At 43.9% G+C, this 144,179-nt stretch overlaps 4 protein-coding genes across 17 annotated transcripts in view; 2 read left to right on the forward strand and 2 right to left on the reverse strand.

Annotated features, from left to right (window-relative positions):
- Positions 1–352: 352 nt before the first annotated feature.
- Positions 353–21,475, reverse strand: MTMR6 (myotubularin related protein 6). The gene is made up of 14 exons (XM_081860430.1): positions 21,297–21,475; positions 14,786–14,902; positions 13,024–13,186; positions 12,595–12,752; positions 11,290–11,418; positions 10,321–10,455; positions 9,236–9,368; positions 8,313–8,422; positions 7,210–7,335; positions 6,525–6,574; positions 4,873–5,073; positions 4,016–4,150; positions 3,801–3,927; positions 353–2,911 (listed from the first exon to the last, which is right to left on the reverse strand). The coding sequence occupies exons 1-14, from the start codon at positions 21,318–21,320 to the stop codon at positions 2,657–2,659; spliced, it is 1,863 nt and encodes a 620-aa protein (XP_081716556.1). The 5' UTR covers positions 21,321–21,475; the 3' UTR covers positions 353–2,656.
- A 995-nt stretch (positions 21,476–22,470) lies between these two features.
- Positions 22,471–59,346, forward strand: NUP58 (nucleoporin 58). Of its 5 annotated transcripts, none has more exons than XM_081860387.1 (19): positions 22,471–22,648; positions 28,782–28,918; positions 30,000–30,035; positions 31,619–31,768; positions 32,502–32,633; positions 33,580–33,690; positions 34,813–34,837; positions 36,020–36,085; positions 36,882–37,056; positions 37,637–37,716; positions 38,726–38,844; positions 39,559–39,641; positions 43,147–43,348; positions 48,556–48,654; positions 50,686–50,781; positions 56,811–56,900; positions 57,042–57,128; positions 57,263–57,343; positions 59,166–59,346. In XM_081860387.1, the coding sequence occupies exons 1-19, from the start codon at positions 22,575–22,577 to the stop codon at positions 59,243–59,245; spliced, it is 1,923 nt and encodes a 640-aa protein (XP_081716513.1). In that variant the 5' UTR covers positions 22,471–22,574; the 3' UTR covers positions 59,246–59,346. The 5 variants fall into 5 exon arrangements, 2 of the variants coding, with proteins under 2 accessions (XP_081716513.1, XP_081716512.1); XM_081860386.1 differs by lacking the exon at positions 22,471–22,648 and adding an exon at positions 25,656–25,992; XR_014156147.1 differs by lacking the exons at positions 22,471–22,648; positions 56,811–56,900; positions 57,042–57,128; positions 57,263–57,343; positions 59,166–59,346 and adding exons at positions 25,658–25,992; positions 53,136–54,809; positions 54,842–55,407.
- Positions 59,347–74,917: 15,571 nt separating this feature from the next.
- Positions 74,918–86,504, forward strand: SHISA2 (shisa family member 2). The gene is made up of 2 exons (XM_081859202.1): positions 74,918–76,653; positions 82,568–86,504. The coding sequence occupies exons 1-2, from the start codon at positions 76,332–76,334 to the stop codon at positions 83,119–83,121; spliced, it is 876 nt and encodes a 291-aa protein (XP_081715328.1). The 5' UTR covers positions 74,918–76,331; the 3' UTR covers positions 83,122–86,504.
- A 28,398-nt stretch (positions 86,505–114,902) lies between these two features.
- Positions 114,903–144,179, reverse strand: part of ATP8A2 (ATPase phospholipid transporting 8A2) — a 318,937-nt gene continuing 289,660 nt past the window's right edge. For 8 of the 10 annotated variants that reach the window (XM_081860134.1, XM_081860133.1, XM_081860131.1 and 5 more), the window contains 4 exons: positions 140,112–140,200; positions 135,473–135,577; positions 119,625–119,716; positions 114,903–115,554 (listed from right to left, as the gene is read on the reverse strand). In XM_081860134.1, coding sequence (XP_081716260.1) covers positions 115,457–115,554; positions 119,625–119,716; positions 135,473–135,577; positions 140,112–140,200 — 384 coding nt within the window. In that variant the 3' untranslated portion in view covers positions 114,903–115,456. The remainder of the gene's footprint in view (positions 115,555–119,624; positions 119,717–135,472; positions 135,578–140,111; positions 140,201–144,179) is intronic. The other 2 variants (XM_081860135.1, XM_081860130.1) reach the window with 1 other exon arrangement.

Raw genomic sequence — 144,179 nt, forward strand, 5'->3', positions numbered from 1 at the left:
ACTTGTGTGGCATCCAGGTCAGGTTTGAAGTACACCATTCACCTAATGTAGGTGGAGAACATAGAGGGGAAAGAATTTGGCCAGAAGGATTCCACACTGATCATGTAAGAGCTCCACTTCCTAGAGCTCTGTGACCACAGGGAAAACTACTTGAATAAATATATAATTATGCCATAAACTTATGCCATAGTGACTTGGTTTGTATTTCATGGGCCACAAAACATCACTGCTTTTGCAGCAACAGATCAACATGGGCAACCCTGTTAATTCCATAGCTCCACAGTAAGCCTGATGTGCATCTTTCTGCAGCTTATTTCTTACCAATATACAAACAGACGACAAGAGACGTGTGTTACGGCAACATTTAGTATTGTATTTTCAGTGTTTATGGTAACACAGGGAGATTATTTGTCCACAGCATAAAATGGGAGAGGGGAAAACAACCAGAAGGCACATATTTCTGTCCTCGTACTGTACTTTCAGAAAGTCAGTATCAATGCAACATCCACTAAAGTGGCAGAAGACATGAGAATGTACAGTTTTACTGCATTTACTACACTGAATGCAGGATCCCACCCCACCAACCAGCCATGGGCAAGAACATCTACCACCAAGACGACGTTGAAAAATACCCTTCACATTGTTCCCTCTTTAAACATATTATAATACAAAACCAGCAACCACTTAGAAAGGTTAATGCTTCTCCTCCCCTATACAATTTTGCCAACTCCATTAAGTTATGACCTGCATTGCCCTTGCTGTTACAGCCTGGATCCCAACTAGGAAAGAGGGAAACACGGCCAACTGTGTCAAGTTCCATGCTGCGTATTGGCAGTTTTGATCAAAAGCCTTCAGGGATTAGAGCAAATCTAAACTAATTTTCACTCTGAGCCAAATAAGCATTTGATCCCTCAGGTACAAATTAGCCTACCGTACCACCTAGGGAGAATAATACCCCAAGGCGTGCATGTTTATAATCTTGGCTCTCAAAGCTCATTTCATTTCCTTCATTAAGACAATAAAAACTAACGTGAAAAATGTGAACAGAAGTAGGATCACAAACTGAAAGCAAATCCATTCTCTTTTCTGATGAAGCCGAGACAATGATATCTGGGGATACATTTGATTTGCCTATATGTGAGAGGGACACAGTATAATCCTCCTAACCCAACCCTTCTTGTTAGTTAACTAGAGATCAGTTCAATCCCAGGTGGCATCCTGTATCCTGAGGATATGAGCATTATCAGGTTTTTAAAGCAAGTGGATTTAGAAAACGCGCAGCCAGCTGGCCTGCAAACCTAAAGTTTATTGTTTCTTCTCAATTCACAACAAAGAGCGGCTGCCTCCTTAGCTATCCAAGGAGACTTATCTGAAGATTTCATTTACGTAGTTTTTCTACTGATTAAAAGTAAGGTGCTTTAAAAAAAATCCCTAAATTTATTTTAAGAAAGATTTGCAAACTGAACAAAAACCCTGCAGACAACCATTAATTTGATCAAACTCAGAAAAACAGATACTGCTTCTACAGCATTTCTTTCGTTTGATTAGCTTACAATATCTAATTCTTTCAAAAACTCTGAAACCTCACTGATCTGAAAGAAACACACACAAAAAATTAGAACCACATTTGCTTTCATTGAGATGAGCACACATCCATCCCACACAAATGTTTTGGCTCTTTGTAGGAATACACACAATTACATAAATGTAAAGACTGTTGTGTTGGCACATAAAAGGGAAGTTTTAAATCCATATTGGGCCAGTGCCTTTGATTTGGCCAATCAGAATGTTCCAAAATGTTACGTAAAGCTTTCAAGTTCTCCAGTACTTCTCCAGAACCTGAAAGTGCTCTTGCAACTCAAAGGCCTGCAGGCTATATTGTGACACTTTTGATGGCATAATAAATGCATTCTCCTTACATGGATTTTGGAACGTAACTATAAGGCTTGTAGCTAGATTTCTGCAGAAGATTCACAGCTCTTAGGGGTGCAGTTTTAATCAGTTTTAACCAGTTTTCCTGATTTTTGTAAAAGGACATTTCAAGAGGCAGGGGAGATCTGGAATTCCAGAGTTGGACACCCTGCTGAGTGCCTCTCTCATGTGTCTCCAAACATCATGCTATGAACTTGGGGTGATAAGTTTCCATCTTTTGCATGTGATATACAGTACTTTCAATGGCAACATGAGACATCAAAATTAGCAACAGGCAACAGATTAAATAGGAGTACACATACACAGTACATTCTATCTATATACATATACTTTCAGAGGCCCCTGTAAGTATTCTGTTGTGTCCTAGAAGTAGATCTTCAAAGCCCATTAAACCATTTGGCAACTGATATATTAAATAACATTCCAAGTTATCTAGTGCAAACTAAAGTTTGTTATCCTCTAGACACGTACAACAACTTCCATTCCTCATTTCTTTAAGCCAAAAGAAGTTTTTACTAAATTCTCCACATTCCTTTCGGTACTGTTAAATTCAGTTACTTCTCACAAGAACAGCATTTCTCCTTAGCAACTCGTGTGCCATGCTAGTCTACATCAATGAGGCTCTCCTTTACACAAATCCGGTTTTTGGTCACGCCCCAAGAGACCAGTCTCACAATGCGCCGTCAGTATTTTCAGAAAGAGACGGCGATACTCCGTGTGGCATTTAACACGTCATTTTTGCCACTCCATACTCCAGACTGACAACACCAGGCTCTGTCTTGCAGAGCTCTTCCATATACTCGCTGTACCGATTGTCTGCTGCGTTGGAGCCCTCTATTGTTCGAATACAGTCATTCCCATGTAGAAGAGGCTGCTCTTTCTTAAAGCACTGGGATGTCTTAAGAACTGGTGACACAGGCCGCAAAGGTTCCTTGGTGAAGGCCGCATCCAGCTCCTTGTTTACACGGTGACCTAATTTCTGGGATTAAAAGGAGTATTTCAGAGTAGGCTCCTTTTTCCTTTTGCGACCGTTTGGAGCCTGAGAAGCTGTTGTTCACATCCAGCCCCCAACCTACCAAACTCCTCACCTTCCCTATCAACATATGAAACTGCCTTACACAGAGTCCGACCAATCCTTCCTTCAGCTCAGTACCATCTTCTCTGATGGCAGTGGAGCTCCAGACTCATCTAGAGGTCTTTCCCAGCTAGCAACAAGAGTTCATTTTAACTGGGGATCCCATGGACTGAACCTGGGGCCTTCTGGGAAACACGGCCAATGCACTCAACTTCTGAACACTCTCTCTCTCTCTCTCTCTCTCTCTCTCTCTCTCTCACACACACACACACACACACACACTGCAGCTTTGCCACTCCCCACTATCAGTGGCGCCGCTTGCTTCCTTATAGTATCAGGTCCTTCATACTTTCTGTACCCTCTGCTGTTCCTGAACAGCTGTAGTACATGCACTAAGGCAGGAATTGGGATGAGGAGCCTATTAACAAGGTCAACCCAAGAGACCTACAAACAAACAAGACTCACAACTTGGATAGCAAGTTACACTATACAAACGACTGGTATTTATGCTATGCGGATGAAAAGCTGACATTCAAGGGCATCTTCTAAGTCTCCCTCTGGTGCAAACTGCTCTCTGACATGTTCCAGTCCATCTCTGTGTGCGTATTATTTAATGGCCCAGCAGGTGGAGTGCCATCTTTCTCTTGCCAGTTGCAAAAATAATCTTCACAAAAGCAATACAAAGAAACCATCATCTGAAAAAGCATCCGATGGGATGCGGTTCTGACCTTTTAGGAGCAAAGCAGGCCTGTGTCAGACCTCTGAAGACAAAATAGTTCTTGGAAATACTCACAGCTTCCAGTTCCTTAATGTCTTTCTCCAGCAGTTTATTTTGCTCGCTCATGCTCATGACCTGGCTGGCTACGGATTGCCGGGGATGCATGGTGTGATCAAACTGATGATACATGTTCCTCCAGAACCTGCACGTGCCAATCGCAATAGTATTTTAATACACCATTCTGGCAGCTGGAACATTATTATTATTCTTTAAACATCATTGAAACTTACTTAAAATTAAATGATACTGTGTCAGGCTCCAGAATTGTGAGCGACTGAGAAAAATTCTCATTATAGATGGGGTTTAGGTACTTCTTGCATTCATCCAGAAGGAAAGGCCACAGTGAATACGTCTTCTCTTTCAATCTTGAAGGGAAGAAGAACTTGAGTGAATCACAGTCAGGGCCTGAACAACACTAATGTCATATTTCAATGGCAAAGCTACCCACACAGTGGAGATATTAGGACAACCTTCCCCAACCTAGCAGCCTCAAGATGTTTTGGACTGCAACTTCCATCAGCTCTAGGGATGATGGGAGTTGTAGTCCAACAACTGGAGGAAACCAGGTTAGGAAAGGTTGATCTATGGCCAGAAAGCAATCACTGGGGGTGAGGTGGGGAGGGAATGGAAACAGAACTGGATTGTGCCTGCAGTATTTTGGGGCGAGTCTTTCCCTCCCCCCTCCCCCCCATGCTGTTTCTTTACTTTAAAGTGGGGGTGGGGGTAGAAGGTGATATAGGGTGGTGATTAACCAAGTTTTAATCAGAGTTGGACAATGGATTATCACTACAGATATATATCATTTTATCTGACGATGGGAAACTGCAGTCTAGGGTGTGTGGAATTTAAAGTAGTGAAATGGCATGCTGGGGCGGGGTGTATTTCTAAACCAAAGGGAGAACGATTCTCCCATAAACCTTTCTCTCTCTCTTGAAAGCGATTATATTCTAAAGAAGATTTTTCAAGGATTCATGTTTTAAGGAGTGCAAAAGATCTAATGTTTTTGCAATGCTGGTTTCCCCACCATCACACACCAGAAAGGTGATTCTAAGCCCTAGCGGTTAAGAGAGCTAATATGAAACTTTACCTGAGCTCTTCTCGTTCTTTCTGGCAGTTCCCAATGAAGTTTCCGAACTGGCAGGAATGGACGTGTTCGTGGATCTGAAGGAGAAAAGCCTCATTGAACTCAAAGGCTTGCGGAAACTGCTCCGTCAGGTGCCAGACGCTTTCTAAAAACTGGGCGAACACGGGAGAGATTTCCTTTGGGTCTCCATCCAGCTGACCGCATCTATAAAATACATTCCACATTAAAAGAGGCCAGCCAGTTAGTTTTTATTATTCGACTGCGGGTCACAACGTAAAATAGTAATCACAACCATCTAGAATATTTACAACAGCAATAAAACCTAATGGGGCAGACAGACAGACAGAATGGAACTCCTCCCCCCTTCATATTGTATGAAGATCATCAGCAGAGCAGATCCAGTAAGCAGCATGCAACAACTTCTACATTTCATTTTCATTAAAATAAGACCAGCTGCTGCAAAAGCACTTCAGGATAAATACGTGGGGGGAATGGTGGGCAAAACTAACCCTGGGTAGTCACAAAAATTCAATGCACCGACATAACCTCCTCCTCCTTTCATAGGTTCAGTTGGGTCTTATCTATGTTTTCAGGATATGCTAAAAACTTTTCTGCGCACCCAAGTATTTGCAGAGTAAAGAAACTTGTCATATATTTACTGGTCTCTGTGGAAGCTGTGGAATTATATTTTGTATTGTTTTATTAGCCATCATATGCTTTTTATTCTTCTGTGTATTGCTTTAGGGTGTTTTTTTTAAAAAAAGAACTAAAAGCAGTTTATTAGTATAATAAATATATGGGGTTGAATCCTACTAAGTTCTACTCAAAGTAGACCCACCGATCTGAATGGTCTTGGCTCATTTTAGGTCTGCTAATATCAAGGGGTCTACTCCAAGAAGTTGGGTTCAACCTATGATAACGATTAGTGGATACGAAGAAAACAAAATTACCAAATGTGATCTAAAGGGGGTTTTCTGACTTTTAGGAGCACATCCCCATTTCTCTGTGGAAGTCCCACCTTGTTTCCAAGCCAGTTTGTTGTGCAGCAGAGTGAGGGTGGAGGTGGAACAGGCGGCTATTTGAAAAACACTAGCTTAAAGCCTGTTTTGAGACGTGGAACTAGGGATGCAGTTTTTTGGACCCCGCCCTACCCAAGTTACTGCTATGTTGCTCTGAACGGCACATGCCAAGTCACATAGAAACCAAAAATAAAATGGGGCACACACACATACACACACACACAAAGATGAGCTCTCAGAAAGACAGTAAGTATAGGAGCATGACTCATAGCTCATCCTGGAGGGGCTACCAAGTCTAAGTTAACTGGTGACAACACAGAGCTCAGGGTAGATGCTAAAAGCCAGGAGCCGTCTGTGCAAGGCAAAAAGGAACAGAGCTTTCCCCAGGGTCTTGGGTTGGGAAGTGGGGGATCCAAGACCAGGGCCTGGCTGGACTGGGGCTGATATCCAGAAAAAGTCATCTGAGGAGTGTCCCAGCTCAGGAGGGGTTCCAAAAACAGAGCAAATGCATCTTCTGGACTAAACGTATACAGGTCCCTTATAAGATTATGAGATCTATGTAAGCATATGAATAGTAACACAATGAGTTACATAATTAATTCAAACGTACAGCATCATTTTGGCAAAATACCCTACCTGTCTGAAAATTTGTGCCCGAATGCAATCCAGTCTTTTTCTATCAAAACCTAGAAGAAAACAAGGCATCAGCTTTTCATCTGTTTTTATGCTGCAGGTCTAAGTTTGGATTATATTACCCAGGTCAAAGTTCTTGGTTTTGATGAATTAAACCCAAAATATCAGAGCAGTGCCCAAAATAATCCTAAACTCAAATATATACATTAGATTTAAGTCTCATGTCAGAGTAATTTTAAAAAAATCAAACTGATTCAACTGGTGTGTTTACTACTTAAAATTAAGTCCTGTAAACAAAACAGGCTTCTCCCCCAACCTCGTGCCCTTCAGATAGCCTTGCCACAGTGCCCATGCATCGGCAACCTCAAAATTAAGACTACTATAATGTGTTGTTATGAGGGGCTACCCTTGTGCATGGGTCAGAAGCTGCAGCTAGCATAGCATGCAGCTGCTAAGTTATTTGGTGGGATACCCCAACATTGCAGATATTAACACCAGTGTTGAATGTTAATGATGTACCTTTATAGGATAAAGATTCCCCCCCCCCAATGTTTATTATGACATACTTAGCATATTAAGTGCCATTTAAAAATGGTATATAGGAAGTAAAACAAGAGCGATTGTACCAAAGTAACTCGGTTGTAGCATGTGCCAACCGAAAACAACTTGGTGTGCCTCAAGTACGCACCATAAAGCCTTTCATTGTTCTATAAAAGGGATCCAACAACAGAGATCCCAGAGAACACACTTGAGACGTCCGGTCCCAGCCGTCGGAGCAATGCACTAGCACACTTGCACTCTCCAAAGCTATGGCCTGTGAAAAAGACAAGAAGATTGACTGATGCGTATGCACTTGGATCACAAGGAAAACAAACACAGCTTTGAATAATAATAATAATAATTATTTATTATTTATTATTTATTCCCCAGCCACTCTGGGCAGCTTCCAACAAAATATTAAAATACAGTAATGCACCAAACATTAAAAGCTTCCCTAAACATTCCAATGAGTAACGCGGCTAGCAAATCACAACAAACAGCAGCAATAATTTGGTTTAAATATACAGCCTGCTGCTGCACTCAGGCACCATGATACAGCGAGATATCTCCTCGCTTGGAACAGCCCTGACAGGGAAACAGGTGGTTGTGGTATGTGCATCGATACCCGACAGCCTAAGGCGTGGGAGGCGTAAGTTACTCAGTCCACACTCTTTTCCTTCCAAATGCCAAAAGGCAATTGGAACGTCTGAAGTTGACAATACAGACCAAGTTACCCTAAGGACACAAAAAAGCTGCCCTAAGCCGGGAGTAACTATCTAGAAAAGCGATGGGGAACCTGTATTCCTCCAGAAGTTCCAGAACTACAACTCCTATAATTCCTGATCACTGGCTGTGCCAGCTGGGGCTGATGGGAGTTGGAATTCAGGCTCAAGCAGAGGCCTTTTACATCATTTGCTATCTGATCTTTCTTTTAAAAAACAAAAACTGGGATCTTCCACATGCAAAGCTTCTGCTCTACTCCTGAGCTAAGAACCCGCACCACATGCAGGTGGAGAGACTCCATGAACTGAGTAGCCATTTGCAGCACCCTCTTAAATACACCCAGCCAACTGGATCTGGGAGGATTCCACCCTCCTTTACCAAGTTAGAAAGAAAATTGGATGCTGTTAGGGTAGTGCCCCTTGAGAATTTATCCTGGAATGTAACTAAGCTTGCGGAATGCAGGCTGCACCTGCTGGTGTGCTATGATGGGCATGAACCACTGGCCACAAGTTGAAGAAAGCAAATTACTTTGGCTAAGAAGATAGCAGCATCCAACACGGCTTTGATGTGTCGCAGCCATCCGCAGCTCTCCAAACCAGACAGAAAATCATTGACCGACAGGCCCCTTGTCCCACAGACTGAAATAGAAAGATACTCGGCCGTTAAATTCAAACAGCAGCACTTTCCTCTGTAGGGAAGCAACTGAAGCTTACTTTCACTTTTGAACAAATCAATTCCTAGGCTTGATATGAACAACCTTTTCTTCCCAGAGTTTCATCTACATCCCCTGGGGGCTGTGCAAGAGAGGATGCTGAACTATGCGTGGTGTTGAAAGCTTGAAAATGTCACATGAAACAAAAAGAGAGGGACCTGAAATTGATGTGCATTCCAGGTACAGTGGTGCCCCGCAAGACAAACGCCTCACAAGACGGAAAACCCACTAGACGAAAGGGTTTTCCGTTTTGGAGGCGCTTCGCAAAACGAATTTCCCTATGGGCTTGCTTTGCAAGACGAAATGTCTTGCGAGTTCCTGCGGGTTCCCCCCCCCCTTTCCCCCAGCCGCTAAGCTGCTTATCAGCTGATCCGCTAAAAGCCGCTAAACCGCTAATAGCGCTAATCCACTAAACTGTCAATGGGCTTTCTTCGCAAGATGAAAAAACCGCTATACGAAGAGCCTCACGGAACGGATTAATTTCGTCTTGCGAGGCACCACTGTATTTTTTTCATAAGATTTATATTCCGCTTTAGAGTAGAAAAAACGCAAAACAGTTTACAAAAAAAGAAATATGGAAACCAATGTATTAACCCTTCAGTACATAAGGGATACTGTATTTATTACTTCAAGCAATAAGCTGTTTGGTATGGCTATGTGGGGGTGGCGAAGGCTCTACAAAAGTCTATTTTGCAATTATCAAGTGCTTTCTACCAATTAGAAGCAAATTTATACATACCTTCCAAAAGTTTCTGCAGGCTGGATCTCATTACATGGATGTTTTCAATACCCACAAACTGGAATCTAATATTAGAATAGTTGTCTTCATTCTCATAGCCTTTACCTGCTGCTCTGTTGGCCAGTGCATTCAGCTTGAAGACAAGGAAGGTAAAGCAGTTAAAATGTGTGGGAACTCCCATCGGATAAATATTAGGAACGTTATGATTGCTCAGGTTTCCAGATCTATAGGACAGGGTTTTTTCCTCCCTTCATGACCTCCTCCTTTCTAAGCCAAACCATTAATCATGTTGGATATGAAGTATCAGAAAGCATCCTACTCACTTGGTAACCCCCCACAATTTGTCCTGAAGCCTGAATAGCAGCTCCCAGTAGCATAATCACAATATGCTATTGCGGCATGGAAGGCCGCTATTTTGAGAAGCACCAGTACAAAGCCCTCTGGAGGTATTCAATCAGTTGCATTGTTCATTGGACCCTGGCCAGGGGCCTGAGTCAGGTAAGCAACTCCTCCAAAATCGGGGGGGGGGGGGAATTAGTCCATGAGTACAAACAGCCAGTCCAATGATGATGAGGGATCCAGTAATCAAGTCCTATAAGGAAGGAGCCGAGTATGCTTTAGGTTGGAGAAAACACTTATCTGCAAACATTGAAGGGCCGTCTCACACACAGTTAGTAGCCCAAATTTATTCTCTGCTGCTCCAGAGGGTGGAACCCAGAAGAACTCATGAAGACAAAGGACGCAACCTAAACATTAAGAACCGCCTCCTGATGGAAAGAGCTGCTCAACAGTGGAAGAGACTGCCTTGGAAGGCATTGGGTTCTTCTTTGTTAGAGGCCGAGTGACTAGCTAACAGGGATGCTGCAGTAATCAACTTCCTGCATCATTAGGGAATTGGACTAGGCAACCCATGAGGCCCTTTCTAACTCCAATTCATCCCATTGCCACTCTCAGGTTGTTCATCAAACTGGGTCCTAACAGAAACAGCAACCTAACGCTAAGGTGCAGTTAAGGAGCAGTAGTTCCCATCTCCGAACTACAGCATTATATCACATGAGAAACCAACTAGAGGGAATGATACCTACTTTAGGCCTGGTGTCCACAACATACATATAGCAATTATTAGGATTGGCTTTGCTGATCGCTTGCAACATGTGCTCATCCTCCAGACACCTGGCACTGAATCCCGACAGAGGCTGACTACATCTGCAAATGGCAGCCTAGTGAGAAGATGGAGAGACAAATATAAAGATAAGATAACGAAAGGTCTATATGAGCACTTTAGAGGACAGGAACAGTGGTCTGAATTTTAAGCACAGTTCTTAGTTCTCTGGTAGCTGCAAGAAGGGAAGATGAAAGCCAGAAGCATGATGCATGGGACTCTGAAGATGCAAAACCTCCAGAAGGAAACTTGAAAGCCAAAATGTTTCAGAGTTCATGGTTTCCTCTGTTATAGGCAGAGACGGTTTGCCCAGATTTTAGTGATAAAGCTGGAGATATAAGGTGGCAGACACAAAATTAGTTTCTAGAAGAGAGACAAGACACTTTTGCATTATGCACAATCAACTCAGACCATTTTTTTCAATGCCCAGACCACATTAGTTTGTTTTCTTGGTGCCATGCATGCTATTATTAGTTCTAGTTTCAACTTCCCCACATCCCCATAAACTGGAAGCAAAAACTTGAATCTTTAAGTCCTGAATTTCCGAACCAGTGTGAATAATTGCAACACAAGACAAGTTGTAGAGGTTCTACTTCCGGAACTCTTGACAAAATCAGCATATAGATACAGATATCTGTGGTGCAGCCGTAACCATGTCTAATCAGAAGTTAAGTCCCAATGAAGTCAATGGGACTTGCTCCCAAGTAAGTGGGGCTAGAATTGCAGCCCTAGTGAAGTGGGGGCTACCCCAATGCTACATTCTACTAACAGCCCTTTTTGATGGGCCGCAACAGATCTATGAATCTGGGTTACTGTACTTACCCTTCCTGTCTTTTCCTGTGATGGAAAATAGCCTTTAGCCCATCTCCCCTGAATGGAAATCAGACTATACCTCATTATCTTTATGATAATATGACAGCACAGGAAACCTTCCTTTACTTCGGAACTTAGAACTTCCAACAATGATGGGCTTGCTTGCACTCCTGGGAACATAGAGGTCTCTGGGATATGTTTCACAGATCTGAAGGAGGAAAGGAAATATAAGGGATAGCGCATTTAGATATGGCAGGGATGGGGAAGCTCCCTTGGGACTCTCCTTAGGCCACCGCCCTCACCAGCCTTGCTCCATGGGCCCAAGTGCTTTTGCCAGGCTGGAATGTCCTTAAAGTGACTTGTGTGCAGTGGGAAGGTAGCCTCTGGTACAAAGGGCCACAGCCATAGCTCTATCTACTTTTGCCTCTGCCCTCACCAACCAATAGTACGCACTCCCAGACCTCTGCTCACAAGGGAATATGGCCCTCAGGAAGAAAAATATTCCCCTCCTCAAGATATGGTGTGCAACTGGTGGCATCCACTGAAATCAATGGGAAAGGCCTTTCCCACAGAGCTCCATCTTCACAATGGATATTGCTTAACCCTTACCTAGAAGAATTCTGAAGTATCAGGGCTTCAGAAAAACGCTGACTGAGTTCTTGAAACATGTCAGGAACATAAGACCCCTGCTGGATCAGAGCAAAGGCCTACCTAGTCTAAACTTTCTGTGTTCACAATGGCAAACCATATGCCTGTGGGAAGCTTGCAAGCAAGACATGGGTGCAAAGAGCCCTCTCCTGTTTGTGTTACACAGCCACTTCTGATGCTGGAGGTAGCACATAGCCATAGCTTCCATAAATTTGCCAAATTCTCTGTTAAAGCCATTCAGGTTGGTGGCCATCGCATCAAAATACTTGCATGATTTCAAAAATAAAACCTGGGGGGAGATCAATTCCTAGTGTTAATTCGACACTGCCTCTTCTTTAGTTAGAGGCACACCAGGCAAGAAAAAAGTAATTAGAAGAGAAGTGAAGAAGTTGCTGCCTTCTATGTAGCCTTGCACACAAAACTGAACTGAGCTCTACAGCAAGGAGAGAGGGGGCCTAATTATACTGCGGCATACATTCTCTCAGTTAATGGCGAGTTGAGTCATCCGTCCCTCCTGCATGCAATTGAGTGTGAATTCAATCGAAGCAGCTGCAAAACAGTTGCAAGAAACAAGGTTTTCCAAGCGAACCTTTGAAACTGAATTCCCATGAGGAAAAGGAACAGACCAACAATTATTCCAGCGTGAATGAGGTGGAAAATGCCACTTCTCACTTTGGTCTTTCATTTCATTTTTTATTTTATGTTAGCAATCTATTTTATTTTTGCAATCTGTTACCTTATAATCACGATTTGCATCTGATAACTGCCAGTCCGAGTTAGGCACGTCCATCCGGTTGTACTCTTCTGCAAGGTCTATGAGCTGCCAGCCTTGCACTCTCTCTTCCTCCTTTTGCTTTGGGTTGTATGAGAAGGCATACAGTTCGTCGTATCTTGCTAAAACAAGCCAGGAGAAAGAGAAAAAGAGGAAGGAGCCTGAGCCTTGCTGAGGGATTCCAGAGTCACCACACTGTCGTCGTTGTTTAATTTATATACCGCTTAGTGTCGAAACAGTTTACAAAGTATAAAAAGCAGTTGCACAAGCACTCATAATTAAGTTGCATAATAAACCGTAATTAAGTTACATGATAAAACAACAGAGCAAATGAACAGCAGAATCAGGTAAAGGGATCAAGGGAATGCCTGTGTAATGAGAAAGTCACTCTACCTGGTTTTGACAGCTGAAGCAAGGAGTTATAAATATCATGGCAGTCCCTTTCTCTGGGAACAATGAAGTGAACTATCCTGAAGTTCTTGCACTGAATCACCAGGGGGCAGCCGGACGTGGTCAAGGCGAGTTTCTCTACCGCAGCAATATGATGGTGCAGTATCTGCAGCACACAGAAAACCCACAATGGCGTTTTCATAATTCTTGGTTTCCACGGAAGAACCACAGTTGCTTGCTTGTTATCGGATGTGCTACACTATTTAATTCTGTGACCAGTATCCAAAGATCCTGTCTGCAATATTTTTGATTAACAACCTTTTAACATATTTCTATTGCTTTTCTGGACATTTAATGTGAAATTTTGTATTTTGCTTTTCTTTTAACTTGCTTTGGAACTTCTTTCAGCTGTATGAAGAAAAAATAAATAAATCTGATATACTAAATAGAGGAGTAACCCCAGTAGGATATATTTTTAATTTTTATTTTCTCATACTCCACTGCAAACTGTATCTGAAAGTTAGGAAGATAAGAAGAGCCCCGAGGAATCAGGCCAAAGCTCCATCTAAGTCCTGCATCCTGCTCTCTCAGTGGCCATGGGAGGCAAGCAGAGCCAGGGCGCAACAGCATTCTCCGCATCTTTGGTTCCCAGAAATTGGTATTCAGATAACTCCAAGCTCCCCTCAGAGGAAGAAGAAGAGTTTGGATTTGATATCCCGCTTTATCACTACCTGAAGGAGTCTCAATGCGACTAACAATCTCCTTTCACTTCCTCCCCCCCAACAAACACTCTGTGAGGTGAGTGGGGCTGAGAGACTTCAGAGAAGTGTGACTGGCCCAAGGTCACCAGCAGCTGCAGGTGGAGGAGCGGAGACACGAACCCGGTTCACCAGATTACGAGTCCACCGCTCTTAACCACTACACCACACTGGCTCTCTGATTCTCTCTGGCTCTCTCAGATTCAAAAGCAACTTGCCTTGTGGAATGAAGAGCAGGGGCTGCTGTTTGAGAGCGCAGTGAAAAGCCCCTTTGGGTGTAGGGATACGAGCTAACCTATATTCTATTAGTCCTGCTTCTGAAGGTGACCTTCAACAAGCTACAAATGCAGACACACCAACACACTGAGGAAAAACACTAGCTATACACAGCCAGAAACCTGTTAATGAAACTCTCAGCATTATCTATCTTTTCAAAGACTAAAATTAAGAAACTACCAAAGGGGGAGATGCCAATTATTCATAACTCAATAAAATTATGGAGTTTAATTAGCTAGACTATTATAGGATATACAGCACACTTAAAAAAAACAGTTTGCAAAATTAAACTATTAACTGTGGCGGAATGGGCAAAGAGAACTGATGAAGTGCCTTGGACCTGGGAATGGGAGACAGACTTTACACACTTGCCAGTGCTAATCTCCACGCATGCACAGGAATGATATCTGGGCAACTGGCCCAAATGAAGTGAGAATACCATAGCCTTCTCTCAGGAGGCTGGAACTAAAGCCTCTGATTCTTGGAAGAGTGCCCTGCAAAACATTGAACAGTGCAGCTCAAAGAACTCAACCTGAAGGAGGCATATGGTTCAATACCCATTTAAAACAATTGTACCTCACATTCAGCATACTTAAAACAGCTTACAGCAACAATTACCCAGTTATTGCAAGACAGGAAACTGGGCCTGGGGAGTCCTCTAAATCGGAATAAAGTGACACAAAATAGAATAAAAAGGGTGCCCTACTGGAGAAAACCATCGGAATCCTTACCCATGTCTCTTTCTGGCTCGAGTCTATAAATAACAGGTGAGTTGCCGTGAGATAGAGCGTTCCTGTTTGTGACTTGATGTTTGTGCTGAAACGATCTAATAACTTCACCTGTTCGACCTGTGAGGGCAAGAGGGGGGAAGAGAACACATTGCCATGAAGTAAAGCTATGAAACATATGATCTTGGCATAAAAACAGCCTGGTCATTCAGTTCATTATCTCCTTCTTAAGGGGCAGATCACTGTCTGGCAACAAAGTGTGTGTGCATTTGCAAGGACAACCTTTAGCCTTCACAATGCACCAATAATGCAAAATGCAGCCACCAGACATGTGACAGATACCCTAACGTGTGTTGCCTATGCTGCAGCAGCTCACATGTGCCTGCTAACAGGAAGAACCGCTCAGCTAGAACATTTTCTGGCTTTGTATCTTCCCGTTCTGACTGCTGACCAAAAGGACAACATTCTGGTTGGGCTAGTAAAACCCTGGCTAAGTGGTAAGTCAAGATCAACTGGTTCCAAGGGCTGTGTTTGCAAAGGTGACAATGCAGCCTCCAGAACAGAAGTGGGATACTCTATATCAGGGGTCACCAACCTAAGGCCCATGGGCCGGAAACGGCCTGCGGAGGTCGTGTGACTGGCTCATGAGCCACCCCCAAACCGAGTTGCGCGCTGCGCTAAACACGGGGACTCTCTTCCACGGTGCCGGAAATCACGTCTGCGCAGGACCGATCCGGCCCAGGCAAGATAAACCTTCCTGACCCCTGCTCCATATTCTATTAAGCCTCTTGTGTTTTTTCAAATTCTCTCCCACAATTCTCATTTCAAATAGTACCATCATGCAATGATCTCAGAAAGATTATTGGAAAGACTGCTCCTAGAGAGAGCTAGGGGCTACTTTTCCTGCATCCAACTTGGAGCGCAGTTCAAGAACTGCTTTTTTTTTAGGTGTGTTGTTTGCTATATGTTACTGAGTAGGGAAAGTATGGTGCTGTGTGGTTATGCCACATATGTCCTATAAGGCCTATTCTGAACTGAGACTGAGGGGAAATCTATCCTTCTTAGAAAACGAAAAAGCTCCTCAAAACACAAAGGCCGAGAAGAGCCAAAGGGTCTTGCGTGCAGTATTCTTCCAAAGTAACATAGGATGCTTTCAGCTGTAGCAGAGAGCAATTTACAGAAGGTGCACTCAGAAATTTAGCTGCTTTTAAGCAATCGGAAATTGACTTTGAATGTTCTACAGGTCTGTTTTGTCTGAATCCCAAGAGCAGGCCAGAAAAGCTACCACAAAGAGGCTATAAGGGAAGATTTGGCAAGGATGCGTTCCTCATATTCTCTTGGCAGGATTGGCTCATTAGCACTAATTCACCAGTCTGCTCCTAGAGCTCTAACAATGAGTCTGCCACAAGATTCAGAGAGTGCATCTCTCATACAATCCAGCAGAACTAGAACTCAAGGGAGAAAGCAGCAACAACAACGGAACTTCCTGCATCAGCAATGCAGGTAATCTGCAATTCCTGAATTCTATCTCAACGTCAATATTTGACCTGGCTAGATTACAAGAAACATTTTATAACCAGTTCTCCAGCTCTTTGCTTTTTAAAAATGCAGGCAATACAAATCATTAAGCATCACTTAAATAAGTAGCTTTCAGAAATATGATGGTGCTAATTTGCAGGAAACAGAAAATCAGCAGCTTCAACTAAAGCAGCCTTCCAGGCACATTTATGTTAAAAAATCATTAGGACCAGCTACACAGGCAGACTGGATCAGGTCAAAGTCACATGACCAGGGTCTAAAGTAAAGCAAGCCCTTAAGCGACAGAGACTTGCCAGTTTGTGAACTGTACTTTCCCCCCTTACTCAGCCACCCTGTCCAATTTTGATAAGCACAACTGTACACCAATAAACAAGAAAACATGAGCATCCTCAGAAACGAAGTCTAACGGAACAGGTAACTGTAGGGCAGGATTTATTTAATTTTAAGGATTGAACTTTTTTTGCAAAGTATCAAGTATAAACGGGGCATAAATCCACTTCTCCATAAGCTAATTTATGGCCGCTATCATGTTACTACATGTGCAGCCCTTAGGATGAAACAGTAGCTTACGCACATAGCCAATCACTTTGAGCTGTTGAATTATTTGCACTACGTGTCAAAGTAAACAAGACAACCCGTGAAAATGTGGACCAAAGGAGTGGCAACTGAGGGCCAATGTGGCGTAGAGGTCACTGGTGAAGAGCAAGGAGAGCGTAAAGGTAAAGCTGCACCAGCTTTGTAGTAATAGGTGACCAGGAAAACGAGCAAGCTGGCAGAGGAGGGATGGGTGCCTTATCATTCCTCTGTACTCAGTACAGAGACTAAGTACTACAGATTGCCAGAGGAGGGAACGGCTCTCTTCTGCACCCAGTATGAGGTCGGCTCTTTCTCCCTTCTCTACTGGGCTCCAAGCAAGCTATTAAAATACTCTGCAGGCTAGTAACTTTTGTGGGCTTATTTACAAGGCTGCTTTGTGAGCATTTTGTTGCTTTTTAAGGGTGATTCTTTCTTCTTTGGAACTCCCCAAAGGAAACTTCAGCATTGTAGCATAATTTCTTCCTTCTTAGGAACTCCCCCAAAGAATATTCAACCTTGTAGCATTATAGAGAGCTGAACAGACAGCATAAATCAAATGACAGGTGCTTCTGCCTTCTGAAAGGCAACCATTTTAAGCCAAAAGGAACAGGCTCAGATCCAGCCCAAAACATTTTGCTGCCTGAAGTGAAGGAATACAGTAGTACCTCTGGTTGTGAACGGGATCCATTCTGGAGGCCCGTTCACAACATGAGCAGAACACAACCCGCGTCTGCACGTGCCACGATTCACCACTTCTGTGGATGCGCGTGACGTCATTTTGCGTGCATGCGCATGCGGCAAAACCCGGAAGTAACCCTTTCCAGTACTTCCGGGTCACTGCGGGACGCAACCTGAAAACGTTCAACCTGAAGCAAACGTAACATGAGGTATGAATGTAGATGGTACTCTTCACATGGGCATATGGTTATATGGGGGGGGGGCTTTATGTTGTGGGGGGCAGAACCGAGGTATCTGTGATGCAAGTAGTCAGTTAGTTAAGTCTTTTATTTATTTAATTTGGGGGGGGAGGCAGCTCCCCCCCTGCACCACCCATGTACAGAAGCATGTCAGCTGAATCTTGTTTCAGTGCTAGGAATAGGATGGTGTTCTTTACAGCACCTGAGGGGAGCAGAATATCTTACAGGATGCAGAACAGGACATGGCTTGCATAGCTCTGTCCTCCAACAAAAAAGGACAGCCAGGAAACTCAGAGGAACATCAGGGACCCCAGCATCTGTAATCTCAGGTGGCTGCCCCAGTCTGCCTAGTGATTGGGCATGCCCTGAATAGGTTTCATACTCCTTTTGAGGTGCAGGTCTTTCCTCTTCAGCTGATGATTTCCCAGTTACTTTTGTGACTAATGGAACTTGCAGCATACATAGACTTCTTCCCAAACCTCCCCCCAACCCAGCCTGGAAAAGCAGCAATTTGCCTCAGTTAGCATTTTGAAACTTGCAGATTACTACTGTAGATAAGTCATGTGCTTCCTCCTTTCTTGCTGCCATACAAAGTTTCATTCAAAGGTTTAATTTTTAAGAAGTAAAAAATACTGCAGGTCACACACAGCAAGAGTGAATACTGATTGATACTCTGAAGTGGTTTTGCTTTGCAGACAGGTTGTGCTACAACAGCAAACAGTCTATATGGCTCTGAGATCCCTGCACACAGATCACATTTCCGGCTAAGGTCAGTGATCCTCTACAATGCAATAGAGCTTTTACTTAAGAAAAGTAGTAAATGGTCAAAGGGCAATATTAAGCTTCTCAGGTCTAAACACAATAATCTTTGTTTTTGATTCTCCACAATTTAAACTCATATTGAGCCACTGTTTCCCAGCTACTCACAAAAACACTGTGTTACTTTAGCTTCAGAACTAAACAATTGGGGTGGGGGTGTAGAGAAAGCTAAGTTTTTTATTTGCCTGCAGGTATGCTTGTTTACAGGTAAAGGACCCCTGACAGTTAAGCCCAGTCTCAGACGACTCTGGGGTTGTGGCTAGTGGCCAAGGGAGCTGGCGTTTGTCCGCAGACAGTTTTTCTGGGTCATGTGGCCAGCATGACTAAGCCGCTTCTGGCGAAACCAGAGCAGAGCATGGAAACGCCATTTACCTTCCCACTGGAGCAGTACATATTTATCTACTTGCACATTTTGGCATGCTTTCGAACTGCTAGGTTGGCAGGAGCTGGGACCGAGCAATCGGCAAGCCCAAGGCTTAGTGGTTTAGACCACAGCGCCACCCGCGTCCCTGTATAATGCTTGTTTATACAGTAATAAAACTTCCCTAAGAGCACAGCAATCTAAGATGATGTCATTTTTAAAAAGAAAATATTTTGAATTCAAACTGGAAATGAGCTGCATTAAAACTGTCATGTAACCCTTACATGGCTTCCACTGAAAAGACATAGGAACAGAGAAAACTGTCTCCTACTGAGCCAAACCATTGACCCATCTCACTCAGTACTGTCTACACTGACTGGCAGTGGGTTGCCAGTACTTCAGAGTCTTTCCCATTGATGCCTAGAGGTACTCGGGATTGAACTTGGGATCTTCTGCATATAAAGCAGATGCTCTACCTCTGAGCTTGGCCCTTCCAAAAGACCTGGCAAGAGAGATGGAAAAGATAATGTGGAATTTGTTTTCTATCTCATGACATGATCTCATAAAATCAAATGGGCCCCACCCTTGGCTGAGAGCCCTGTCAGAAAATATCACCCTGTAGGTTACAAGAAGAAGACTGGAAACACGTCAAAATTAGAATCAGAGAATTGTAGAGTTGGAAGGGACCATAAGAGTCATCTTGTCCAACCCCCTGCAATGCGGAAATCTTTTGCCCACAACCCTCAAACTCACAACCCTGAGATTAAGATTCTCATGCTCCACCTCTCGCCTTACATCAGGCAATACCTCTATCTAAACCCCTACACTGGCTTCCTGTCCACTCCCAGATCCAGCACAAGTTCACTCTTAACCCCCAAAGCCCTCCATGGCTTTGCCCCCCCCCCACTTATACTGAGATACATACCTGCCTGTAACCTTCACTGCTCCAGCTGAAGGCCTCTTGCTCTCTCAAAAGACTGCACCCTTTCTCCATTGCTGCTCCATTTGCTTACAACTATCTCCCCAAACACCTGCATGAAGCCTCCTCTCATGTCCTTCAAATCTACCCACAAAACCTACCTTTGGCACAAGCCCCAACTTCCCATGTCCTGCTGCAATTAAGCCGATGCATGTGTAATTGGGGCAACTACATATTGCTTGCCTGTTTCTCCTGCTGCCATTTGCCTTTCGCCCGTGTGGTTTCCCATCAAATTAAGTTTGTCAAGCTCCTTGGGACAGGAACTATGCTCTTGAACTTCATAAGATATCATGCCCGCTGACACAGAACACGAACACACACACACACACACACACACACACACACAATTGAAAACTTACTTCCAAATAAACATGAATAAGATAGGGCTATGTGGCTGCAGCCTTAACAGACAGCAAGTACTATGGAGATTAGTGGAGTTTGTTGGATTAAACAAGAGGATTAAATAGCATCACATAACTGTGGCCTAAACTTCTGCAGCCTAAAGCCCACTATCACCACACATAGGACCATGGGGCACTAGTCCATGAAAACTTAAGGATCCCATTAAATTCTAAGTTCAGATATGCAGAAAACAATATATGTAAAGAAATCAGGGAGGGGAGCTGAGGGAGGTCCTGGGGGGGGAGAGGGAGGGGGGAGAAAGGGGAAAAATAATGTAATTGATTAAGAGGATTGATATATTGTTATGTTGAAATTGGTTAATAAAAATATTTTTAAAAATAATAATTCTAAGTTCAGATACAGCCTGCTGCAGCAAACACCAAAAGAAACCCAGAGGGTGACTGACATTAATCCAAGTTTTGCTCAGAGTGGACTCACTGAATGTTTAGCCACCCTCGTTCATTTCAGTGGGCCTACTCTTGAGTAAAACTTAGTTGCATTCCAGCCAGTATGGCAGCAACCTTAATGCCTAACCACCCAAGGCACTGTGCCATAAACCACCATGGCCTCGGAACCAAATTCCTCAAATTCTGGCTAGATAGGATGGAAACAAGAGCTTAGGCGACAGCAGGATTGACCATGGTGCCACAAGACTATTTCTTGTGCATGTTTTGCTGCGACCTTAAAGCCCCGCTGAACTGAATGGGAATGACTTCTAGGGTAGATATGGGTCGGCTAGGACTGCAGCCTAAGGCACACACAGGCTTGCGTCTGAGTAGGCATGCACAGGGTTTCGCGGCAAGGCTGCGATCCGGGAGCAAGCTCGATCCGGTGCTCAAGCCCCGGGGTCTGCAAGGCTCCCTCCCACGTTCCTCCGGCGGCGGACAAGGCCGGCCTCCGAGCAAGGCCCCGCTCAGTTACCTTCGTGGTGCGAATGTGCTCCATGATGCCACCGCGCCCAAGCTGCCCGCCGCCGCCGCCGCCCCTCTCCGACCGGCCGCTCAGCCGGCGTCTCCTGGAGACACTTCCTGATAATCGAGTGCTGGGGAGGGAGGTGGGGAGACCAAAGCGGCCTGCAAGAGGGCCGGATCCGTCCCACAGCGGCCCCTGCCGGGTGGAAGACCCAGTCAAAGAAGAGAATTCTCAAAGAGAAAAGGCCGCTTTGTTTACTTGCTCATCATTCCACCCATCACCACAGGGCGGTTTACCAATACAGTATACAAACACACAACAAATATGCACCCTAATAACCAACAAAAACAATGCCACACAAACATACACGCAGTTTAAAAGGCCATAGGATTGGAAAGAAGATAAAAGTCCCTACCAGAGAAGAACGGCAGATCAAGTTGATGCGACGATGCAAAAATGGCTAAAATGACCAGAAGAATCAGAAATCAGGAAGACCAAAATTTTAATAAGGAATAGGGGGGAAATTATAATTTATCTTAATAAAAACCATTGTAAACACTTAAAATCGTTAGTAGAATCGGAATAACACTTGTATTTTATTGGTGAATTTTGGACACAATGGAGAGGTAAAAGATTTTGATTATTATAAAAGATGCAGGAGGAAATGGTTAACTATAGGACCCACAAAAGGGAGGAGGGAAGTCCAGGAGATTCTTTGGAATCTTGTTTCTATATTGTATGTTGGATATGTGACTGTAAAATTTTAATCTGAAAAACCAAATAAATAAAGTTATTTTAAAATTAATTAATTAATTAATTAATTAATTAATAGGCCATAGGATTACTTAACTAGCCAAGGGCCTGGGAGAAAAGGAACCTTTTCTCCTGCATCTCATGAAGGCAACAGATGAACCTCCCCGGGAGAGAATTTCATGAACAGGGAGCCACTACAGAAAGGGCCTGTTCTTGTATTGCATATCCTGGACTTTGTATCCTTGTTTAAAATATATTTATATAGACATCTGCTGAAGATCATACTTCATATATCTGGCAGACTCCAAGGAAGGTGACGCCAGAATAAATATGTTTCAGGTGACACAAGGGTAGTCATTGGTAAACTGGAATACTTGTGACATCATCTATCCAGCCAATCACCTGGGAATTTCCCAACAACAAAGAGGTCTGGGTTACATTGTCACATTGATTAGCTGGGAAAGGTTTAAGGGCATTTTCTGATTCAGTTTACACAGATGAAACTACTTTTAGAAAAGATTCACGCTAGCAGCTATGTCAAGGAAGAATGACTTTTGTAATCTGGGGCTTCTCTGGAGGGGTGGCCCCAAAACCAACAATGCAGGCAGGTAAAAAGCTTCATTGCATACTAAGGTTCAGAGATGCTATGTCAGAGGTAAGGTAAAAAAAGGGGGGTGAATAAGGAGCAGGTGGCGCTGTTGTCTAAACCACTGAGCCTCTTAGGCTTGCTGATTGAAAGGTTGGCAGTTTGAATCCGCACAACGGGGTGAGCTCCCATTGCTCTGTCCCAGCTTCTGCCAGCCTAGCAGTTCAAAGGCACACCAGTGCAAGTAGATAAATAGGTACTGCTGCGGCAGGAAGGTAAACGGTGCTTCCGTGCGCTCTGGCTTCTGTCACGGTGTTCCTGAAGCAAGATGAGTGCCACACCCCAAAGTTGCCTTTGACTGGACTTAACCGTCCAGGGGTCCTTTACCTTGCTATGTCAGATCAGGACATGGGGGTAAGATTTATTATATCCAGATGCAGCATTTACCGAGGCAGCTTTAAGAGTCTCCAGAGTTTATTTACCGGTATTTATTGCTGTTAGTAATTATAGTATTGTTCATGAGAAAGTCCAGTCACCTGACCAATTTGCTAAGCTGTGGGATTTGTGCCTTTGATGCGCAGTTCTAGAATACAGTCCCAAGACTGTACAGTCAGTGTGAGATGAGTGAGATGTGGTTCAGGCTTCTGAGATCACTCTGTGAAAGGAATAGGGGGTCTCTCATCAATTGTTGCAGGGTTGCCGCATTTCAAAAAGTGAAAAGCCAAATACAAAAGTTGTTGAGTTTTTTGGGCAAAGTTGTTGTGCTGCCATATGCCCGGGTTTTCGACAATTTTTGAAAATTCCGTCCGGACACTATTTTCGATGGATGAATCCTGGGTATGTCTGGGAAATTCCTGACTTATGGCAGCCCTAATTATCAGCACCTCTAACTACAGTTCCCAGGATTCGGAGGGGGGGACGACGACGACGACGACCCAGGACTGTTAAAGTGGTGTAGTGGTGCTTTAAAGGCATGCTGTACTTTTAACCATTCTGTACAACATCTGGTGGTGGGGAAGAGATATGAATATAAAATTAGGTTTCAGATTACTTTGAGAGACATTTTATGTCTTTAGTTCAAAGCTTTTTGATGCAACTTTTAATCAAATTATCTCCAAGGCAGTTTACCCAGCAGTACAAAACAAACAACAACACAGTGGCTTTTGTTCCTCTGGCTACTGGCAGAAACCAGAGTCTCCCCTCGCTCTCACATCTGTTGTTCCAGAGCAGCTGCCAGTTGAGTAAAGTTATCTCCCTGCAGCCACAGCTCTGTCATCTAATTTAACCGTTAGAATCTTATCTTGCCATGGAAATACAACTACATAAAGCAGGAGGCTTAGCAATTTAAAGTACAGTATGACGAGGAACAAGCAGCTGGATCACCTGCCTACCTCCATCCTTTCTTTTGAAAGCCATTTCCTCAACTCGCCAGTGGGCAAGAAGTGTGAAAGATAAAATGTTTTCCTCACAGTTTGTTGAGTGTGGTGTAGTGGTTAGAGCTGGCGAACTAGGACCTGGGAGACCAAGGTTCAAATCCCCCACAAGACTACAAAGTTCATGGGGTGCTCTTTGCCCAGCCACCCATTGTCTCTCAGCCAAACCTACTCCTCAGGATTGTTACAAGGATAAAATGTGGAGTGGGAGAACCATGTATGTAAATATAAGAACAAATAATAAATAAACCATTCTTTCTTCCCCCAACCTGGTGCCCTCCAGAGGTTGAGGACTACAACTCCCATAGTCCCTGACCATTGATTATGCTGGCTGCAAATGATGGAAGTTGCAGTCCAACAATATCTGGAGGGCACTAGGTTGAAGGCTGCCATAGAGGTGAGGAAGTAGGTAACGTGGTAGTCTTATAATGTTGTTGGACTTCAACTTTCTGCCTATGCTGGTAGGGACTGATGGGAACTACAATCCAACATCATCTTGAGGACTCAACTTCCGTTTTTTTCTAAACATTTCCCTGCTCCGCTAGCCAGAAGAAAGTAAGAGCTGCCTATAGAAATCAAATACTGTAGAGAACTCTTTTTAGATTTTATCGACTTAGATTTTACTTAGATTTTAGATTTTTTTAGATTTTATCGACTACAGCCTAGTAGTAGTATTAGGCAGGCATTCCTGCTAGGTGTTATTTTGTAAAAAATTATTATTATTTCAGCGTTTTTAAACACTTAGGTTAGACTAGAGCCTCACTGAACTCTTCTTGTGAGTAGACATCTAACCCATCCACATATAAACCAATGAAATATTAGACTTCTTTAAGCAGGTGAGCGCTGGATCTGTGCTGGCAGGACAATTTAAGTGGGCATTTTCTGTAACTTTCGTGTTTTGCGAGTGGGAATTTTGAAAGGAAGTCCAAACGAGCCCAGTTCCTAAACTACTGTCTCAGCTTCTAGCTCCACTCATTTATGTTATTTATTTTCTGTATTAATTTATTCCCCCTCCTAAAAAAAGATCCCAGGGCAGAAATGACATAAGGCCTAAGTTAAACGAGAATATCAAATCAGGTCAACATAAACTTCATACAAATTAAACTGCAACAATGAGAATTTCAAGCTAGCATCCCTCACCTTTAAAAGGATGGCGGGCAAAGAGGTGCGAATGCATTTGTTATGAGCATAGTCTACATCTGAAGTCGCACGGTTAGGGCGATTAATTTATTTTTTTTATGTTCAAAAATGCCTTAATGCCCACCGAACTCCGAAATAGGTCCTGGCTTCCCAGAAAATAAATGCTCTCCTGCTACCTGTTGCGGAGGACGCGCTGCTGCCCAACTACACCTGCCCTAAAACACGGACTTTACCAATTTCCACGGGCAGAGCTTTCTCACTTCCGCTCAAGAGGAGAAAAGAGCCGGTTTATAACGTGAGCCCCGGAAGCTTCCTCTCCTAAGCAAAAAAAAGGCAGTCTATACTTTTTTCTTTATCTTTGCGGTCCACTAGGATTATCGAAAGTTGTAGGAGGGGGGAGAAAGAAAGAGTGTCCTCCACGATCCCATGGTGCCGTGCGGCTGCGCGCATGCGCAAAGGGAAAAGAACGTGCGACGGAGTTTCCCTCCGACGTTTATTTGAGGCGCCGCCGGTGGCGTAATTCGAGCTCCGGAATCTTGCCGCCTTTTGAAACTTCCCGCCGGGGAGACCTCCGAAGAGCCGCAGCCTGACAGGGCGGCTGCAGTCCAGAGAGCTCAGGCCATAACGACCCCACGTCCCACGCTTGGGAGAGGGGGGGTCTCCTTTTCCCCCTCGCCGCCGCCATGTCGGCGGGCTTCTCCTTCGGAGCCGGGACTCTGCCTTCGGCTACCGCAGCTGCTGCTGGTACTGGAGGCGGCGGCGGAGGGGGCTTCTCGTTTGGAGGCACCCCGAGGTAAGCAGGGCGTGGGGAGGCGGGGAAAGTGGGGAGGCGCCTCGGGCGGAGCGGGGAGTAGGCTTGGCCGGCAGGGCTCGGTTGAGGGCATCGCCTCCCTGCCATTATTATCCTCGTCTTGTTACGTAGAACACGCGCGCCCAAGTTGCTCGAGGCTGCGCACGTGGCTCCCTCCCCCCCACGCCCCTGCAGCCCTGTGAGGTAGGCTATGTTATGTGGTGAAAATATCTCCCATCTCCAGCTTCGTGCCTGGGATTTTAGTTTGGGTCTTCCAGAATCCACGCTGGGATTTATTTTGAAGTGTGCTGTGAACAGCAGCCGAAGTGAAGTACTTAAAAAAGAAAAAGCTCAACTAGAATTTCAGCGATAAAAGCATATTTATTATTATTATTATTATTATTATTAATAATTGAATTTGTATACTGCTCTCTACCCAGAGGTCTCTAGGCGGTTCACAGAACAAAATCAAAATATAAAACCACAAAAAACATAATCAAAATAAAAGCAACAACCCAATAACACCCATATATGATAGTTGCCACAACATGTCCAGCTTGTAGGGTGAAGTGATTTTGGATGTCTCAGAAAGAGCCACAATAAATAATAGCTAAACTCAATAGCAAAACCTAAGACTGCAATTGTAGTCACACATTGGGTTAAGTCCCATTGGGCTCAGTGGGACTTGCTTCTGGGTAAGTGTGCATCTGGGATGGTGAATCTAGGGGAGAAACAAGTATGTCCTGTGAAGAATATTAGATATCTACAGACTGCTGGCTGTTTTCTTTTGGACAAAATAAAAAAAAAATCATTCCAGTAGCACCCTGGAGACCAACTAAGTTTCTTCAGACATCTTCTGTACTTAAGCCAGCTGTACTCAGCTTCTCTGAAGGAATAATCCAAACATCATGAGCCTTCTGCTTGTTTCTTTCACACAGAGAAGCTTCCAGAACCCTCTTGAATTAATTAGAATAGGAAAGATCTCTACACATCTGACCAATACTTTCTGTACCAAGAAATGCAAACTGATAATGCCATGCTTGTTTATGCTGGAAATTCACTTGCCATTTAAATAATAATAAACAGGTACATAATGTTGCAATGCAGAGTGTTCCTGTTTAGCTCCCTCACTTCCCTTGCTCCCCCTGCAGCAGCCAGCCACTATTTTATGGTTGCTGAGCATCCTCATTCCTCACTAAGCTCTTTAGGAGGTATTTATGTATTGGTTTTAATAATAATAATAATAATAATAATAATAATAATAATAATAATTTATTATTTGTACCCCGCCCATCTGGCTGGGTTTCCCCAGCCACTCTGGGCGGCTTCCATAGAAACAAAAAAATACACTAAAATATTACACATTAAAAACTTCCCTGAACAGGGCTGCCTTAAGATGTCTTCTGAATGTCAGGTAGCTGTTTATTGCTTTGACATCTGATGGGAGGGCGTTCCACAGGGCGGGCGCCACTACCGAGAAGGCCCTCTGCCTGGTTCCCTGTAGCTTTGCTTCTCGCAATGAGGGAACTGCCAGAAGGCCCTCGGCGCTGGACCTCAGCATCCGGGCAGAACGATGGGGGTGGAGATTCTATTCTCTGTATATTTTCTTGAGTTTCTGTTCTTAAATTTTCCTGTACTTCTCCAGCAGTCAGGATTCCCACTAGCCTCTTGTGTTTTCGATGGTGCTGTTTTAAGTACATAAGATAACTGATTTCACTATTAGCATAGAGGATGATAATGATGGAAGGGGTTTAGGCTAAGCTCACCATCACATTGAACACACTACGTTTTTGTGTTCTTTTTTCCTCGATATTCTTTACACTGATTGCATTGTGTCTGACACTCAGGGTGTTAAAACATCAAATAAACTTTACAAGTCCTGATGAGAATAGCTGTCAGATTTTATTTGTGTTGTCCTCGCAGTTGCTTTCCATATTGTGGCTATGATAGAGCTCATCTGTACTGTCTTATAATATATTACATTCGTACTGTCGTAACTTTAAGCCATTTAAACCTGCTGGTTACATCATTATTAATTTTGCAACATAGACATTCCATGTCTGAAATGTTATATGAGATCCAAAACAGAGTTGACAGCAATTATAGAAGCTGCTTAGAGCCAACAGCGTCACGTAAACTTTTCTGCCTGATAGATGATGGTGAGTGAACAATAGTAGAAATTGAAAACCATGTATGAAATGTGTTGCATTGCTACAAGGATTTTTTTTATTCTACTTCAGTCTGAAAAAGAGCTCACTTTTAATCTGCTAATAACTTCTTTTAAAACTTGTTCTGGGATGTGAGAAATAAAGTTAACTGTATATCTCTGGGATAGTCAGGTCCTACCCCTCAGACTGAAAATGTAAAGAATTTTGTGTTTCCTAAAATATTTCCAGTAATGTCAGAAGTTTAGTTTGAGAGCCGCTTCATTCTAGTGGACTGCTTTTTATTCAGCTTGAGTTGAAATCACTAATGTCTTTGGATCTCTGTCTGTCCCTTTCCATATAGGGTTCTGAAACATGTAATTAGTTACTTGATTATGTTAACACTGCAAATACAATTGGTTGTTTTAAGTGTTTGTCTGTGTTAAAATAATGACAGACAGCAAAAAAAAAACCCAAAAAGGCAACATAAAGGTGAAATATCTGCTGGTAGCATTTACGTTCATATTAAAGGGAGAAATATGGACGAGGCATTTTGACTTTCAAACTGTTCTGTAGAACTACTGCAATGAAGAAATAAAAAAATGAACGTGTGTTAAATTTAACTAATTTATTTGTCTTGTAATGTAGCTCAACTGGAGGGCTTAATTTTGGGACATTGGGCTCGACAGCTACAGCAACTACAACCGCTTCATCGGTAGGCTTTGGAACTGGACTTTTTAGCTCAAAACCTGCCACTGGTTTTACATTGGGAGGGGCTAATACAGGTAAAATATTATATTTCTACACTTTGAAGATGAGACAAATATAAAGACATTTGAAATGTGTAAAAAAATATAGTAGGTTATAAATAACCATATATGCATTTGGTTAAAAATAACACTTTATATACCGGTATACTAGACAAGCATATATGGAACTGTAGTTGTTTGCATATATAGTGATATGATATACCTTTTTTTCTTTTCTCTTTATGCACTTTTTATTTTTACTTTATTTTGTTCAATAGAAAAATTAAAAAGGTGAGCCTTGAACTGATAATTGATTTGAGAATTAGTGATGAGAATTAGTGGCAAAATGCAGGAGTAGCTAAAATTTCAGATTATATTCAGTAATTTTGCTCCTTGCCAAAAATATTTATATCTTCATTATTAAAAGCACTCTCTGGTTATATAGTATTATTAGAGAGCTGATAATGTATTAAAAAAATTATTTATGCATTTTACATATCTTAATATATCAGTTAAACAGTTGTCATCGTTTATCTCACACTCTGACTTCCACACACATCCCTCTGGGGGGTCCTATTTAGTCCTTGTTAAGCTGCATCTCCTTAATTACCACCCCTCTTCTGCTTATTTTATCTGCTGCTAATATACCTAATGCCACTTGGAAGTTTATCTGATTGTTATATTTTTTTCAATATTTGCCAAAGTATTCCCACTCTTCTTTTATATCCAACTCATCTTGATTTCTTATCTTTGCAGTCAACATTGCTACTCCTCATATTCTATTAGCTTATTCTGCCAGTCTATTTTTGTCCTTCCACCTTTGGGCATAAATTATTCTGGCCGCTGTTTTTGCATAGAGGAAAATAGACTTAAGTACTTTCTTGGGTATTTCCCCCTCTACTATACTCAGTAAGAACATCTCTGGTTTCTTGGGAAAAGAGACCCTTAACATCTTTTTTAGTTCTGAGTATATCATCTCCCAATACTCTCTGGCTTTCTTACAACCCCACCCAACACTTGTGTTTAAATATCCCTTCGATCTGCTGATAAATCTATTAGGCAACAGGCAATAGAAGTGTTGTTTATTAAACTCAGGGTTTTTTGTACTATTACACAGGATCAGCAACCACCATGGCTACAGGATTGACACTTGGTAAGTGCTATATGTTCAAAACTAACTTTGCTTTTTCTTTAAATGGGGTGTGACTTTCAGAGCTGCCCAAACGAAAAGTTCTGCATTTGGATGGTGAGAGACTAGGAATGCTGGATAAACCCCAAAGATGACTAAAGTGTCAAGAAGAAAAATATGAAAGTAAAAACTGTAGATAAGATACATTAGGAACATATAGACAAATATAGTTCAAATCCAGATGTAACATTCAGCTCCCCACCTCCTTTCCATGGCCTTGTTAGCCTTCCTGATCCCCAGTCTCCAAAGCTCTCAGCTATTCATGTGTTGTTATGATGTGTGCTATTCAATTTCTATAACCTGCCTATGTGATATTTTCCCATTATCTTTCTATTTGTTTTCCTGTTTTCTTTGTTTTCTTCATGTTCTTTTTATCAAGTCTGTCTCTTCCTCCCATTTTTCTCAAAGGTGCCTGTATTCAGGCCACAGCCACAGTCCATAGCCGTCAACAATTCTGCTTCCACACTGTATAATCTGTTAAGGGCGTACCATTGATATGAGTTAGAATTGAGCTAGCATGTCTTGGCTGTGATCTCATGCCTGATGCAGCTTGGGTGTGATCCTGGACTGGGCCCTGCTTCCAGGTAACCAGGTTGTAGAAGTGGTCAGAAGTATACTTTTAGCAGGTGCATCTGATTCTTCATCCAGTTGCTCCTTAGTTAAAAGGACTAGGCCACTGTCATTTATGCATGGTGATCTCTGAGTTGGACTACAGTAAAGTACTCTATGTAGGGCCACTATTGAAGCTGGGTAGTGATAGCTGGTGCCAAATTCTTCTGCCTGTGTTTTGACCGGAATGGCCCAAAGAGTATATTGTGCCACTTATTGTCCACTTGATCTGTCTACAGTTTCTGGCTACTATCCTTGGTCCTGATGGTTGTCCTGTAAAGCAGTGAATAGCTTGGACCCATTATATTTTAGGTTCTCCAATGCTCTGAGATGAACCAGAAACCTTGTTTTAGGTGATACATATTAAAAACATGAAACTTGTAGGTGCCCAGGGTTGACCTTCCCCAGTGGTGGTGATGGTTTTGTCATCGTATCCCCTGGGAATGGGGGACAACAGTGTTGGGAAGCAGTGCATATATTATTGGTTGTTGTTTTTAAAAGAATTTCAGAAGCATTCAAAATATGGGAAGCTTGGCTATCTCTTACTGCTAGTTGTTGTTGTTTAGTCGTGTCCGACTCTTCGTGACCCCATGGACTAGAGCACGCCAGGCACTCCTGTCTTCCACTGCCTCCCGCAGTTTGGTCAAACTCATGCTGGTAGCTTCGAGAACACTATCCAACCATCGCATCCTCTGTCGTCCCCTTCTCCTTGTGCCCTCCATCTTTCCCAACATCAGGGAATGCTAGTACATATTGTTAAATGAGTTTGCTGCTTTGAGTCTAATGGAAGAGTGATTGAAAAAATTAATGTGGCTTTGCTCACTTTTCACTGGCTATATACAGATCTAGAGTAATAAATTTAGAATTCTTAATTTTACTGAACATACCCAGTTTAAGTGGCATGAAAACAAGAATGGCATTTTATTGTTCTTTTACAGGCACACCTGCTTCTACTTCTGCAAGTACAACAGGACTTAGTCTGGGATTCAGCAAACCTGCAGGATCAGCCACACCATTTGCTTTGCCTATCTCTTCTGCCGCCTCTGGCCTCTCACTTTCCTCTGCTCTTGCATCTGCGCCAGCAACAGGTAATATACACTTATAGTTTTGTGTTTAAATCAAATTTCCATTGTTCACAAACGCATAATCGTAATTGTTCCTAAAAAAGAAACCAGGTGAATCAGTGCAGTTCTGATAAAAATGATTGAACATTCTCATACTGGTATTAGTTTAGTTTGGTACATTGAACTAACTTGAGAACATGGTACATGATAGGGAAGCCAGTATGAAGGATGCTGAAAGACGCATCCTACGTCTGATAAGTGGAGAAAAGTGCCAAAAAACTCTGCTTTGTTTGTCATCAAAATCCCTTTAACTGCACAGTGATGTAAGATTGGAGCGTATACATCATGCCTAAGGTATACTTGCCTCAGAATGTATGCTGTAAGATTGGTGTGGGGGGAATCTATAGCCCTCTAGATATTGCTGGACTACAGCATGTATCATTCCTAACCCTTGGCCATGCTGGCTAGAGTTGGAGTTGAGCAACATTTGCATGGCCACAGATACTTTTGAAAATTTGCTTTCCTTTAAAAGGATGTCTGTTGCCCCAAGTCCTTGGGATGATTTAGTGCAAGAGTGCTTAATCCATGCAAATAAACGATGACAGCGATAACAGCAGGTAGAATTTGTGAAAGTTTCTGCCATATTGTCCACAACTGAATTCCATTAGTTGTTTATTTAGCAGGTAATAATATAGCTATTATTATGAAGGAAAATCTGCATGCATGTCTTCATCTTACACCTCTTCTTAATATTCAGGGTCCACTGGCTTTACGCTGAACTTGGGAGGCACAGCTCCAACCACAACAGTATCCACAGGACTTTCTCTTGGGGGAGCCTTAGCTGGTTTAGGAGGGACACTCTTCCCAAATGCAAGCTCAGCTGCTACAGGTGACAAGCCTTTTATGTGCGTCTGCCTCCTCAGATTTGTCCAAGATGCGCATCTTATCAAGACGGTTGAGATACTGTGTGTTTTGCTAATCCTTTGGTGCTAGAACTAAGTAATTGTTCCTGGTCCTTTATTTTGAAGTGCTTGGGTTTGTGGTCATCTACATTAACAACTAATAAATGAACAGCATCACTTGCTGTGTTCCTATCTGAAAATTAGAAATAGTTTGGGGCTCAAGGTCAACAGAGAGTTCTCAGGAGTTAAGTTGCTTTCTGAGAGTTTCTGAGATCAGTGAATCAAGGATGAACCTCTGCCCACCTTAGAGCTTGGAATAACACCCACATAGTCGGGTGTTGATGTTTCTCGGAAGATTTCTGAAGCTCACGGCCTTATCCCTACCATTTTTGGCTGCAGAGCAGGGTTGATGATGAACACAATTTTTCATTGCCTACACATACTACAGTGGTACCTCGCAAGACAAATGCCTCGCAAGACGAAAAACGCACAAGATGAAAGAGTTTTCCGTTTTTTGAGTCGTTCCGCAAGACGAATTTCCCTATGGGCTTGCTTCGCAAGACGAAACGTCTTGTGAGTTCTTGCGAGTTTGTTTCCTTTTTCTTAAAGCCGCTAAGCCGTTAATAGCCGCTAAGCCGTTAATAGCCGTTAATAGCCGCTAATAGTCGTGCTTCGCAAGACGAGAAAACCGCAAGACGAAGAGACTCACGGAACGGATTAATATTGTCTTGCGAGGCACCACTGTACAAGTTTTGTTTTCCCCACATTTACATATGGGTTCTAGCTGGTGAATGTAGACATAACATGCCTTTGATTTTCACTACTGGCAATTCATTGAGGATATATTGCTTTAAAAATGTTATATTCAGACTATTTTCAATACTGATGCATGACCATAAGAAGTCTCTGATACAGTTGATGGATTACTTGCAGGGCTCGGACAGAATGCTTTCGGTTTGACTCTAGGGACGGCTGCAGCACCTGCTACTACAGTTAATGAAGGTCTTGGTGGCATAGACTTCAGTAGTTCTTCAGATAAAAAGAGTAAGTTTTTATGGATGCAGCTTGGAAAGGTGTTTCTCCAAGAATACTTACGAGGCACTGGCTTTTTTCTGTAACTGCATGGGGACTCATTAAAACAACAAATTCTAAATCTATCTTTTTAAATAGGAAACTATTTAATGAAACGTAACTGCTTTATGATTCTACTGCTATGGGATTTTGGTGCCTGGTGCTGAGGCTTGTGTTCCCAGTTGCCCCACAGGTCACCAGTACTGTCCACATCAGTACTCCATACACCAGGAGTAGGGAATTTTTGTTCTGGCCAGATTTCTACCCCCCAGGCCATTTCCCCAAATCTGCAGCCACGTCACCTCTGATCTCAGGTGTGGAGCAGGTAGAGACATGGCTGGATCAGCTGCCTGCACACCTGAAACCTGCAAAAAGCAGGATCCAGCTCCCTGTGCACCAGTTGATGCACAGAAAATTGAGTTCTGCTTGGTTCAGGTGCTCAAGTGCGTTCTCCAGGAAATCCTCTCACATACCCTAACTCTGCTTGGTCACTTCTCCTACTCATCCCCTCCCATATACTTTCCCCCTGTCTTTATCTCCAATTGAAGCTCCAACAGTATTTGGAGGGCCATATATTCTCCACCCTGCCCTGCAGCATCTGAAACTATGCCTAGAGCCCCCATAGGATGGATAATAACAGTGGTTTTAAAATACCAGGTTATTTTTGTTAGTGTATTTTTTATTTTTTATTAAAAAACAGCAATTCCCTATTTAAAATCTGAATTTAATGCAGACGTGCTAGTCTGTACTCCAAAATAAAATAATTGCTACCTATCAAAATATGCTTTGAAAACGTCTGACCTGAGATTGGTTAAATGACACTAACTGTGCAATCCTACCCGTATCTGGTGACCCTTAAAGTAAAACAAGTCAGGGAACTGGCTGCTGTTTGTTCAGAAGCGGTGACCCAGAAACTAGCATTTTCACAAATAATATTTGAAGCTTTTAGCCGAGGGTAATAGGGGTGGGTATCCTTTTTAGAAAAGAGAGTGATCAATGGTGTTCAGTATAAGAAACCTATTGATATTTTCATAATTCAAATTTAGGAGCATGTTTTTGTTATACTAAGAGTTTTAACTTCCTTTCCCCCCTCAGGTGACAAAACAGGAACGAGACCAGAGTAAGTGCACCAAATATTCATAGCTGGAAAAATACCTGTTGGGACCAGGTGCCTCTTAAATGGAAGGCAACCAATAGCTTCTTATTTTATTTATGTATACATAAATTTCTGTACCGCTAAATATTCTTAAACCAAGGTACATAAGATCAATGTAAACAAAAAAAGACAGAGATCAGAAGAACATAAAATGGGTCGTATGGAAAGGTAAGCTTGTGTGAATAAATGTTTTAAAGTGGTGTCTTAAATGAAGCACAGAAGACGCCTGCCTAATACACAAATGCAATGAGTTCCACAATATTGGCACTGCTATGCCAAGTACCCCATTCTTATGGCTGTATAACGTGTACCACAAGGGACAGTTAGTCATGCTTCTCCAACAGATCTCAAATAGGCAGGAATGTATGGAGAACGGTGGTCCTTCATGGAGGGTGGTCCCAAGTTATTTAGAGGTTTATATGATAACAGTTGCACCTTAAATCTGGCCTGATAGTATATTGAGAGAAGATTCTTCACCATTAGTTTTGCATGCTGTCAAGGAGCACCACCAAGCTCCTAACCTGCTACTTTACAGACAATAACCCTGGTCAGAAGAGGCAAGTTGGCCAACCCACAGAGCCTGCATATTGCCAGGATTCCAGCTTAGTTTATTGGCCCTCATCTAGGCTACCACTGCACTTGGACCCTGGTCCAGGACTTGCATGGCCACACCTGGTTCATGGTGCTTTCCCGATGTTGGACTCCAGTTTCCACCATCCCTGAGGCTGTTGGAAGTTTACGTCAGTGACCTCCTAAAGGGTACCGAATTGTTTACACTTAGTGGACTAAATTGATTGGGTTTAATCTTTGTGATAACAAGTTAGGATGATGAAGTTGGTGCAGATTTGACTGTGATGTTGTAATTTCCAGAGAAGATGGTACCGCTTCAAATAGTATGTTCATTCTCAACACTAGTTTCTCATTTCTGTAGAAGAAAAATATTTGGGGTTGCTGGGGGAAATAATGAGAAAGTTTTCCAAAACTTTCTTCTTCTGCTGCTTAATGATAATTGGGGTAGAACATTCAGAAAATTCAGTGGTTAATGGGCTTAGTGCTGTTCTTTGCATCTGTTGTGTTAAATAAAAGCTGCTGCTACTGCAGTTAAGAGAGTGTCATGCTAATAATAATGTGCATGTCTGTTGGCAGGGATAGTAAAGCCCTGAAAGATGAAAATCTACCTCCCGTAATCTGCCAAGATGTAGAAAATCTTCAGTAAGTATTTCCTGGGTCCTTGGAATTCCAGATCTCTTCTTTTACTGAAACTTACCTTGGAGATGTCTTGGACTAGTAAGAGTACTCTTTTGTTCACAGTTTCAAAATACTTGGTTTTGACAGCTGTGGGTATACTGTTCTGCAGATGCTGTGAAGGAACCTCAGGTCTTGCTTACCTGAAGTCCCTTCAGTAAAATGTAACTGGTGGGCTGCTGGCTGGAATCAGCCCACAAGGTTCTTCCGTTGGGCCCATGATAACTCCGTCACAGCCCTAATCCTTGTCCACTCCACCACGGCTTTTCCTGTTGTTCCATGATGTGAGGAGAGTTCTCTTGGGAGAGAGGGGAAGGTGACGGAGGGGAGAGGCTTAAGCTTCTCCCCTCTTTGCAGTGCTTCTCTCCAGCACAGCTGAGATCTGAGATTGCAGCTCAGGAATGGGAAAGGTGGAAATTGGTTTTCCATGCTTTGCGTCAAGAAAGGGAAGTCCCTATTGTTAGTGTGCGATGCAGAAGACAAGCACTGAATTGGCCATGGAGAAAGAGGTGTCAGTGTGTGAGAGAGAGGATGGGGGAGAGGGGTCTTCGTTTGTTTGAGATGTGGAGAGTGTGTGTGTGTGCATGCGTGTGCACACATACACTTTATCCCCGAACCACCATCAGTACGCAGCCCTGACTACTTTCTTCTGAGAGTTCCCCGCTCTGGGGAGAGAGAGAGGTTCCTTTGCCTGTAGTTCTGAAGAGCTGGAGTTGGGGGCATTGCATGGATTAATTCTGTCTTCTGATTTCTCCTCTCCCAGGAAGTTTGTAAAAGAGCAGAAGCAGGTCCAGGAAGAAATTAGTCGAATGTCCTCCAAAGCAATGCTCAAAGTGCAGGAAGACATTAAAGCTTTGAAACAACTTTTGTCAGTCGCCGCCAGTGGATTACAGAGAAACACCCTTAATATTGATAAGCTGAAAGTGGAAACTGCTCAGGTATAAGCAACTCTGATGGGGATCACGTGCTAGCCTAAAGCTAGCAAAAATGATAATATTCCTATCCTCTTGGAAAATGCAGATGTGCTTGCCTAACAGCTGTGCTGGGCAGTCCTTGATTTGAAGCAGCTGAGAACTTTGTTTACCGTACAAGTGTAACAGTATAATGTTTGCTGTCCTGAAAGGTTGTTTCCGTTATACAGAAAACTCATCACTTGGTATCTGGCATTGTATCACATCTTCCCTCTCGTGCTTTCCCTGTAGAGTTCAATAGGTCTAGTCTTTTCCAGCTCCCATCTATTAGGTTTCTGAAGCCTCTGGGCAAAATTTTATTGCAGTGGTCCCCAATTAAGTGCTGTGTCCTTGTTTTTCAAAACCCCTGGTCTAAAATTATAGTCTGATCTGTAATCACGTCCCATTCCTTCACCCGCCCCCCAATAATAATGAACATGGTAAAGTTCATCCTTCAGATATTAGCTAATTAAATTATCAGGAATAAATTGTTCACTGAATCAGGTGTGTCATTTTATAGAACTACAAGAATTACAAGGGGCATTTTTTCCACTTCATGTTTTTGTAGGAGCTTAAAAACGCTGAAATAGCATTAAGAACACAGAAAACGCCGCCTGGCCTTCAACATGAAAATTCAGCACCAGCAGAGTGAGTACAGCCTTGCATGTCTTGCCCTTAATAAGTGTTTTTATATTGCATGTTGTATAGTTAGTCATATATTGTATACAGGTTCAAGCCTTATATTGGATATGGGTTTAATATAAAATACGCTTTTGTATCTGCATGGTTGGTTCACTCAGACTGTCCTGTATCTCATGCTAGAATACTGCACAAGGAAAGTAAACTAAATCCGAATGTATTATTTTGATTCCACAAGCAGAGTATGATAATTGCTATGAACCCTTTGCAGAGATATTCTAGGGACTATTTCTCTTTTGCACATAGTTCTAAGGGATCAGCCTTCTGAGCTTCTTTCAAATAGATACCAAAGGGTGTAATAATTCGATTCTGGCTGGACTGATTCCTCACTGTAGTGGGAGGCGTTTCCTGAGAAATAATTAGTGTTTTTCCTTTTAATTCGGGACATGATTTGAATATGGCCAAAATAATTTAGCTGGGTGGAAAGACAAATTCTTTAAATTGCCTTTTACAATAAAAGGTTACTGTAATATGGTAGGCTTCCCCTGGCTTTGTTAACAGGGGGTGTATATAGAATCATGGAATTGAAGAGTTGGAAGGAAGCATGTTCTTCATCTAGTCCAACCCCCTGCAATGCAGGAATCTTTCTCCGAATGTGGGGCTCAAACCCATGAACCTGAAATTAAGATTCTCACACTCTGCTGATTGAGGGAACTCGACTTCTCCTCCCCCACTCGTGATTGAGAGCAGTTAGTGTGTACACAGGTTATTTGGGGGTTTTTTTATCCTGCTTTTTAGCAGAAAAGGCTTCCAGAGCAGCTTATATAATGAAAATAAGACAGTTCCTGACCACAGGCTGACCATCTGAAAGACGTGACAAAAAAGAAGGGAATTGGACAGAAGAAAATAAGAAAATTCATGCACCGTTTCTGAAAGTTTAAAATTAGACATGAATACTTTCTGTAGAGTTCTTTATTCACTCTTGTCATTTAAATGCTCTAAAATATACTTAATTTAGCTACTTCAGGATCTTGGTTGAACAGTTTGAAGTACAACTGCAGCAGTACAGACAACAAATTGAAGAACTGGAAAACCATCTTGCCACCCAGGCAAACAATTCCCATATAACCCCACAAGGTAAAAAGTTAGTGATTTCACCAGTTGCCTTAATTGCTATGTCATACCGCACTTTTCGCATCTGGCAGACTCGCAGGGATTTGTGTTCAGATGTTGCCAAGGCAGTAGAATTTGGACACCCCTTAGTGTTGGTTTGATTCCAAATTTAGGGCCGAAGATACAGAAGCTAACATAATTGCTGGGATCCATAAGGTGGGTTCACACACCCAGGAGAGGGCTGGCACCAAAGCATTATTATTTTTTCTTGCAAACAACCTTCACATATATGTCTTTTGACTACAGAACCCAAGCATTTTTTAAAAATCTGAGTGACATCCCCCAAGATCCCCTTGACCAATGCTCTGCGTGAAGAGAGGCTTAGAGGAGGTTTGAGTCTGTTTACATATTCCACTATTATTTGAGTTCCTGTATCACTACATTGAGGATTTTGTATTATACTTCTCAAGTGTGTACGTTAGTTTGAAATGATGGCCTAAGTCTAAACTTCTTGTTTCAGAAAGAAATAACCTTGCTGATAAAACATCAAAAGGACTGTCACCTCCGTTCTCTGTATGTTTAGAGACACCTTTTCTTCCCCCATCATATTTTGACAAATCCCCACAGCTTCCTTAATGCGGTGGTGGCTTTATGTGGTAACTTTATGGCAAATTACATGGTTTCACTGTGAATTTATACTGCAATGTGACTTGATTTTCAAATTTCCCTGTCTTACAGATTTATCCATGGCTATGCAGAAAATCTATCAGACATTTGTAGCTTTAGCTGCACAACTTCAATCCGTACATGAAAATGTGAAGGTAAAGATTGCTTTATAATGTAAAATTGTGACATGATTATCTGGCTTCTTTATGGTGGGTTAAACCACAGAGCCTAGGACTTGCCGATCAGAAGGTCGGTGGTTCGAATCCCCGCGACGGGGTGAGCTCCCATTGCTCGGTCCCTGCTCCTGCCAACCTAGCAGTTCGAAAGCACGTCAAAATCCAAGTAGATAAATAGGTACCGCTCCAGCGGGAACGTAAACAGCGTTTCCGTGTGCCGCTCTGGTTCGCCAGAAGCGGTTTAGTCATGCTGGCCACATGACCCGGAAGCTGTACACCGGCTCCCTCGGCCAATAAAGCAAGATGAGTGCCTCAACCCCAGAGTCGGCCACGACTGGACCTAATGGTCAGGGGTCACTTTACTTTACCTTACTTTACTTTACCTCCTAGTTCTGGCTCCTAGTTCAGACTCCAGGGCCTTTTTACTTCCTGCATTGTTGTATCTTCTTAGATTACTTTCTACTTTTTCTTTTGAAATGGAATATGTTGCTGAAATGTTCCTTGAGGGACTTTAAAGCTAGGAGTTTTTGAAAGTTTTTTTTTCAAAGGTCAGACAGTCTAGCAGCTGTTTCCTGATGGCTTGCTGAATTCATAATGTGAAGTTTTTTAATTCTGAGAATCATGGGCTTTCAGAGGCGCTGTTTCTTTTCATGGTGCTCAAGTTACCAGGTATCATTCAAAATAGTACTTGATAATCTTGAATAGTCTTATTTTTGAAGTGGAGCTGATTCCTGTCTTCATTTATTGTGAGGTAGCCAGATATTTACAGTAGGTGTCACTATACACCTACCAGGCATTTAAATTAGGGAAACCAAGGATTATTTCTGTTGCTAGTACTGTATTCTGTCGCCTGCTGTGTTGATATCTACTGTGAGTTCAGCAAGGGAAATCCTAGCTAGTTTTGTTGTAGAAGCATATTTATAAAAAAATCTCTCTTGCCTTTTACAATAAGGTGTGGGCCCCCCTGGGGGATATCATAAATTTGTCCCTTGGCACCAGGATATTCCCAGGGGAACCGAAGGAGGCAGTGGTGCGCCCGCTCTTAAAGAAAACATCATTAGATCCCTTAGATCTATCCAATTACCGCCCGGTTTCGAATCTTCCATTCCTGAGTAAGGTGATTGAGAGAGCGGTTGCTGAACAGCTTGGTAGGTTTCTGGATGAAACATCTGCTCTGGATCCATTCCAGTCCGGCTTCCACGCTGGTCATGGGACCGAGACGGCTCTGGTCGCCCTAACAGATGATCTCCGCAGGCAGCTGGATCGAGGCGGGTTGGGGCTGCTGATTCTTCTAGACCTGTCAGCAGCCTTCGACATGGTCGATCACGAACTCCTGGACCACCGCCTTGCCGACGTGGGGATCCAGGGCACAGTCCTTCAATGGCTGCACTCGTTTCTCTCTGGTCGGGGACAGAGGGTGGCACTTGGGGGGGAATTGTCATTGCGCCACTCCTTGGTGTGTGGAGTGCCTCAGGGTGCGATTCTCTCCCCGATGCTTTTCAACATCTTTATGCGCCCCCTCGCCCAGCTTGTCCGGAGTTTTGGGCTGGGCTGCCATCAGTATGCCGATGACACCCAACTCTATCTGTTAATGGATGGCCATCCTGACTCGGCCCCAGACACACTGACCAGATGTCTGGAACCTGTGGCTGGATGGTTATGTGGGAGCCGGTTGAAGTTAAATCCTTCGAAGACAGAGGTCCTCTGGCTGGGACAGGGCGATATGGGATTGAGGGGGCAACTCCCTCTCTTGCGGGGGTGCAATTAGTGCCAGCACCGTCCGTTAAGAGTTTGGGTGTAATCTTCGATACCTCCCTCTCTATGGAGGCGCAGATTACAGCTATAACAAAGGCGGCATTTTTTCATCTCCGCCAAGCTAAGCAGTTGGCTCCTTATCTCTCTCGCCCTGACCTAGCCACTGTGATCCACGCGACGGTCACCTCCAGACTGGATTATTGTAACTCGCTCTACGTGGGGCTGCCCTTGAGACTGACCCAGAAACTCCAGCGGGTGCAGAGTGTCGCAGCGAGACTCCTTATGGGGTCTTCACTGCGAGATCACATTCATCCGGTACTATACCAGCTGCACTGGCTCCCGGTGGAGTACAGGATCAGGTTTAAGGTGCTGGTTTTAACCTTTAAAGCCCTATACGGCCTAGGACCCTCGTACCTACGGGACCGCCTCTCCTGGTATGCCCCACAGAAGAACTTACGGTCTGCAAATAAAAACATCCTGAAGATCCCAGGCCACAGAGAGGTTAGCCTGGCCTCAACTAGAGCCAGGGCTTTCTCGGCCGCAGCTCCAATCTGGTGGAACGCTCTGCCACAAGAGACTAGGGCCCTGCGGGACTTGACATCTTTCCGCAGGGCCTGTAAGACAGAGCTGTTCCACCAGGCCTTTGGTCAGAGCGCAGCCTGACCCCCTCCTCTGGCAATCTGCACAGAATTTTGCTTAATGGTTGCCATCAATTTGATTTTAATTAATTTTTATAATGAAAGGTTTTTAGAATATTGGATTATTTTGATTGTTGTTAGCCGCTCTGAGCCCAGCTTCAGCTGGGGAGGGTGGGGTATAAATAAAATTTATTATTATTATTATTATTATTATTATTATTATAAACCAACTCAAGGTGACTTGCAGTAGTAAAACACGATATAACAAATGCAATTAAACCAAAAAGATAAAACAGCAGTCCAGGAGATAAAAGGCCATTAAAACATATTGCATACTACTTAAATGCCTGAGAAAACAGAATGAACTCTGCCCAGTTTTTGAAAGATAATGGAGTTGACAGCAGGCAAATGGGGGTGGGGGAGTTGCTTATCTGGGTACCACCACAGAAAAGGCCCTTTCTCTGTTAGTTATTCAGCAGTGCCTGGAGAAGAGCATTTCTCCAGAACCTAAACTGACAAGAAAGTTCATGTAGCAGAAGATAATGGTGTAGATATTAAGGCTTTAAAGGTCAAAATCACTCCAAATTGAGGCGGAAACTGGAAATATCTAAACCTTCAACATTTACTTAATATAATAAGCCACTTTGAGCTTATGAAAATGTAGAATATATTTTAAAAAACAATACATCTCTAGCATTCTGGTTCCCAGGATCACCTCTTATCTTTAATAACTGCCAATGCACTTCAGGGCCTGTTTTCCAGTTTGTAGCGTTGCCATTGTAAATATTAGCTCACTTGGTTAGAGTGTGGTGCTGATAATGCCAAGATTGCAAGTTTGATCCCCGATATTCAATATTCCTGCATTGCAGGGGGGTTGGTCTAGACCGGGCATAGGCAAACTCAGCCCTCCAGGTGTTTTTGAGACTACAACTCCCATCATCCCTGACCACTGGTCCTGTTAGCTAGGGATGATGGGAGTTGTAGTCCCAAAACATCATCGAGTTCCCTTCCAACTCTACAAGTCTGTGATTCTATGGCAAACCTTTGAAAACTGTACGATCAACTAAGATAGTCTTTGCTGTCTTTTTCAGATGCTCAAAGACCAGTATCTTGGTTACAGAAAAACCTTTTTGGGGGATGCTGTGGATGTGTTTGAGGCCAGGCGAACGGAAGCAAAGAAGTGGCAGACGGCCCCACGTGTTACTACTGGACCGACCCCTTTCAGCAGCATACCAAATGCCGCAGCTGTTGCCATGGCTGCAACACTTACCCAGCAGCAACAGCCTGCTACAGGTCTGAGTGCATTCAAGTTATAGCTTTTAGTGTTAACACAAACGGTAAACTTGTACGATGTTTTATATAAGGTCTTCCTTTGTGTTGGAAATTTAAAAAAAAAAAAATTGTGAGTAACAGTTCATCAAAACGTAGGTAATAGAAAAAGCGGGATAGACTTAGCAATAATTATATACCCAGTATTTAATCTTGTGGTTTTTTATTTGTAGTAGCTTGTTTACTGTATTACTCAACCCTTTCAAATGTGAGTCTTTGTCATCTCTGAATACACATAGGAGAGCTTATCTCTAAAATTATGACACTATTGTATAAACTTTCACATTTGTTGGGAAATCCTAATTCAAATTTGTTTTCCATTATAGCACTTTGTAATTTGAAATTATGCCTCAAAAGGTAGACGAATGTAAGGACCATTAAAAATATTAAGAGAGTTGATTAAAGTAGTTCAGAACTGTGTATAGAAATGGGGGGGGGTTGTAACTGAGGTGTTGATCAAGGGTGAGCAAAACATGGGTAGAAATTAAACAACTTGGGGATGGAGATGTTGACTTCTAATTTATAAAATAATCCAATAAGATATCTTATTGACTGACATATGGCAGTCTAGGTGCTTGAAGTGAGAAGCTAGGTGGTTGCTTCTTTTAAAGTGCCTACCTTCCAAGGAGTTCGGGACCTGCAGGTTGCATTTAGAGAAACTCTGAAACTAGATGACTTTGCCTAAACATGGGTCTGAGCCCAGGTAGCAGTCTCCCTTCTGGACATATCAGAGAGTTACCTTGGCTCTTGGTGTCCTGTCTCCATCAGCCACACCTTTTGTGTTTCTGGTGCTGGGCAAAAAGCAACATAGAGCATTTCTACCTAGAGAGGTATTAAATGAGGTGCTGCTGTTGTAAGTATTGGGATCTACAGGGTATTTCCAGCTTTGACATGCAGTTAACTGTTCACAGCTGGATGCTATAATAAGTGAATCCAAATAGAACATGATGAGATTGAAAGGATTGCTACATCCTTCTAGCTTACTGTAGCAATGCAATTTATTCTTTCCCTAGAAGTGTGCCGAAGTATGACAACTTTTGAATGCATTCCCCAGTTGTTGTTGGTTTTTCTTATGGGGGGGAGGTTTGAATCTGATCTTTAACTACCATAGTCCTCTAAAATCTTTTCCCAAAGCTGTTGAAGCAGTGCTGCCTAAACACTTTGTAAAATTAAGGGGAAAGCACTTTACCTGAAGCCTGGTAGGAAACCTCTCTCGGAATCCAAAATATCCTTCCTTGGAACTGAAATCCATTGATTCAGTGGACCCTGCTTCCGTAGAAGTGTGGGATGGATGCAAAGGACTGTTTAGTTTCGATTTTCTTTTGCACTTCGGTAGCGTAAAGCATAGAACAGAGCTTCTGTGAGTGAGAGGCAGCTGCCCCTTACAGAACAGAAAAGGCACCTTTTGTAGCCAACCTTTTGCCTTTTCTTCTAGTACAAAGGCAGCAAGTTAGGGAAGCGAGTATTTGAATTTGTGCCATCGCTGTAAATTGTATTAGGCCTTGAAAAGAGAAAATTGCAAAAAAAGAGAGGAGGCCGTTAATTTGGAGGTGCAGCTGATAATGTTATAGCAGTGTATCCTAAATGGTATAGCTGTAGATAACTGTGAATATTGAAAGTGTTGACGGAATTTGGAATGGCCATAGCTCAGTGGGCAGAGCATACGCTTGGCATGCAGAGGTTCTAAGTTCAATAAAGGTTGAGGTTTTTGGACAGGAGGGTTAGTAAAGCCTCAGACACTGGAGACTCGCTGCCAGCCACAGGCATTTGGAGCATTGGTTCATAAGCGGCGGCTGTGTGGTTTTCCACCAAAAGTAGCCAAGAGGTCGCAAAACGTATTGCTCATTCTGTGAACTAACTGGCTGTCTTCTTCGATTTGTGTTAAAGAATATTCTGTAACTTAAATGTTAGTGAGGTCTGGTATTTGTGAAGATTCTTGTATTTATGACATAGGGGAGTTTCCCTGGAATAGAGAAGTAAACTTCCCTGAAGTATGGCAGCAGAGGCCATAGGGTTGGGTTTTTGGGGTTGTTTTTTTACAATCATGCTCCTTTCAGAAGTCAAACATTCAGTGTTAATGAGTTTTGCCAGCTCTAGGATATTTTCTTAACTGGAAACAAATGCCTGTGAAATGGTTGAATAGCTGGGAATAATGGTGACTGCTCCACTGTAGCAGAGCACCTCACATTCTGCTCAGCACAGGTTGTATTAAAGCTGTTTAGCCTAGGTAAAGTAGGAATTAAAATAATTAATTTATTGTCTCCTTTGATAGCTATGTCATCCAGACGTTTTCAGGTAAAAATAGTTTAGTGTAGTTACTGCCTTAAGTGTGTGTTGCTACTGACTAAGCAATCAAGATGTGATTGGCTTACCTAAAAAGCACTTTGCCTTGCTGTGTTCCAACACCTTCTAGCACCTAAAGTTTTAGGGATACCCTAACATGTTACTGTCCAGATGCTGTTGGACCCATCAGCCCCAACAGGCCTGCTCAATGATGTCGGGACTTGTAGTCCAGCAACATCTGGAGAGCACAGCATTGGCTACCCTGGTTTGTTGTGTCATTTGACTCTGCAAAGGGTGCAATCGCTGGAAATATTTGCTGGAATGAATGCCTCTCCAAATCATAACACTTCATAGGACCCTGTGCTCGAGCTAGTTGTGTAGTTAAAATCCAATGCCTTGCCACAAATTGAAGCTAAGCTAGGCTTAATTCACTTTATTTTGAAATAGGCTTAGGCAATTTTGGTTGCACCTTTATTGTCAGTACGAAGAGACTTGAGCAATGATATCTTGCGAACCTGGTAGGGAGTGTTGCTGATGTTTACCGTAAACGGGCTCTTAGTAGTGAGCTCTATTTATTTAAACTAAAATTGCTCCTTAGGAGAAAAATATAAAATTTTTTAAAAAATATAATGCAGGTAATTATAGTTTAAAATATTTCATAACATGTGATCCAAAGGTGACAATGTTTACTTACGTGTTTTGGCATGGACTATCTCTAGTGTTACCTAAGTTATGTACGCCTAACTTTTAAATGAGAAGTTATTTGGTTTTCTGGCAGAGTCGCATTAATTCGAGATTGCCATTAAGTTGAAAGTTTGTCAGCTTTAACTATGAAATCCTGTTCCCCCCCTCCCTGTAACTTGAATATAGGTCTGTTTTGAACTATTTTAAAAATCTAGAGCATGCTTTTTATGCAAGCTTGGCTTGGGGGACTTTGGTGTCATCAAACTGTTTAAAGGTCTTCCACCAATGGTGCCTCCTAGGATGGAAAACTGAGACACTTCCTTTAAAAGAGAACACTGGACACTTTTTTTGTTAGAAGCCTAACTTACTTTGGATTGGAATTTTTTTAAGGAGCTGCTAGGTAGAGAGTATATCAATTTGTTTACATCTAGTTTTTATCTGTCAATGCAATGCTTGTTCTATGAAAAGAATAAAACGTTAGATCCTGGCTAAATTAGTTGAACTTGGTTCCCACTGAAATTGGTGGGATAAATTAGTCAAGACTTTCCTTACTTCCTACTCCTTTCAGTAGAAATTATGTTCAACTGGCTTGGTCTGGATCTGACCCAAAATCTTTAGTTAGTGTATAGTGCATACTTGGAATACAGAAAGAACCTCAACTTGCCATATAAGTGCTAAGTACTAATTGCAAGTTCACAACTCTAGTTGCCCTTTACAGCATAATTCTACCTTGAATATAACAACCTCATTTTTGCATTGGATCACCTAAGGTCTGGAGATGTTCCTTTCAAAAGATGCAATGCAGAACAGTGCCTTTTGCTTGATATTTGGCTATCTGTTTAATTAGCAGTTGTGAGGACTTGAATCTCAAGTGTTTGTATATTTACAAGGCCAGAAGGGGACCATGAACACTGTCTGATTTGTACAATACAGCCTAAAAATTGTCACCAACTATTTTCTTTTCTTTCCAAATGGCAGTCATGGTAGATGAATGTACTGTAATGCAATAACGAGGCAGAAGAACTTGACAAATTTTAATTGGGAAGATCAATATCCAAAAGGGAAAATTGAGAACCCTTAGAATCCTGAGTAGCTTTTGTTAATTAAAAAAAACTTGCTGGTAATCATATTGCCAGTTGTCCTTTACTAGCATGCATTAGAGTCATTGCAGGAATACACAAATATGAAGACGCAGGCACAGTATTTGAACTTGTCAAATCCTTCAAGTTTAACTAATGCACTGTTTGCTGTGCTTAAGGGTAGGAATGCTGACTGTACTGTGAAAACTGTTAAGTAGCTTTTTATAAGTTACGAAATTAACCTCCAGATATTTTGTTATAACTTATTTATAAAGAGGGGCTAGTACATAGTTCCCTCCCCACGCCATCCCACCCCGCACAGGACAATGGGTTAAAAATATCCATTTAATCTTGGCATATAAGCATGGATTTTGGCAGTGTGCATATGTAGGGAAACCACTGTCTCTAATCTTCTAAATGATGTTAGAAATTTCTGAATCTGAAATCTTGAATGTATTTGTTAAGGTACACATCTGTGCCTTTTCTGTAAATGTTTATTTAAGCAGGCAAAATGGTTGTAAATGTAGCAAAGTTCTAACAACTCAGTAACTATCATTTTTTTGTGTGAACCAGTTTTAATTGTCATGTTTTGACTTGCTCTAAAATGATCAATAAATTTAATAAAACAAAGTCATTGTCTTGTGTTTTATCAACTTGTTTCACTTTGTTTTTGGTGGGTTGTTTTTTTTTAAAGAACTTGGATAAAATACTCAAATGAGTATTTAATATCAGACATTTGTAACGTGGTAATTTTAACCATGTTCCTATAAAACTTTATTTTTAAAGAATCACTTCTAGCTGCTTGTAGGATATTCAGATATAATTCCAGCAAGGAGCAGAAATTCTAACTTACATGCTGAGTTGTCATAATATCATGGTTTCATGCTGTAGCGTAATATGCTAGGCTTACCAGTAGTTTCATCTTGTATTGCATTTCGTATCTTAAGAAATTACTGATTCAGATGCTAAGATAGTTTGGGGAGGAATTATAATGAAAGTCTGGGTGCTTCACAAAGCGTTTGTTAAGCTGTGATTATTTACTCTCTTTAATGGAAGGGTTTACGTCATGGATCTCTGTTGCGAAAGAGTAAGGCAAGTTTTGTTTTCATTTTTTTTTTACACCAGGGCCACAGCCGTCTCTGGGAGTTAGTTTTGGAACGCCATTCGGTTCAGGTATTGGCACTGGCTTGCAATCAAGTGGCTTAGGGTCTTCAAGCCTTGGAGGTACACTTTAACTTTTTCTAATGTTTCACTGAATTACTACTATACAGCACTTCCTGAATTGGACTAGGCAGAACACGTCACCCGTAGAACTAAATTCTTAAATGTCTTATGCTAAATAAGCAAGATCAAGCCCCGCAATCCACATTAATTGATACAAAAGCACCACCAGCCTCTGGTTCTGTACTCTCAACTTCCCATTTTGGGTTAGAAAGCCTATTGCAATTGTAAGCATCCATTGAGAGAGTGGGACAAATCTACCTTTCTAGTTCTTATTCCCCTATTCTCAGCCAAGATTATTCATTTGCGTTGCCATCTCCATCACGCACCCTTCCACTTAATCTGCCCTGATCTCTGCTCATTTGGGCATCTGTTTGATAGTGTGATATCACCAAGACTTTATCCTTCTTAGAATACATCAAGGCATCTCATCTAAACCACTTCTATTTAAACAGACATTTTGTGGGATAGAGATGACTGGTTGCCTAAATGTATATTTAGGCTTCTGTTCTTTTGTGTTTGCACATAGATATGCTTCTGTTATTTGACATGTGCCTTGATCGTAGGGAATAGGATGCATTTGGAACCTAAATTAGTGCACGGTTCACAAAAATATAATTTCACTGGTGTCGGTACCAGCTTTTTGGCCTATTCTGTTAATATGTTTTAGGATCTATTCTGGGAATTGGCTGGTACAGCACACGCTTAATCCCCTGTTGCTGATACACATAGAGAGGTGTTCCATTTCCCATTATGCCTGAGCAACCATGAGGTTGATAGATCTCTGCGGATACTTTAGAATAGCCACAGCGAAACTCCATGTCAAGCATGTGTTGATAAACTGGTGCATTGGCAAATTTCCCTTGAAGAAATGACCCCTTTGCCATCTCCTGGTCCTTAAAGTCTGCACATATTCTGTGCGTGTAAATACAAGTTATTGTGTGAGTGTACAGGAAATCCATGGAGAAAAGGAGAATAAACCTAAAGCTGTCAGAAACGCAACAAAAAGCGCTGGTGAAGATACCCCACCATATAAAGTAGCTGAGATTAGCTGCAAGAATAGAATAGCAAACTGTGAGGTGCAAAAAGCATTGTTAAAGGAAATCAAATCTTTTTAAACTTGCATGAGCTGCAGTGTATTACTTTGCCATTTGTGTTAGGTTTTGGTCATGATTCTCCCTTCACCTCCCATTTCCAGAAATGGAGGTGTAAGCGCAGCTCTCTGTAGTTTCTGAGTATACATATTCCTGTTGCCCAGTAAACTACCAGCCCTGTGTGGTGGGTGCAAGGGGAGTGTGAAACCGGCCTTCCTGAAGATTCTTGCCAGGTTATTTCCAGCAATGGGAGATGCTCCCTCCATTTATTGCCCTAAGTGGAAGTGTGGGAGTTGAGATGCAAGACTTCCTTTCCAGCCATGTTTGGGGAAGAAGGTGGTGTTTTATTGCCTCCTTAGTAAGAAGGCTGATGATACCTTATGCATGCTTGCTTGAAAGCAAGTCTGCTGAAATCATGGCAGTATTCTATTTTCTTACAAGTAAATTCTATAATTGGGGGTAGAACCCTTGTCTCCCAAAGCAGAAAGTTGCCTCTCTACCACAATAATTGGAGGGAATCTTACTTGTTATTTACTCAACCATGGGTTTGACAAGAATGCCAAACTACCTTCTGTGTCTGCCACCAAAAGTCTAGTCCAACCCACAGCCTTCTGCAATCACATCCAGGTTTGACAAAGTTAGTCCTTTAACTTAATCAGTTGAACCTACTATGCATCTCGTTTCCCTAACTTCCCTAATCTATTAAGAGCAATTGAAGAATGTGTGTCTGCCTGCAGACTTTTCTATTTAATCAGACTTAATAATGAAGTCTTGTGCAGATAAACCCCTTTTTTAATCTTCCCATGGCAGTTCAGTAACAATAGCTCCAATGCTGCAGAGAATACGTTGACGAGACATTGTGGAAGGCCAATTCTTGAAAGCTATCTAGCCCTGTGTGTATCTTAACGTGTGTTCCCTGTCTTCACTATTGTTCCACTAGGGTTTGGAAGTAGCTCTGCTTTTGGAAGCAGTGGCACGGGTGCACCATCTTTTGGATTTGGAGCTACAAATAAGCCTTCAGGAAGCCTTAGTGCAGGTTTGTTCTGTTCTGAGTGTTAAGGTATTATAAGTTATCAATACCTAACGCATGGCATCCACCTTAGTCGTTGCATTCAAATCTTCTGTTTGTGGAAATTATAGTTTTTAGAATGGTTTTGGAAGCTCCCATCTGAAGAAGGATAATTTAGTAGATTAGAAAAGTGTTTTCATTTCCTTCTCGCAAGCTCAGTAGTGCGAATCCATAGGCCCTTCCAAGGGAACTTTGGGCTTGCTTTTCTCAAATACTGTCTCCCTCAATGCTGCATACCAAATCTTTCGAAGATGAAGAAAACGGCATTGTAGGGTATGATACGATAGATTTGCTACTTAAAAGGAAGAAGACATTTCAGCAGCTTTATAGAGACATGGTGATGAGCTAGCTATAGATGCAGCCATACCTTTCGCTGGAATGCAATTTTGCATACTAGCTTGTTTCAAAAGCACCAGTTTCTGCCAGCTCATTTATTGCTAGCTAATCTAAACCAGTTATTTCTCCGAACCACTTACACACCTCTCAGTGAAGCATTGGCAATTGTTTTATGCCTCTTAATTGTAGTTAGGCAGTAACTTTGTAAGTTTACTTTTGAGAAAAGCAAATCCATATCTATTCTGGGTGCATGTGACTAGCTGTATGATGGTTCATATTCTAGCCTTTGTCCATTAAAAGGACTCGAAGTATCTGCTGCACTTTTGGGGTTAAAAGTAAGAGTTGTACCTAATACGTTTCCCAAACTGGGTACCCCTCAGGGTGGATAAGGTCAGGTTTTTGGATTATGTAGTCTTTACGTACAAACCACTTAAATACAAAAGTAGCCCTATTGGAATATGCTTAAGAACTTAACTGCACCTGCAGAATCAAATACCCTCACTATAGACTCTTCCTCCCCGCCCCACTGAATGTAGATCTGATGTTTAATCAAAACACCTTTCCTTGAAGTTATTGTAAGCTAATTGGCTATCACCATCAACTCATGGTTGCAATGTTAATCGGATTCCCAGCTTAATTATTAACTTCCTTGGATGGGTTAAACGTTAGTGTGGAATTGAAAATGCTTAACAACTATTGACAATATGTGCAAGGAACTTTTTCTCATCAGGTCGCTTCATAGACTTGCTCCTCACTTCATGTTATCGATTTATTTACCGTTAGAATATTTCTAATCCGTCCTTAATTTAAAAGCTTTGCAGGGTGGTGTGCAGAAAAGGGTGAATAAAATTAATTTTCACAACATACAAATAGAATTTCAAGCCAACCAGGAAATGTAACGAAGTAAAACAAAGCTAAAAACAGAATACCATACAATTCCAAAAAACATTTAAAATGCCCTAGGCAAATGGGAAAGGCTTCACCGAAAACCAGGTAATATCAGTGCCAAATGTTCTAGAGTGGCACTCTGACAACCTCCTTTGTGAAAGCATAACATACCTCTGCTAAAGATGGTACTATCCAGATTTTGTGTTTTTCTTAAGTATCTTAGTTTTTCAGGACATGCCAGGTCCTGTTTTCTGGACTCATTGGAAAGGAAGAGAGCTTCTCTTCATGGTAGAAGGGTTCTAATGTGCTGCTTCATTTAACACCTGGTTCTCTCTAGTAACAGCACATAAGGCCTAAGGTTTCTTAGTCCCAGTTACTGGGATAAGAAGGGCTTCTGTTTCTTGTTTTTCTAAATTGAGCTGTTGCCATTCCTTTTCTGTTGTCTCGTCAGATATACAGTGGTGCCTCGCAAGACGAAAAGAATCCGTTCCGCGAGTCTCTTCGTCTAGCGGTTTTTTCGTCTTGCGAAGCAAGCCCATTGACGGCTTAGCGGATTAGCGCTATTAGCCTTTTAGCAGATAAGCGGATAAGCAGCTTAGAAAAAGGGGGGGAAGGGGGGAAAACCCCGCAGGAACTCACAAGACATTTTCGTCTTGCGAAGCAAGCCCATAGGAAATTCGTTTTGCGAAGCACCTCCAAAACGGAAAACTCTTTCGTCTAGCGAGTTTTCCGTCTTGCGAGGCATTCGTCTTGCGGGGCACCACTGTACTTGTATATGCAGGTGATCCCAGTGTCTGGCTCAGGGGCACAATATGTAATTGGCTCTGCCCCCTGAGCTGCCAATTTCCATTTGGCACGACGACCCCACCTGGCTCCAGGTGGTATACCTGTCAGTTCTAGTGAAGAAATGAAAAAAGTAGATCCCATAAGCCCTGGCGTCTGTCCATGCCTGGTTTAAAGAACCAGAAGTTGCTTATGACCTGCCTGAAATTTATTCCACAGCTGTAGTACAGTAGATTGTCCCGAGCTGCCTTGGCTAGGAGACTGATGTGATCACAGCGTCTCTCACGTTCAAATATTTTCCCCTCCTTTACAAGGCTTTGGCAGTTCGAGCACATCTGGGTTTAACTTCAGCAATCCTGGCATCACGGCATCTGCTGGCCTGACTTTTGGGGTGTCCAACCCAGCCTCTGCAAGTTTTGGCACAGGAGGACAGCTTCTCCAGCTGAAGAAACCCCCAGCTGGGAACAAGAGGGGGAAAAGATAAATGTGAAAAGGGGGGGGTGGGAGGGCTAGGGTCAGAGAAAAGGGACAACTCATTGGCATAAGTCATCTTGGGGGGAAATCTATTTTTTTAAGCTGATATATAGTAGGTGCTCTGTGTCCTTGGAGATTTATAACATTTTGCTACTTCTTCCCATTCTGGATTATAAAACGTAATTGTAACAAACAGCTATTTTTGGGGTGACTCAGAACTCGTGTAAGAATCCTTTTTTGTGGGGGGGATCATAGTATTTAGATATGCACTTCATTATTAAGAAACTGTGTAAAACCATCTATTTAACCTAAGATTAGTAACAGGATATTTTTGTTAATATGCTTTAAACCATATAGAGAGATGCATATTTGGTTTCCTTGTACAGGTAAAGTATATTCTAGTACAAATGCTTGAGTCCATGTCTTCTGTTTCTTGATATGGCCTTTTAAAAAACATCAGGGTGGTTTTGTGAATATGTGTGTAAATATATACAGTATAAACGCACACTCGGATATGTATATGGGTACATACCATGCATTTCAGACCTTGTCTTGTAAGACAGAACGTTTTCAAGTTTGTGTTTTGGGTTCTTTCTCCCCTCCCATGTTGTGGCAGCATATTGGAAAACCAGCTGTAACATTTACTAATGCATGTGAGACATTGTGGGCTGTTTTGTCTGTTTTCCATTTCTGTTTTGTTTTCCATTCAGTGCTTTAAATGAACTGGATGTTCAGTGTAAACGTTCTCAGACCGGTTTAGTTCTCAGCTGTGGCGATGTGTCTTTGCTATACAGTTGCTCAACTGCAGTCATGCAAACCACAGGGCTTCAGGTAGATTTTTGGAGAGCTGATGACTGATTAGTGCATTCTGAAACGGCCTTAGTTTTCACAAACAGCTCACACAAGCAGTGTGGTCTCACAAGAAGAATACATGGGAGTGATACCGTAGGTGCTTCCCAAAGGATGCTTTGAGGATGCAGAAATGTCTGCCCATAAAAATCAGTGTGCTGCTCTCCCATGTTGGGCTGTTCACATGAGCAGGTCGTGTGCATGAGTGGTTTGCATAAGATGGGGATGTTTTGGAACAGATGGGTCCACTTAAAGTTAGGGCTCACTTCCATCCTAAAGCAGAGAGACTCTGCTTCTCTCGTCATTCTGCATGAATTGATGCTTACAGATAGCAGGCATGGTAAGAGGCTACGAAGGGTCGATCACAGCAGGACACTTGAGAGTAAACTACAACATTTGACACAATTACAATAGTAATAGCCTTGCATTAGTTGAGCTGCATCTCCAGCTCAGTGAATGTTTTAAAACAGAAACAACAGGAACATTTATTGCCTTAAATGAGGGACTACAGTCATAGTCCTTGAACTGTGTTGCCAGCACAGACCCCATTCACTTCACTGGGACTTGTGCTAGGCCATCTCTTTTGAGGGCCGGGCTGTAAATTAGCCCATCAGATCATTGCTCTCTCTGTGTGTGTGTGTGTGTGTGTGTGTGTGTGTGTGTTTGTGCGTGTTTGTGCGTGCGTGTTTGTGTACAGAATTTTTGTGAGGTCTAGCCTTTTTACACAAAGAATATTTTGTATATAACTCCAAGCAGATATTCGTAGTTCTCATCTAGGCACCTTTAAAAACAAAAAGATAAGTCGTGCACATATGTATTCTCTGGTTTTGAAGTTGGTTGCTTTCAGGCATTACTATTTTTGTAAGTTCTGCCAGCGTTTTTTGTCTTGGTCATCTGGCAAATGTGTGAGTCCTGAGTGTGATGCATTCAGAAGTAAGGGGAACAGCTTACTTAACACAAGTCTTTTCACCTTTATATATGAAGTATGGGCCGTTTTTCTTTTGGAAGGAGGAGGAAATTAAACTTGACAGAATTAAGGAAAACTTAAAAACAAATTTCAGGTCACATTTCTGTTTTGAATTTGTATTTGGGCTCCAGCAAAAAAGATGTGCAAACTTGGATGTATGTTAACTGCTTTTTACAACATTAAAATGTTAAAATTTCTTTGTATATAATTTGTGAACCTATTTTTTTAACTGTGTTGTCTTTGTCCATATGTGCATCTTTTCTGTTCTACAAATAATAAAACGGATTGAAGTGTGATGTGTCAATAATACTTGCATTTATTTCTGGATGGTGCTTTCATTCCTCCTGGGCTGTGATCCCCCACACATGATATTGTGCTCAGTGGAATATCGGTGCTGCTGATTCAAACAATATGTTTTCTGTTACATAAGAACAACCCTGAATGTTTCCCAGTATGCATTTGTATGGCCAGTGTAACATATGAACCAATCCAATCCCTGGATTTAACCAGCAGCAATTCCTTTCAATTCAATTATTTTCTACACCACCCTTCTGAGGATCATAGAGCAGTTCACAGGATTAAAAACGCAAAATACATAACAGTAACAAAAACAATACACGCATCCCCAACAGTTTAAAAGGCCATAGATTCACCAAAGGCCTGGTTATAGAGAAAAGTTTTGGCCTGGCACCTAAAGGCATATAATGAAGACGCCAGCCGAACCTCCCTGGGGAGAGCATTCCACAAATCGGGAGCCACTGCAGAAAAGTCCCCGTTCTTGTGTTGCTGCCCTCCCGATCTCTCATGGGGGAGTCACATGAAGAAGGACCTCAGGTGATAAACACAGAGTCTGGGTCTGTTCATATGAGGAGAGGCAGTCCTTGAGGTATTGTGGTCCTGAGCCTTTAAAAGGCTTTATAAGCCTCGGTCACAATGGACAGAAAAATGCACTGTCGTAATACAATACTTGGAGTTGCTGATGTTCTTTGTCCATTATATTTACATCTGCAATTGTGTTGCTGAAGAACACTGGAACTCCTTGAGTGTGGAGAGAACACCCTGAGTCCTCCCTACACTTAGGAACATTTTACTGATTTGGCACTTGGGTTGGATAGGTCCCAATTCAGCATTTAAATATTTTAAAATTTTGACTGACTCAGTACAATTCTATGCTTCATGTTACTTCTTTTTTTTTATTAATTACAGTATAGGGTTGGTATCAGGGATCTGTTAGCTTCTAAGGCATCTCACATCATACCTTACAACCTTTATTTTTTGTCTTCAGCTCAAAACCTGGATATATGAATTAAAATATTGAATGATCCGTATCATTTGTTGTTTCAACCACTGGCCATTACAAAAGATCATGAAAAAGTTACACTTGATATTGGACGTTTGGTAACTTTAATACCTTGGGTGATAGCTAATTCCCCCCTGAAATGGTTTACAACATATGATAAGGAAATGCGATGTCTATGTACTATTTCTATGTTGTTTGTGCAGGAATTCCATATGGATTGTGTGCTTCAATGGGATACACACTGAACATATTCTCAACAAAGAATACATTAGCCCTTTACCCAGGGCTCTTTGTTGTTGTTTTTTGCTGAGACACAGCTACCCCCAAAAAACTTTTATAATTTGTATCTAGATAAGTAAATCAAATGTTTGACTCTTTGTTTCTGTGGTGCTTACGTAGGAATGCCTAGTGGATCAGGTCCAGCTCCTAGTGCATCACGTGTTGCAATGGAAAATATACCAAAGATATTTACAACGGATTATGCATCAGGTAAATTTTGCAACCTTAACGTTGCCGGAGGGATCTTTGCTTTTGCTGCAGCACCAAGCAACTCTGCATGCAATTGTTTCAATTTGGTATCAGGATAAGAAAAACAGGTGTTTGACTTTTATTTCTATGGTGCTTATGCAGGGGTTTCAAGTTCACCAGGTCCGACTCCTGCTGCATCGTGCACTTCAGTAGGATGTTCACTGAACCCATTCACGATGAATACACTAGGTAAATTTGTTAGTCTGTAAGGTGCTGCAATGCTTTGTTTTTTTTTTTGCTGTAGCACAAACACCCCCACCCCACCCATAGAAATTGTTTACAATCAGATGTTTGTGTTCTATTTCTGTGTGGCACTTATGCAGGAATTCCAGGCCCAGCACCCAGTGGATCATGTACTTCAATAGGATCCGCACCAAACATACTCTTAATGAAGACTGTGCCAGGTTAGATAATTTCTATGACATTTATGCTCTGGTTCTTACTATGCTTTTCAGCTCAGAGGTAGCTGGTGCAGGAGGGTGAAATCTGAATGGATTTCCACTGTATAAAGTGTTTTACAGGTCTCGTGTTGACTTTCCCCAGAGATAAGGAGATAGATGTCAGATTACAAAATATTAGCTTGCTGAAATCTGCTTGGCAAGCTGTGTAGATAACTGGGGTTTAGGCCTGCACTCATATCAGCCCCAGCAACTATGGCTAGTGGCGAGCAATGAGGGGAGTTGTAAATCAGCAACATCTGGAGGGCTAAATGCTCCTTGCACCTGACATAACTTTTCTCTAGGTCTTTCCTAGCTAAAGACAACTCTTACCCTACCTGAAGACATGCATTGTCCAGCAAGAGTGGACCATAATCCACTGGTACAGAATATGCTTTGTTTTCCCTCCCACCCAAAAGAGAAAAGTCTGGGCTCAATCCTTGCAACTCCAGCTAAAAGATTTGAGGTGGGATTATTCCCCCACCCCCAAACTTGCTGTCTGAGTCTTTGGTCAGGGAGGAAAGCACTGGATTATATGGAATCATACATTTTTTAGAATGGAAAGGAACTCTGGGGTCCCCCCCCCAAAAAAGCTCTGATCATTATATCCACCTTGCAACCTTCCTTAGCTATCTAATGAAGGAGAATTCGCCATCTTCTGAGGTAGTCCATCAAACAGCTCTTACGGTTATGACTTTCCCCAAGATTCTCTTACTTGCAATTTCCACCTGTTCAGAACATGTTTCACCACAGGAGGCAAAATGGGCTGTTTACATGCCTTAATCCTGCCACACATTATCATTACCACTAGGTGGCAATACGTGCCTAGTAGTCCAGTCCCCCGCCCCACTCCAATATCAGTGGAAAGACTTCGGACCTCCTTGCTTTTCTGAACTGATACTACTACTACCAAAGATTTTCTACCCACCATGCAGAACTCCACACTCTGCTCAAATTCAGCAGGCACCTCTGTTGCTTTTAAGTGAAAATAAATACATTAGGAGATCCAGCCACAGAATTCCCATACAATATAGGAAGCTGCCTTAATACTGAGTCAGACCATCTATCTCAATATCGTCTGCACTGACACCTGTTCTGCCCTATATATATGTAAAGCAGTATTTAAACAGTCATGACTTCCCCAAAAGAATCCTGGGACGTGTGGTTTGTTAAGGCCGCTGAGCATTGTTAACAGACCCTTATTCCAATCCCCAGACTAGTTTAACAATCAATCCCTCTCCATAGAGAACTCTGGAAATTGTAGCTCCATGAGGAGAATGTGGGTCTTCCTAGCAACTCTCAAAGAAGAGTTGCTATTGTTTTGTTTTCTATTTATTTGTGCTTTTATCTGTCTTGTGAATCACCTTGAGAACTTTGGATGAAGGGTGGTATATAAATTTAATAAATAATGACAATAATGCGTTTCCGGCCTCTCTGGCCCTCAGGACTCTCCCCAGGCCACGCCATTCCCTGGTCCTGCTTCACCCCCTCCTTGAGTGTTTTTGCTTGGCTGAAATGTGTTATTGACCTCTGATAATGCCTCTTTATTGCCCTAATGGAGGGTACAGAGGAGTGTCTTGTGTGTGTGTAGAAGCTGGTCTGCTGTAAAAAAGAAAAAAGGGAAAAAAAAGATGAGATTTACATGAATTGCTCCTCCCACTTTTGTCTCTAGCCACACCCACCACTGGCATGTGATTCCTGGAAGTTTCCTTTTGGAAGGGAAGGTGGCCTAATGCATGAAAATTATTCCCGATCTCCTGGCCTAAATTGTTTTTTCTCTTTACCTCAGGCATCATTAAGCGGCGTTCACCAGTAGCACTTAGCACCATCCTAGAAAATGGGGAGGTTACAGCAACGAAATTAAACTAAGATGCATAGAATTCATCTCCTGGGCAAGAAATGGCCAGTCTCTCTCTCCCCCACCCCCCACCCCGCAATGCCTTGATCCTAATACAGCGCTATTACCAAGACCAGACTTTGTACCTGTCGTTTTTTCTCAAGAGTTATTACAAAGGTGACCTAGGCTTCTTGATCTGTGATTACATCCCTAACAAAGCTTAAAATGAAGTTAGGGTTGCCAATAGCTTTTGGGCATGCTCCTGTGCCTTTAAAAGCAGCTGGTTCTGCAGCAATTGATATCTCTGTGTTATGGGAAGTGTTGTGACGTGGGGTTTGTGATTTCAGCTCTCTTGACATAATATGCTGGAGACAGTTCTCTAGTAACACTTCTTTATTAAAGCAACAAGACTGAGACCTGAGGAGGGGAGAGCTACATTTATAGGGACAGGGAACTAGCTAGAAGGGATACATTTTGGAGGGATCAATATCAGGCAATCACAGTCCTGCCTTTTGGAGGAAACCAATAAGACAGAGGATCCAAATACAGCAGCTTAAATGAACCAATAGTAGCTGTACCCTCTGGAACCAAAAGGCAGTTACTTTACCCTAATACAAATACAGACAATAATAATACAGATATAAAATCCTTTGACTCAATACACAACAGGAAGCTTTGCCTGTTAATTCCTGCATCTCAATAAGCTGTTAAAAGCATAGCTACAGAGGCAGTTTGAAAAGCTGGCAGTCCAGAACAAAGTCACATGTTGAGCATTTCTGTGCAGGCTGTCTCCTAGGAAAGAAAGGATATAGTTATTTGCCTTATCCTGAAAACCCAGAGCAACCGGGTTGCTTTGTGGTAGAACTGCAAGCATTCTCAGAATAACATGGTTGCCTGGACCCACTTTCTAACTCCAGGCCAGCTGAGGTAGTATAGATTTCCTCGTTGTATGAATTGACCGTTTCACATGACAAATATTTTTCCATCAATGAGTTTTCTTTTTTCCACATTCCAGGCAAGTAGGGCGGGGGGACCTTGGGCCAAATGTGGCCCTCCAAGAATCTTTATCTGGCTCTCACGACTCCCCCCAGGTGCCACCCTTCCACAGCTACACCTTCCTCCAGCGTTTTTGCCTGACAGGAATGTATCTTTGATTCTTGCTTGCCTGGATATAGGCTAGGGAGGGTTGTGTGAGTGTATGGCCTACTATCCAGAGGTAAAATTTGCATTCGTTGCTCCGCCCACTTTTGCCTTTGGCCTTGTTCACCACTATCATGTGACCTCTGGAAGGTTGGACTGAAAAAGGTTCCCCAACTCTGACATACACCCATAATTCATTATTATAAATGTATGAACATATGTAATTAATCATGTTCTGCACAATGCATCTTTTTTACGTTGGTTTCAGTGCAATAATAACGGCATACAACTTTTCCTTAAAATTGTATCCTTCCCTCCTGTAATTGTATTTCATAACCTTGATAAACACATGACAAATCTCCGTGATACTGCTGGATGCTGCAGACTGAGGCATGGAAATTATTTGTGTAACTTGGTGACCCAGATGGCAACTTGCTTTGCATGACGTGGGAAACTGTGCTGGACCTTTGGGTGGCAGTTTTGCCCATTTAGATTGACCACCATGGTTTATTAAATGAACAAAGGGAAACAGCAGTTTCTGCAGCTGAAGAGACAAGCCCACACTACTCGTCTTAAAAGGTGCCGTGCCTCTTCTGCATTGCTGCTGTAGCAAAACAAGAAGCAACTTCTTCCTTTGGATCTCAGCTTCTTTCTATAATGAAATAGAACCCTTTCTGAAACATTTGTGGCTTTTAAACCATGGCTTTATTTTAATAATTGTACTTGACATAAAATCTTTGAACAGGCTAAAGGCTGGATTAAAATTCTATGGTGTTGATTTCAAACGTTAAGGCACTCTCAAAATTAATTTTAAATTGCAGCTGGGTTCATGTTAGTTTAACTCATAGCCCCATCCTGCATCTCGTATGTGGAGACACAGATGACCTCATTTCCAAGTGCCCTCAATTTTACACCTTCCACAAGCTCTGTGGCTGCTAAATGAAACAAGACCAAGGTCTTCTCTCCTCTCCATCCTAGTTTTCAATACATCTGCAATGGGAAAAGCAGTATGAGCTCTGCCATTGTGTGTTTATATGTATGTGTGTGTCATTTTCTGTGTGTGTATATATAAACATACACAGAGAACACGCACCATTGCCAAGGTTGTGTGTGCACACATGTGTATTCATGAAATGAATTAGTCTTTTATATGCAAAGTCTCTCCCGCACTCATCCTCTCAACTGTGCTAGGTGTAACTTGTTACCGTTAATTAACGAGTTAACACGCTTATAATACCCCACTATTCTTTCTTAAAAGTAAACCAGTGAACTAAATGGACCAAACATAGACAAACAAACCCATTTTTGAAAAAGCAGTTAACTCATAAACATAACCAAACTTCAAGCTTATATTTGGTTATAGACATAATACAGTGGTACCTCGGGTTACAGGCGCTTCAGGTTACAGATTCTTCAGGTTACAGACTCCACTAACCCAGAAATAGTACCTTGGGTTAAGAACTTTGCTTCATGATGAGAACAGAAATCGTGTGGTGGCAGCGGGAGGCCCCATTAGCTAAATTGGTACCTCAGGTTAAGAACAGTTTCAGGTTAAGAACAGACCTCCAGAATGAATTAAGTTCTTAACTCAAGGTACCACTGTACCAAGATGGTATTGTTGGGAGGCTGATTCTATCTCCTCTGACAAAACATTGATCTGGGCAGGCTGAACTTCCACGGTCCTAGGACCCCAACAGACCAACCAACACTGGTATCTGCCCTAGGACCTCCATGCCAGCTGGTTATAAGCCACCATTTTTAATTTCCGACACTGCCCACCAGGCATCCAGCATAGGGGTATTCCCTGCTCTGCCTCTCCTGGACCTCACTTGGGCTTGGGTGGAGAAGCAGGGAACTGGAGGGGACAGGAAGGTCAACCTGCCTGGCCCAGCCTCATCCACCTGATGCTCGCTCGGTCCTCCTCACTCTGTCTGCCCCCTACCACTGCCTGTCCACACGCTGGGGAGGAGTCACCAACTTCCAAGCTTCCCTATATCTGGATTCACTTTGCACACACACACTCTATCTCCAGTGTGGTGTAGTGGTTAAGAGCGGTGGACTCGTAATCTGGTGAACCGGGTTCGCGTCCCCGCTCCTCCACATGCAGCTGCTGGGTGACCTTGGGCCAGTCACACTTCTCTGAAGTCTCTCAGCCCCACTCACCTCACAGAGTGTTTGTTGTGGGGGAGGAAGGGAAAGGAGAATGTTAGCCGCTTTGAGACTCCTGAAGGGGAGTGATAAAGCGGGATATCAAATCCAAACTCTTCTCTTCTTCTTCTCCATGTGCCCTTCCTGCTAAAGTGGGGTGGTTCCCTGTTTTATGCTATTTCACTTCTGCACGCGGGGGCTTGGAACATAACCGCCGCATAAATGGGGGAGGGGGAGCCTTTATATCCCTATGTTATTTATTTCCTTTGTGGCTTAGCATTCCAGCCTTTGCTATTGGAGGTCACATGATTTAAAAACAGTGCAGAGTGACGGTTACCGCAGAAACTGTTAGAGAAAAGGCTGGGTTTTACAAGAGAGAAGGTAGCTGTGTAGTCATTTTACACTGCAATCCTGGTAAGCCTATTTACTCAGAAGTAAATCCCGCTATATTCAATTGGGCTTACTCCCACGTAAGTGCAGCCATACCGTGCAAGCTACAAAACATGTCTATACCCAGGCACATGGAGTGTTATTGTGCGAAATGATTACACAGAGTTATTCCCAAGATTGTTGCCTTCATTTTTCAGCCCTCCTAAGGAATAGCAAAGGAAAGGAGTCAAGAAAGAAAACGCATTTTATTGAGATGTAAATTACGTTTTAGCTCTGTGTATTATTCAAATATGTTGCTGAGGAAGAAAGGAATATTTACTCGTCTTGGGTTGCTGCTGACTAAGGAAACAGGGGCAGGGGGAGGGAAATCACTCAAACATAAATATTTTATAGAGACGCTCTCCAATATTTCTATTGTTAGTGCTGCTCCCATCATCTATTATATACCAATTGCAGTGGACATTCAGGGTGCTTCCAGACGGCCACTATTTTGGGGTAGGATTCAGTCATATCTTATCAAATTAAGGCTAAGTTGATGGAGAGGTCTTGCACAACAAACCTCTTCCCCCAAATATTGGAACCCCCCCCCCCATAATTGCTGGGGAACTGTGCTGGAAAGTGTGGGGTAGCATTTTCCTTGACACAACATCATCTAATCTCCCCACAAACAAAATGATTTTTTATTAAATAGGCAATCTCATATAATAACAAATCAGGATGGATGCTCAACAAGCAGGTTGTCTGGAAGAGCCTCCGTGTTGCTCCAAGACATGTACAGTGGTACCTTGGGTTAAGTACTTAATTCGTTCCGGAGGTCCGTTCTTAACCTGAAACTGTTCTTAACCTGAAGCACCACTTTAGCTAATGGGGCCTCCTGCTGCCGCCGCGCCACTGGAGCACGATTTCTGTTCTCATCCTGAAGCAAAGTTCTTAACCTGAAGTACTATTTCTAGATTAGCGGAGTGTGTAACCTGAAGCGTATGTAACCTGAGGTACCACTGTATTTATTGTGAGATGAGGATTCTTCATGCATGCAAGGTTTTTTCAGCAAACACAGGATGTTGTTCACATCAAATGCCAGCCCATATGCCCCCCACCAATGTCGGTTATGACCTGTTTTTGACATCTTATAGTCTGCATATGCTAAATTGAAGCAATGTCTGGAAGCCACAGTAAGCATTAAAGCATACAAGTGAAAACTAGGAGTCGTTCCCAACATTTCATGTAGTCAAGGATGAAGAGTCTTGTGGCCCTCCAAATAGTTTTGAACTTCAACTCCCATCAGTCCTAGCTAACATGATCAATGGTTTTGGATGATGGGAGCTGTAGTCAAGTAATGCTTGAAGCGGCACAGGCTACTCATGGCTGTTCTATATCCGGTTATAAATGTAAGCATTTTCTAGCCTTGTGGCTGGAAATCCAAATCAGGGTACACTAGTACACACTCTCTCTCTTACTGAAGGGATGGGGAACCTGTGGCCCTCCAGATATTACTGGACTACAACTCCCATCATCACTGACCATTGGCCATGCTGGCTGGGATTGATGAGAGTTTTTCTTTTTTTATCTACATAACAGACTAGTCAGAACAACACAAAAAGCAAACTAAAGGAAAATAAAAAGCTAGTGTTTTGTATAGTTTGGTGCAGCAAGAGAATAGCCACGTGAACAGAAAATGCTCAGAATTAATAATAATCCTACAAAAGCAAATACAGTGGTACCTCGGGTTAAGTACTTAATTTGTTCCGGAGGTCCGTTCTTAACCTGAAACTGTTCTTAACCTGAAGCACCACTTTAGCTAATGGGGCCTCCTGCTGCCGCCGCACCGCCGAAGCACGATTTCTGTTCTCATCCTGAAGCAAAGTTCTTAACCTGAAGCATTATTTCTGGGTTAGCGGAGTCTGTAACCTGAAGCGTATGTAACTTGAAGCATATGTAACCTGAGGTACCACTGTAGAACTTGATTTGGAGCCAGTCCAAGAAGCCAAATCACAGGAGCATTTTCCTAATCAAGATATGGAAATAATTTTGCTCGTATCTTTATATTTTACAACAGGAGTGAGGAAACTTTGGCTTGCAAGATGCTGCTGAACTACAACTCCCATCAGCCCTACCAAGCATGGCCAATGGCAAGGGCTTTTATAGGAGTTGTAGTTCAGCAACATCTGGTGAGCCAAAGGTTCCCCACTCCTGTTTCATAAAAGCATCTGCTTGAAAGTTATTTTCATGAATCAGAATCTTTTGTTCCATATAAGTCTTTAGCTCTGAAATCCTGATGGTTCATTCCAAGCATCCTGAGGGACCCTATCCAAAGATCCCTTCAGACCACTCAGTTTTGTGGAGCTGAAGTGTTTAAGAATATCTGTCATCACCAATTCTGTTGTGGTATTTCCACAAAATCCAGGAAACTCATTGAACCATTGAGTCAATCAATTCTTATAATACAGACAGAAGGAACATTATTTCAGCTCAACTGAGAGTAATATGTGTCACCCAGAGCCGTAAGATTTGCTGTAGTGGCACAGAAACTGAGAAGAAATGTGTTGCCACAAATGCTGCAAACTGTCAAAATAAAATGTGCTTCAAAACATAAGGACTGCCTACATGCACCCTGTTCGTTCCCTGCTTGTTTGGGTGCAGTTTTTTTATCCTATTCTTGATTTCATCTTCCTGCAACGATGTCCAACTCTTGAAGCAACCTAGATTATTTAAAACATAGTATTTCATTGCAAGGACATTGCAAGTGTTTTGAACATGTTCAGTAATTGTAGTCTTTTGGAAAGGCACACTGGACAAGGATGTGACTGGTAACATTCATTTAATTCAAGGTTAGAGCTGTAAAGCTATATATTTCTGGAGGAGGTTTGCAGACAACTGATAGTATTTTTGCTAACTGTGGAGTATCTATTTCAGCTTCTTGGGAATCTTCAACCATTCCATGTTGGATTGGTTTTCTCAGATTTTGACATTAGCTCTGAAGAAAACACTTAAGTATTAAAGAAGACTGAAAGGAAAAACACCAACCAACCCATTTATTGAAAGAATTGCCAGTTGGGTAGATGTGCCTGAAGGCTATATACTTCTGAATACCAGCTGCTGGAAATTGGAGGAGAGAGTACTTTCGAGACCTGTTTGTTAGGCCTCCCAGAGGGATCTGTTTGGCCACTCTGAGAACAGGATACTGGACTAGATCGGCCATTGGCATGATCCAGCAGGCTCTTATTATGCTAGTTTTTTGCAGCAAGAACAATAAAGAGTCTTGTGGCACCTTCAAGAGGCATAAGTCTCTTTGTAATACTTACTGGAAGTTGGAATTTAGTTGTCAATTTCATTGGCCAGGAGCTACCATTGAGGAAGCCCTCCAATAGACTCCCAAGGGTGGGGGGTGTTCAAAAGGGCATCTCCAACAGATAGGATGCTGCCTTATAAGGAGCCAGATCATTGGTCCATCCAGCTCAGAACTTGCCTATACTGAAATCTCCCAAGATTTCACGAAAGAGATAATTCACAGTCCTATCTGGAGATGCTGAGGATTGCACTATCTACATGCAAACCAGGTGAGCCACTACTGAGCTGGTACCAGGTTGTTATAGAAGTGTTCTGTCAGATGCTTGGGAGCTCAAGCTGCTTAGGCTTTTAATGAAGATCACTTATCACAATCACACATGTCCACTGTGTTTGTTTAGAAAGAAAAACCATCACGAACTCATTTGCATTTCCAAGTCCTTCAAATTTGGATGGGTAGCATTTAGGACAGGGATGGGGATCCTGTGGCCTCTGGGTATTGCTGGACTGTGCACCAATCCATCATTCCCACCCACAATGGTGTAGTAAGTACAGTAGTAAACATGCAACTCTTGAGATTATTATTTTTCCTGAGCAGCAGTGATGATTCCTCACCTGCCAGAGAACCAGAGTAATTGATGGACCCTCCTGGCATTGACAAGTGTGAATGAGGTGATAATGAACCTTTCAGGTTTGATTGTGTCAGATTAGCATAGAGGAAGTGAGAGATGGGGGTGGGGGCAGAACTGAGCAGAGACTTATTTTCTTAGATGGGATTCCTTCTAAATGCTAGCAGTTTAAATGGTAACACTTTTTTTAGGAGACTGTTTGCATTTCTAATTGAAAGCTGAAGTTTGCAGCTGGCTGAACATCCTAGGTAGATCGAAGCGAGCACCACTGAATTCAGCAGAGCTATTCCCAAGAAAACATGCACAGGAGTGTTGCCCTTCTAATCTTAATGAACTGGGTTTTATCTATCCATTGCTGCTATTTATCGTGTGGGTGTGGGTGTATGTGTATGTGTATGTGTGTGTGCGCGCACACACAAAAAATAATGGACGGACACAGCTGCCTCTATTTTTTGACTCTCCAGTTGGCAGAAGATGATGACAGATGCCTATGTTGGGGCTGTCATAACAATGAGCACCTGCATTTCAAAACTGACCACTGCGCAGTCAGCATGGTCAATGGTAAGAGTGGTAGTCCAATGACATTCAGAGGGCCAGAGGTTTCCCATCCCACGTTTAGAATGACCCAATGCAAAGGGTGGCAGAGCTCTTGGACCTTTTCACAGCTGTGTAAAATATAAGCACGGTGTGACGCAGGAGTAGGCAGAAAGCAGGTTCTCTGCTAGTCAACCTTCCTAGGGTCTCGTGGCTGTAACAGGTAGAGTCGGAGGCAAAAGTGTGTGCAGCAACCAACACATATTTTACCTTTGTGCAGTAGGCAAGTTTCTGCAACCATTCACACACCCCTCAGCGCCCCGACAAGCAAGAGGCATTATCAGAGTTTATGCGACACGTTCCAGTCTGGCAAAACTTTCAGGGTGCATAGGGCCAGTGAGAGGGTGTGGGCTGAGATTTCAACAGTCCAGACAGAGAATGTGGACAGCTACACTTGACCCTCAGATCTGACACTCTCCACAAGTAAAGAACAGAAAAACAAAAGGCCTGATTTTTTCATTCTTTAGAATTCTAGGAAGAATCAGATAAAACCTCTCCCTCTCTCTCTGTTCACGTATTTCTACGAGTGATGGTGCACAAGCCTTCAGTTTATTACAGAATTCTTACTGCCCCCCCCCCCACAGAAAACAATTATTTCAGGGTTTTTCCTCTAGTTTCTTCCCACATCATGAGTCTTCTGTGTCCTCCAATCCCTGGAGTTCCCTACATCAATGAACTGAGACTCTACGTTGAGACACATGACTATGAAGTTTATTGATCATGTCTGCGCTGCACAGCCTCCGTGAGGATTCGCACAATGCTATGTGAACTCCTGAAGTCTTTCCCAGCATGCACTTGGCTCTGTGTAAATATTGAAAAGCAGCCTCTGGGGGGTATCTATCTTTGGTTCTATGCAGCCATCTTCATGTATTTGGATGGAAATGTCCCAGGGATTATTAGGGAGCATAATATTCTGATAGCAAACTGCCCATGCTGTATTTAATTTATTAAGTGCAAATTGCCTGCCTGGTGCATCCTAAACAAGCCGTGTTGAATTTAGCAGGCTATATATATGGCATTTTTAGAAAGAGAGAAAAACAGTGAGCCTGGCTGTGTCTCCTCAGGTCTGTTAAGTTATATATCAGAATCCTACCACTGATGCTTTTCTTCATGTCTTGTTTATCCTTGCATATTCTGAGAATATAACTGATCTTTCTAGTTCAGGTAGGCTTAAAGATTTGGGAAACTGAGAGGGGAAGGGCTCATGGGTGTAGCCAAGGGGGGACAGGGAGGGGCAGCTGCCCCCCATCAATAAAAATACATAGCGATTACGTATGTCCTGTTTTTACATGTTGGAAACTGCCTTGTGAGGGCTTGTTTGGGCCTAATAATAATAATAATAATATTGAATAAGTAAGCAAGCCTAGGACAGATGTCCGAAAACTATATTAAAAGTCAAAGTGAAGTATTGTTGTACCATGACTACAGAACGGGTTGGGATCCAAAGACCTGTAAGGAGAAGGCTTCTTCAACATTGGGTCTTCAGATGCTGTTGGACTAGAGATTCCATATTCCTCAGACATTTTAGCCAATGTTTATGGATGATGGGAGTTGTAATGCAACAACATCCAAGGGCCCAAGGTTGAAGAATACTGTTTATGAAAAGTAGGTTCTAGAGGCGCTATCAGGCTTCCACTTGTACAAGTGAATGAGTAGCTTTGCATTTTACTACCCTATCAACATGCAGCGCTCTGTGAGATGTAAACAGTTCTTTCTTGAGGGGGGGAGGGGAGAGACGCCTTTTGCAAGTGAAAGGGCACCTTTGGATACAGACTCATAAAACTATATTATGCCGAGTTGGATTTTTGAGGGGTATTTGTCATTAAAGTTTAATCATTTTTGCATCCTCCAAAGCAGGCGAGCATTAAACGTATGACCTCCCACATCTCTCCAATATCTTGCATGAAAGGCAGGAGGAAAAAAATCAATTTTCTCTTGAACATTAGGAAGTCAAGTGGTGTTTATATTTAACCTCAGAGCAATAATTAATTAAAATTACCAACAGGGACTTGCAGCCAGAGATTGGCCTGGATTATTTTGCATCAACATGTGAAACTGATTCTCCACCGTGCTTCCTTGCACCCCAACATGCACAAAGAGTGCCTTGGCCTCTTTTCTGACCTCATCCCACTGTCATCTCCTTTTCTATCCAAAATGCACAATCCCTCTTGACCCTAGGCCTCATGCATACACAAACACACACAGAGCCACCGTCAATCTTCCATTTCTTTATTCGGCTACATTCACACCATACATGTAAAGCACTGTGGTATGACTTTAAACAGTTATGGCTTCCCCCAAAGAATTCTGGGAGCTGTAGTTTGTTGAGGGTGGTGAGGAGGCCCCCATTCCCCACACAGAGCTTCCATTAACCAGCTATCGCTCTTCACAGGGAACTCTGGGAATCGTAGATCTCTGAGCCCCCCAGAGCTGATAGCCTAAATTTGCATCTATTCATATACATCAGGATACATACATTTTATGCAAATTTGTGTCATGGGCCTGTGCCACAGACATTTAAAAATACTCCTGGAGTGAGCGTATTTGCATATTCATTTTACTAGCCCTCAATTGCTTTAATTTTTTTTTTTTTTAAATATGTGTTTTGTGTCTTTATATTGTGATTTTAGGTTGTGAGTTGCCCTGAGACCTCTGGGTATAGGAAAATATATTACTACTACTACTACTAATAACAACAATTTGTTCTCAGTGACATTGTCAAACCCAATTGGTTGTTATTTTATTTACTGATGTCCAGTAAACACAACACGTAAACCCCAGCATGGTGATGTCATCCTGTTCATTTCGTGATTCCTGACTGGGAATGTGAAATTATTCCAAAAGGAGGAAGAAAAATCAGCCAGCTTTTGGGTGTTTGGGCAGATGTACATATGTTTGTGTGTGTTGGGAACTGTGGTAAGAAGCAGCAGCTAGTTAACAGCAGCATCAAACAAGATGGGGACAAGGTGAGCATCTTCACAATCTAAAAGTCTTTAGTTACAGAAAAATGTTCCATCCCATAGAAATTGTTAGCTTGACCCCCCAAAATAGAAACTGGTGAAGATTTGGTGCAGAGTATATTCAAGAACTTGCAGGAGACACAGTTTAAAATGTTATAGGGAAACTGGCCTATGTCAAGCAATACATAGCATTTTAAGAATTCTCATTTTGCCCCAGTGTTAATCAAATGCTTTTCAGGAAACATAATAATCTGTTTAAATATTGCAGACGGATGGATTCACCTCCCCTAGTTCTGCCCTAAGGCTAATTATCTGGCATGAACTCCTCTCTAATTTTTCTGACATGATTGTCACACCTCATTCAGACTGATGTGGACACCTTGCATTATGAGAGAATAATGCTTATAGCTGGAGATAGTGAAATGCTATGGTATGGAAGTCACGTGTTAACGTAATGAGAAAGATCAAGAGCTTAGCAGCATATCCAAATCTATTTCATTTTCTCCAATCTGTACAGTTCGAAAGCAGCTTGGTGGTTAGTGTAAGTGACTAGAGAACTTGCCCAGCTGTCTACAAAAGCCAGCTTTGATCTCACCTTCCAAATGACTTTGCATGGTTCTAACTCCTGACCCAGCTATTTTGTGCTTTGTTTGGAATAACATTTCTAATGGAGAATTCTCAACATGTACAACACCCTCAAGTATGTGTCATGAATGTTCACGTGTCTCTTTTATTGTGCAAACATAGCAGGAATCCACTGGTCTTCAGGATGGCTTTTTTGCCACTGTGAAAAAGACTTGTGAGATCCTTATTTATTTCTTTTTTTAAATTTAAACACATATTCCCCACTTCCTCCCCCCCCCCCAAGTCAGCTTAGCATATCCATGTCAAACAGAAAATTATTCCTGATGTTTAGTCGGAATCTCCTTTATTGTAACTTGAAGCCATTGGTTCAAGTCCTGATCTTGTAGTGCATGCATGATACATGCAATTTCCTATTACGCCTATGTAGGGAATCTGGTTTGTATTAAATGCCACTCACTCTCAGCTGTAGACAAAGGCTTTTCTGCACAATGCGCCCAGTGTGATCTTATGAGTTTGCTGCTTGATCACTGGTTTTGCCTAAGCGACTCAGGAAGGGAGTTCCTAGGCTTGACAAAAGAACCTTAATGTTCCATGATGGCTGAGGATATTTCTCTGAATGGGCAGTTCCCCTTTTCGGGGTGTGTGTCTGGAATGAGGATTTTGTTGTTGCTGTTTTTGTTTAATCTGTCTGACTCTTCGTGACCCCATGGACCAGAGCACGCCAGGCACTCCTGTCTTCCACTGCCTCCTGCAGGTTGGTCAAACTCAAGTTAGTAGCTTCAAGAACACTGTCCAACCATCTCGTCCTCTGTCGTCCCCTTCTCCTTGTGTCCTCCATCTTTCCCAACATCAGGGTCTTTTCCAGGGAGTCTTCTCTTCTCATGAGGTGGCCAAAGTATTGGAGCCTCAGCTTCAGGATCTGTCCTTCCAGTGAGCACTCAGGGCTGATTTCCTGAAGAATGGATTGATCTTCCTACAGTCCATGGGACTCTCAAGAGTCTCCTCCAGCACCATAATTCAAAAGCATCAATTCTTCGGCGATCAGCCTTCTTTATGGTCCAGCTCTCACTTCCAGACATCACTACTGGAAAAACCATAGCTTTAACCTTTGTTGGCAAGGTGATGTCTCTGCCTTTTAAGATGCGGTCTAGGTTTGAGGGTTTAGAAGACTACAAAAAGTTGATTTGGCATGACAGTTTTTGAAGAGAGGAAGAGAGAGGCAGGGGGCCATGCTGTGACCTTTAGCACCTTGAGGCGAATGACCTCTTTGGGAACACCTGATCTGGGGTTTGCTTTATTTCAGATATTTCTCAGTCAGCTTCCGAGACTACAGCCTTTCTACCGAGGCTTACATTAATACGAATGATAGTTTCATTAAAAGCAAGCATTAACAAACACACAATGAAAAAATCACCAAAAACTGGCCAGTTTAAATAAGTCTAACATAGCAAAATTCAACAAGAACCAACAAACAACCAGCACCTGCCCAGAGAACAATAAAATATTTAGAAGGCAAGGAAAACAGAAACGCATTTCATCCTCTCCAAAGGTTTAACTGAAGGATCCAGCTCTTTATCTCTCAGAGCCGAGTCGTCATTATAACTGATCTCAAAGGCAGGTACCATGAGGTACGCTGACAAGCTGTGGAGTTAGGGGAGAGCTGCGAGGGAGCTGCAGGGGGCGCTGCAACAAAGACTTAGAAGGCAAGAGGCACAGGGTACCGCTGAAATTCGAAAGCCCTAAGTCTGCCATCGCATGCTGCAAACATTGCCTCAATGCTATGTAGAAAACAAACTGCTCACCAAACTGTCCAGAGGGTCACAAGACAGGACTAGCTTTTGACGTAAGAGTGCCTCCATTGCCATGCTCATAATGAGGTCATCAGCGAACAAAATAGTTTTACTACATGATCTCAGCCAAGCAGAACCTGACGCCATCCACAGGCTCGGAAGCAATCCTGACATCATAATTAAAGAGACCAACCATGGCTCCTCTCTCATTCTGAGTCTCTTCTGCAGAATACAATCTTACAGCTTATAAAAATTACAGAGATGATGGGACCTCAAGAGTCATTGTACAGGGTGAGTCTTTTAAAAGAGGCCCCATGGATACAGAGTACACATATTCCACAGGGCCTATTTTAAAAAACTCACCCTGTATATCTGTATATCTGCAACTGAGACAAAATAAAAAAATTCCTTTCAGTAGCACCTTATAGACCTCGGATAAAAGCCAGCACAGCCAGCAGATCATTAAAACTGTCGGATAAAAACAGGGGAGGATAAAAACCGCTTAAAACTTTGATAAGGGTAAGCAAAATTACTTGGTAGCTACCTTCGCCGCCATGTTGGGTGGAGTCCACCTTATAGACCAATGAAGTTTGTTATTAGTATGAGCTTTCATGTACATGCACACTTCTTTAGATACACTTCTTTTGAAGAAGTGTGCATGCACACGAAAGCTCATACCAATAACAAACTTAGTTGGTCTCTAAGGCAGTGTTTCCCAACCTTTTTTGGGCAAAGGCACACTTGTTTCATGAAAAAAATCTCGAGGCACCCCAGGGCGCCCCATGCGCCCCCCGGGGGCGCAAGGCTTGCCAACACGAGCGCGGAGCACGGGGCGTCCTCCGGAGGGCGCCCCGTGCTCCGCGCTGCAGGCTGCTGCCCGCAAGCCTTGCGCTCCCGGGGGGAGATCCCCCGGGTGCGCAAGGCTTGCGGACACCTGCGCGGAGCACGGGGCGTCCTCCGGAGGGCGCCCCATGCTCCGCGCTGCAGGCTGCTGCCCGCAAGCCTTGCGCTCCCGGGGGGAGATCCCCCGGGTGCGCAAGGCTTGCGGACACCAGCGCGGAGCACGGGGCGTCCTCCGGAGGGCGCCCCGTGCTCCGCGCTGCAGGCTGCTGCCCGCAAGCCTTGCGCTCCCGGGGGGAGATCCCCCGGGTGCGCAAGGCTTGCGGACACCTGCGTGGAGCACGGGGCGATGGGATGTGGGAGGGAGCTCGCTCCCCGCCCCGCGTGTGCTCGCCGCCGCCGCCCCGCCTCTTGCCGCCCGACTCGCCCGCCTCCCTCCCACGGCACACCAGCCGACGTCCCGCGGCACACTAGTGTGCCGCGGAACACCGGTTGGGAAACACTGCTCTAAGGTGCAACTGGAAGGAATTTTTTTATTTTGTTTCAACTACGGCAGACCAACACGGCTACCTACCTGTATCTGCAACCGAGAGTTACATTTCATGCATCTGCTGAAGGGAACTCTAGTCCATGAACGCTTGTCATGATAAGCATTTGTGGCTTTAAGGTGCCACAAGAATGCTGATCATATAGGAGTGACACTCGTCTCCACTTGCGCTCTGCTAGTATAAAGCAAATTTTATCAAATTGCAGTGCAACCTCAGTGTCCCCACATCCAAAGGAGACTTCACCCTGCTGTTTTAAGTGCAAAGAGCACATGGCAGTGTTTGCTGTGAAACCGATGCGTGTGCCACCATTCCCACACTTTTGAGAATTCCAGGGCTCCTCCTACTTTCTCTCTAGGTGGAACTGCCCAAAGAGGAAGGAAGTAGGGACAACAGATGCCTTCTCCTGCTCCCACACTTCCCAGTTACATTCCCACCCTGAAAGTGGCAGAACTCAGAGGAGGCGCCCCTGGGGAGTTGGAGCTCCAGCAACTTTTGGGCCGGCTGTGTGCCTGACTCCTGGTCATTTTCAACCTCGGCTGCAAAGCAGGCGAACAGAGTAACAAGAGAGCGTCTTTAACTCCCCCCCCCCCGCCCTGGGGAGTGAACACGCATCTGCTTTACGACCTGTCTGCTGTTCCTTGCCCATCCCTTTCCACCAGCCCTTTCTCCTGTCTCTAGAGCCGGTGAGAAGAAAACGAAGATCTCTCCGGCATTCACCAAGAAAAGGGGAGGACTTGAGCGCCGCCGGCCTGCAGGCGCATGCGCGCCGGGCGAGAGCAGGGTGCCTATAATAACAGAGGAAGCGAGGGAGTAGCGAAGGGAGCCCCGCGCGCGCACCAGCAGCCAGCCAGTAGCTCCAGGAAACGGAGCCTGGAGCTGTGTGCAGGCGCTGCTGGTGGCGTGCCGAGCAGGCTTGGCTGGATAGAAGCAGAGTTTGTTGCTCGCGTTGGAAAAAGCCAGACCGCCGGAGTTTCCTGCTGGCCTCTCCAAGCAGAGCGCAGAGGCAAGGAAGGGAAACTCCTCTCTCCAGAACTCCTTCCCGGCTCCACTTCCACCCGCGGCGCTGCCCCGAAGTCGGAGTTGACTCCCTGGAAGGCCGGCGCGAGATGCGGACCAGGAGCAACGACTCTTAGGCGCGCGGGACCTCCCTGTCGGGACTGGCTTGGGCAGACGGGGGCCAGACGAGGCGCAGCCGCGACGGTGCGCGCGGGTAGAAGGCGAAGCGCCAGGAAGGGGAGTGACGCTCCGCTGTGGCGGCGGCGGCGGCGGCTGGGGTCTCCCTCGGAGGGTCTCCCGCCTGCCCACGGACTCATCTCGCCGCAGGCGCCCCCTCGGACCCTCGCTGTGTTATGGTTGCCGGAGCGCCTGGCTCCGTCCCGCCTCCCCGGGGGCATCTCTTCACCCGCCACAGCCCGGGCTCCCCTGCCCTCCCGGCTGCAGAACTAGGCTGTGGGGGTCGCTGCCCCTTCGACGAGCGGCCGGCGGCTGGGCCGGCTCCCTCGGCGCGCTCCTCCCCTCGGCGCCTCGGCTCGGGTTGCTGAGCAGGGAAGGTCCCGCGCGGGATTCCCAGGCGCCTCGCCGACAGCCAACTGTTCGCGCCGCAGTAGCCAGAGCGGCAAAGGCGCCACCTCCATTAGCGCCGAATGACTCCGCCGTGGGGCGCCGCTTCCTCCTCTTAGGAGATTGTCCTGGATTCCGTGGGGCTTGACAGAAAGGCTGGACTCTTTCTCGAGGGCTGCGCTTGCTGCCCTCGCCGGCGAGGGGACGGGCTCCGGGAGGCTAGCGCGCTACTTCAGCCGGACTCGAGCCCTTTCTGGGAGCTTGGATATTTCTCTGCGCTCCTTTCTCCTGCCCAGCAACTGCGGGACTTTGTTCCTGGCGCCCCTCACAAGTTGGCTTCTTGAGGGCTCGCCGGCTTCCTATCCTGCACTGACTTGGCGCGCCCATTTTCAGGCGAGGCGAGCCTGGACACGCGGCGCCAACCTCTCACGCGTGGCTGTCCCTCCCCTCCCACGGCCACGTGCTTTCCGCACAGCGGGGCTTGTGGCACACACGTGTCTACATAACCACCCGCAGCTGCTGCATTCACACGCGCCCCCTCCCCGCACACTCACTGAGTGTGCCTCGTTTGTGCCTCGCCCCAGGCTGCGAGGAGAGGGGCGCCCGCCTGGTCTCCGAGGCCCGCCTGCGGGCGCCCCCTCGCGGTGCCATGTGGAGGGGGCGCTGTTCTCTGGGAGGGCGGCCTGGGGCGTCGCTGCTGCTGCTGCTGCTTGTGGGGCTGGCGGCGAGCGCGCGGGCCAGCGGCGAGTATTGCCACGGCTGGCAGGACGGGGCGACTTGGCGCGACGGCTTCCAGTGCCCGGAGCACTTCGACGACGGCGACGCCACCATCTGCTGCGGCACGTGCGCCCTTCGCTACTGCTGCTCCCGCCCGGAGGCCCGCCTGGACCAGGGCGTCTGCGACAACGACCGGCAGCAAGGGGGAGCCGAGCACGGCCGGCCCGACAAGGACATCCCCGACGGCGCAGCAGGTACAAAGCGGAGGGGAGGGACACGGGAAGCTGCCTCGTGGCCTGATTATGGAGTGAGCTAGTTTGGTTGAGCTCGGTATTGCCTACACAGACAGGCAGTAGCATCCCCAGGATTTCAGAGTCTCTCCCCGCACGACCTGGAATTGAACCTGGAAGCTTCTGCATGCCAAACAGCTGCCCTACCACTGAGCTACAGCCCTTCCCATATTTATCATAGTTGCATTGCTTTCTTTAAAAATGAAACAACCCATCTATTCCTACATCTTAGCCCCCACCTTGTCTCAAGGCCCAGGATTATTATTATCCTGCACTCAGGGAAGATACACACACAGGACTCATCTACACAGCTGCAAATAAAACGTTTTAAATGTGTTGGAAAGTGCAATATACAAATGCGACACTAGATGGCAACAGTGAGCTATGCAAAATCCAATGTATTTTTCAAAACTTTTTTTAAAAAGCATTTTCACAGCATTTTTAATATGTACATAGATTCTACCACAGACTCTGAGAACAAGGTACTCTTCTGCTGCACTTATTAATACCGCAGTCAATTGATTTCTACCCACCAACCTATTACCTGCCCACTTAACACAAATAAGTTTCTTTAGCAAGTCTATAAATACAGCACTTGACTAGTCTCTTGGGGTTTACCCATGTGGCGTGCATAAGGCATGGCATGTGCCACTTGTGAATGTTGTTCTTGGGTAGAAAGAACTTTTGTAAAAAATATTGTGGACTATGCAAGTTGCAACCAGTTTAGGACTTCTGTTCGAAATAGTAATTCTCAAGCTTCTTCAGGGTCAGGTTCACACATGACACTAAAGAAATGCACTTGAGCCTTTCTCACATGCTATTTAGGTGCAGAAGAATGTTGTTGATGCAGGGCTGAAAGACATTTTTAAATATTAAGATGGCAGCTCCTACCCTGCCTTTCCGCTCAAACTCATCTCTCCCTCGCCCACGTGTCTGTAGAAAGTTTACAACAGGCTATCAAGTTTAGCAGTGCCAGAATGGTAATTGCAATATGGGGGCCATCGGGTAGAGGCCACTCAAAAAATGCCCCTGGCCCTCTTTATACACCAACAAAAGTCAATGTTACTTGGTGCTTTCATTCATGATTGGTGTTGTTTTTCTCAAGTCGATGAAGCATGTGAAGCAGTAACCTTCCCTTGCTCAGTTCCCACAGCTGGAAAACCTTCCATTCCTCAATGCTTGGGGGGGGGGGGAAGAGAGAGAAATAAACAAATAGGTGGATCCTTTCCATGCTGATACACTGAGGAAGTAGCAGCCAGTTTATTTTCCTTGAAGTGGGGGGTTGGTTAGTTATTGCAAATTGCTCCATTTGTGCATAGATGCCAACTCCCTGGGGTGCCTGAGCACCCACAGAATTCCCCATGAAGGGGCCAGGCACCCACAAATTTCACTACTAGGGCCATGATTGCTGCATGACACCCATGGCCCCAGGCACCCATGGTTGCAGGGCCAAGCTGGCATTCCTGCTTGTGTGCATGAATATTAAGAACAGGCATAGGCAAACTCGGCCCTCCAGATGTTTTGAGACTACAGTTCCCATCATCCCTGACCACTGGTCCTGTTAGCTAGGGATGATGGAAGTTGTAGTCCCAAAACAGCTGGAGAGCCAAATTTGGCCATCACTGACTTAACTGGCCTTACCTCTGAGTGGACACATGTAGGACTGTAAGCCTCACTGCTTTCAGAGGGAAAGAGAAGCACAAAGCTAAACACACTCTGCTGAACTCTCCTACTGAAATAAATGGGATTTAAAACTTTGGCTGGATCACATTTTCATTTTATTTACTCATGATGTAATTATTTTAATGAGCTATGACAGCCCACTAAGAATTTCAAAATAAGTTCAAAAATTCTGGAGCTGAGCACTGCAGTCCACCTTCTTACGAAGTCATTATAACTTTAATGACTTTAAACTAAAGTGTATACAGTGCTGCCAAAGTATTTTTGAGAACATAGATGAGGTGACAAACACCCTGCTAATAAGCACAGTGGTTATAAAACAGGCTAGAGTTGCATGCAGCTAAGCTGTTGACTTCAATGGGCCCAAGAGCACTTCCTTGCTGGGTAGTGACCAATACCTCAACTCAAGTTCCACTGAAATCAGTAGGTCTTATGCAATGCGCTTAGGATTTTTATGAAGCACTGTTCATCAAAACTTAATAACACTTAAGTTTCCAGTATCTGAGTAATGAGGCTTTTTTTTTAATGCTCATCTAAAAAAAAAAAATGCAAGTAATAATAAAAACTGCAGGTGGCAAACGTCGCCTTAGAAGAGTCATCTCCATCTTTCTTTTATTGCATGCACAACTGGGAGCTTGACTTCTAAGAAGAGGCTTGTTGTGTCGTGAGTGTGTCATCTGAAATGAAAGGGTTGGGTCCAGGGTTGCTCTCAGTGGAGTTCTGCTCTTGCTGAAGGAAGGAGGCAGTGTGTGGTCTTTTCGATGTCCTCCTTCCCTTGCCATTCCTGGAAAGCTGTTGTGGGAGAACTTCACCAGAGCATCATAAAGAGGTTGCATAGGGGGTGATTGACAGGTGGGTGTAGGAATCAGCAGGGAGTCTCCACTGGACCTCAGTGCGTTCCATGAATGGAGCTCTTCCATTTGTGAAATGGCCCATCTAGACCCTAACCATAGAAATTAAAGCTGCTTCCTTCTGAACTGATTTTTTATTGTTTTTTAAACTTGCATTCCAATTTAATAAATTAACTCGCTAATCATGTAAAACTGATATGATTGACTGACTTAAGATTTCTTTAGCTGGGCAACAGAGTACCTTAGCCTCACAACAGTTCTTATGCTATATCATATAGAGGGGGAATATTAACCTCATGGCTAAGCGGGAATTTCAACCTAGGTCTTCCCACTACAGGCTTGACTCATTGCCCCACCCACAACAGCCTAAATTCTGGAAGAAACGTTATTGAATTGGGACCTGTACAGGACATAGCTCATCCAATAAGGCATGCAAATCAGCTATCGGATGATCCTGTGCAGAGCGGTTCCAAATGCTCAGTTCAGGTTGCACAGTTTGGATGCGCCTTCCCATCCATCTTGTGATGCAGGTAGTCATAGTAGTAGCAGTGATTATTATTCAAGTATAGCAATGAGAGCTTAGTTCAGTGGGAAGGGCCAAGTTATGGAAAACAGCCAGGATCTGAAGCAGGTTTACCTGTGAGTCAATCAGGAAGCAGTAAGACTTGGGTAGCCAACGTGGTACTCTCCAAATGTTTTAGACTGCTGCTCTCATCATCCGTGAACGTTGGCCGTGCTGGCTGAGGATGATATCCAACTACATATGGAGGACTCCATTTTGGTTTTCCCTGGGCTAAGAGATAGCCGTATTTCCTGAGGCTGCTTACTGAGCTTTATGGCACAGGTGATATTTGAACCAAGACTTCCCAAGTCTGTCTCTTAGCCACTGTGTTAAGGTGAAGGTGAAGGGAATGCGTATCTCCAGCTACCCTCAGAGTAGCAATGAACAGTCACCGTACTAGCTTGTAACCGTATAGATTGTTCTTACCTTGCTGCTCAGGGGGAAGAGAATAAAATGATTCTGAAACAGAAGAGATTGTATACAAGCCGATGTACAATATGATGCAAGCCGTTCCTCTTTGTGTAGCTGCTGAAATAGAGGGAAGTGGGGAATAGGCAGACACCAGTGGCTTGAGTGCACAGCTGCAATGCTACTCAGCCATTCATTCATGCTTTACAAATGTCAGAATTCTGAGTTTCCCCTTTATCCCTGTTTTGATAGGATATGGTGTGTTAGCCTCAGTATTCTAGGTGGCAGCATTACCCAGAATATCTCGAGATGAGTTGTATTTCAGACCTGACATCCTAGCATGCATTGATTTTTGTCTCCCAATTTAAACAAGAAAATCCCAGGAAAGACAAGTTGTTCTGGGGGAGGGAACCCCCCCCCCCCAAGCAACGTGACACTTAATTTCGCCTCCAAACCCTACCTGTTGCTGTGTGAATAAACAGAGCGCCACTTCCTAATCATGTATTTATGTGATTGGATTTCAAAAGGTAAACTTCAGCCCTCTTTGGGAAAGCCTGGTTGCTTCCCAGCGCTTCCCCTGCTGTTCATGAATCCTAAACACATCAGAACTAGCCTGAAGTTATGTTATAATTAGAGCTGGTTTACTCCCGGAAAGTGTGCTTGTTGCAGCGAGAGCATTAATCTCAATAAGGTTTGTAACAGGGTGCCTGTTCCCCATTGAAATTGATGGAGAGATTGCACAACAGCAGCGCTTCGGGGTTTACTTACAAAAAAGAACAGCAACACTTCGCTATAAACCACCTTTCTCTAGTAGTTCATTGCCTTATTGAGCCAGCTTTTATAGACTTTGCAGCAGTGCTGTCGTGTACATATATATTCAGATGTGAGCCTCACTGAATTTGCCTGTTTACTCCCAGGTAACTGCACAAGATTGCTGCCTTCATGTTAAAAGAGATGTGGTTTTTCTCCTCTCATATCTTGCAATGCAGGGACGCGGGTGGCACTGTGGGTTAAACCACAGAGCCTAGGTCTTGCCGATCAGAAGGTCGGTGGTTCGAATCCCCGTGACGGGGTGAGCTCCCGTTGCTCGGTCCCTGCTCCTGCCAACCTAGCAGTTTGAAAGCACATCAAAGTGCAAGTAGATAAATAGGTGGGGAGGTAAATGGTGTTTCCGTGCGCTGCTCTGGTTCACCAGAAGCGGCTTTGTCATGCTGGCCACATGACCTGGAAGCTGTACACCGGCTCCCTCAGCCAGTAAAGCGAGATGAGCGCCGCAACCCCAGAGTCGGCCACGACTGGACCTAATGGTCAGGGGTCCCTTTACCTTTATCATGCAATGAAGGGGCCATAAGAAAGCAACAAGGCAATTTAGTGTGAACTAGAGAAGAGCTGAAATCCGTTATTGGACTTTTCCCCCTACTAAATATCTGTGTCCCACTTTTACTCACCCATCCCCATAGAAAAAGGCCACTTAAAACAATTTTCTCCAGATACTCTTCTCTACTTAAGTGTTTTGTGGTGTCTGCTATTCCACTCCTTTTCAAGGCCCTTAAACAATGCCCCACTCAGCGGAGGAAGCAGCACAATGTTGGCCAGCTTTCCAGCAAAATTGCTTCTGCTGCTGCTCGTAGTTGTCACAAATGAAAACTTTTAAGATGGCCCAACTGCAAAGTCCCACTCCCCTCCAAAAGTTGGAGTATTTCAAGTGAAATGCCGTTTCTCCAGTTTCCCTGGAGTTTCACAGGTAGAGTGAATAATTTCAAGAGGCTACTTGCACACAGGTGTAATGAGAACCAGGCAGAGGGCCTTCTCGGTAGTGGCGCCTGCCCTGTGGAATGCCCTCCTATCAGATGTCAAGGATATAAACAACTATCTGGCTTTTAGAAGACATCTGAAGGCAGCCCTGTTCAGGGATGTTTGATGTTTTATTGTATTTTTAATATTCTGTTGGGAGCTGCCCAGAGTGGCTGGGGAAACCCCTGTAGTAATGGAAGCCAGATGACATGATCTTGGCATGCAGTGTGTTTCTCACAGTGGCTGTCAAATATGTGGAATAACCGTGGGGGGGGGGGGGAGCACGACAGGATGATACCATACAGTCGATACTTCTTCCCTTCTCCATGTTGCCCTCACAACAACCCTGTGAGGTAGGTTAGGCTGAGAGAGGGTGACTTGCCCAAGCTGCATGGCTGAGTGGGGATTTGAACCTTGGCCTCCTGGGTCCTAGTCTAATGCCCTAACCATTATGCTACGCTGGCTGTGACTAAAGAACGAAGGAAAAACATCTACTACCCTCTCAGCTTATTATGCGCTTTCAATAAAAAAAACTTGCTTGCCTCTTTGTTTCCTTAAAAGAGTTTTTCTTTTCTGTTGGCAGTGCCTATCTACGTGCCCTTCCTTATTGTGGGCTCTGTTTTCGTCGCGTTCATCATCTTGGGGTCCCTCGTAGCAGCTTGCTGCTGCCGCTGCCTGCGCCCCAAGCAAGAGCCCCAGCAGAGCCGGCCTCCTGGAGGCAACCGGATAATGGAGACTATTCCCATGATCCCAAGTGCCAGCACCTCCCGCGGATCCTCGTCGCGTCAATCAAGCACCGCTGCCAGCTCCAGCTCCAGTGCCAACTCAGGTGCCAGACCTCCCCCTACCAGGTCGCAAACCAACTGCTGTTTACCAGAAGGGACCATGAATAATGTATACGTCAACATGCCTACTAATTTCTCAGTACTGAACTGCCAGCAGGCTACGCAGATAGTGCCTCACCAAGGCCAGTATTTGCACCCACAGTATGTGGGTTACGCTGTACCGCACGACTCTATGCCCATGGCCCCTGTGCCCCCTTTCCTCGACGGCCTGCAAAGTGGATACAGGCCAATTCAGTCTCCTTATCCCCACAGCAATAGCGAACAGAAGATGTACCCAGCAGTGACTGTGTAGGGAAGAAACAACAACAGACACCCAAGCAAAAAAAAGAAACAAAATAAAAATATTGCTGCAACAGACTGTGAGCAGAGGAAAGGAATGCTTTTGGAAAGAAGCTTGCTGAACTTCATTTGTAAATAATTTTGGAAGTCTCATGCATGTCGGGACAGTATTTATAGACTGTTTTCTTTTTGTTCAGTTCAGTTGCCAAAAGAACTGTATGAAGAAACCTTTGATTTAACATTTCCAGATAATGCTTCCATTCCAGTGCATGATTTACAGGGGCAAAGGATTATGCTGAAGAGGCAACTACATTTCGGTTAGACAAGTGTGTGTGTGTGTGTGTGTGTGTGTGTGTGAGTGATTAAATGCCTGAGCCACTAAGTGCCCTTGAAGGTGCTACACAGTCGATGGTATTTACCTAGTGAATAGAAAACCAGCTTGTTACATGGTACGAAATAATTGTTTTAGAAGTGTCTTTCCCCCAGAGTTTTAACTACCCTTCGTATTGCTGTTCCGACAATCACACTGACGACAGAAGGATAAACAGTGCAATCCTGGTTAGTTACATAGTCCTAGAAGTTTGACTTGAAATTACAGGGAGGGACCATAGCTCAGTGGTAAGGTGCATGCTTGGCATGGAGAAGGTCCCGTGTTTAAACCCTCGCATATCCAATTGTTCTTGTTCTTGTTCTTTTTAAAAGCAGGGATAGTTGTCCTGAGGTCTCCCAGTTGTGTCTAGACTCCCAACTCCCATCAGCATGGCCAGTGGTCAGGGATTATGGGAGTTGCAGTCCAGCAACATCTGGAGAGCCAGAGGTTCCCCATCTCTATTAAAGGACCAGGCAGCAGGTGAAGGAAGGACCCTCTACCTGATAGCCTGCAATCAGGGTAGACAGCACTGGGCTAAGTGGACAAACAGCTGTGACTTCATATAAGACGGCTTCCTACGTTCCTAGTATCTTATCTACACCCTTTGTCATATCGCAAACTGCTTTTGAAAGCCTGCTTTTGCATCGTGAAACAGTTGGCCGTGTGGTATTGGTAAGGGAGCTGTTGTAGAAGCTCAAGCCCAGATGCCATTCAGGTGCGTGGATGTAGCTACATGCTTCTTTGGATCCTGGCAATGCTCAGGAGCCAAGCATTTTGCAGAAGTGTGGCTTACCTCAGCAATTTTCAAAGCAGAAGTGAATGTGAAGGGTTCGCTTTTATTCCAGCTGAAGTACCCACAATAGCCTCAGTACCCGCTTTGTTTGCGCATGCCAACAAAAGTGTAGCTGCATTTGTTTGCAAACGCCACTTGCAATGCTCAAAAAACACCTTTGGAATTTGGGCATTGGTGGTGTGAGATTAAGTGGGTTGCAGCCAAGACGTTTTTCCCAGCATGGCTCCCTGTCTCTATTTCCAGTTCAATGGACAGATCCTGGTGCCTTGGACCACATGGAAATGGGATTCGTATCTGACGCAGATAGAAGTGGTCAGCCCAAACAACAGAGCAGGGAAAGACTTGCAGAGGTAGAAAAGGTGGCTCCCTGGAAAACCTCTTTTTGTCGAAGTACAGAGAATTCCCCGGTTGCACGGGGGTTGCTCTCTGGGTCATTGCATGCTTGCACGAAATCGTGCACAATTGGAGCACCCATTGAAAAAGTCTGCAAACACCCTGTGCTTCCCCCCACCCCGTTCCACCCCTTTTTGTGACGTTTTTGAATCCCTTCCTGGTTCAGCACAATGCGTGTGCATGTGGTCATGCACATAACCATCATGCACCTAACCAGTTGCTGCCTGTAAAAGTATTAGAAGCATGACATCACCACACATTTCCATTGTGTACAGATTCATTCATTAGCGAAATAATTCCGCATGATGGGAAGGTCTTTGGGCAACTCAAGGGATGATATTGCACTAAACCAGGTTGATTTAATCTTTATCAGCAGCTAAGTTTCTGGCAGTCATTATAATAGAAGCGGAAGGTCTGTGTTAATTGTTAATGTATTTCGTGCTTCAGAAATCCAGGATTTGCTTTCTCGTTAAAAAAACCACCCAGAAAACCACACCACTATGTAGCAATATAATTCATTTATATTGTCTGCTGAAGTTTGACACTTGCATATTGACACTGCGCCAAGACTTTGTTCCTCCTGCCTCACCCCTGATGCTGTGCGCGCAAGAGATAAATGCAGGAGAAAGAGATGCTCTTGAACAAGGAAACAGAAGTGCATGGGCACATTGCCCCAGCATACTCTGATCCAGGGAACTGAACTAAATGGAATTTACCCCATGCAGCTCTTTCATGTGTGCATAAGTGCTTTTGCACCCATAGGAATTCATTGAATTCATTGTTTCTGCTGCTTGTTGTCCTCAGAGCGCTACAGGGTCTAGATCAGAGGCTCCCAAACATTGGTTTGTGGTCTATAAGCTTCATTCATGTGATTGCAAGGCTATCTATACTCACTCGTGCACTTGATTTTTATTTTTTTTCTGATGGCAAAGACTTGGTCCCTTTTGGCCATTGCCAGATTTATACAACAGGCAAAAAAGACCATAGCCTAGGACCTGTGATTTTCACAATAAGGTGCTGATGCAGTCAACTAATATTTCCCTAGCTATTAAATAGGACTTACGTGTGTGCTTTGATTTTTAGAGCAAAGTGAAGTTTACTGAGTGATCTGCCAAGACCTGCAGCAATTTTCAAATGGTGGGTTTGAGAACCACTGGTAAGGATCACTTGTCCAATAGGTACCTTTGCAGCTACCTTACTCTGCTTATCATGTTTGTTTAGTAAAGTCTAGCTCTCAGTTTGAGAAGTGCTGCTGGGAATTTCTTGCAGCGCAATGGATGCCCTTGATATTACGTTTGCTTGGAAAGAAACAGAAGGTGCTGAGCAGTTTCCTGGATTGGGCCCACTGTTTCACTTCTGGGGGATGGGCTCAGAGACCGATGTTAGGTTTTTCCATTTGTGGAAAAAAAAATAGTTTACACTCTTGTGCACAATTGCCTGGGAACAAGTCCTACTGAACTCAGTAGGACTTACTTCTGAGTAGAAATGAATAGGATTGCACCCTTCTGTTTCCCAGAATTCACTGTATTCATTGCACATGCCGTGTTACTTATATGAAAATCAGGTGAATCTGTTTGTTTACTTGTTTTTTTTAAAAAATGAATAAGTTAAATCAAAAGTATGTAGAAATTAATTTACATTGAAGAGGGGAAATGCTTTTGAGTTGTAATAAAAAAAAGTTTGTGACATGTGGTGTTTTATATGTCATGTATAATAATGTAAAACCAATGTTAATGTTTGGTATAATTTTTTAAATTTCTTAAAGGGCACTTGAGTAAGTGATTCTTACAAGTGAAGAAAAAAAGATCTTTTGTTTCATATTAAATATTTTATGGTGTGATTTTTCTCTCTATTTGAGTTTGTTACTCATTTCTCATTTGCTTTAGCGTGTATCTACTGTTTGAGTTGTAGATAAGACACGATCCAGCCAAATGTAGAAATCCCATTGGTTTTAATGGGAGAGACTTCAGTGCAGTCCTATTAAAAAAATCAACACAAAATGAAGTCCTGTTGAGTTCAGTGGGGCTTACTTGCAGGTATGTGGGTATAGGATTGCAGGCTCAGTTTCCCACTGAAATTGAATTCTTAAAATTTGCATGTATATGTTAAATGATGGGGAACCTTTGGCCTTCCAGACATGTTGGACTTCAGGTCCCATCAGCCTCAGCCAGCATGGGCTGGATCTAGACACATCAAAGAAGTGTTTCAGTTAAATGTATTGCAAACTTTGAGAAATTGGGTTAGCAAAAAGGGAACTCCACAGCGCCATCAGGTGTCACAGTGTTAGAATAAGGTTACCAGACATCCCTGTTTCCTGGGGACAGTCCCTGGATTTACAAATCAGTCCCCTAACAAAACCCATCTATTTAGTAGGAAGTTGAAAAGTGTCCCTGGATTCATTTTTAAAAATCTGGTAACCTTACGTTAGAACGTATAAAACAACGCATATAAAGCGTTTTTTCTTTGCCAGTGTAGCTGAGTCCATGGTCAATGGTCAGGGATGATGAGCTACAACTTCAGTTAAAAGTAAGTTTAGGATGACGAAAATTTGAGTTGTTGATACCTAATAGAAGTGGCCCAAGAGCTCTCTTGCTTTGTCCGTAGGTGTGGTGGTGTTGGCAGACATGAGCTTTGATGATTCAAAACTAGATGAGACATTCATAGAGAAAGGGTGGGGAGCATTAAGCTCAGGGGCAGTTTGGAGATGTGGCCCTCCAGACCTCTCTGTTTGGACCTCGGAACTCTCCAGGCCATTCCCCATTCATTCATTGACCCTACTGCACACCCTCAAGCGATTTTGAGTGCATGGAATGATCTGTGACGTGTGATGATGCCTCTTGCTTGCCTGTGTGTGTGGAAACCCCTGAAATACAGCCTACTGTACAAAGGTCAGAATCGTATCCATTGCTCCACCCACTTTTTGCTTCTGGCTCCACCCACCCCTCCAGGTTACCCACAACTTGTCCTCTAGGGTTTAGCCTGCCTGCTTCACTGCTTTCTGTTGCTTTCTCCCTCCCTCCCCACAACTTTGCCCTCCTGCTCTGCCCACTTTCCAAGCATTATGCCACCCTGGTCTCTTCTCCAAGTTCACCAGACAATAAGGGATAAGGGTTGTTAAAAAATTGTAACACCTGGGTCCAGAAATACTCTGCGCAAATGAATAAGTTGAGTGCAGCCGGAGCTTGTAAAATGGCAGTTCTTGGACAGAGTACAAGGCTGAACGGTTTTTAACGAGGAGAAAAAGGAGGTGGTAGTAACCAGCTGATCTCAGCCCTGGCAAGTCCGTTGTGGGCTCTGATGCCACATCTGTTTCCCACTGTGCTGCCATTGCCTCTGGGTGGAGGTTTGAAGTGCCCCATAAGCTGTGGGTGCCCAGACCTAATCCCCTGGCCAGAGGCCCCATTACTTCCATGGCTGCATGGAAGAGGCTGTTTCTGCAGGTGTGGCCTTTTCACCCCTCCAAGTTAAGCTTTACCTGCCACAACTGGCATTTCTTTTTACCCAACCAAAAGGCACAGGTTCTATACTTTGCCTTGGGTCTATCCGTGGCTGTCTGCCATGGTATCTAAATGGACCCCACATCCCCAGCGGCAGGGCACCTGCTTTGCATGCAGAAGGTCCCAGGTGCAACCCTGACATCGCCAGGTCAGGCTGGGTGTGTCGCCTGCCTGAAAACCTGGAGAGCTGCTACCAGTCAGTGTAGGTAGTACTAAGCTAGATGGACCAATGGGCTGACTATAAGGCAGCTTCCCATGTTCCTTTACCTCTGATTCCCTAATGCTGGGAATAAACAATAGGGTACAATCTTCAGGGTCATTCCTCACTTGTGAGATACGACATGCTTAAAGCCATGAGAGAGAATTAGGAGTTCAGCCAATAAAATGTTGAACTGAAAGTGTTTTTCTTCACTTAAACCACATTCTTCAGTGAGCACCAATGTATGAGGCTGTTTGGGAAAGGGCAGTGATTTCAATGCATACCCGTTTTGCTCATGCGCCCATTATTATTATACAGCTACTTGGTGATTTGCAACACATTTTAGGGCAGTTCATGGCGGAGTTTCTCCCGGACTCCTTGAGAACAAGGCATTGTGGCCTTGGAAGCCGTACATCTTCAGTAATAAATTTCAGAAAGCCTATACAAAGCGAGGAACAAAACGCAGCTTTTGGGGTATGAGGTTTCTTTTGAAAAGGAAGTGCTTTCACTCGGAGCCCTGCTCACCAAGGTATTCAAGCGTGCGTTTTAACTTGAAGCGTGCAATTAAGCCCTGATTACAGTGGCGCTAGTCTCCTTGCTGAATTAATGTCTAAACTGTTTCTCATGGAAAGCTGCTGTGCTGCAGCTCCCCACTGCATCCAGATCATTTATGGTCGTTCACATTACAGCCTGCACCTGGCAGTATCACATGAAGGACCCAAATCCTGCTCCCATTGAAGTCTTGTGGGCATGTTGCCACTGGCTGCAACTGGAGCCGGAGCACGTACAGTTTTTCCTCTCAGCGGGGAAAAAGGTGGTATAAAATGATATCGTTTGCTGAATAGCTTGCCAGACTCTTTAAAATTTGTATTCCTAAATTCGAGGCATTTTGAGGGGCCCAGGAAAGGTGCAAGGAAGAAGGCAGGGAGGGCGAAGCTTCCCTTAGTACTAATTTCCACAGTAACGAGTCAAGATAATTGCTTTAGCAAGCTCAAGGAAAATGTATGTTTCCATTAAAGAGGGGACGCTGTGCACATTCACGGCGCTGCGTTTTTCTCACGAGGATTGCAGCAAACCATAATAGGGTAACCTAGGCTGCTGTAAACTTTGATTTAATGTCAGCAGCCACAGATGGAGAGTGTTCTCTTCCTGGTGTGTAGCCAATACATTTTGATTGGGGGTTGGTGGTGGTGCGAGGCTCACACAGTGTGTGCCCTTGCTTGTGTGAATCCGCCCAATGAGCCAGTTCAATGTGTAAGCCAACCTCTATATTACCCTGGTACAGACTCTTCCCATGGTTGCATGCCTGGGAATAATTAGATAGGTTACACAAACAAGCTATCGTGGGAATGCATTTGCCATGTCATCTTGTGCAGATGTTACCTAGTTAACATACCAGGTGAGCTGATCCTGGGCATCCATGGATGCACATTCACCTGCTCAAAAGAAATAAGAGAAAGGTCAGATTTGGTGAATCTCTGCCTCTCCAGAAGTGGTTGGACTTTGACTCCCATCATCCCTGACCAGGATTAGGTATCTGAAGAAGTGTGCATGCACACGAAAGCTCATACCAAGAACTGACTTAGTTGGTCTTTAAGGTGCTACTGGAAGGAATTTGTTTTGTTTTGACTATGGCAGACCAACACGGCTACCTATCTGTAACAGGATTAGCTTGATTAGGTAGTTTTCGGAATCTTCCCATTTACACAGCTGTGATCAATCACACTAATCCAAGTGGTTTCTTCTCCATTGACAGCAGGTGTTGCTCAGAGTATCTCCATTGATAGTTAGTTTTTGTGCTCACATGTTCTTTTACTCTTAATCAATCACAGACTTGGGCACAACTCTCCTGAGATATAGGCATAGTCACACCAGCACAGAGTTCATGAGACGGATTGAGCCAGAATAACTAGTCCTCTTACTTCCAGATGACCTGCTCACTGAGAATTCATCCTGGTTTGTTTACAAGGAGATTAGATGACATGACATTGGCCAAATAGTGAGCATTCATTCTGATTTGTTTGCTGGGAGATTAGATAAAGCTGGCTATTTAACAAGCATTCAATTCTAGTTTGTTTGCAGAGATGGCATCCAATCAGGCAAGTGTTATCCTTTCTGGTGCATTTCTAAATTTGAATTTTAAACGTTGCATTTTGTATATTTTTATCGTTGTCAGGCACTTTAAGGCATGGGTAGACAAACTAAGGCCCGGGGGCCAGATCTGGCCCAATCACCTTCTAAATCTGGCCTGCTGATGGTCCGGGAATCAGTGTGTTTTTACATGAGTAGAATGTGCCCTTTTATTTAAAATGCATCTCTGGGTTATTTGTGGGGCATAGGAATTCGTTCAGCCCCCCACAAGGTCTGAGGGACAGTGGACCGGTCCCCTGCTGAAAAAGTTTGCTCAGCCCTGTTAAGGCCTTGATGGTTAAAAGCAGAATATGCTTTTTAAAGTAATAAATAAAAAAGCAATGCTTCCATTGTTCCCCATTAATATTTTGGGGAGACAGGCTTATTGTACATGAACTCCAAATCAGCTTTATTTGTGCAATTCTGAATTTGCTGGTTTGTGACTGAATCCCACCTGAAAATAGCACCAGTTTGGAAGTGCCCTCTTATGGGGAGTGCAAGACAGAGCAAAAGCCCAGTGTACTGCTGGAGGAAGGATGTATGTATTTAAAGCACCCCAATAGTACTTAGCACCCATTTGCTCAGCTCCATTGAAATAAATGTCCAGGCTTTCTTTGTGGAACTTGGTGCATTTTGCAATTTCATAAGCTATGTGACTTTGGTGCTCAGTTTATTGTTTATTTTTTCAAGGACTGTGGTATTTTATGTGTTGTGAACATGGGCGAAGCCAGGTTGTACGTTGGGGGGCAGCTTCATGTTGGCGGGGGGCAGAACCTCAGTTAAGTATTTTTATTGATTTACTTGATTGGGGGGTAGATGCCCCCTGTCCCTCTGGTTGTGAATTTGCTGTCATTTTTATTGATTATAGCCCAGTAATGATTTATTGTGATTCTTGGGGGGTGATTTTCATTTTATTTGCTGATTTTGAGAGTTGGCTTTTTATCCTGGAATGTTATATTTCAAATGGATTAGTACTGACTATTACTTTAATTGTTTTAAGTTGTTTATATTTGTAGTCATGGTTTTCATTATGGCTTACTTGCAGTGGAACAGAACTTTCTAGGTTGTGTGATCTTTATTGTGTATTTTGTCATTTCTGATGGCTTCTTGGCTGCCTTCTATATAGGCAGTGTAAAACGGTGGTTTACAAATGAAATGGGGGAAAGAATGAAACCAGTAACCAGTGAACTCTGCAGGCATGTTGGAGCCCCCATGGCAGCAGCAAAGTTTTATAGAATTAGAGCACAGAAGGTGTTAAAAGTATTGATATAGTTGGTGTTGTTCCTTCATTGCTGTGTGTGGTGTTTTGTAAGGGGGCTGATCTCTGCCCCAAAGAATTTACAATCTGTCATTCAACACAAGGCAAACAATTACGCTTAAGGTTTAAAGCAGGAATATTTTAAATATTATCGATGTTTGGCTGTCATATTCTAAGTTCAGCTTTAAAACAGGTACCGTATTTTTTGCTCCATAGGGCGCACGGGACCATAGGGCGCACCTAGTTTTTAGGGGGGGAAATAAAGAAAAAAAATATTCCCCCCCCCAGCCCCAAAGAGCAAAGAAGCCAAGACAGCGAGCGGGCTCCGACCCCAGCCCCCAGAACAGGCTGCTATCCGCAAGCCTTCGGAGCCCGGCGGGAACTCCCGCTGCGCTCAGAAGGCTTGCGGATAGCTGCCTGAAGCCTGGAGAGCGAGAGGGGTTGGTGCGCACCGACCCCTCTCGCTCTCCAGGCTTCAGCAAAAGCCTGTATTCGCTCCATAGGACGCACACACATTTCCCCTTCATTTTTGGAGGGGGAAAAGTGCATCCTATAGAGCGAAAAATACGGTATGTTGTTTTTCTCTCCTGCCTCCTAACTTTGGAAAACAGCACTTTTAGAGGTTTCTGAGTGCATATTCATTATGCACTCTAGGTGAGGACAACTCTTTAAGGCCATCCGGACACGATACATCTGCACATTCAGGCATTACAACACAGCATGTCTCAGGCCTCTGTAGCCATTTCCTCTCTGGTGCAGAATTTCTCCCAGCATTCTGATCCAGAGCGATTTCACTGCCAGTGACTCTGACGGGGCAGGAAATGGAAGGCAGCCGATGTTTTCTGTTTGCTCCAAATGTTGTTCCCATTACTCACGGCTGTCCACTTGGACCACCCTAAGCCATTTCTCTCCTCCTGCCACTTGGTGCTAACACTACTCCGATTTATGTCTCCCCTTAGACATAACTCAACGGCACCACAGAGGTTTAATCCGTTGTTTGTATAAATGAACCGCTGCTTAGTTAATTCTTTTTCCTCTCTGCAGTCTGGCAGGACTGTACGCTGTGTCCTTGACTTGACACCACCAAGCTTATACAGGGAAGGGTTTGTTTCTTGGTTGTTCCACGGCACCAGATGCACAACCTCATCTCATTTTTGGAAATGTCAAAGCTGTATATTTCCCCCTCCCACGAACATATGTGATATGCACAGCGGACAGCTCCGTAAAACCCAATGCTGTCTGAGGCTCATAGGAAAGCATGGCGCCATTCCTCCACCCATTCGTTCATTCGTTCCATTTTCAGGGATACCCATCTATGGAAATTATTTGGAAACAGCCCTCTGGCTGGAAAACGCAGTATCTGGCTCAACTCTTGCATATTGGTGTTTGCGACAGAACACGTTCTTGCCCCACATTGCGATCCTAGGCACAACCGCTCAGAAGTCGGTCCCATGGAGTTCAATGGGACTTATTTCCCAGCAAGTGGATAATAGGATTGCAGCTTTGATAATGTACGTGCACCAGAAGAAACATCTCTAGTGTTCTTCAGCACTGATTGCGCATTTGAGCTTTCCCCCTATGTCAATAAGTAAAACTATTTCCATTTCATTTAATGGGCCTTAGACAGAATTGAGTGGGAATGTTATTTAAGACTTCTCTCTCTCTCTCTCTAGATCAGGATACATCAAATGTTTATTGGTGGAGTGAGTCTGGCTGGCACTATCATTATCTTCTGTTCCACATGTTGATTATACAGTGGTACCTCGGGTTAAGTACTTAATTCGTTCCGGAGGTCCGTTCTTAACCTGAAACTGTTTTTAACCTGAAGCATCACTTTAGCTAAAGGGGCCTCCTGCTGCCGCCGCGCCATCGGAGCACGATTTCTGTTCTCATCCTGAAGCAAAGTTCTTAACCCGAGGTACTATTTCTGGGTTAGCGGAGTCTGTACCCTGAAGCGTATGTAACCTGAAGTGTATGTAGCCCGAGATATCACTGTAATTGCCTTCATAGGTTCCTGGGTTATCTCCTTTCTCTGTACTTCTTGCGTTTCCAGTAAAACAAGAATCATAGAATCATAGAGTTGGAAGAGACCACAAGGGCCATCGAGTCCAACCCCCTGCCAAGCAGGAAACACCATCAGAGCACTCCTGACATATGGTTGTCAAGCCTCTGCTTAAAAACCTCCAAAGAAGGAGACTCCACCACACTCCTTGGCAGCAAATTCCACTGTCGAACAGCTCTTACTGTCAGGAAGTTCTTCCTAATGTTTAGGTGGAATCTTCTTTCTTGTAGTTTGGATCCATTGCTCCGTGTCTGCTTCTCTGGAGCAGCAGAAAACAACTTTTCTCCCTCCTCTATGTGACATCCTTTTATATATTTGATTTTTTTTTTTAAAAAAAAATTATTAAGAGTTTTGTTAATACAATAAAGAAAAAAAGACAGAATAAACAAAAAACAGAGAAAAAACAAACATAAAATTTTACATCTTATAATAACCATCTTTTCTTCATTTTTTTTTTTTTTTGGACTTCCTCACATCTCTCGCTCCTACGTTCCAAATTTATAAAACTTTAGCCAGCAATTTATCACCTTATTTCCATTCTTATTGTACACATTTCCAATATTTTATCCCTAACTTTGAGTATTTTTATCTAAATCTTAAATACCTAGTTTTAACATGATATTTATTCAAAATTTATCTTTCTCATGAAATTCACTCATTTTCATAATCTTTTCAGCTAACTTTATGGTGCCCTGTTATTTTCAAATCTCTCATCCTTCTTAGCACTCATATAATTTACAATGTTTTTGAAGATAGTCCTTAAATTTCTTCCAGTCCTCTTCCACTGCTTCCTCTCCCAGGTCTCGGATTCTGCCGGTCATTTCTGCTAGCTCCATGTAGTCCATCAGTTGCATCTGCCATTCTTCCAGCGTGGGCAAATCTTGAGTTTTCCAATGTTTGGCGACAAGTATCCTTGCTGCTGTTGTTGCATACATAAATAATGTTCTGTCCCTCTTTAACACCCTCTGGCCAACGATGCCCAGAAGGAAGGCCTATGGTTTCTTAGGGAAGGTATACTTAAATACCTTTTTCAGCTCATTGTATATCATTTCCCAGAAGGCCTTAACCCTGGGGCAAGTCCACCAGAGGTGAAAGAACGTTCCTTCAGTTTCCTTACATTTCCAACACTTATTATCTGACAGGTGATATATTTTTGCAAGCTTGACTGGGGTCATGTACCACCTATATATCATTTTCATAATATTTTCTTTCAAGGCATTACATGCCGTAAACTTCATACCGGTGGTCCATAACTTTTCCCAGTCAGCAAACATGATATTATACCCAATATCCTGTGCCCATTTTATCATAGCTGATTTAACCGTTTCATCCTGTGTGTTCCACCTCAACAGCAAGTTATACATTCTTGAGAGTAACTTAGTCTTAGGTTCTAACAGTTCTGTTTCCAATTTCGATTTTTCCACCTGAAATCCTAACTTTTTATCCAGCTTAAAAGCATCTTTAATCTGAGCGTAATGTAACCAATCTCGCACTTTATCTTTTAGTTTCTCCATACTCTGCAATCTCCAATTGTCTCCATCTCTTTCTAGTATTTCCCAATATTTCGGCCATTTGACCTCCATATTGGGTCTTTTCAAAGCCTTAGCTTCCATTGGTGATAACCACCTTGGGGTCTTGTTTTCTAATAAATCTTTATATTTTGTCCAGACGTTAAACACTGCTTTCCTTACAATATGGTTCTTGAAATTCTTATGAATTTTAACCTTGTCATACCACAGATATGCATGCCATCCAAAAGCATTGTTAAATCCTTCCAAATCTAAAACATCAGTGTTTTCAAGAAGCAGCCAATCTTTCAACCAGCAGAAAGCTGCTGATTCATAATACAACCTTAAGTCTGGCAGGGCAAACCCCCCTCTTTGTTTAGCATCAGTTAATATTTTAAACTTAATTCTGGGCTTTTTGCCCTGCCAGACAAATTTAGAGATATCTCTTTGCCACCTCCCGAAACACTCCATTTTATCCACAATCTGTAAAGTCTGAAAAAGAAACAGCATCCTTGGCAATACATTCATTTTTATAGCAGTAATTCGGCCCAACAAGGAAAGTTTCAGTCTTGACCAGCTTTCTAAATCCCTTTTAATTTCTGACCAACACTTTTCATAATTGTCCTTGAATAAACTCAGATTCTTTGCTGTTATGTTCACCCCTAGATATTTTACTTTTTTCACCACATTTAACTCTGTCTCTTTCAGAAACCTTTCTGACTCTGAAGATGTCAAGTTTTTTTCCAATACCTTAGTTTTTTGTTTATTTAGTTTAAATCCCGCCACCCGACCAAACTCTTGAATCAATTGTAATGCCCTTTTCGTACTAGATTCTGGCTCCTGTAGGGTCAAAACTAGGTCATCTGCAAAAGCCTTAAGTTTGTACTGTTTCGCTCCGACCTGAATTCCTTCCACCAACCAGTCCCCTCTAATCATATTCAAGAGCACCTCCAGGACCGAAATAAATAACAGAGGGGAAATAGGGCAACCTTGTCGTGTTCCTTTTTCAATTTTAAACTCTTCTGTTTTTTCCTCCCTTTATAAATTGTTATTCTGTGGCTCATGCATTTCAGTGAGTTAGCTCAGAATGTTTGTGGCTTGTTAGGATCATAGAATCATAGAGTTGGAAGAGACCACAAGAGCCATCGAGTCCAACCCCCTGCCAAGCAGGAAACACCATCAGAGCACTCCTGACATATGGTTGTCAAGCCTCGGCTTAAAGACCTCTAAAGCAGTGTTTCCCAACCTTGGGCCTCCAGCTGTTTTTGAACTACAATTGCCATCATCCCTGACCACTGGTCTTGCTAGCTAGGGATGATGGGAGTTGTAGTCCAAAAACAGCTGGAGGCCCAAGGTTGGGAAACACTGCTCTAAAGAAGGAGACTCCTCCACACTCCTTGGCAGCAAATTCCACTGTCGAACAGCTCTTACTGTCAGGAAGTTCTTCCTAATGTTTAGGTGGAATCTTCTTTCTTGTAGTTTGGAACCATTGCTCCGTGTCCGCTTCTCTGGAGCAACAGAAAACAACCTTTCTCCCTCCTCTATGTGACATCCTTTTATATATTTGAACATGGCTATCATATCACCCCTTAAGCTCTTCTTCTCCAGGCTAAACATGCCCAGCTCCCTTAGCCGTTCCTCATAAGGCATTGTTTCCAGGCCTTTGACCATTTTGGTTGCCCTCCTGTGGACACGTTCCAGTTTGTCAGTGTCCTTCTTGAACTGTGGTGCCCAGAACTGGACACAGTACTCCAGGTGAGGTCTGACCAGAGCAGAATACAGTGGCACTATTACTTCCCTTGATCTAGATGCTATACTCCTATTGATGCAGCCCAGAATTGCATTGGCTTTTTTTTTTTTGCATTGGCTTTTTTAGGGGACCTTTTTACAAATTGAGGACCACATTCCCTGGTGGGCGAATCTTCATGCAACTGGTAGGTGGGGCCAGAGGAGGAATTGAGTGGAGCTACATATGCAAGTCTTATCTTTGTATAGTAGGCTGCGTTCTAACCATGCAAAAGTTAAGAGTTTGAGAAGAAACCCACAACCCCAATTTCTCTGGCTTCCACCCCGGCATGCCACACTTCAAGGACACATTCCAGCCAGGTGGAAGAACTCGAGGAGGGTGTGCAGCAAGACTGATGAGGGGTGTGGCTTGTAGAGAGTCTTGAGGGCCAGATAGAAAGCCTGGAGGGCCACATGTACCCCCCTGGGCCTGAGGTTCCCCACCCCTGAAGTGAAGCAATGAAACTGACAATGCAAGATTTTTTGGGTGGGCACACTCACACTGCATGGCTATTGACATCAGGCCTGTTTGAAACATCTTCCTCTGAAACCTCTCCTTATGCTGGTCATCGCTGTGTTTCTATGATCCGTCAGCTGAGGGGTTGCTCAGTGCTTGTTACCTAGAGACCACAAGGAGCTACTATTGCACGAATAGAATAACTTGCACTCTTTTATTTCCCTTCTCTTCCCCCCCCTTTTATGAAGATCACCTGCTCTGAGACCCCACAGCTAATTCTCCCCTGGCCTCCTCGCTGGCCCAAGTAGGACCAATTCAGCCTGCTAGCCCGGGGGATTATCTAATTGATTTTTTATTTTTATTGTTATTCATGTTTTTATACCCTATTTTATGCTGCTTTGATAATTAAGTGTTTTAAAGTGTTTTAAATTTGTTGTTAGCCGCCCTGAGCTGGTTTTAGAACCGGAAGGGTGGGGTATAAATATTTTTTTTTTTAAAAAAATTATTATTATTATTATTATTATTATTATTATTATTATTATTATGCCCCCCGGATAACAACTCACTTTCAGCGGGTGCCAGCCTGTTTCTAACCAGGGAAGGGCTCAAGTGCCTGCATTGGCTCCATCAATTGGGAAAGGGCTCTTTAACCCACTGCTGCCTAGCAGAAACTACAGCACAACTCTTTCTCAGATCCCCCCCCCCCCCCCGCCGATGTATACTTCAGCTCTGCTCATTCCCATTTGCCTGTGTCCTGGCTTGCTTTGAGGAGTGAGCAGCTGAGGTGTACAAGTGGCAAACTCTCACAGAGCCTCTGTTGTTGATCAAACTGGGAGACAGGAACTTAGAGCCCTTTTGCCTGCGCCCCAGCTTGGGGAAAATAATTGGCATGTTTTAAGTATGTGTGCATGTGTGTGTGTAATCAAGGGCTATGCTGGGGCCAGATGACAAACCTTTGGGGGCGGATTTGGCTCTCGGATCTCCATTTGCTGGTTGCTAGACTGTGCTGTCACATTAACAATCCTTGATCTAGTTCAATCTTTAAATCCAAAAGAAGTAGCAAACCAGGAAATCTGTTCCTGTTGCAGGATTTGGTACTTCCTGGATTAGCAAGGTGTTACTCCCCACCTTGTTCTCTGCCTTGAGCCGTCTTGCAATTGGATAGTGGCGATTGTATTTTCTGCCTCCAATTCTTCCTTGTATTTGGAAAGTCTCTCACACCCTGGGTTTTCTTTTCATGTTGCTTCTTAGAGCAGTCTGGGGCCATGAATGCCTCACGTCCCTTGCGCTTGTGCAGGCCGCATTGCTTGTAAACATTTTGGTGAGATAGAAGGTGGCGAGTTTGCCAAAAACAGTGATATGCACCAAAAGAAAGGATACATATGTACATAAAATGTGCATGTTGCAATATACATATGCAAATTTAGAAATGCTGGCTGGAGTTCAGTGTTGCGCTATGATGAACATTCCATTCCTGCAAGCATGTTGGCCTGTCATGCGCAGTGATGCCTCTCTTCTCCTGCCATGTGCTGATCTGGGGAGGGGGGGGGCAGTTCTCCCAATCCCTCTTGAGCCAATTTTGGGGGGTGCCTGGGAGGAGGGGAGAGGGGAGAAAGCCCCTTTGTGTAAACCGAAGTTCTTGCCACAACCACATTCACACCATACATTAAAAACACTAGGATACCACTTCAGACAGTTGTGGCTTTCCCCCCAACCCTTGGAAGCTGTTGTTTGTTAGAGGGGCAGAGAGTCTGCGAGAGCTAGGCCTAAATGAAGTTAAACAAACCCCATCTGCCTTGGATGTAAGCAGAAGGCATGTTGCTTCTCAAGTGTCCTTCAAAATCGGTTTCCAGTAGATCACTGTTGGACAAGATAGAACAGTATGAGCATCATGAGAAAAACAATCAGGAAGCCCAAACTTTGTACATTCCTGAAATGATGCACAGCAGGCAAACTCTGGGGCCCTGACATGAGCACGTGGATTCTTTAATTGGATTATTTTTAAGGGTCTTGATTTTGTGTTTTAAAATGTTGTCTGTTCCGTGCCTTTAAAAAAGAAGTAAATTTCTTTCTATATACAGTATAACGGAATACATTAAAGCTGCAATTCCACAGAAAGCCTCCATGGGGCTTACTTCTGAGTAGACATGCACAGGTTTGCACTGTAAGTAGAGCTTATGAAAGCTTAAGGAACAGATGAGGGATGTTTGTGTGTGTGTGTTTCTTTCTATTGTCTTAGTTTTTTTGGGAGGGACAGAAGATTGGGCTGCAAAGGTATTTTTTTTTTTTAAGAGAAAGTATAAAACCCTTTGTGGATGGCTCTTCAGGGGAATTTGGAGCATCCTTTCAGCATTCCTTATCAGCCACATTCTGATAGTGGTCTCTATGTCTAAATTAATTGAGAAGCAGGATCACATTAATTCCCCCCCAAGCTAAAATACTAAATTAATTTGCTTGGAGGTGTTATTTCCTTTCAAGATTAGCACAGAGGTTCCCTCCTCCTTGCTCAATTATAAATCCAATATATTTCTCCCCTCCCCACCTTTTTTTTAAAAGAGGAAGTCCCTTCTCCTGCTGCAGAAGATTTGAAGCCAGCCGCTGTTATCCATGCTGGGCGACAGAAGGAAGAATAGTTAGCGCCGCTGCTTTGTTCAAGACTAATGAACTGCTCTCATTCTCCTGACAGCGGCAGCAACCCAGACCCACCCAGCCAACTTTTGCCTGTAAGCCGACTCCAGCGGCTCCTCCAGATCGCAGGTTGCCAGCCTGTAGCGCCCCGTGCAGCGTGCACTGCAAAAAGAATTTTTAATCAAAACAATGGAAAAGTGTAATTTATGCACAAGAGGCTATTTGGGAAAGCGGAGGGGAGAAGCTCGACATTGGGGACAAGCCAAGGGTTCCACTTTATTATTTAAACAGTCTGTTTGACTGAAGTTCAACGAACGTGGAGGGAAGAGCGCATGGGGGTAAAAGCAGGGAGGTGGGAACCTCAGTCTAACCAAAACTTTTTCAGGTCATGCAAAACGAGGATGTAGGAAAAGTTTCTTGAGCCAGGGTCGGCCACCTCCCAGGGCTGAGGCACACCACAGGTGCCCCGCAGTGGAGAAGCAGAGCTGACAGTGGTGGTGGTTTCCAGTGAGAAATCTTGAGACACCTTGGTGGAACTTGCCATTGTCACAGCCAATGCACACACAACTGCTGTGCAGCCCAGGTGTGGGAGGCTTTGGTGGTGGCACAGCCGCAGCAGCAGTAGGATGGGGCAGCACAGTGGTGTAGCGTGGGGAGGGGGCCCCAGGGGCAGTTGCCCTGGGTGTAAAATTGTCAGGGGTGCAATATTTCAACATCTGGCGCTGTCTCAAAACAGCTGCCTGTCTCAGCCAGGCTTCTCCACCAGGAACTGACCTCTCCAGACAATAGAACAACTCTTATTTTCTTATCATTGCGGCTGTGATCTTCTGGGTGATGCGGATGCCATGAGGCAATTGAATGTGCATGTGTACTCTGTCTGTTTCTCCCTGTCCCACCCACGGCCTTCTGCGTGGCCCCAGGCACTGGCAACCTGCGCTATGCCACTGGAGTGGCACCTTACTATTTTGTCGCAGGAGGTGAAATGGGACACTCTGCCTCTCTGCTGCCAACAGGACTTTTAGGCCCAGGACTGAATGTTTTTTGTGTCCATTAATTTCCACCCAGGGACACAGGAACATGGTTTATATCAAGTCAGGCCACTGGTCCACCTAGAGAGTCAGTGCAGTGTTGTGGTTGGAGCGTTGGACTAGGACACAGAAGACCAGGGTTCAAAGCCTGCTTGGCCGTTAAGCTCACTGGTTTACCTTGTGCCACTCCCAACACCTCACACCTAGCCTACGGCACACAGTTGTTGTGGGGATAAAACAAGGAGGCGAGAATCATGTACGATGTCCTGAGTTCCTTGGAGAAAAAGGTGGGATACAGATGCAATCAATCAATCAATCAATCAATGCTTGGTTGGCCAGCATTTCAGGCTGTGTTCTCTGCTAGCCCTCCCTGGAGATGCTGTGATTACACCTGGGACCTTCTGCGTGGAAAGGGTGGAATCTCCATGCTCTGCCCTCCCAACAGATTCACCTGTACCTATATGTATCTTTGGCTCCCCTGCCCACCAAAAAGTTATGAGCTAGGACACACTGGCCACCAGCAGAGGTAGTAAAGTGCCAGTGTTGCCTGTATTTTTGGTAATAGGTCTATAAACAGCAAAATCACAGGGTTTCTTAACATATTGGTAAAAGCTGCAGTGAGACTGCTGAAAGGGATGGAATCCCTGATTGCAGTGGGCTCAGTTATCTCAGGGTGGAGCTGAAGGAGAGAGGAACTGGGCATTTGTAGGAAATATGTTTGTGTGTGTGTGTTCTAGGTGGCGAAAAGGAGCAGTATGTGTCAGAGGCAGATGGTGAAGCAGCGCAGCATGAGGTGTGTGATCCTGGCTGTAGTGTAGGATTTTTAAGAGCCAGAAAACAATACCCATAGAAGATTTTGGCCTAGAGTGTAGGTACTGCTCCATACACACCTTTGTTTTGATCTGTCCATAACAGGTACCCTTGAAGTAGGACGGTGATTACAGCACCATGGAGAGTTCAAAGGGAGACACTTGCTCAAAGAGGGACCCCTAATCAAGCCCTCAAACTTCAACCCTGTGACTCCTTAAAGGGCCAATTCCTCAGTCGGAAGGTGAGCACATTTCCTCCTTTGGGTGCCTTCCCAGGCACATATAATGAAGAGGGAAGTTCCTTATTCCTCAGGCCACTCAGGATTAGGAGAAGGCATCAGCAATTCATAAAGACCAGGCAGGCTTTCTCCCAGGCAGACATATGTTTGCAAATACTAGGAACATTATTGACGTCTTGGAACTTTTGCAAACAGATATAAATACAAAAGCAGTGTTAATTTTTATAGACGCGGAGAAGGCCTTTGACAATATCTCTTGGAAATTTATGAAGGGAAATTTGAATGAAATGGGAGTGGGACGGGGGTTTGAGAATGGGATTGACGCAATATATTCAGAACAAAAGGCTAAACTAATAGTTAACAATGTGGTCACAGAAGAGTTCAAAATTGAAAAAGGAACACGACAAGGCTGCCCGATTTCCCCTTTGTTATTTATTTCGGTTCTGGAGGTGCTCTTGAACTTGATCAGAGGGGACCGGTTGGTGGAAGGGATTCAGGTCGGAGCGAAACAATATAAATTGAAAGCTTTTGCAGATGACCTAGTTTTGACTCTGCAGGAGCCAGAATCTAGTACGAAAAGAGTATTACAACTGATACAGGATTTTGGTCGGGTGGCAGGATTTAAATTAAATAAACAGAAAACTAAAGTGTTGGGAAAAAATTTGACAGATATAGAGTCGGAAAGGTTTCAGAGAGAAACAGAACTAACTATGGTTAAAAAAGTAAAATACCTAGGGGTAAACATAACAGCAAAAAACCTGAGTCTATTTAAGGATAATTATGAAAAATGTTGGTCTGAAATTAAGAGAGACTTGGATAGTTGGACAAAATTGAAGCTTTCTTTGTTAGGCCGAATTGCTGCTATCAAGATGAATGTATTGCCAAAAATGTTGTTTTTGTTTCAAACATTACAGATTGTGGACAAAACGGAGTGCTTCCGGAAGTGGCAGAAAGATATATCCAGATTTGTCTGGCAGGGCAAAAAGCCCAGAATTAAGTTTAAGATATTAACAGATGCGAAAGAAAGAGGGGGCTTTGCCCTGCCAGACTTAAAGTTGTACTATGAAGCCGCAGCTTTTTGCTGGCTAAAAGACTGGCTACTTCTCGAAGACACTGACGTGTTGGACTTGGAAGGTTTTAACAATGCTTTTGGTTGGCATGCATACTTATGGTATGATAAAGTTAAGATTAATAAGGCCTTTAAGAACCATATTGTCAGGAAAGCAGTGTTTAATGTCTGGACAAAATACAAAGACTTACTGGAAAATAAAACTCCAAGGTGGCTCTCACCTCTGGAGGCTAAGGCCCTAAAAAGACCCAATATGGAGGCTAAATGGCCAAAATATTGGGAAATATTAGAAAAAGATGGAGACAATTGGAAATTGCAGAGTTTAGAGAAAATGAAGGATAAGGTGCGAGACTGGTTACACTATGCTCAGATTAAAGAAGTTTTTAAAAATGATAAAAAGTTAGGGTTCCAGGTGGAGAAATCGAAGTTAGAAACTGAATTGTTAGAACCAAAGACTAAGGTATTATCTAGAATGTATAACTTGCTGTTAAAATGGAATACACAAGACGAAATGGTTAAATCGGCTATGATAAAATGGGCACAGGACATTGGGCATAACATTATGTTTGAGGACTGGGAAAGGTTGTGGACCACTGGGCTGAACTTCACCGCATGTAATGCTCTGAAGGAAAATGTAATGAAAATGATATATAGATGGTACATGACCCCAGTTAAACTTGCCAAAATATACCATTCGTCTGATAATAAATGTTGGAAATGTAAAGAAAACGAAGGAACATTCTTTCACCTCTGGTGGACATGCCCTAAGGTGAAGGTCTTCTGGGAAATGATATATAATGAGCTGAAAAAGGTATTTAAGTATACCTTTACTAAGAAACCAGAGGCCTTCCTTCTGGGTATTGTCGGCCAGAAGGTGTTAAAGAAGGACCGAACATTCTTCATGTATGCAACAACGGCAGCAAGGATACTCATCGCAAAAAACTGGAAAACTCAAGATCTACCCACACTGGAAGAGTGGCAGATGCAACTGATGGACTATATGCAACTGGCCGAGATGACTGGCAGAATCCGTGACCTGGGAGAAGAGAAGATGGAGGAAGACTGGGAGAAATTCAAGAAGTATCTACAAAAACATTGTAATTTGGTTGAATGCTAAGAAGGATGCTAGATTATAAAAAACTGGCCACCACTAAATTAGATTTGAAATTTGATGATAAGTGAGACTAAAGAAAATATAAAATTTTTTTGGAAGAAGTGCTAGATTATATTTGAATGAGTGGACACGAGATTGTAAACAAGTTGATAATTTGTTTGGAAAAAACTTTTAACGATGTAAATGGGAGAGGGAGACGTGAGGGAGCCCAAAGAAGTGATGAAATTATGTCTGTGATAGAAGTAAGACTGTTTATTATTTGTGCATTTATATTTAAAAACTTTAATAAATATTTATTAAAAAAATAAAAAAAAAAAAGGAGAAGGCATCAGCAAGAGTTCTCACTTGGGTTCTCCAGGCTCCTGACTGCCAGCCTTGGGTTGAGTATCCGGAACCTGGTCTCAGCTGGTGGTACCTGAGACCTGCTTGTCTTCCTCTGTGACGAAGGTAATGACTATGAGAGTACAGTGGTACCTCGGGTTAAGTATTTAATTTGTTCCAGAGGTCCGTTCTTAACCTGAAACTGTTCTTAAGCTGAAACACCACTTTAGCTAATGGGGCCTCCTGCTGCTACCGTGCCGCCAGAGCATGATTTCTGTTCTCATCCTGAAGCAAAGTTCTTAACCTGAAGCACTATTTCTGGGTTAGCGGAGTCTGTAACCTGAAGCGTATGTAACCCAAGGTACCACTGTATTTAATAATAACAGCCCGATTTATAGACACACCCCTTGAGTGCATTTGATGTCAAATTTCACATTAGCTTGGAGTTTGGATGGACGGGGGAAAAACAAATGAAAAATCCAAAATAAGCAAAACCCTTCTTGACTCTTTTAATAAAAGTTTTATTGGAAATATTTTTTTGCGCATACACACAACAGCTTGTTCAAAGCTACAGATTTGCTAATTCCCCTCCCTGCCAAACTGTCCCAAAGTATAAGTACAAATGATCTTTCTTTGGTCCCTCTGGGAGGGAAACAACCCCAACTGTAATATAGTGCTGTACTTAAACTACCAGAGGGCATTCACAACACCTGAGGAATTGAGGAGCAGTCCCACTCAACCGCCAAGAAGTTTCTCCCAGTTTCTGGGAGCCACTTAAACGTTCTCCTTAGATCAGAGATGTTTCTCCTGCGGCATTCTCTTTGGAGCCAGAATTAAACCTGAAAAAAACATTTAGACTGCAGTCCCATGGCCACTTACCTGGCAATAATCCCTGTTGAACTCAATGGGACTTCTGAGTAGACAATGATGGGAATACACTGTTAAGCATTTTCATATTATCAGACAAGGAGGCTCAGACCTCCTTTCTCCAATAATTATTTAAAAAAAACGATACAGAAGAACCCTTCCACTTAAGATTCAGGCAGGTAGCTGTGTTGGTCTGACACACTAGAAATATATATTTAAAAAATTGTCCAGTAGCACCTTAGAGACCAACTAAGTTTGTTCTTGGTATGAGCTTTTGTGTGCATGCGCACGAAAGCTCATACCAAGAACAAACGTAGTTGGTCTCTAAGGTGCTCCTGGACAATTTTTTAAATATATATATATTCCCCCAAGATGGCTGATATTTGACCCCTGCATAATGTGGGTGTAATGGGATGCACTTTTGAACTTGAAGGGAGGCCACTCTGCTTCCCACCACCCACCCCGTATAAATCTCAAGAGGCCGAATTGTTTAATTTGAGCTGGAATCCCGTTTCTGGAAGTGAGGCAAGGAGAAATTTTAATGGCATCTGAACTCAAATAGCCTTCATCTATTTCCTGAAGGAAGAAGACCAGAGTGGAAAGCAAAGACTGTGGACACAACAGCTGTTTCATTGTGTTTCCTAAGCAGCCCAGCAGATGTCCCCCCCCCAATAGATTCATTAATGCCAAAATTACATCTGGAAGATCTTCTCAGTGAAACCACCCAGTAAGGTAGTCAAGACACAAAACAACCGGCTCCTACTCTTAACTTGAAAATCTCTCTCTCTCTCTCTCTCTCTCTCTCTCTCCCCCCCCCTTTCTCTCTCTGAGTCTTTCCCACTTAATAATAATGGTAGCTTCTCTTCATCCAGTTCTCTGGCCATCCCAGTTGAGTAGCAGCGCTCACCAGGACACAGCGTAGCCCATGTCTGATCAAGGAGCGAATGCTTGCATCGAACAGTGGGGCAGCAGCGGCATTGTAGCATATTGAGACAATGCACTATGGGGTTTTTATGGGCTAGAACTCCTTTGCATCTGCCTGAAGGAAAGTAATCCATGCCATTTGAATTAATATGAAATAATGCAACTTGGCAAAGTCCTTTTGATCAGGGTAGGGCACTCCCCCCCCCAACCTTGTGGGGAATTCCTGCAGTGATGGGTGGTGCCAGAGGCAAAATTAGTCAGAGCAATGGATGTGACTCTTACCTTTGTACAGTAGGCTATATTTGAGCCATGAGGTTTCTTTACACCTTGAGCCAAGGTTTCTTTACACACACTCCATCTAAGCCAGCAAGACACATTCCAGCCAAATAAGACTAGGGCAGGTCTAGTGAGGGGCTTGGCTTGGGGAGGGGGGATGGGCTACGGAAACTCCCAAGGGTCAGAGAGGCTTAGCAAACATCATTTGTTCCTTTCGATTGACTACATATTTCAAGTCTAACTTGAAAGCACAGAGAGGAACCTGTCTATTTCTTTTGACAATTTATAAGCTACTTAATTACAGTCGTCTCACAAAAGGTGTATGGACATTTTGAGAAAGGTTCTCAGTCTCTACTGAGAATTTTTTGGCACAGTTAATACTGATAAATTTTACTTTTAATTCATATAGGCGGATGAAGGAAGCAATGGGGCTGCCGGGAGCAGGGGCCAGATCCATGGCTTCTTTCAACATTATGAAAATACATTAGCTTAGAAACACAGCTGCGCCTGAAATTCTCTACCTTGCTAGGTGGAGGAGTTGCAGGGAAATTTTTTGCCAGGTATTCTCTGAGATGGGACTGAAATTCTTCAGTTGCTCCGATCACAACTTATCACACAAAATGGGGTCCAGTGTGCTGGGGATCATTAAAATGTATCTCTCGATTTGATTGCAGTTTTTGTGGGGTTGTGTTGGTTTTTTTTTTTAGCATATACATTTTGCTGACTGACTCCAACAGTTTGAAGGAAGTCTGAGAAAGAAAATCCTCAGAGAGTTCTGAGAAATTTTGGCCCAGCACTAAAGTACACATGCAGTACTTTTTTTTTTTTTTTTAAAAAAAAAGAAGCCCTGATGCATTTAGAAGAGGAAAGAATGTAGAACAGTCTGCAGGCATTCAGGAGCAAGTATCTTCCACCATAAGCTAAATGTAAGTTTCAACTTCAGATACATGAGCCTTAAGCTGAAAGAGAAGACAATCGTTCCTCAAAGTACTTTTTTTTTTTTTAAATAAAGGTAAGGCTTTTTATTTACATGAATGATAAGTGCAGTAAAGCCAGGTATGTATGGAAATTATACAGTTATGCTCTTGCTCCTTTAAACAGAAACATTACAAAGTATTACAGTTTGTGAAAGACTACATAAGAACAGTGGATTTTAGGTTTCTCTCTCTCTCTCCTTATAGTGAATCATCTGTTCATGCCTCCTCAAATGTAACTGGGACCATTTTCACATGTGTCACCCCCCTCACTCTCAAAATACCCCCTCTCGCTCATGCTAAAGAGGCCATGTGTAAATGTCATTAATGTGGAACGAAAAGAGGGATGGAGTCATGCAGAGACGTTCTAGTGAATGTTTGGGGCCAGTGGTTAGGGAGATGAGCAACAATGAACAAGCTGAACCTAAATCCAGACCAAAAAGAAGGGATGTTGATGAGAAGTCTGGGTGTTCAGGGAGAGGTGGCTTAGCCAACCACCGACATGGTAGTGTTGCCTGAGGCTGCAATCCTTTACCGTCTTACAAGGGAGGAAGCAGCACTGAAATCGGTGGGTCTTACTTCCGAGTAGTGATGGGTAGGATTGCACTGCAGAAGCTGCTGTTCATCTGTTAGGGTTGTTCCCAAACCTCCCCCCCCCCCCCGATGGACCACTTGAAAATTCCTAATGGTTCCCCCCCTCCAACTGCTGTAGCCATCACAATGCACTGTGCTAGATTCTGTATGGGTTTTAATTGCATTTTTGTTGCTTCTTTTATTTCTTATGTTGTATTTTAATGTTCTGCAATGTGCATTCCATGTGCTTCTGTAAAATACAAGAAGCAATACAAATACTATTAAAAATCGATATGAATATTTAACATGCACATGCCACAGTCTACATGGATGAAGCTGGTGGACTGCAATTTGGGAACTCCGATCCATCACATTTTGGGTTCTAAATTGTGGACCATGCTTTGGATGTGTGCCCTGCTTTCCTATGTCAATACACTCAAGCAAATCACACTGCATGTGGTGCAAAGTCACAGGGCTGTAAATAGGATAACTAATATTTGCAGATCCTGGTGGCAATTTCAAGCCACACGTAGCGTATTTTCAGAAATCTTCCTCTGACAGTTTTTCTCCCAATATGTTTCTCTGTCTTTATCGGACTTTATTATGTTTTGTCTTTCTTGGACTGCCCTCCGCCTGTGCTCTTTCCTGCTTCTGCTATGTCTGCGCTTCCTTGAAGTGATCTGTCTACTTCCCAGTGTAAGAACCGCAGAGCAAATCTCAGTTCTGTGTGGGGCATCCCAACAACTCTCTGCCAGCTTTGTGCTCAGGGGATTCTGTTGCTGGAAGCAAAGAACCACAAATAATGCAAGGCGAACCACACTATTTTGTCAAACTTACTTTGGTTTTAATTATTTAGGATAACAACCAATCATCCGCTGGTAAACACAGCCCTGCTTGTTCTAAAAATAATGTAACCGCAGTAACTGGAGACTTTGCTCCAGCATCTGCTGTTTAAAACAGTTGGCTGTGAACTAGAGAGAAAGTATAGATTTTCTTTTTGTGCCTTAAAAAGTGTGTGGTCCGGCAAAGTGCAGATTAGCAAGGCTAGACTGTTATCTTAATTTACAGTCCATATACTTCACATTTGCTCTGCTGGCACATTAAAAAAAAAAAAAAGATTCCTTTAGCAACTGGCCTTGACTCCGATAGTTTTATTAGCAATTCACTGTTTCTTCTTGACAAGTTATTACTGACTTCCCTGGGTAGCTCCCTACAGCAAGACCGGGAGCCCTGTCAAGAAACAGAAAACGTCAATGGATTTCTCAGCAGAGCTTGACTCAAAACCTTGCTCCATGTTTTTTAATTTGTGACAAGACACTTGTTAAAGGAATGGCATCCCTTGCATGCTGGCCCTGGCACAGCATCATATATTTGTCCAAAGGAACAAGCCGTATCTGTTTTTTAACAAGGGAAGGCAGGCATTTGGCTTCTCCCCTGACTGTTCAAGAAAAGCTGGCAGGTTGGTCAATGCAGAGAGCTGCTAAGGAGAGCTTTCCTTTCCTCTCAACATTTTTATTTTTTTTAAAAAATTATCAGCATGGAATCCTTAATCTAGACTGCCAAGCAGAAACCTTATCTTATTCTGCTTTGCTACCCTGTTGAGCTGATAACAATTTTCTGCAACATTTTCAAAGGTGACTCTCAGCCAATAGATGCGGAATATGTTTGTACAAGGGTTTGATTTCCCGATAATGTGGCCAGGATGCGCTCTCTCTGTCTTGTTCACGATTGGCTTGTTCACTAAGACAAGAAGTCAAGGAAGGCGATGATAGGATAGGTTTGTGTTTGGAATGATTTCAGGGGACGTGAAGAATGCCAGGTCATGACCTGGGTGGGTTTTGCAGGATTAACCCACATCCAGATTAAGGTCTCCTCCCATGCTGACAAAGGTTTGACCTGCCGGGCCTAATGTCACATACTATATAGCCGCATGACAAGAACTGAGTCTAATTTCAGTTGAGCATGCACCTAACACAAGTATCTCACTAGTTACTCTGCAGAGAGCTTGAATGTGACACTGGCTGACCTCAGTTTAGAGACAGGTCAGAATGACAGCCCCCCCCCCCATCGCCTCTGGTAGGAAAATAAATCTTGTCAATAGACAGCCCCTCCTTCCCAACCCTGCTCACTTTGCCTGATTAAGCAAATAACTGGGGCAGGATGAAGAAAGTACTTTTTAAGAGAGTTGGAAAGGGTTTGAGAGAGGGGCCACATTGCTTCCGATTGCCCATACACTTAACGTATTTTTCCATGTATAAGACTGGTTTTTTTGCTTTAAAAATAATGTCAAAAATTAGGGGGCGTCTTATACTCTGGGCCATCTCCCCCCCCCCCATTTTCTTAAATCTGAGTCCCCTAAAATAGGGGGCATCTTATACACGGAAAAATATGGTATACTGTATTTCTTTGGTTCCACTGGTCAAACAGGTTTTCCATGCGTAGCACAGAAGCAAGCCATTGGGCCACAAATCAGGAGTTCCCCCGTTTGAATCTCACCTCTGCCACAAACACACAAGGTAGGATGCTGCATCTCAGCCTAAGCTGCAATATGGGGGATGATGATAATAATAAATTTATTATTTATACCCTGCCCATCTGGCTGGGTTAATAATACTGACCTTCTCTAACGAACATAGGTAATTGTCTTGTACTGAGCCGGACCATTTGTCCACCTGGCACACCACTGTCTACACTGACTGGCAGTGGCTCTTGAGGATGTTAGGCAGGAGCCTTTCCCAGTCCTGCCTGGGGGTGTCAGAGACTCGAGCTGGGACATTCTGCATGCAACATGTGTGCTTCACCCCTGACCTCACAGGGTTGTTGTGACAAGATACGTCATGTGAAATACTCTGAAAAATCAACAGCACCATTCAAAAGCTAAGTATCGTTATAATCGGAATCAGTGTTGTTATTGCAGAAACAAAATAGAAAGCCCTGCATGTCCTACATACCAGAGACAAGCAGAGATCCTTGTTTCACTGCCTTCAGCTATCCTCTGCCTCCAGTTTGAGTAAAATAATTTCTTTCTGTGCTATCTCTCTTTCTCACACATTCTTGTCTCACTGTATGAGCCAGAAATGCTCATCGTATCCAGTCTACTTTAATGAAAGGGGGAGGGAGCTATTGTATTTAAGAATATTGCATGGAAATAGCTGAGTATGTGGAATTTGTTGTAGATCAGCTTTCTGCAACCTGGTGTTTGGGCCTACAGCTCCCTTCAGTCCTAGCCAGCATGGCCAATGGTCTGAGAGGATGGAGTCGTAATCCGAAACACCTGGAAGTCGCCCAGTTGGCAAAGGCTCTCTTTAGGTGCTCATCTGGTATTGTGCTTTCCCTTGTAGAAAGTGAAACTTACTAATGGGGAACTGGCCCCACCTTGGCATGGGTCCTCAGCATGCCCTCCTCCCATGAGTGATGAGTGCCCACATCTCCCATCTCTCTCCTCCCCAATGCTCCATCCTCCAAGAAAATCTTATCTGCAGGTGGGCAATGTGGATGGAGGCAGCAGAAGTGGCACTGCAACTGGAGGCAGTGGAAAGGAGGTGGTGCCAAGCCACTGGCCAACCACACTGCCTGGTGCCACCAGGCCTGCAGTCTCCATGCTGACTTAGGGCATGAGTCAGCCAAAGCTTAGCTGCATTTAAATCCTGTCCATCTCAACTGCAAAATCATTCTCTGCATGCACTGAAATTCAGGGATGGCAAACTTGTGTCTCTCTAGATGTTGCTAGACTACAACTCTCATCGTCCCTTAGCACTAATTAGAGAATAAAAGACTCATAAGCTATTCCGTAAATCAGAAAATGCTAGAGTGATTCTGAAGCGTGAGTCTATGAAGCGCTACTCAGAAGCAAGTCCCAATGAGTTCAATAGGAAGTCCTAGTTAGCTTGTTTCCACCTTGAACAGATTGTTCACTTCCCTTGGAATCTTCGTCACGCTGCTTCTCCTTGTTGTACACTTATGAAAACACATGGAAACACAATCTCACACTCACATTTGGCCCCTTGACATCCAGAACTATTGGCAATTTTTCTTTCAGCTTTCCCTTTTTGCATAAATGTGTCTGTCTCCCTCCTTCTCCCCTGCCCCATTAGCAATGCAAACTAGCAGGATGGAGAGGTTTCTACCTCCCCCCTCCATTTATGGTTGAAGCAAAACCATGCAGAAGGCTGCTGGATCATTAAGCTCTGCGTTCCATGTGGGGAGGGGAGGCCAGAGGTGGCACCAAGAAGGGACTGGATGGTGGCACTCAAGCACTGGAATTCATCCTTTCGGATGATTCGGCCAGGGCGGGAGCCAAGAGGCTGTTTTCCTTTGGCTTGATGATTATAAATATTCATATGCGGATAGCTTTTCGGATACACTTAAATCAATATTTAAGCTCCAGAGGGTGGTCAAGGAAAGGGCAAAAACAAACCCCAAGCCAGCATTTTAAGGGCCTATGCACAGCGCATGGGGTAACCGAGAAATGTGGCTCAAGACAAGCAACAGTGTTTACATTATGCTATTCAGAAAAGTGGTCTGGCTACAAGAATGAATAAGGATTGTTTGAAGAACAGCACTGGGCGAATTCAAGGGCTCGTGCTTCTTCCAGAACCTGTTGCACTCTAGATGCTGTTGGACGCAAACTCCCAGCCAGAATGGCCGGTGGATTCAGGGGTGATGGGAACAGCAGCCCAACAACAGCCGGAGGCCGAGAGGTTCCCCACTCCTGCTCTAGAAGAAGACGACTGGATGGGGCATCCAGAAAGCAAGACAATCAACAAAGCAAGAGTTCTCTGCGTTTCTTGTCATTTCAGAAACACACCTGGAAACCAAAATGCAAGGGCTGTGGGAACTCGCCTCTGGTGGCCCGGTGAACCAGTGCTTTGCCAACTGTAATGCTAACTAGGCATGTCAATGTTTCCCTCCCCCTCTGGCAGGGGGCATTCTGTGCTTTTGACAGCTGCATGAAATAGGGAAACACGTCCCCCCCAATTACTACCTCCTTTGCTGAATTTCTCCCTGTGGTCCCACTGTTAAAGCACAGGAGCCCTGCCAGAAAGAAAGCTGGCAACCTTAAAGCCAATGCTGTTTGTAAGATATAATCTCTGGCTATTTGTGAAAAATATTTCCCTGAAGTAGCTATGCCAGGATGGAGATTTTCTTGTTCAAGATTTTCTTGAGCCATTTCTCTTAGGGCTGAACAGAAAATGAGAAACTTAGGTCAGCATGAGGTTCATTAGTATCTGATTTTTCTGATCCTTTGTACATTTCCTCTACCCTCCTTCCCTTCCTTCCTACCTACCTACCTACCTACATTGGCTTCCCCTTTACAACAAGCCTAATTCACAGGGTTGTTGTGAGGACAGAACCATGTATGCTGCCCTCAGTTCCTTGGAGGAAAAGAGGTACCTAAACGTAATAACAAATAAAGGATCTGCAATATTTTACCAATCTGGTGGAGAAAAGATTCTGCTGCAGGTAGCATAGGCTCGTCCAAAATGGGCTCTTGCTCCCCTTTCCTCCCAGAAGTGCTCATTGGTTCTACAAGCAGAGAATGTTAAGGCACCAGCTGTTTGGACCTTCTCAGAAAGGCCAGTATGAAGAGCGTGAGCAAAGCGGAACAAAATGCCGAAATCCACGGCTGCCTACACAGCATACATCTCTGGCACATTTAAAGCATGTAGCTTCCCCAAAAGAACCCTGGGAACTGTAGTTTACCCCACACAGGGTTACAATTCCAGGAACTCTTAACCAGCAACAGTTCCCAGGATCCTCTGCAGGGGGCGGGGCACAAGTCATGTGCTTTAAATGTATGGCATGTATCTAGCCCACACTTTGAAAGCTGGGTTGTTCCCTCTGCCCTCTTTGCATATGATGGGAGATGATTTCTGTGGATCGCAGGAAATATATGCAGAGCAACTAGAATTGCTGGTGCTTTGGGTGTCCAGAGAAAAGGCTGCATTCTAAACTGCTGTTTTGAGCTGCCTCTTGAGCAGAATGCCATGCAAACATCACCCAAGTCCCTCCATGCAGACGACCGGGGTGATGGATAGATACTGCGGCACAAGGGGGCTTCTGTAGGTGTGCATACACACAGCCATGTAGCTAGCTTATCGGGCGCCCAGGGGTGAGCCACCTGTGGGGACAGGCGAGCTGGGCAGGGTGCTCTGGCTGGGGCCTGCACGGAGTCTGTCCGCCACCTCCCCTCCATAGCTGCCCTCTAGATGAGGATGCAGTGGTGGGCGGATGCGAGCCCCACGCCACCCTTTCGGGCGGCACGGTGCCTGCAGGTGCCCAAGCCACCATGTCACTCCCAGGAGGGACCTGTGGCTCGGGCATGCTGCAGGCCCTACGGTAAGTGGTGGCCCCTCCCCACCACACTAAGCTGCTGCGTACATAGCCAATGTCTCTGCAACCTATTTTATATGATGCTGGCTTGTATCTCTGGGCACTTATTCCTCCTGAAGAGAGCTGGCCATGTTTGTTGCTGGAGCCATCACTCCTGCCCTCCCACACTCTCTCTCTCCATGATGCATTTGTTTTCCTGGCCTCCCAGCTCTCTCCGCGAGCCTTTCAGTCAAATAAACAGTGAACATTACAAAGGTTTCATACATGCACCCTTTGCGCGCTTGGATCTGGGCATGGCAAAACAGGAAATGCCAGCGCTCCTATCCAAATTTGGCTGATCTCTCACAGAACATACAACCTCTGTTACTTCTTTCCCCAGAACTACTACTTCTCCCCACCCCCACCCCTCCGCTTCCCTTTCTTTTTAAAACCGCGGCAAAAACAAAATGGTTTTCAATTTCACACCTCGTGGAGCACAGCCAAATTGCTGCATAAACAAGGTAAACAAATGTGAGGCAGAGCAAGGCAGCCGGCTTCAGATGAGGGATTTGCCCTACGATGTGTGCTCAAGGTCTGCGAGAAGCGTACATAACAAACTCGTTGGCTAAGGCCACAGTAAAAAGGGTTTTCTTTTCTGGTGTTTACGCTGCTGTTGCCAACCTTAGTCGAGGATGTATTAACAGTGGACGCATTGATCCTGATCTTATTACTCCATCCACCAGCCAAGCAAAAGGACCGCCGTTATTCGACGCCAGGTCTCTGTTTCGTCGTGTCGTAGGATCGGACGACTTGAGACTGGGAAACGACCCCGTGCTCCTCTTGAGAAAACGCATACCCGTCTGGAGAAGAAGAGAAGGAACAGCGCAGAGGGGAAGTCAATGAAAGAGCATGCCTTGCCAATAGTTAAAAGAAAGTGCCACAATGGTGGAATGGTTAGAACAGTTCCATCACCACCACCCTCCCGCCTTTCTTCCAAAACCAGGACTCAAGGAGGCTCACAAAAATCAAGACAGGCATGAATAAAACCCAGAAAGCTAAACGTGAACAGAAGACAATAGGTAGAAAGGATCAATAGTTAAAACAGTAGAGTGGGAATGGGCCTGTGATACCTAGGTTCACACCACTTAGATGTAGATGGCTTTAAAAGAGGATTGGACAAATTCATGGAGGCTAAGGCAATTAATGGCACTTGCCATGACAACCATGCTCTGCAGCACATGGGATAGGGCAGCCTGTGGATAATCATGAAAAAAGCCCTAATAAAGTTGATACTCCAAGGGTAGACAATCTGCTGCCCTCCAGTGATGTATTGTGGACTACAACTCCCATCATCCCTGGCTACTGGCAGTGCTGGCTGGGGCTGATGGGAGTTGTAGCCTGCACTATCCAGAAGGCACCAGTCTATGCTACTGTAAAGAAACCATGTGTTGGAAGCAAGAGGGACATGCTTTTCACAATGGGAAACTTAAGAGCTGAAGCCCGTAGATTGAGCCCTCCTCCACTCCACCCTCCCAAATTTGACCGGGACTCCACCAGATACAGCACTTAGCATGATGTTTAATCCAGCTCTGCCTTTCACTACCACCGGAGAAACAAAGAAAAACTGTTGGCATATATTTCTGTCTTCCCCTACATGTGACCCAAAAGTTGACTAATTGCACATTTCCGCTATCTTTAGAAACCAAACAATGAAAGATTCCATCTCTGGCTTTACAATAGAGCCATTGAAAGCTTGAACGTCTCCCCAACTCTCCTCCCCCCTTTTAAAAGCCGCACCTATTATTCCATTCTCTGGAACAAGCCACCCATTGTTCGGAGCATGTACAGCTGCCCAGGAGTGCAAGAGCAGTGTCACAGAGGCTCTGGCATAACACAGGTCCCAAATTCTCAGCCTCTTCAATCATCTGAGACTTGAGGAGGATTTAGAAGTTATCTGATGGCGTGTGGGAAGGAAGGCTTGCAATATTGTGAAACTATAGGTTTTCCGATTTTCTGGAGGATATCAGAAGTATTAGAAGCATATTACTGTTAGCTTGGATACCCTTCTGGGTGAGAGATTACAATTCAAGTTTATCTCCCATTTAAGGAGTTATGACCCTTCTCAGTGCAGCTACCTGATCATTTTGTTAGTGTTCCCATTGGGTGAGGTGCAGTAGGTACCCAGAAGCAGCTCATCAGGTAGGGAGGATGCTAGGGTAACTTCCTGGCAGGGCAGTTGTTGCTGCTTACCAAGAGAAGGGAGAGGCATATGGGAGGTCAGCACAGTGTGAAAAACATCAGTAATCTTGTGCTCCTGCTACTGGTGTGTTTGCACCACACTGACCTCCATAGAAAGGAGTATAGGAAGATGCCTTCTACATTGAATCAGAACATTGGCCCATTTAGCAGCAGCTCTCCAGGGTTCCAGAGGACAAACATTGCCAACCCAACCTGAAGATGTTAGGGACTGAACCTGGGACCCTCTGCATGCAAATCAGATGCTCTTATCATTGAGCTAAAGCCCTTAAACAACCCGTATTCTATATTTTCTCTGCAATTCAATGGGGACGATAGTCTTTTACCTGCTTCGGCACATGCCTTTATCAGGCAATCTGATTTGGTAACAGACCATTTTTGTATTACTGTACAATACACGTTTCTTTGTTGCATGAACTGCACTGCTAATCATTTTATTATTGGGCATCCAACCCTTCCCCTGCTCCTTTTCCTGGTGTGCTGCTTAACAGTTTCTATTGATAAGGGATGACAGAAGTTGTAGAGGATAATGGATCAGCCCCTTTTTAAAGTCTTAAAAATACAGTGAAAATTTATGCTCATGAGAAAAACAGGTGGGTGAGGATTGCAGCAAAGCCTAACTGGCACAGCTCATTTAACGCTTAATCATTCGTATTTATGGGGGACATGCTAACAGAGGTAAAATTTATTTTAGTACCCTCTTCTTATTTCCTGTGGCTTATCAACCTGTTAAAAGCTGGGGGATGCCTTCAACAGTGTGCACAGCCTCATAGATCACACCTGACAGCACAAGCTTTCTTCTTGTGTGTGCCAGAACATTCTTTTTCTTCACACTTTTGTTCTGGAGGGTCAAGCAGCCTCTCGCATTCAGAGCGTGTCTGAAGGGGAATGACATTTCATTGTTTTCACCTGCTTTTTAAACGATGCAACTCTGGAACCAGTCCAAAGCCTAAGGGTGTAAATCGGCAATGATTTACATCTCTGTACCCTGCACAAAAAATAACCTCTAAACAGGAAATTCCCTAAACAGGATGGACATAAGAACAGCCTTATATGGTGAGACCAATGGTGGTCTGCGTAGTCAGGGAGCCCATTTCCAAGTGTGGCAATAAATTCCCTCCCAATAAAGAGAGCAAAGACCAATGTCCCATATATACGTATTCGGAAATGAGGATGCCCAATGCCACAACATTGGGGACCCCAGGTCTATAACATGGATGGGGAACTTGTGGCCCTCCAAGTGTTGTTGGCCAAAGCTCAGGTATGATGGGAGCTGTAGTGCAGCAATATTCCCAGGTCTGCCCTAGTCTTCCTGAGGTTGAACAGGGAACAACACACTTGCAGAGTATTCTCTGTATGCATACCTGACCAATGAGGTCATAGGCTGGAAGGAGGTATCTTGCAAGCACCTTAAACTAGATATTCCTGAGCTGCACAAACCTCCAAATACTTAAGAGCCACCCAAACAAAATGAATAGCTGGCGGCAGCTGGCAGGGAGGGGGTGCTAGCATGCTGCTGGCCTCTCCAGCAGTGGCATCGCTGTGTGTGCCAGGAGGGAGAAAGTGAGGAGGTCAGTATGGTGCAGAGCCAACCTTGCACTCCCAATCTTTGTATCTACAGTGTGCTGATCTCCCCACGACCTCTCCCTCACTAAAAGGGCGGAGGTGCCCCTGATGGGAAGTCAGGTGTTTGTCGCTGCCCCCCCCCAAGCCACCCCCCAGTGAAAAGCACAACAGTATACACTCTGGGCAGGGCATAAGTTATGCTACAACCCCCCCCGAACTGCACATCATTTGATGCTGAAACAATATGTATAAAGGTAAACCTTACTGCATGCCAATGAGCGCACTGAGGAAGCAAATAGTGTAATGATGTTGCCACAGGGTCAGGCTGAATAAAAGGGGGCGTGTGACTCTGCCATTCAATGGCAGCGTTAAAATATCATTTTTGATTATTTTAAACTTCAGCTGGTATATTTTTGAAATACAGTTTAAAGGAGCGATCGTACTGTAATACGTTTCTCCTGGGCCTTGGGTGTTGGTGGGATATGGAGGAATGAAAGTTTTTGCAAATGTATGAGGATATTTGAAATCTTGGGAAAGGCACAGACCCTAATTCCAGTTCCAAATAGGAGTGTCACTGTCAGCCACTTTGCTTCTCTGTTGGATCATCTCTCCCTAGCCCTCCTTTTGCAAAAGGGTAAAGGTAAAGGGGTCCCTGACCATTAGGTCCAGTCGTGACCGACTCTGGGGCTGCGGCGCTGATCTCGCTTTATTGGCTGAGGGAGCCGGCGTACAGCTTCCGGGTCATGTGGCCAGCATGACTAAGCCGCTTCTGGCGAACCAGAGCAGCGCACGGAAATGCCGTTTACCTTCCCGCCGGAGCGTTACCTATTTATCTACTTGCACTTTTGTGCTTTCGAACTGCTAGGTTGGCAGGAGCAGGGACCGAGCAACTGCCGACCTTCTGATCGGCAAGTCCTAGGCTCTGTGGTTTAACCTACAGTGCCACCTGTGTCCCTTTGCAAACGGGTACAAGCTACTAATCTGAGCATAGTGTGCCGCACTCTGCTTTCCATTCATTTCTACAGGGCTTCGGATGGGAGTTACATGCCAACCCAACCCTGCCCGTTACTCCTGCAGCATTTCAGGACTGAGTTCTATTACTACTTACGTGAGACACCTTGCTGGACAGAATGAGCACGGAAGAGACTTGGAGGGGTTTTTCTGCCAAGCCTTTTCAACAAGTGGTCCCGTTCGTTCATGCTGCAAGAAGAAAGAACAAACCTAGTGAGACGCTCATGACATGAACCATTAAATGGTCTCTTTTAAAATCAAAGAAGAAAACAAGATGTGGACACCACAGTGATGGTGCAGGATCTACATAGCTTCTCCCAATACCTTTCAAGTGTAAACAAGCAACCAGCCAATTCTAATGTGCTCATGGCAGTGAGCCACCACTGTTTAGAGAACATACATATTCCAAGTTAGTTGGAAGGTTCTATAAACTTTCATTGCACGGCATGCAAACTTCCTTAGGGTCACAACTGCTGCAGAGAGAAAGGGCAACATGATGTTATGTAGGATATGTTAAACTGTTCTATTCAGAAGTACCGGTCTTGGAATATTTCCAGATTTTTTTAAAAAAGTCAAATCACTGGTCCATTGAGCTCAGTATTGTCTGCACCGATTTGGAGTGGCTTTCGAGGGTTTGAGACCGTGCTACTTCCCAGCCCTGCGTGGAGGGCTGACGACTGAACCTGAGACCTTCTGCTTGCAAAGCAGATGCTCAACCACCGAGTCGCAGCCAAGAAAAGCCAAGTGCAATTTTCTAAAACTTCACAAGGCGGGAACCCCAGAACTGCAAGCAGTAGATAAACTCGCCAAGGATCTTCATTCCACTAGGAGAGTAAACTCTATAATTTCCTTTGCTCCCGAAAAGAACAGTAAATATAAGAAAGAACTATTTTCTGCAACGCATGCCAGGACTATTGCACTGCTCAAAATCCATGGCATTTAGGCTTCCAGCAGATAAGCCAACACAAACATACTAATTCCTCCTCAGGATATTATGCAAACTGTAACGGCTCCCCTCCATCCCGACACGTGAGGCAAAAAAAAACTCAGTCCAGAAAGGTTTGTCTGTATGCTTCTCCTTTGTCTGCAGAACATGTTACAACATGAGCAGGAAAAAAAGTGTTGTGGGAGATCCTGGCACCAACATGGCTCCTGTGAGTTGGTGGATTATGCCAGCGTCTCCATCTCTTCTGACTTCAGTGTGGGCAGCACCTTGGGGACAGTGCAGGCCAGGACAATCACTAATAAAGGCCTAATAAAGTCAATACATGGAAGGGTAGCCAACATAGTGCCGCCCAGTGATGTGTTGTGGGCTGCAACTTCCCTCATCCCCGACCGTTGGCCATGCTAGCTGGGGCCGGTGGAAGCTGTAGTCCACAATGTCAGGAGGGCACCAGGGTGTGGAAGGCTACACAACAAGAAGAACCCACAGCAGAACTCCTGGGTGTAATCTCGGTTCTCTCCACAAAGACTCATCCATGCATTTTAATCATCAGTGCTCTAATGATGACATGACCTCCATCATCATGATGTTTTCATCCCCCCAAAAGTTTTTGATTTGAGTTTCCATTGAAATGAGGCTGTATTTTAATGTTTTAATGTTGTATTTTAATCTTATTTTTAAGTTGTATTTCAATCAATTTGTTTTTATATTGGGTGTTAGTTGCCCTGAGCCCGGTCCTAGCTGGGTAGGGTGGGGTATAAATAATCATAATCATAATCATAATCATAATCATAATCATAATCATAATCATAATAATCATAATAATAATAATCATCACCGACTGAAGACAGCCAGCTGTTTGTAAGGCTGGAGGTGACAATAGAGAAGGATAGTAAAAACAACAAAAGCAACAGGAAATCCATTGCAGAGAGAGAGAGAGAGAGAGAGAGAGAGAGAGAGAGAGAGAGAGAGACAGATTTGCACAGGATTTGTATATGCTCATTTAGTTATTTATTAAATTTGTATATGATTATATAGTTATTTATTAAATTAAGTCACTTTATCTTGCCCAGGGCAACCTAAAGCAATTTAGAACCAACCAAACAGACAGACAACCCTCGGCCCCGAGATATATGGAAACCAAGAGGAAAAAGAAATAAAAAACATCCCACTCACCTCTAAAAGGCCAGGTAGTTTTTAAAATTAGTTTTTATGAAATATTTTCTTGTGCAACAAACAAACCAACAAACCAAATAAAAAGAAAGGAAAAAAGGCCAGATAGTTAAAAGGCCAAAGGCATGATTATAGAGGAAAGTTTTTGCCTGGCACCTAAAGATATATAATGATGGTGCCAGGCAAGCCTCCCTGGACATAAGGGATGATGGGAGTTGTAGTCCAACACCATGTGGAGGCCACTACGTTGGCTATCCCTACATTGTATGTACACAATTCTTTTGTTGTACTCTCACCTCCAGTCAAACTAGGTTTTCAGAATAATACAAAGAGTAACATATTGGACCAGAGAAGAAAGTGACAGTGATCGTTCTTTTAAACTACCTTTCCCTCTGGCACAAACCTTCAAGGGTCTTCTCCAAGAACTGTTGCCTATGGAAGAAATGGAATTGCCACATAGAACTACAGATATCCTGATGGGGTTTTTGTTGTTGTTACAAATCTTGAACTGGGCAACAGGACAGATGCTGCGAGACAGCAGGGAAGAATGAAACATCACTCAGAGCCCTTTGGAGTTCTCTTTGCTGGGGACCAGCTCTATTAGTTCCAAGCTTATCTGGATTTGGTCCTTTGTCTTGGGCCAGTATCTATGAGATACTGATCCCGTTTGCATGTAAATGTGAAGCCAAATCATGGCTCAGCACAAGCATGGAGAGATCATGGCCTCTAGGCTCCTTCTCTGGTCCTGCTGCTTCTGGGAGCTAATACATGGCTTGTGTCATTTGAACCCACATACATGCTTTGTCTTGCTCCAGACCAAAAACAAGCTGTACCCATGGTCTGTTCTTCATTTGCACCTTCTGGTTCATCTGGAGGAGATAAACCTCCAGGTTTGGATGACATACTAAACTAAACTATGGTCCAGTTCACAGCAATGCAGCAGCTTCAGTTTCTGTTCTGGGAGTTTGTGTGCTTGCACTAAGCCATGATTTGGCTTTGTGTTATGTGCGAACTAAGCCTATGATTTTCAGGTTCTGCAGTTCATTGTTTAGAATTGAAATCTCACTGTCACTGTTACAAATGCTTGCGAAATGTGATGGGGCTCCTAGCGAGTGTGGGAAATGTTAAAGTTATCAATTCTGCTAGTGATGCGTATGTCCTGTTCGCTGGCCCCCAAATGATGCATTCTTTTCCCCACCTGGGAAAAGGGGGTGGGTTGGGAATAATTGTTCTAGGGCATCAGCTAAGCCCCAATTAACTACGGTAAAAAGGATCCTTTGTCTTTTCAGCCCCTCCCGCAAAGGAAAGGAGTCCCTAAGCCTGGGCAAAGAACATCTGTCTTTACACATTCAGTTGACAAGCATCAAAACAAACAGAATAATTCAAAGCTGACCACAGGGTCCCACTGGCTTATTCGTTGGAGTAATTAAAAAAAGATGAGCTTCACCACCAATTAACCTACTGAGCGCTAATTAGTGTTAATGAGGATTCGAGGCACTTGCTGCAGCTTGACCCAGAATGTCCTCCAGAGTTCACTAATTGGCTGGTGGCAAAAGCGAGACACAGACAGAAGGGAAGGTTAAAGTGGATGCAGGTGTCTTGGTGATAGAACAGGCACATCCTGGGAAACTGGGTGCCTCTGCCGGGGTTTTAAAAATTCAGGTTGTCCCTCCTCCAGCTCTGGCCCCTAACAAAAGAGCAAGTTAGAAGCTGTGCTCTGACATGATTTGTGAGCAAAGCGACAGGATCCTGGTGACGGGAGGGGGATATTTTTTAAAAAAACAAACAAACAGAAGTCACTCTCATCTACTGGGGATTTCTCCTATGAAAACCCCACTGAAACGTGCAAGATTTCTTATGCACATTTCATGCATTTTATGTTGGGCTTACTTCCAAGGAAATGAGTTGAGAAGAGAGGAAGTCATTAGCAAGCAGCAGCCTGGGAACTTGCTGGTAAAGCGATGGAGCTCACCTGCTGACATCCGCTCGAATAATTAAACAAAAGAAAAACTAGGTGAACAAGGAAGTGTTGGAGTGGACAGGGAAATGCACTCAAGTGCCTGGCTCAGTTTATATATATATATATATATATATATATATATATATATATATATATATATATATAAATGCTATCAGGCTTTTCTGCATTTATTAATGCCGTGCCATGAAATAAGCAATTTCCCCCCTTAAATATGCAAATTGTTCTGTGAAATAAGCACATTTCCACTGTGAAATACAGGCTGACACATGGCCTACTTTAGCGTTGTCTCTAGCCTTACACTTCCCCTCTGGTTCTTTTCCAAAAATATAATTAATAATAATAGTAAAAAAAAAAAAGATTTCCATTTGCTAGCATATGTGGCTATGGGTTGGATTTTAATTTATATAGATATTTCTGTAAAGTGACAGCTCTCAGAACTAAACTAAGTAATGAACTTCTTCTGTTCAGTTTAAAACCTCATTAAGTCGGTACCCATATCATCACTGGAGAACAAAGCCCCAATAAATAGGTGGGGTATAAATAATAATAATAATAATAATAATAATAATAATAATAATAATAATAATTTCAAACCCTTCTGATTTAGGCTGTTATTTTCTGGCAAGTCCAAATGAAATGCATGCATCAGTTTGTTGGATGTTACTATGTCTGCTTCTTTCTCTCTCTCTCTCTCTCTCTCTCTCTCTCTCTCTTTCTTTCTTTCTTTCTTTCACTTTAACAGAGGGAGTTTCATGATTTGACCAGCTAAATAAGATACCCTGTTTAAGAACCGAACCCAAATTCTAAAAGTGTATATGCCTCTGAAACGTTTGCTACATTTCTTTTATTTTTAAAAGGTAGTCAGACAATGGTAAATTCCTGGCTGTTCATACTTTTGCTCTCCCTACCTGGACTGGGCTTCCAAGGTATAAAGGGACAGGGCAGTACCCAACTAATGCATCTCCATCAACACAAGGATTTCCACTTATGCAACGGGACTTTCCTCCATCTCTCCTGCCTCCTACAACTGCACTAGAGGGTTGGAGGAGTCTCCAGAACAGATTTAGGGACTGCAAGGGGGAGATGGGAGGAGTCCCATTTTGCAAGTGGATGGGAGACTTACTTAGTGCTTTGCTGGACACAACTCACAATGTATGCCTTTTTTCATAGATGTATAATTTTACAGGGAGCTCACAGTCATTCTAGGTTTAAAAGTGCTAACTAAGTGTACCTGATCCTAAACTAAACGACCTTGACAAATTAGAGAAATGGGCCAAAACAAACAAGATGAATTTTAACAGGGAGAAATGTAAAGTATTGCACTTGGGCAAAAAAAATGAGAGGCACAAATACAAGATGGATGACACCTGGCTTGAGAGCAGTACATGTGAAAAGGATCTAGGAGTCTTGGTTGACCACAAACTTGACATGAGCCAACAGTGTGACGCAGCAGCTAAAAAAGCCAATGCAATTCTGGGCTGCATCAATAGGAGTATAGCATCTAGATCAAGGGAAGTAATAGTGCCACTGTATTCTGCTCTGGTCAGACCTCACCTGGAGTACTGTGTCCAGTTCTGGGCACCACAGTTCAAGAAGGACACTGACAAACTGGAACGTGTCCAGAGGAGGGCAACCAAAATAGTCAGAGGACTGGAAACGATGCCTTATGAGGAACGGCTAAGGGAGCTGGGCATGTTTAGCCTGGAGAAGAGGAGGTTAAGGGGTGATATGATAGCCATGTTCAAATATATAAAAGGATGTCACATAGAGGAGGGAGAAAGGTTGTTTTCTGCTGCTCCAGAGAAGCGGACACGGAGCAATGGATCCAAACTACAAGAAAGAAGATTCCATCTAAACATTAGGAATAACTTCCTGACAGTAAGAGCTGTTCGACAGTGGAATTTGCTGCCAAGGAGTGTGGTGGAGTCTCCTTCTTTGGAGGTCTTTAAGCAGAGGCTTGACAACCATATGTCAGGAGTGCTCTGATGGTGTTTCCTGCTTGGCAGGGGGTTGGACTCGATGGCCCTTGTGGTCTCTTCCAACTCTATGATTCTATGATCCTAACAAGCCACAATCATTCTGAGCTAACTCACATGCATGAGCCACAGAACAACAATTTATAAAGGGAGGAAAAAACCCTTCCTCCTGTATGATTATTCTGCCCTTGCTTTACTGAAATCAAACTATAAGTGGAGACCCAAGGATCACAACTTCTCCATTGTGCCACCCCAATTTTGGAACTCGCTACCCAGGTACATCCACCTGGTGCCTACCCTTTGGAGTTTTTAACATGCAAGATGACAACATGTTTATTTTACCATGCTTTTTAAACTTCAGGATATTGGTTTAAAACCAAACAAGAACAAATCAATGTCACTTTTAATGACATTTTATTTTTTAGCTGCCATCGCTTCTAGTATTTCAGGGTCATTTGCTTATTTTGATGACTGGTTTGGACTTTTTATCTAATTTTTTGTTTATTGTATTTTCATTGTATAACTTGATTTGGAAAGCCGCCTTGAAATGGTCTCTTTTAAGACATGGCATAAGTACCGTATATCAAATAAATATATATGTGTTCATCTCCGCTTCGATCTCCAGTAATTAATAAATGGAGGCTTTTCAAAATGTCTTGTGGTTTGTTTGCCTTTTCTCCCATTTTCACAGACTCTGTCAAATTTGCCATTTCAGCTATTTTCCAGCTTTGGTTCAGTCGTGCTGTTGAGAGAAAGAATTTAACAGCGACACCATTTACTTGCTACTGATATTTTATTTGCCTTTAAGAGGTTCCAGACTAGTTTGACATGGATTTTGCTGATGGGCTTAATTTAAATGGTCTAACAAAACACTGACAGGATTACTGGGGATACGGTTAGATGTGATTGCTTTGTTTCTGAGAAGGACTTTTCTCTATCCAACAGTGCAATCCAGTACAATGTCAACTCAGAAGGAATATCTGTTGAGTTCAACAGGACTTACTTCCAGGTAATTGTGCATGGCAACCTCCACCAATCTGGTGCTCTCCAGATGTGTTGGACTACAGCTCCCATTGAGCTGAAAACATCTGGAGGGCACCAGGATGGCAAAGGCTGGTGTATGTGATTGCAGCCGTATTCTCTTATTTTTGCAGAGTCCTGCCCAAGGTGCCTAAAATAGCTTTATGTTACCAGAACTTGAATTCTTTTCCATTTTCAATCAATCAGCCTGGTACTGTAAGGTAAAGGCAAAGGGACCCCTGGCCATTAGGTCCAGTCGTGACTGACTCTGGGATTGCGGCGCTCATCTCGCTTTACTGGCCGAGGGAGCTGGCGTACAGCTTCTGGGTCATGTGGCAAACATGACTAGGCCGCTTCTGGCAAACCAGAGCAGCACACGGAAACGCCGTTGACCTTCCTGCCTGGAGCGGTACCTATTTATCTACTTGCACTTTGACGTGCTTTCGAACTGCTAGGTTGGCAGGAGCTGGGACCGAGCAACGGGAGTTCACCCCGTGGCGGGGATTCAAACCGCCAACCTTCTGATCGGCAAGCCCTAGGTTCTGTGGTTTAACCCACACTGCCACCCGTGTCCCATCTGGTACTGAGTCAGAGCATTTATTGGCTCACCTAGCTCTCTGTACAGTGTCAGGCAGGGAGTATCCAGGGATTCAGGCAGGGAACTACCCTAGGTCTATGTGTGAGATCTTTTGCATGCAAAAGATGTGCTCTTCTTCTAAGCTACAACCCTAAAATAACTAGCAATGATCCTAATTATTATTTTAGCTGCACTGCTGGTGTCATCACTGACACTGATAAGACTATCAGTTATCTGGCGAGAAAGTATAGGTCTTATAATTGCTATAGATGGGGAGCGAAAGGCTTTTGACTAGCCCTTGTTTGTTTGCATGTGTATTCTGTTCTTTCAAAGAATCAAGGGATTCCCACCCCCCTTTATCCTCACAACTCTGTGCAGTCAGTTACCCTGAGCATGCTGTGTGTGGATTTGAACCCACGTCTATTCGGTTCAAATTAAGCACTCTGTTCATTTTATAATTGCTATAGATGGGGAGCGAAAGGCTTTTGACTAGCCCTTGTTTGTTTGCATGTGTATTCTGTTCTTTCAAAGAATCAAGGGATTCCCACCCCCCTTTATCCTCACAACTCTGTGCAGTCAGTTACCCTGAGCATGCTGTGTGTGGATTTGAACCCACGTCTATTCGGTTCAAATTAAGCACTCTGTTCATTTTGCTACGCTGGCTTTTTAGGTATATTAACAAATTGCTGCTTTGGTAAATCTATTCCAATGGGATATCTGATTCAGAAACTCAAAAGAGGACCAGGGATGCTTTAGTTGTGATCGCTGCATTGCGAGGGGTTGGACTAGCTGGATCTTGGGGTCCCTTCCAACTCTACAATTTTATGACCAAATTCTCTGAACTTAAATCAGGGTGAGGGAACCTGTGCCATCCAGCAGTTGTTAAATTATAGGTCCCATCACCTCCAACCATTGGCTTTGTCGGCTCATGGGAGTTGTGAGTCCAACAACAGCAGCCCCCCTGGTATTTTACCAGCTTTCCCCCAGGTTATGAGGACCATTAGTGGTGTAGACGAGAGAGAGCATGGCAGGGGGCACAGTTCTGGGATTTTTATTTTTTGGAACACCAGGATTATTGAGGGATTCTCTTTGCTCTGGCAAGCGAATTAAGTAATAATGAGACTTTCTACTCTGTTTGTATCTGTTTAGCACAGAGGAGGCCAGAGGAGGAGGGAAATAATCTAGCTGGATACTTCTTTCCTTTTATTTGATGGTGTTCCTACTTCATGCCGGCAGTTTAAATGGAAACACATTGTTTTTTGCCAAAGCTCAACATTTTTTACAGGCTGAACCTATGCTGTCAGGATGAGTTCCAAAGAGCATATTTCCAGGAAACTCTGCATAGAATTGTAGTTTTGCTTAAAGCTTTTTAAGATTTGTGCGAAGAGGAAGCAGTAATGCTGCCATGTCTGTGTAAGTCTTTGCAGGGGGTCTCAGCAATAAATCAGGATGGAAATTTATTCCTCTTCCAAGAAAACTCTGGGAACTGTAGCTCTATGAGGGGAATAGAAGTCTCTTAACAACACCCATAACACTGTAATTCCCAGGATTCTTGGGGGGGGGGGAGGGAGCCATGGCAGTTTAAAGTAGTATAATAGCACTTTAAATGTATAGTCTGGATGGTGCTTTGGTAAGAAGACCTTCCTCTTTTAAAGCAGAGCTCTTTCCCAGTCTGTATTATTATTATTCTAATTTTATTTTTTTTGATTGAGGGGCAGACTGAGGTTAGTGGGGCACTGCCCTTTCCACTGTAATAAAATACCCTCTACTAGACTGGATCAGGGCATCCTGGGAGTGGTGTGATTCAGATGCATCTCAGACGCTTTCTTTTTGTGTCCCTGGGGTCTTCTGGAAAGAGAGGGTCTTTCTAAGCCCTCATGTCAGCAAGGCTCCATGCTGGAGTATATATGTGCTGAGAGGGGGGCTGTATCTTGCACTGCTATTTCAGGGACCAGATAGGCATCTGTATTCATGCCCCGAGTAAAAAAACCCCACAAAAAACCCCAACAACAACAACAACAACAAACCCACACACACTGAAGAGAAGTTAAATAAAGAGCTGGTCCTTTTACCAAAGCAACAAGGTGCAACCACAAGCACTTACCGTATTTTTCGCACCATAGGACGCACCGGACAATAGGACACACCTTGTTTTACAGGGGGGAGAACAAGAAAAAAAATTTATCCCCCTCTCTGCGCAGCGCCCCTTCAGCGAAGCGGCAGGAGGTGCTGCGCAGAGAGGGGGAGAATTTTGCCCCTCTTGTTTTCCTGCTCTAAAACAAGGTGCCGTTCAGCTCACTCTCCAGGCTTCAAGTTCCTTTCGGCCTGCTCTTTGGGGCTGGCGGGGGAAGTCCACCACCAGCCCCAAAGAGCAGGTCAGGGAGCAGCAGAAAGGCGCAGTGGAGAGGCTGCTGCCATAGTCCCGCGTCACCTCTCCAGCTGGGAGAGGGTCGCGGGGCTATTGCTTCTTTAGCCCCGCGCGCGCTCTCCCGGCTGGAGAGGTGACGCACAGCTAAAGAGGCTCATGCCATAGCCGCGCGTCACCTCTCCAGCTGGGAGAGGGTCGCAGGGGGCTTCTTTTGCCCCACGCACGCTCTCCCGGCTGGAGAGGTGACGCGCGGCTATGGAGGCTCCAGCCATAGCCGCGCGTCACCTCTCCAGCTGGGAGAGGGTCGCGGGGGGCTTCTTTAGCCCTGCGCGCGCTCTCCCAGCTGGAGAGGTGACGCGCGGCTATAGAGGCTCCTTCCATAACCGCGCGTCACCTCTCCAGCCGGGAGAGGGTCGTGGGGCTATGGCGTCTTCGCTCCATAGGACGCACACACATTTCCCCTTCATTTTTGAAGGGGAAAAAGTGCGTCCTATAGAGCGAAAAATACTGTAGATGGAAAAGAATCCCCCCTGCAACATCATCGCTCCTTGTTGGTCAGAGACAGTGTGGAGACTGTGGGGATCTTTGGTTTTTAAACCTAAGAATGAAGGAAGATCAGGTTTGTTGTGCCTGATTAAAATCAAAGAGCCAGCTAAAAATGCCAGAGCCTTGTGGTGGTGAACTTAAAGATTTTCAGTTACAGGAGGCAAACGAAAACTTGGGGCAACTTGACACTTTTGAGGCTTATTTTTGTCTGCGTGGGGCTACTCCTCACAAAAAAGGCATGTGCAAGGGGCTAGTTGTGGCTGTTATGAGAGCCAGGAGACCCTCAGTCCCAGCGCTGATGGATTTATATCACAGAAACATGAAATGTTACGAGCTGGAAGGGATGCACAGGGTCATTTGTTCCAATCCAGAACATTTATTGCCCACCTTCCTTCCATCATGGAACTGAAAGTAGCACCCATGAGGTTCCCAGGCAGTCTCTTACCCAGGCACTGATCAGACACAGCTCTGCTTCACTTCAGCAAAGCCATTCTATACCTTTAGATTATGCCCTATAAAGGCAGTATGAGGTTCTTTCCTCCCTGTTGTGTTTCAAAACACATTTGCACATTGTTGTGGACATGGGTGTGGTTGGATGTGTTTTTAAGTCACACCAGCGTATGTTCTGGTAGGAGTTGGGGACATCAGCACATAAGCTATGAGGAAGAAAGAACCCAACATAAGGGTGTATTGGGAAAGCTGGCATTTATAGATTTTGGGACTTGTTTTTTGTTTTTTTTAAAGCAGTGTTGCTTTTCACAGACAGATTTCAAATCTTAGTCATTTAGGTGTGGTTGGGGCACTATAAATGCAACCGAGTTTTACAAATCTTTGCAAACACCTGTTTTTTTTTAATTTTGAGAATTTTAATAGTTTCATTTTGCTTTTGTAAACCACTTTAAGGTTTTATTATATTCAAAAATGTTGTAAAAAAGAAGAAGTTCTCTTACCTATTTTCTTATGCTAGTCTGCAAAAGGAGCTGAACGAAAAGGACCAAGCAGTTTAGAGCATGGGACTAGAGAAGCTGATTGTGATGACAGTCTGCTTATCTTCCAGAACTGCCTGAACAAAGCTAACCCCTCGTGGGAATACTTGCAAGAATTCTCCCAAGGAACGCTAACATTTCAGCAGAAGAAACTGGGAAAACGCTACTGCAACCTTAGCATAACTGCCTGCACACCCATCCTATTCATAACTCACTAGAAACAAGGCGATTGTGATTACACACTCACCTCCCTAGGTTTAATGATACACAGAAACAACATAGTTATCAGTGCAGGCCTACAGCAGATGTGAGTTAGAAGAACTAAAATAACACACCACAATTTTCACTCCCCCCAAAATTAGTATCCAAATAAGACAGACTGTCCCATCAGGAAATTCCCAGCGTATAGGTCCCCCACCCCCCGCAAACCGCCTCCCTTCCCCAAAGACAAGCACATGTTTCCAAGCAGGTGTGAAAGAGCCAGGACTCAAACAAGGCGATAAAAGACAGAACAATTCTCAGAAGGCACACAAGAGGCCTCATCATAAGCATGACACATCAACTTAAGGCCGGGCAGAGAAACTCCACTATTATCTAGTTTGCAGATGGACCACCCAGAAAACCTGGGTGCAATTAGGAAGGAGAAAAAACAAATGTGTGTTGGGGGGAAAGAGGAGGGGGATCCTTTGGGGGAAAGGCAATGGACCAAAGGAGCTGGCAGTGATTCCTTGTATTGTCCTGCATGGAAGCCTTCTGAGAATGAGGGAAGCCTGTAATGAGGAGGAGTACAGATGAAAGCATTTGGGAAAGAGAACGTAATGAAATAAATGGCTATGAAAACATACAATCGAGGAATGAATCACAGCATGGCAGTTGCATTTGGGGAATGCCAAAACAGTAACTCAACATGACTGGGGAAAGCAGATCACACAAGAGACAAGAAACACACACACTGCGTTACACTTAACACATGCACACAGCCTTCCAGGTGACAATGATCAAGAGATGATGACTTTATAAACAATGGCTGTGATACAGGAGGGAACCCAAGAAGCAGTAGGAGCTGCATAAGGAGAGCTTTAAATCGCTGAGATCCTTCAGATTAGCAGGGAACAAGAACCAACCCCCTCACCACCTTGAACAGCCGATTAGCAGATTTCAGCTTTTGTAAAAAGAGATCCTTCTGCATGGAACTAGGAGCAGGATTGAGGACTAGAGTCTCCACACACAGAATTGAATCCCCAGGTATGGAATCCTGTTTTGGGTAGTGTTATGGTCCTTGGACAGAGCAAACAAAGAATAAGTTATCTTACAGTTGCAACAGAATATGATCCATGCTGAAGAATGAATGGATGACTAAATAAAGCTAAATGACCTGACATTTGCTGTACAAATTATACCAGTATATCAAAGATAAGAAATTGTACAAGCAGAGTTGAGAGAGGCGAATGGGGATTTCAAAAATGTTTATCCAGCTAATCCCAAAGTCATAAGACGTCCTGGCACAGTTGAGGCTGCAATCCTATACACGCTTAACTGGAAGTAAATCCCACTGAGTCCAGTAGGACTTCCTCCAATCCTGAGTAGACATGCGTAACATTGAACCATGAATATTGGTACATCCATACCGTACGTTAGGATACTATTATAAACAGCCATGGCTTGCCCCAAAGCATTCTGTGAACTGTCATTTGTTACAAGTGCTGAGAGTTCGTAAACGACCCCATCGCAGAGCTACAATTTCCAGAGTCCCCTGTTAAGAAGGGATGGCTATTAAACCACTCTTGAGAATTGCAGTTCTGTCAGGGAAACAGGCCTCCCCCCATCAACTCTTAGCACCCTGAACAAACTACAGCTCCCAGAACTCTAAACAGCTAAACAACAGGCTAAACATCAGGAATAACCTTCTGGCAGTAAGAGCTGTTCAACTGTGGAATGGACTTCCTCAGGAGGTGGTGGACTCCCCTTCCTTGGAGGTTTTTAAGCAGAGGTTGGATGGCCATCTGCCATGGATGCTTTAGCTGAGATTCCTGAATTGCAGGGGGTGGACTAGACGACCCTCGGTGTCCCTTCCAACTCTTATGATTCTACGGCAGTTCAAAGTGGAATCACAGTGGTGTGAATGCAGTCTGACACTACAAATAGACTAAATACAAACCAGAGGATCTCGAAACCTTACAGTTTAATTAGTAAGAGTTCCAAGGTTGCTGCCTGGCTATTTAAGGAAATAAAAGTGATGCGTTTACTCCTCCACTTGCCTCAGCAGCAGCTACAATATGGCAATTAGTTTCTGTCAGAATGGGCATAAAAGCATCAGAAGGCTGCCCTTTCGTACCAGAATGGAATCTTTCTTTGAAGTCTCATTCCACTCAGGTTGGTAGTTTAGACGGTTTGGTCAAATCCCATTTAATTATCATGAAGTCCCTCGGCGGGTCACACGGTGCCATATTGTTTGAAGAACACAAGTGTTAGTTATAAAACCTTTTTGAACTTGTTCAGCTCCTCGATTTGCCGACGCACAATTGCATTCTAAAAAGGGCTAAATGAACCCTTCTGAAAGTGGGGTGGGATTGGGGGGGAGGGAGGGAGGGGAGAAGCCTCGCTAGAATTCTCTCCAAAGCCTTTCAGGCCGGACAAAAGTCCCCACAGAGCACATAACGCTCCTGTACAATGGGGCGTTTAATAATAGCGGTGGGTTCCATATGGTCTAGCCACACAATGGACAAGCGAGGACAGCTTAAGGATGAAAGTGTAACAAGCCACAAGGTGAGACCAGGATGTTGTTTGCTGTGTCGAAGCATTCCATTCATAGCAGAGGTAATCACTGCTTGCTTTATCCGGACAATTGCACGGCAGCCCTTAAACACTGGGTTTGTGACAGTTAACGAAGCCCAGCGGGATTGTGAACGCTTGAAACAAAGGGGGGGGGGCGGAATACTACCTTTGATAATGCATGAACACTGCCCTGGATCCAAAAAACTACATGACTATCAGTTGCTAGGAATCACAAGTGGCGAGAGAACTATTGAGCTGACATCTCGCTTCCCAAAGGCATCTAGCTCATCACTGTGATGGAGCAGTTGACCCCTTTTGTCTGGTCCAGCAGTTCTGTGCAGCTCCCAGCTCCTTACGTTACACAACAAGTCTCTTTTGAAACTGAGCGAGGCCTGAAAAGGGTTTTACGGAATTTATTTAGTTAAAATATTTGTGCTACCCCCACCAGCCAATGGTTATTGCAGCGCCTTACGGCATATAAAAACCCCAATCGAAACAGCAATCAGATACTAACACAAATGCCCCAACCCAGTATATTAGGAATCTCTTTGACGCGAGCTGCTTTGGGGGGCGGGGGAGGCAGTCATGTCTCAAAAGCAAGACAAAGTAAGTTATGTAAGTAAATAAATAAATAAATAAATAAAGAAGAATAGTAAATTGGATTCAGTAGTCAGGTTAAATAAAAGCATATGGCATGGTGGAATCTACAATTAAATGGGGGAAAGTCAAAGATTTTACTGGGCACGACCAAGTCCTGGCAAAAGCAGCTCTTTGGATCTCTTTGGGCACTGTGGACAAGGGGTTAGGCGTGACTTAGTAACTTTCACCAAGAGTTTTGACCATGAACTGTAGCACCCAATACTATTACTGATCTTTGGCATAACATGAGAAATTCTCCTTTGTAGGCCCAATGGAAATTAAGAATGTAGGAAGCTGCCTCATATGGAGTGAGGCCACTGGTCCATCTAGAGAAGTACACTAACTGGTAGCAGCTTGCCAGGGTTTCAGACAAGGGGACATCTCCAGTCCTATCTTGAGATTCTGGGGATGGAACCAAGGACCTTCTGCATGCAGAGCAAATGCTCTATTACTGAGCTACACCAGTAACTCAATGGACCAACACACCCCTTTCATAGCTTGAACTAGTTTCAAGGGAGTTTAGGAACAAAAGGCTTTGAGTTGACGTAACCCACTGGATTCTGTTATCCCTATTTTTGTAAAAATATGGTCTTGACGCTTTTTTTTGTCAGTCGGTACAATAAATCAACAAAACGAGGCAAGGCATCAATTTAACAAAGAAGCCACCTGAAGCACATCTTTGGATCGGCCCCAGCACCCAACGAAAACATTACATGCCATCATGCGAGAAGCACTAAATGGGGCCTTGGCCTCAAGCACCAAACTATGATGGATGGAGCAGTGAAAGATGGAAGCTTTTTTCCCCCTCTTTCCTCCTTTTAAAATAAAGCAGATGAATGGATAAAATTGCTGATGAGTCTGGAGGATCTCCCATGCACGGAGGAGAAAAAAAATAATGATGGTGGGGAAGGGGGAAAGTATTGATCTGGCATGCTTCCAGTTAAGATGGAATTGCCCCCACCTCTTTCCATTACTATCACGCAGCATAGATTTCCCCAGTTCTTTGGACTTAGCTTCCAACTCTTGAACCTGCTCCAGCAAAGTTTTATGGTAGGTATGCTTGGCCCTGTATCGCAGGAGAAAGACACAAAAACAAAGACACCAACAAATCAACTTTCATTGGATGTAAATGACTCCAATTTCCCCACACGGAGTTAGATAGTCAGTAGGGCTGGCTCAAGACCCTACTGCCCCAGGTTCTTTTTCAAGGATGCAGTCCAGCAGAGGATGCTAGACTGAAAAGCATGGATTGCATGCTACCTTCTCAGTGGCGCTATTCCAGCCTACACCAACCTGGTGCCTTCCATATGTTTGGATCTCAACTCTCATCAGCCCCAATGAGCATACCGGGAGGGCACCAGGTTGGAAAAACCTGTGTGTGCAGTCGGGTGAGCACTGAAGATTGGGGAAATAAAGAGAGTGCAGCATGTTAGCACTTGATTCAGCTTGACAGTACCTGGGACAGCATCCATATAGTGATGACAAAGCAGTTTGCTTTAACAGAACGCTCTTCTTGACTTTGATCAGAAAATAATACCCAGTGCTCAATTGACAGACGGGTTACAGACTGGGGATCTGCTACTGCCATCATTGGACTGCTCAAGAGTCGGCCATTCAACGAAAAGAGAAGGAATTCATTGAATATTCATAGAAGCAGAGCCTGATTCCATTTTGTCCTTTGAGCAGCACAGAAAACCTTAGGAGGCTCTTTGATAACAAATGGCCAATCAAATGTTCTGGTTTACGTGGCCTTTTCTTCCCTAAATCACTGCCTCCTAAAGGTGGTTCTTCTCCCCTCTTAACATGCCACTTGCAGAGGGAGAGAGAAAAGGGTGTCTGCAGCCAGAATTTTCTGATTCTGTGCAGAAAGAGTGCACCATTTTTCACTACTTGCACACAATAACAATAGGTGCAAACATCTGCATCTTCAGAGCAACTGGTAACCTTAATGCCTGGATTCATTTATTTTTCAGAAAGAATCTGTTGTTCTCACTAAAGAGCAGAGCTCATCTCTAGCTGTTGCTCCATCACCTTTTTCCAAAGAGAAAGTCACAAGCAAGCCATGAGATAACTTGGATTTGCATTGGTCTACACAGAACCTTAAAATGTTATCAACATTCTTAATAAGGAAATTATATAATTTTCATCTGTGTCAGGCTTCAGCTTACTGGAGCAACAGCAAAAGAATGTCCACATTTTCATTCACGACACCCTATTATGTACTTGAAAGCTTCCTCAATTTCCCCCCCTGGCTGGCGTGAATGTTGTTAATGCAGGAGAGAATTTGGAAAAGAAATGGAAGGGTCACCACAGCCAGGGTTTTTTCCATTTACAAGAGGAGCCAATTTCAAATGATGTCTATTTAAACCTCATGTGGGAAAACTGCATGGACATGTGGGATCAATTGTCCATCAGTAAGCCAAAACTTTATTCTGTAAATAAATATACTTGCTGATTAGATTTCTGTGACATAACTTTTCAAGGCTCAGTTACGACTATTAATTGACCAAATAACATTAGTATGTCCTGAAAGTGTCTAACTGTAGGCAAAAGGACCACTATCTAAACGGCCCAATCTTAATAATGCCTTGAAATAGTATTAGTAGTGTGTACCTAGTGACAAACCTGGTGCCCTCTAAATGCTCTTGGACTTCAACTCCCATCAGCCCCAGCCAGTATGGTCAATGGTCAGGTGTGATGGGAGTTGTAGTCCAGGAATGTCTGGTGGGCTAGAGGTTCCCCATCTCTGCTTACATGCTACCAACATCATTCTTTTTTCTCTTTTTTTTTAAGATTATACAATTTAGACACTGTTCTCATGCTTTGGTTTTAACAAAGTTTGGTCACCATTAACATCAGTCTTCCATTAGTATAGAAGTAGAGGGTATTTGCTAGGCTAGTTCATGAAGTTATTGCTTGCACCACAACCCACATTTCATATGTTTGTGGACACAATACTTTTCAATGAGTCACTTCACACATCCAGGGCTGGATTCAATGGGCTGTATCTGATTTGGCAGGTCACAATTTGTGCAGACGTATAATATAAAACATACACATCACCTTAGATGTAATAGTTCAACTTTCAAAGGATGGGTTCATAAAGCAATGCATTTGGATAAGCACAAATTATAAGAGCAGAAAAAGGTGGGAACAATTAAGTAATTTTTTAATTTTGTAGGTTATGATCATATTTGTAAGCAAAGCAATAAAACGTCGTGAACCATTATTTAGAAACCTAGTTTGGTGATTGCCTATAAATACAAGGGTTGTAAACTGTCCGTTTATCAGATAAGATCTTAAGCTGCAAACTCTGAAGAGAGGGAGACGATGCTCCATCTCATATCCGTAACAGCACAAGAGGCAAATCAGTATTTACTACAAAACAGCTTGATCTCATTTTTCCACAACTGTCCTTGGAAAAATCCTACTGATGTATGTAAATGGAATACAAAAAGAGGCACTTGTTGTGACCAATTAAAAGGTAACAGCTGAATCCTGCCCCTCTATCAAGTTATATAGCCATCTCTCACTATCAGCACTCCAGTCAACTTAAAATTAAATCCATTGATCAGAGAAGCAAACTTCTTTTAGCCTAATGAGCCAAACTCTTTCCAGCTAAGAGGCTCAGGACTAGAGCATTCCCAGGCAATGACATCATCACCCAAGTTTTGTGATGGCAGCCATGGTATGTTTATTTTTTATTTTTTAAATAAGCACACTTGCCTTAGAAGTCAACTCATCTTTTCCTGTGGCATTCTCAAAAATAAATATGGCAGTTGCTGGGACCCAGTATGAATGCTGGGGGTTTTTTTTGTGTTTTTTTTTAAAGGTGGTCATCGCAGGCATAAGCAGTGGAGTCCTACTGGAGTCCTGGTGGCGGCCCAGTGATGAATGGTATTGGCACCAGCCCCAAGAAGGTTGTGACATGTCTCTATGCTTAGAAAAAATACATTGCACCTCCAGTCTCCGAAGCCCATGCTATACATACACTTTCCTTTCATAGATACATACCCTGCCCATCATGATGACTGGTGTTTTCATATGGGATCAATACTGATATTGTGGCAGAACATCCACCAGTATAGATATTAGGCATACCCTAATAGTGACCTGAAGTGCACTCCTTAATTTTATTCCAAAAACATCAAATACTGCCTTTCATTTCTGAGTGAGGCAGGAAGATAAAACACTGTTGTTTTAGTGGCAGCAAAACCTACCTGACTGGCCTGACTGCCATTGACAGGGACGCACCACCAGGGGGCGTTGCAAAATAAAGGCCCTCTCCCTCCAGGTACATCATGCCTATCAGAACAGCAGCCATTTTGCTAGTAATGTATAAAGCACAGCTTTTGCTCTGACAGGTCTTTTCCTTCCTTCCTCGTAAGTCCAACGTTGTCAACCCACTAAATTAGAAACCTTTAGCTCCTTACTCCACTCAACACATGTCCACAGAAAAACGGCCCAGTGGAGGAAACAGCTTGTTCCATCCTGGCTGTGTTTTCTTTCTTTTTTATGAAGGCCTACCTCCAACAAGCAGAGCGAAGGATAGCTGGAGGCTTAAATGTAAAGACAATTCTGTCTTCACCGGAAAATGCCAAAAAATGGTCTTGCTGCGGGTGTTGGCAAGGAACCCAGACAGAAGGATCAGTTCATAAGATTACTAAATATGTATCTTGCCACGAGATGACAGCATTATGGGTTACAATATTTTGATTTCATGGCACGGAAGCTACATGTGCAACCCTTTCTATGCGCAGCCCCCTCATTCCGTTGCAACAGCTGGGATGTCTGTTGCTCAGTCTATCAAGGAGCATCTTGACATATCCCTTCAAATAGAAGCAGGGAAAAGCCATGAGGCTTAAAGACATGCTGTCTAGTTCAGATAAACAGTAGCAAAGAGAAAGAGAGGAAAAGATACAAATGCTCTAGTGGGGACGGAAAGAAAGCAAGCTAAAAGCAAACAAGGCTTTTCCTTTATTCAGGATTTCATGTTAATATTTTTGTTGTTCAAGCGGTAAACATTCAGTATCATTAGGCATCGTCCTAGATGGGGAGTGTGACGTTCACAGTCATCTTAATAGCAGTGTTTTTAATAAGATGAATAGCAGTGTTTTTAATAAGAAGGTGAACGTCTGTGCTAGGTAATGTCCTATCCACCCCTTGGCTTAACGTGTGTGGTGAACCATATGTGGTTCAAAATGCACTTTAAGACAAGGAGTGGATGGACCCTAAGAAAATAAATTGCTACCTATATAAGCTTTTAACATCCACACAAACATATTCTTCTGTGCAGCCCTTTGTCACAACAAGCGTAGCAAGTAGATATGACTATTTCTAATCAGGATATAAACTGGTCTTCAGTCTTGGCCCAACATTCATCTTTATGACTATTGTCACTACTGGAACATTTTTTATTGTTTGTGTTGGTGAAGCTGGTTAGCAACCTGTATGGCTGCTGCAACCACCACTTCAACAGATCTGCAGCAAGATTAAGATTAGTGGCTGTTAAGATTAAAAGAGAGAATCTCATTCTTATTTTGAATTTCAACAGTCTTTTTGACAAGAGGTGCAGTTAATGAGGCATTTCCCCAACTTACGCTCTACACGCCACATCTTTAACAAGGCACGCTGTGGGCACCAGAAATAAACCAAGCCAGAAGTATCCACACCTCAGCACCATTCCTGCCTGTAAGGAGAAATGAATGCAGTGTTAATCATGATCACGTTACACAATGCAGCAGGGACTGGCTGAAATGTAAGGGTAAGTTAATAACATTGTGTGAAAAAGGAATATAATAAAAGCAACTGAAAAGCAATGCATTGCATGTCGATCTACTGATTTTATTTCATTCCAAGAATTGCCACCCAATTACTGTTGTTGGTTATTCATTCGCAAGCCCTACCATCCAACTTGGTGGGCCTTCAGAGAAGCTTATGGTCATTACAAGGCAAACGTTACAAGTTCTCACAGCACAACACAACTTGCCTCCTTTATTATTTCCCCATTATAACTGTGGCAAATATTTCTTGACATTCAATGACATTGTGTGATTGATGCCACTCTTAGGTTGTAACTCAGTGGTGGTCCTCCATATGCTGGTGGAACTCCAGCTCCAACCATCCACAGCCATTAGCCATGATGGTTGGGGTTGATGGGAGTTGGAATCAAACAACATCCTGTGACCCCCCTCCCTTTTAATGCTTCAGGAGGAAATGCACACTTATGCTAGGTTGCTTAATGCTGCTTCAGAAACAGAGGAGTGGTCCTCATACTAAGTCTGATCATCGGTTCATCTATCTCAGCACAGCCTACAGGAGGGATCACCAATGTGATGCCCTCCAGACATTGTTGGACTACAAATCCCATCAACCCTAACCACTAGCAATATTGGCTGAGGCCATTGGGAGTTATAGTCCAACATCTGGAGAACATCACACTGGCAGTGGCTCTCCAAGCCAATTGAACTTGGCTCCTTCTGCATGCAAAGCAAACACTCCACCACTAAGGTATAGCTCTTCAGAGGCCCATCACATATTGTCATCAGTTCCTCTCCCACATACACTCTTTCAAAATCTTTTTTACTTACTTTGCCAAACCTTTATTAGGCATTACACATATAGGCCATCATAAAACATCCATATATAAAATTTTAAAACATATACAAATGAACAGCCATGTAAAAATATGTAATAATGAGGATTTTCATTGGAGTTTCTTCCCGCTAAATAGTGCCATTCATCACCCTAAGAGATACTATTGATAAAAACTCAGCCACCCTTGTAGCTACTTCCGGGTTAATGTCAGACAGATAGTATCTGATATTTTCATTGTGCCATGATGTTAGACTACCCAGAAAAAGGGGATAGCACACATTTGGGTAGCTGGTTGTACAATGGACAGTAGAAAAGAATATGTTCTACTGTGTCTGGCACTTCAAAAAACACCCACAATGCCTATAATTTCTGGGGATGTTTAAATATCTGCCCTTGACAAAAGCTGAGGGGAAAACGTTCTAACATAATGGTCTAACATAATGCCCTGCGTCGGACTGCAATGATTAAGTTTGAAATATAAGTGACCCTGATATCTGTTGTATTTAAACCATAAAACATGGAGCAAATTTTATTTACAGCTGACTCAAAGTTTTGTTTTTCAGTGTCCCTTAATTTGATTTGAATATTATGATAAATATATTGCTCACTTGAATTATACAAAAGTTCCAAGTCAATACCAATAGATCTGATTTTGCTATGTAAGAGTTGGAACCATCTGGATTTATAAGAGTCCTTAAGTAACTCAGAAAGCAGACGCAAAGGTTGGCAATGGAAATGGCAACGCAACCAGTATTTTATAGTGCTAGCCCACACCCAGTATTCCATCGTGTGTATACCTAGTTCTGCACACAGCGTCTCATACTTGATTGAATTTGGGAGCCCCAGGATACGTCAAGAAACTTGAGTGTATCTTATCCAAATCACTATTATATGTTTGTATCCGTATTGGGATCCCAAAAAGTAGCTGGGACGACAATTGAAAAATTTGAACAGCAGCTGGTATAAATTGGTTACCTTTCTGAAAGTAAAAGTGAACTACTTCTGAGGAGGTACACTTTGTACACTTTGCCTGTTTTATAGCGCTTGTGCGATGTTTTAACCAATCTGAGTTGCTCTGGAATAAAATTCCGAGATACCTGTGCATCTTTACTTGCTGGATTTCTTGTCCTCTTATTTTCCATTTCTCTAATTTCTGGGAATTAGAGAAGACCAGAATTTTTGTCTTCTCATAATTTATTGAGAGTTTATTGATTTCACAATACGAAATCATGTTGAATGGTTTCTTTAAATGTAAAGGTTCATCATTGTTCCACCCGATGTGTATGTCTTTAAGGGGCCAGAGCAAGGGCCAGAGCAAGATAACGAGACCCAGCTTTACAGCTGTGAAACATAGCAGGTGCTGCTGAGTTGTATTGATTAAGCTGTGTCAGCAATTGGGTATAGTATATAAGGAGCAGCACCTAGCTCTCCCATTACCCTGGGGGATGGGTTGGTGGTTGGGTCTGGTTTGTTGTTGATGTATTTAGTGTAAATGGAGTCAGTGGCGTAGCGTGGGTTGTCAGCACCCGGGGCAAGGCAAGTGATTTGCGCCCCCTAACCCGTGGATTTGCGCCCCCTAACCCTAACCCCCAGATGTTGCGCCCCCCCTGCACCCCCCACGCTACGCCACTGCGGAGTCGTCCGCCATCCTGAGCCAGCGGACCGACCGATCGCTCGCCCGCCCGGAGCCGCTGCGGCCGGAGAGCTGCGCCCGATCGCTCTGCGCCCTCTGCCCGCCGCTGGCTCTAGGCCAAACCCCGGGCCCGACTCGGGAAGCAAATACCGCGCATGAGAGGAAAAGATGCGCAAACCCCCGGCGCAGGCGCCCCGCTTGTTGACACGGGAGGGGAGGGGGGGAGAGGAAACGCTGCTGGTGCCGCTGCTCCTCGGCAGCGGCTCCTCCTCTTAGCCCGCCCTGCTTACATTTGCGCCAATCCCCACCCACTAAAGCCTTCGCGCCTCCCAATGGGAAACCTTGCCGGGCGGCGGCCTCTGCTGCCTGAGAGTTCTAAAGCCACGCCCACTTTCCCAGAGACTGGCTGTTCTGAGGGAACAGCGCTTCTTGCTGCCCGGGCGCTTGCTCTAATCCCGCCTTCCCTGGGAGGGAGGGACGGCGGTGGCCGCGAGCGTCTGGGGTGGGGCGCGCGCTGGCTCTCCCTGGCGGCCCCCGCGCCTGGCGTTCTATCAGCGCGCCCGCCCGCCTCCTCTCTCTTTCCCCACCCATCCTCCACGTGCTGCGCTCTAACCCGGAGTTAGAAGGGAATTAGAACACGCCCCCCGTGTGGGGTGGTTTTTTTTTTTGCTGCTTCTTCTTTTTTTAGGGCTTTAAAGTTATGCTTAATATCTGCAACACATTGAGTGCTCGTCCAGAAAAGTTGAGACTCACCCTCCAGTGCTATGCTCATGAGGCGCTTTCCTTCTCGTTGCTTAGGACTTCGTAGCAGCGGGGGAACCGCCAAAAAAGCCCCTTCGGGCGCGCGGGAGGAGTGAGCCGCCCGCTTTCCCGCCCTCGCCGGCCTCCTGGGGCGCACGCAGCGCTCGCGCCCTCCGCAGCCCGCCCAAACGCGCGCCAATGCCGGGCGGGCGACGCGCCCCCTCCGGGAAGCGCGATGTAGGCGCCGCTCCTGCACCCGACGGCCTTTTCTGCAGGGCTTCTAGCTGCAAGCGAGTGTGCGCGCAGAAGGCGGCGCCTGGGCTGGGGAGCGCGCAGCCTCGTCCTTTCCATCGCAGCCAGCACTGTGAGAGAGAGAGTGAGCCACCAGGACCAGGTAGGGGCAGAGAGCTCCGAGTGCGCCCCCAAAAATGTTGCGCCCGGTGCGGCTGGCACCCCTTGCACCCCCCACGCTACGCCACTGAATGGAGTTTTTGTTTTTGCTATTAAAACCTTGTTTAAGTTATTTTTGAGTCCCTTTTTAATGCATGGTCTCCCCAGCAAACTCTCTGCAGTGCTACCATACTGCAAAAAGCCAACAAACCAGGGAGCGTAAATGACATTTCAGGTCTATCCTCGTCAGTGATAATAAGGCTGCATCATCCACATACAGTAACAGGGGGGACCAGGTTTTGATTGA

The sequence above is a fragment of the Podarcis erhardii genome, assembly GCF_964252035.2.
Source record: "Podarcis erhardii genome assembly, chromosome: 4".
Classification (NCBI taxonomy): Eukaryota; Metazoa; Chordata; class Lepidosauria; order Squamata; family Lacertidae; genus Podarcis; species Podarcis erhardii.

Excerpts from the sequence above, each read along its gene's own strand:
- MTMR6 (XM_081860430.1), bottom strand. The coding sequence starts at position 21,320 with ATGGAGCACATTCGCACCACGAAG. Across the intron at positions 4,151-4,872 it reads AAAGAACGAGAAGAGCTCAG|ATTGAAAGAGAAGACGTATT; the intron begins GTAAAGTTTCAT and ends CTTCCCTTCAAG. Across the intron at positions 3,928-4,015 it reads ACAGTATCATTTAATTTTAA|GTTCTGGAGGAACATGTATC; the intron begins GTAAGTTTCAAT and ends TGGCACGTGCAG.
- NUP58 (XM_081860386.1), top strand. The coding sequence starts at position 25,883 with ATGTCGGCGGGCTTCTCCTTCGGAGCCGGGACTCTGCCTTCGGCTACC. Across the intron at positions 28,919-29,999 it reads ATTGGGAGGGGCTAATACAG|GATCAGCAACCACCATGGCT; the intron begins GTAAAATATTAT and ends ACTATTACACAG. Across the intron at positions 33,691-34,812 it reads TAGTTCTTCAGATAAAAAGA|GTGACAAAACAGGAACGAGA; the intron begins GTAAGTTTTTAT and ends TTCCCCCCTCAG.
- SHISA2 (XM_081859202.1), top strand. The coding sequence starts at position 76,332 with ATGTGGAGGGGGCGCTGTTCTCTGGGAGGGCGGCCTGGGGCGTCGCTG. Across the intron at positions 76,654-82,567 it reads CATCCCCGACGGCGCAGCAG|TGCCTATCTACGTGCCCTTC; the intron begins GTACAAAGCGGA and ends TTCTGTTGGCAG.